This window comes from Gopherus evgoodei, chromosome 4 (assembly GCF_007399415.2).
Source record: "Gopherus evgoodei ecotype Sinaloan lineage chromosome 4, rGopEvg1_v1.p, whole genome shotgun sequence".
NCBI classification, from domain to species: Eukaryota; Metazoa; Chordata; order Testudines; family Testudinidae; genus Gopherus; species Gopherus evgoodei.
The window spans coordinates 147,489,055-147,631,842 of NC_044325.1; the positions used below are offsets into that span (position 1 = coordinate 147,489,055).

Here is a 142,788-nt window from a genome sequence, read left to right on the forward strand (position 1 = left end):
AAGCAAAGTCCTCAGTAGAGGATGTCACACGCTCCGTAGAGCTGGGTGAAAAGTTTTGGCTGAAACTTTTTTCGGTGAAAAATGCAGATTGAGCAACACCACAAATTTTTGTGAATTCATGTCAGTTTTTTTGCTTGAAACGACATTTCATTTCAAAATTTCCTTTAACTTTTTTTTTAAACATTCAAAGAATTTTAAAATGGTCAAAATCTAAATGATACATTTCAATTTTGTTTAAATTAAACTTTTTGGTGGATCTCAAACAAACTTTTTTGACTTTTTGATTCACCAAAGCTTTTGAAAAATTGTGTTTCTGGTTCAATCTTATATATATTTAACTTTTCAAAATAGCCAGCAAATCAAAAACCTGTTATTCACACAGATACCCATATTAACTATTAAAATATTTCTGAGATGCCAACAAAATTCCAGCATCTGCTCTAATTCTCTGACTGAAACCTTCATTGTTAACTTTTGTTTCTTCTTTAGACTGTGGAGCCCCAGCTAATTGCTGAAGCATGTGTGTAACTTGAAGCAGATGAGAAGGTCCATTAAAGTCAACGGGCCTAGTCATGTGCTTAGATATCTTGCTGAAGCAAAGTTGGAAGGACTGACATCAGACTTTTGGAGAGCTGAAGGAAAGACTCAGGATAATGATATTTGCCCAGGTATGTCTAGTCCAGCCCAGGCTAAGAGGAAATCCTTTGTTGTATTGACTCTTCTTCATTAGGACTTGCTGTATCAGTTCTTTTCCCTGCCAAACTTTGTTTTTTTAAGGATACTGAGAAGTCTCTTTTGCATGATTATGATGAAGTGGTGGAATCTTTGAAGATATCCAGGAAGGAGAAGGGAAAAAAACAAACAAAATCCAAACTGAACCAAAACAAAAAATAAATTTTTGGTGAAATCAGATCAATAACCTGATTCAGATGGAATGAAATCAGTTTTACATAAATCCAATTTTTCCCCCCTTTCCCCCCTTCCCCCGTGTTGTAACTGTGATCTGGAAAGTAGCGTGTTTGTATTTACAAACCATTATGTCAGTAAGGGTCTAGATTGTGAAGATTTCCTTGTTGAATAATATGATGCTTGTAAGGAGGCGCCCTGGCTCCCCGCCACGCCTGAGGGGGACGAGCCAGAGCAGGTGCCTCAGTGGGCGGAGTCAGCATGGCCTGTCCCCGCCCCCCGGAAGTCAAGGGGCGGGACAGGAAGTATAAAAGCCCGGCCCCAGCGCTCAGTTGGAAGCAGGCTGCTGGAGAGGACAGACCCTGGTGCCTGGGCTCCCGCCGGGCCGGACCTGCCCCGCGCCCACTACCCCGAGGAGCGCTGCCTGGACCTGCCTCGTGCCCACTACCCAGAGGAGCGCTGGCTGGACTTGCCTCAGACCTGGTACCCGGAGGAACATCGGTCTGACCTGCCGTGTGCCCGATACCCCGAGGAGTGGCCTGAGCTTCCCCATGACCGGTACCCAGAGGAACCTATGGTCTGGGACCCCCCAGATGACGCCGGCAAGGACCAGGTACCCAGAGAGGGGGAGGTTGGAAGTAGCCTGGGGATAGCCGACCTTGGTTTGGCTCCGGAAGAGCCTGAACCCATGTCAGTGTGTTGCAGCCAGGATCCCCATTGACCGCAGCGGGTCTTGACCGCTGCTAGGGCCCCGGGCTGGAAAGCAGTGGAGTGGGAGGGCCTGCGTTCCCCCTGCCACCCGTAACCGGGTGGCAGACTCCCCCTCTTCCCGCCTATTGCCACTGCTCTGCCCTAACCCAAAGGGCCAGAGCTAATTAGACTTGTGTTTGGTGCCCCGCCCGAACCAAGGGCTGGGCCCCGTTGACTTTGCCACTGCTTTGCCCTGAGCCAAGGGGCCAGGGCTAATTAGACTTGTGTTTGGTGCCCCGCCTGAGCCAAGGGCCCGGGCTGATACTGTGTTTGCTCAGCCCCTGCTAGGGGCCTGAGCCTGAACTATTATTGCCCGCCCTGTCCAAGGGCTGGGGCTTATTTACTTTGAGAGCCCCGACCCCGGCTAGAGGGCCGGGGCTCTACCTTGTTTACAGACCTGTAAGGAGGCGCCCTGGCTCCCCACCGTGCCTGCAGGGGATGAGCCCCAACACGACCGGCTTACACTGCTAATTTAATTGGCATTTGTCTGATATGAAAGGTAGTTTTTATAGTGTTTGCAATTGATTGTTTGTATTAAAACTTTGTGATCTGGAAAGGAATATGTTTGTATTGACTTATTATCATATCAATAGATGCCTAATTTTGTGAGTTTTTCTTTCTAGTGATCTGATGAATATAAATGGCAGATTTCATTTAGCTTCTTATTGATTTCGTTGTTGTTGTTAAAACTCTGTGATCTGGAAAGTTAAATGTTTGTATTTACTTAACAGCTTATTAAGGCTGGGTTTATAGATTCATAGACTTTAAGGTCAGAAGGGACTGTTATGATCATCTAGTCTGACCTCCTGCATAATGCAGGCCACAGAATCTCACCCACCCACTCCTGTAACAACCCCCTAACCTATGTCTGAGTTACCGAAGTCCTCAAATTGTGGTTTAAAGACCTCAAGGTGCAGAGAATCCCCCAGCATGTGACCCGTGCCCCACGCTGCAGAGGAAGGTGAAAAGCCTCCAGGGCCTCTGCCAATCTGCCCTGGAGGAAAATTCCTTCTCGACCCCAAATATGGCGATCAGTTAAACCCTGAGGTTTATAGGACTTTTCCCTTTGTATTGACTAACCGGGTCTAATTTAACATATTAAAAATGCAATTTTGACTTGGTTCTTTTAAAAAATAAATAAAGAAAAAATGCTAAATTCCTATGTAGCAAAAACGAGCTCCTTTTTACTCTGAGCCTGATCCTATGCCCCTGGTGACTAAACAAACTCATGCCAGCTCTGCCCTGCCCCGCCCTCTCCCCCACTGCTGCAGCTCCTTGTCCCCTACTGGGAGAAAGGTGGGGAAAGATCTGCTCCAGGGCTGGCCCTAGACCAAATGGCACCCCATGTGAGGAGAGTCTCTGCCTCCCCCATGTGTTAAACTTTTGAATATCTTACTTTGTATTGCAGTTGTAGCCCATTTCATGACTTTGGTGCACGATTTGGATGCATAAGTTATTCCTGTCACATAAGACAATAAATTTGCACACTAGGATCTGTGAATCTGTATTTATTTATGCCATATATGAGCAACTAAAAAAAAAGTTTCCTCTAAGCTTATAGAAATTTTTTTTCATTTTAAAATGTACAGGGCATGGCTGACAACATTCTGGGAGGCTGGAGGAAAAGATAGTTCTCAAAAAGTCTGGAAGGTTCCACAAGGTTCTATAAAGGTCCAGAACATGCTAGGAGGTTAGTGAAAAATGACTCCACATATGGAATACCTGAAACATTTTACTTCAAACATTCCATTTCCCTTTTTGTCGCTAACAATAAAAACAGTCCCCTGAGCCCGGCGCCCCAGGCGGTCACCTGCCCCCAAAATCCGGCCCTGGTCTGTTCGTCCTCGCGCAAGGGAGCTTTCCCAGGAGCAGTTTGAAATGCTTTTCCCAGTGTGGGGGGCCATCTCCTTTGCATTACTTAGGCCCCCATTCAAGAAAACAACTTTAAGCCTGTGCTTAAGTCCCATTAAAGTCAAGGGCTTAAAGTTGAGTGTGTGCTGTCCTGAGTGGGAGCCCTGGCCTGTAGGCTCTGTGGGGCAGGGGCTGTCAGGGTCTAGCACAGTGGGGCCCATATCAGACTGGGGCCTGTCCTTACTCCTGCAGTGTGACTGGGCAGAACCAGACCTGGAGCCACTGGGCCCGGTGCTGAATACCCACTGGTAGGCAGACCGGAGCTAGGGCTGGCATCAGGGTTTTTGCCACCCCAAGGGGTGGGGAAAAAAAAGAAGCTGCGATCGTTCCACCCAGGGCTGGCTCTAGCCATTTCGCTGTCCCAAGCACAGTGGCACGCTGCGGGGGGTGCTTTGCCACTCGCCGGTCCCGCGGCTTCGGTGGACCTCCAGCAGGTGTCCCTGCGGAGGGTCCACGGGAGCTGCAGGACTAGTGGAACCTCCGCAGGGACGCCTATGGGAGGTCCACCGGAGCTGCCTGCCACCCTCCGGGCAACAGGCAGAGCGCCCCCCACGGCATGCTACCCCAAGCACGCGCTTGGCGCGCTGGGGCCTGGAGCCGGCCTGGCTCCACTGCGCTGCTTTCTTCTTCAGCGGCACTTTGGCAGCAGGTCCTGCCCTCCCAGAGGGACTGAGAGACCCCTGCAAAATGCAGCCGAAGAGTGGGAGTGCCGCTCCTGCTTGCTGCGCTGGTGCCTGGCGCCGGCCTGTCCCAGCAGAGGGAGCAGGGCGCTAGCTCCCTCTCCAGCAGCCCCTGGGGCTGTGCCAAAGGGTGGCAGCGAGGGCTTGAGGGGCCAGCAGCACTGCCAGTCCCCTTTGGCAGCGCAGCTCCCGAGGGGCTCCCCAGGGCTCAGCCCGGGCTCCCGGCCGGCAGGGGAGGGAGCAGAGGTGTCTGGACGGGAGGCTCCCTGCTGGGGCCGCGCAGGCGGGGAGGGCGCGCAGCGCAGCCGGCCGTGCCGGGAGAGGTGCAGAGCGCGGGGCCGTGCGAGCGCTAGGGGTCGCTGCGCCCCTTCGCCGGCGCCCAGGCTCTGCCCGGCTGCCCCCGAGGAGGCTGCGGCTGGCGGCGCAGGAGCGAGCCAGGCTGGTGCGGAGCGAGCAGAGCCGCCAGACACTGCGCGTCCGAGCCCAGCGCAGCCCTGCCCGGGGAGCCCCAGCCGGCCCGAGCCGCGGAGCTGCGGCGCGCAGGGCGGGGATGGGCAGCGGCTGGGGCGCGCGGCGGGGACACCTGTGACGGGACCCACCAGGTAGGTGCGCCGGGGCCGGGCTGGGGCAGGGGCAGAGCCGGGCGGGGCGCCCCCGTTGCCAGGTTCGCACCCAGGCGCTTCTCCGTGGAGCGGCCCCCCGGGGCTGGGCGCCCGGACGCCGCAGCCCGGTGCGGAGCTCGGAAAGCGGCCCCCGGGCGCTCCCGTGCTGGGAAGGGCGAGGCGAGTTCTAGGGCCGCTGCTCCGGGAGATCCCCGCGAGCCCCTGCGCGCATCCTGGCAGCCAACTTTCTCCGGGCTGCCTCTGTGCAAACTTCCGAGCGAGCCGGAGACGCGGGGGGCTGCAGAGACCTGGGACCCGCGAGAGCCGGATTTTCCTCCCCGTTCGCTCGGGTTGCAAATGCCGCGTTGCAGAGGCTCGGGGGTGAGGGGGAAAGTGCCCGGGACCGTGTCCCCGGAGCTGGAGCGGGCGCTCCCCGGGGAGTACGGGGCTTCCAGGGTTCCTGGGGATGTTCCATCCTCCCTCAGCATGTCACAGGGGGCTTGGTTCTCTGCAGAGATTTCAACCTCCTGGGGTGGGGCGTGGGAGTAAAAAAATGCAGCTCAGAAGCCCCCCCCCACCCCACAGGGACACTGTCTGCAGTGAGCTCCCTGGGGGAACACACTTATTCCAGAATCGCTTCGGAAGCGGAGTCAGCAAAGGCTCCCTTATTCTGGAATAAGAGCGTCCATACAGGGCATTAGTTCCAAATAGCTACTGTGCTTTTAAATTCCCGTGCTGCCTTAATCTGGAGTAATTTCCCTGAGGTAGCGTTCTTGGAACCTCCTCACAGCCTCCCATTCCTCTGCTGGGTTAGGGGAGTATGGAGTCAGGCTCTGCTCACAGGGAGGAGCAGCCAGAGAGTTTAAAAATCTCCCCCTGACTCTTTGCATCAGGGCAGGAGAGGGTCGGCACTAATGGGTTACTGGCTTGGGCAGACTAGGGGCATATTTATAAGAACACAGGTGCCTCCAGGCAGTGCTTCCCTGGTTCTCCCATTGCTGTTGGGGTTTGAATAACAGCATCTCTTTCTCTTCCTGCTGTGAAGTCATAACCCAGTGAGGTGGCACTGGTGGGCTGTGATCTCATATTCAGCAGGAGAGTGTCCCAGTGGCATGAGGAGTCAGGGCTGGGGGAATGTGGGGAGTTTAAGGGCAGGAAACCTTTCTGAAGCATAAGTATTGTGGGTGACCACCTGGCTGGCATGTGTCTGTATGTGGGAGCCTGGTCTCTGTTTGAGTTTCCTCGAGGCGGGCAGTTCTCCAGGGCGGCACTGCCAATGGAGAGGCGCTTTCCTGTATAGGATGTAGAGCCAGTTAAATCAGCAAGACCTGGTTTCCATTAGCTGTGTTTACATCTTGCCTAGTTGCTCAGCAGGCTGGGCTATCTGCACTGTCCTGTACCCTCTCTGTAGGATCAGCTCTGTGTTCATGCCCAGGGGAGAGCCTAGGTGTTGGAACGCAGATACCAGGGGAAGCGGTGGCATAGATGTGTGGAGGGAGGTCTGTGGCTTCATGCCAAACAGGACTGGTTCTAAAGCAGGGGTTCTCAGACTTTGGTACTGGTGACCCCTTTCACACAGCAAGCCTCTGAGTGCACCCCCCCCATACATTAAAACACTTTATTAATTATTTAACACCATTATAAATGGTGGAGGCAAAGTGGGGTTTGGGATGGAGGCTGACATCTTGTGACCTCCCCCCATGTAATAACCTCATGACCCCCTGAGGGGTCCCGACCCCCAGTTTGAGAACCCCTGTTCTAAAGAAACTGTGAGCTCCTGCTAGGCGCAAGACTGAACCAACAGTGAAACTAATTAAATTATCCCCTTGCAGCGTGCATCTGAAAAACCCAACCCCAAACCTTGCATAATTTGTAGGCGAGAGAGAGACGTGAGCTGGGAGATTGACTCATGGCAGAGGCAGATCCTCCAGGTCTCAATGGAAGTCATCTATGACAGTGATCAGCAGCAGCCAGCTGGCACTGTGAGATTTGCCGAGTGACTTCCAGCTTGGCTCGCTTGGCCAGGGGAATGCAGCTCCCAGCTGGGACCAACTTGGAGTGGCTCTTGCTGGCTCAGCAAGACAGAGGCTCCCCCAGCACTGCTTCTGTCTACACATCCTGGCAAGTGCCAGGTCCTGTCCCTGCTGCACTGGCTTGCAGGATGCACACACAGTGACATCCAGCCAGCCAACGGGGATCTAAGTCAGTCCTGCTGTCTGGCTACTGTTTGAGAGAGGTAGTGTTTTCCTGCACTGTACCTGGTATTGTAAAATCTCCATAATTAGTCCGAGAGCTCCCACTCCCTCTGTCCCAGCGTATGCAATAGCTGAGCCTTCTGTTGTCATCAGCCTCAGAGGAGCAATGGAGGCTGGAGAGTCACATCCAGGCTGTTTCCCTGTTCCAGCACTTGCAAACTGATCAGCTAAGATGACTGGCTCAGGACCAAAAAAGAAGTAAACGTTTCCTGCTGCCATTGCTCCATTGCCCCAAAAATGGAAGGGAGAGGGCAGCTCAGTGGCTAGGGAGCTGGACTAGAGCTCAGTTCCTGCTGCTGGCTGATGCCGGGCAAGTCACATCCCCTCTTGTGCCTCAATTTCACCATCTGTAAAATGGAGTTAATTATACTGACCTCCTTTGGAAAGCAGCCTGAGAATGCATAAAAGCTCAGTTATTATAGCAACTGTTGGTTGTTTTTCCGGGAAGGAAAATACAGAACCCACCAATGGCTCCACTTGGCACCAATTGTTCCTGACAGCAGAGGAGTTCAGACAGGAGTTCAGAATCAGACCCATCTAGCATCTTATCTCATCTCATTTCCCCTGTTGTAATTCCATTGGCTTAGTGGAGCTACTCCTGATTTACACCAGGTCAGAATCGTGCCCAAAGATTCTACATCCTGTCGAGCTGACTCGTAGAACAAGGTAAGGGCAAAAGAGGATGGAGCTGTCCTTATGTTTGGCATGAGCATCCCCCTCTTCTCATTGGCCTCTTTGCATCTGGGGAAAGATTCCCAACGGGGGCCTGTCATCTAGAAAGGAGGAATGTGCCAGCCAGAGGCGTGGCCGTTCCAAAGAGATGGAAAAAGGGGGATCCCATGTCCTAGGACTGGCCTGACAGAGAGAATGGGAGGAGTTACTCTCTGAATAATCCCTCTTGCATGATTGAAGTTGATTGGACATCACTGGTGACATGGCACAAAGATATCTAAGAGATTCTCTCCTGCAGCACTACATGCGTGCTTCCGGGGCGCGGAGCTGTGCTGGTGGCACTGGGACAACTGGGACTTTAGCTGTCCTACCTTCCTGGAATGACCAGACTGATTTAACTGCTGTTAACTTTGGTTATCAACCCTCCTGCTGAGCTGCCTCTCTCCATCTGAGAGACAGGCTCCTGGCCCTGGATGAATCTGAGGATAGAGCTGTCAGCAGAGCTGACCTTCAAAATGCCAGCAGGACCATGAGATGGGATTTGCGGAGCACAAGGGCAGGAGACAGTCCCAGCATTTTGGCTGAATTACAGTTAAAAATTCCCTTGCTCACCCTTGGTGGAGAAGAAAATGCCGCAAATGCTGAAGGAATGAACAAGGAGCTGGAAGGAAATCAGACTGGAAGAGAGAAGGAGAGAGACACTTTAATGGACAGATGTGCTCAGTCCTTCTCTGCAGTGCTCTCTGCTGTTGCTTTGTCATTCTGGACAGTGTGTGTGTGCTTCATTTTGGCCTGCCAAGCAGCTTCCACTGTTTTGCACAACATGTAATTAGACTGTGGAACTCATTGCCACAGGATGTCATGGAGGCCACCAGCTTGGCAAGTTTCACAGACGGAGTGGACATCTGATAACAGGAATAGCCAGAGCTCTAACAACTAATTCTAAAATGAAAAGGGGCATAAAACCTACTGCCTCAGGGTTTATGTCAGAGCCTAACTATTGGGGGTTAGGATGAAACTCCCCTGGGGCAGATTATCTCCCATCTGCTGGCTGCTAGGGTTCTTGCACCTTCCTTTGAAGCAGCTGGTATCACTGTTGGAGATAGGATAGTAGACTCGCGGACTTTGGGGCTGGTCAATTCTGGCAAGTCCTGCATTTTCTGCTTTCCCATTTCCTGTGGCGCTGGGCTCCTTGGCACCCGAGAGCCAGCAGCAGGGATACCTTCTGCCACACTGCGTCTCAGCCCCGCATCATCACATCACAGGGGCTTTTCTAGTGTGTGTCACTTGGAGTACCCAAAAAAAGGGATCAAGAGTCTACAAACAAGCAGCTGAGACATGCCTGAAAGCTGGAGGGACAATGGGAGTACAGCATGTGAGAGAGCGGAAGCTGCATGCCTGAAATTACTGTGCAGAAATTGAAACAATCAGCCAATCAGCGGGAAGGCAAGCTAGCTCTGTGGGACACTACCCAAAGCAGCATCAGCAACCCCCCCTCGCTAGAGCTCTGCCTTGTGTAATTTGAGCAGGTTAATTTGCTTCTTAAGCATGATTCATCCCCTGGAGGGCGCTACAGAAAAAGTTAACCTGTCAGTGTGACCTGTAAACACTGAGCTGATTTGTATTGAGTTTCCCGCCCTGTCACGATCAGTTCATGTTCAAAGGACAGTAACATCTTCCTGAGCCAACCTCCCCAGGAATCCTCTGATTCTCGTCAGACCCCGTAGCTCCTGCTGGTGAGGAGAGCAGCAGGATTTGTCAGAGAGCAACCCAGGGTCTTGTCCAGTCCAGGCGATGGGGCCCAAACTCCTCAGCCTGCCAGGGCTGTCTGCCTCCTGGGCTGCTGTGGGTACTGGAGATACTGAGACTTGTAGTGCAAAGTGCCAGCTGATTTTCATCCTTTCTCGCTACAACCCACCCACTGCCTTTGCCTTCTCCTTCCAAAGCAGTCCTTGGACACCTGAGTTACAGCAGCAGGTACCCATCTCCTGCACTGTGTCTCACCCCCACCTGGAGCAATGCCTTGGAAAGAGTGCATTCCCCGTGGTCTAGCTGATCCCCAGCTTCCCTCCTGAGGCTCCCATGTAGGATGCCAGTTAGTGCCAGCTACAGGAGTGCTTCTGCAGTGGGCGTATTTCTCTACTAGCCATTGCACTGAGAGGCACCCCATTGGAGAGCCTTTCATAGACTCATAGACTCATAGATTCTAGGGTCAGAAGGGACCAATGTGATCATCTAGTCCGACCCCCTGCACAAAGCAGGCCACTTTCAGTGCAGCTGCACCCAGAGGCTGTGCACCCGCTATGGGGTTTGCCTTGGGAAAGGACAATGCTTGCGCAAGCGCGCTCTCTCTCTCTCTCTCTCTCTCTTTCTCTAATTTCCCTGCCTTGTGGGATGTGGCATGAAGTGAGTGGTGAGGCTAATCCCCCTGCAGTACCAGGGAACCTTCGCTCAGCTACTGCTGTAGCTAACATCTGCCGCCACTGCACCCAGCTGGGCACTACAGTAGGTCGAGCTGACACACGCAGCTGTGCCCGTTGTGCCCTGTGTGGACTGCACTGACAGAAACCCTTGCCTGCACAGAGGTCTTGCTTAGCTCTCAGGGCGGGAGAGGCAGTCCCCAGAGTGCTTGGAGAGAGCTAGAGCATGGGGCATAATCTTCTTTCCTGTCTGAAAGTGGCCATCTTTGCTCGAGGCTGGTTCTGAGAGGTGCTGGCCTGCAAATCAAAACTGCTGCCTCACTCGGCCGTTTGAAAGCGAATGGGATTGTGATAGAGGTCAGTACTTTGTAGAGCTGGGCCTTAGCTGAGGATATGGATGGTTAAGGCACATTTACTGCGATGGAGCCATCAGTAGCTACAGATACTGCTTCCCAAGGGCTGCTCTGCAGTGGGTATTCCAGTTTTGTACACTGGCTCACGGAGAGACTTCCTAATGCTAGAGGGAGGCTGCATTAGAATATTCCATATTGATAGATACACATCATACACGTGACTGTCTGTGTTACTAACAAAACCATGTGAATGTGATGTCCAGAACTGTACAACCTTAATTTACTTTCATTTATGTGCTTGGTTTACCCTTTGTATTTCACTCCTTTTGGAAAATTGACATGGACTAATCAGTTTTACTGTAGGTTACAGTCTGCTTCAAATCCCACTTCTCATGCATTAGCCCAATGCTATTCTGCTTTGAAGCCGCAAACATTGCAGGGGAGTGTTTAAATTCAGCAAACAAACAACCAATACCTTGTACTTGCATTTAGTAACACAATCATGAGTGTTTTAATTCACATTCAGTTACTCCCCGTCATCTGCCCCCCTCCCCAAACACACACACTTGGTTGACCTGATGTGTTGTCCCTAGAGGGTTGTGGGCAGTGTTGGTCCTTTCTGACCAACCAAAAATGCTGCAAACTCAGATGTGCTGAAGTGGCTGGACTATTAGAATAGCTTTCTGAAGGCTGGGCCCGATGTGCACAGAGGGGTGTGATGTGGTATCACTTTAGAGATGAGTACTGTATTATTTTGCATTGAAAACCTTGCGCCTAATTCCTATTCCCCCAGCTCCTCTTTTTTCCCCCATGGAATATTGCTGAATATAATTATCCTCTCTCACAAACCTGTGCACATAATGTGCCAGACTTCCAAAACTCAGAGCATAATTGATTGTGACAGAAAGTCCCTCATTAACGCTGTTGGGCAGCAGACTGTATTCCAAACGGTGTTACAGCTGGAGCTGTACCAACTGGAGGTTCAGCATTTTAAATGCTGCTTTAACAACAAGAACAAAACAAGGCTCTAGATTTCAGACCATATAATTTGATAAAAATGAAATCAACACCTTAGTGCTGAGATCATAATTTCCATGGCTGTTGGTGATTACCCTCTGCTAACTCTCTTTAACACTTTATCACTCACAGCTCTGTACCATGCTTAATAAATGTATTACAAAATTAAACACAACTGCTGCACTGATATTAGTACCACAGAGGCTGACTAGAACAGGCCCAGAAAATGGCTCGTTAAAAATGCTCTCTTCCACTTGGATAGCATGGTAGTTATAAGCCAGAGCTGCACAGGAGTCACCGAATGCAGCATCTCCTTAAGCTTGGTCATGTCATCTTACCCAGTTTGTTGGCAGCTCTTCTGGGGCATCAGATTGTTGGTGGGGATGAACATGAAATGGTGAAAAGTGAACCCTAAGACAAAGGGAGGAATAGGCCCCGGGCACTTTGGCACTCTCTTTAGCATTCCTGTCTGCCTGCCTTTTGGCAATGGTTCTCAGCAGCTCATGGTGTCTTAACTGGCATTGTCATGAAACACACTGTGCCATTTGTAGTCAGGGATCCATGTCTGGCTGCCTCCCTTGGAGGTTATGGTGCAGTGTTTCCTCTGCATTGACGTGGGCTTTGGCAGGGACGCTGGCCAGCTGGTTCCCATGGTGGCTGTTGTCTTTCCCTGGGCAGGTGGGTATGTCTCTGCCACTGGGGCACAGAAACTAAAGATGCAAAACCCTCCCCGCCCCCCAAATCCTGATAAGCTAGTGAACAGGTAACTGGGGCAGGCATTCCCTGGCTCAGCTTTTCATGCCTTGGAAAGCAGGCTTAGCTCTGGTGAAAGAGGCTGAGTTGGTGACCCTGGGGGGCTCTTCCCACTGATCAGGTACAGCATGGACAATGTCAGCATGTGCTGCGCAGGAGCAAGGCTGGTCTTGTGATTACAGCAGTTGAAGGAGACTCAGGTGATCCTGGATCAATTCCCAGCTCTGTCACAGACTCCCTGTGTGACCTTGGGCAAGTCACTTAACTTCTCTGTGCTTCAGTTCCCCACCTATCAGTGGAGATTAGCTCCTTTCTGCCACCTTGCTCTGTCTGGTCTGTGCGAGCTCTTTGGGGTGGGCACTGGCTCACTGTGCATCCCTCAAACCTAGCACTTTCCAGTGCAGCCTCTAGGTGCTGTTGGAATGCAAACAGCAGCTGAGATATCTGCAGGGCTGCCTGGAGGTGCGGAGAAGGGAACCTAGGCTCCGTGGCCCTGCACACTCAGCCTCTGGCATTGGAGCCAGCGTGTATGGGCTCATTTCCCAAAGCCCAGACTTTCAGTCTGGGGCCGTGACTCATGGGGCCTTCCCTCATGTCCCCGAGGTTTGTGGTGTGGGCTTGTGGTACAGAGGAGACCGAGAGCCCCTGCCCGGGAGCCTCCCATTGATGTCACTGTTTGCTCCCTGTGCAGCTGGCAGGACTCTGACAGGCCGTTGGCTGAGATGCTGGGCTGTGCTGCCCATTGCCAGTGAATCCTGGAGACGGACGTGGGATACCTGCCCATGTCTCTGGGGAGTTGGCAGGTTCCTGTCTCCTCTGTACTCAGCCTTTCGTGTCTGCTTTGCTCTCCGGCTCAGTTGTCATCGCTGAGATAAGTGCCTGTCACACCAAACTCATTAGCAAGGAAAGCAAAGGAAGCTGCCTCCACCAAGTGGGGAAACTCACTGGTGAATGGAAGTGTCCCAGCCACCTCCCTCTCGAAGCAGAGCAAATCTCCCTCCGGCTGGGCCCCAGTTCCCTCTGACAGCACCCAGCAGAGGGGTACCCTGCATAAAATCATACAGGCAGGGCAGGGGAATCGTGTTCACCTTGCCCTGCGACAGAGCCTTGACCTCGATATTCCCACCAGAGGCCCCAAGATTCAATGCATTTCCCATCTCTGTGTGTGTGTGGTCCACCACGTAGGGACGTCATGGCAATACGAGAGCACTGATAATGCTCGCCACCTCACACACCTGTTGTTATTTGTGCGATCCAAGCGCCTCGGAGCCGTGTGGTGGACCAGAACCCTACTGTGCAGTGTTTCTCATCCACAGATCCCAAAGCACTGGATAAAGCTTGTCAGCATCATTATCCCCAGTTTACAGACGGTGAGCTGAGGCACAGGGAGATTAAGTGACCCATCCAAGATCACTCAGGGAATCTGTGGCAGAGCCAGTAATTGAACTGAGATCTCCTGGGTCCCAGCCCAGCACCTCGGAGTTGGGGAGGGTGGGGGCATTGGTGCTTAGTTCCCATTGCCTTTTAATAAGATTTGGGTGCCTGAGCCTCTTGGAATAAAGCTCAGGGCATCTGACTCCCAGCTCAGTGCCTTTGGTTCTGGAGCACATGGTTTTGTTCTGAACTAGGGGAGCTTTCTGGAGGATAGAAAGAGGAACAGTGTCTAGTCCTGGGAGTAGGTGCCTGTAACTGGAAGTTGTTTGCAGAGGAAATCTCTGCTCCTATGACCTCCTCTCTGGCACAGTTATGTGTTTGCTTTGTTGTCTCAGGAAGCAAACCCATCAGCATTTGGTGAGAGCAGGACAGGAAATGGCATTTTCACACCGTGGGAGGGTCAGATGTTTCCAAATCAGAATGAAAACCAGCACAAGAAAATTCAGCCTGCCAATGGAAAATTCTGAAAACTTTCCAGCTGGGAATGTCCGAGTGGAAATATATCAATAGTTTCAACCAAAGGAAATTATCTGATATGTCAGAGCAGCGTTCTTTATGTCAGAGCGACATTTCAGAATGAAAAATGTCATTTTGTTTCAAAATTTCCAACTCAAACTGTTGGGTTGGAGTCTCCCATTTGGGACGATCAGAAGATTGTGCTGAATTCAGCCTTTTCCCCTGGAAGACAGTGCACTGTGCAAAATCACATTTGCAGGGGGATAAGTTTTTGGGTGGAACTATGTGGACCAGCTCCAGTGAGACTGATCAGAGCAGGAGTGCGTGTTTCACAAGGCTGGATTGTGCCGTCACTTTGCTTGTTATGACCTGCATTGCTTTAGATCCCCTGCACTTCTCTTAGCAGCAGGGAGTGCGCTTACGAAGGCAGTACAGTCCCCAGCTCTTCCAGTGACGCACAAGAGCTTTCCTGCTTGGTATAGTGCTGCCAGCTGAAGATGCCTTATTAACGCTGTAGTTAATTTATACTTTCATAGCTATCCCAAACAGCTCAGCCTTCCTTAACTAACTCTAGATTGTACGGCAGGTGTCTGCCAGCAAGTGCACGGCTTTGAGAAGGTAGGGGTGCTTGGCACTTGGCCAGCCTTGATTTCTACAGCTGTTCGAGTCTGTCCCAGGAAGAGATTCCCCCAGAAACCCCCCATTGTGCTGGGTGCTGCACAGGCCCAGAGTAGCAGAAGGTCTCTGCCCAGAGGAGCTCAAAATCAGAATAGACGAGGCACACAGAGAGAGCAGGAGGTGGCTGTATTATTGCACGTGAAGGACATTAGTGACACCACTTAATGCCCTGCTGGATGGTGCTCCTATGCTCTGGTGATGAGGGTGGACGCTATCCCTGTGTTGAGTAGACTCATCGCCATGGCCCAGATAGGGAACTGAGGCTCAGCAGAATAAATGAATTGTCAGGTGTCACACAGGGAGTCTGTGACAGAGCAGGGGATTGGAGCCACATCTCTGGAGCCCCAGTCCAGCACTGTGACCACAAAGTGGTTCTTCCTCTGTTCGCCTGGGTAGCATCTGGAGCCGACTCTGTGCAGTGCATCCAGGGGCAACGTACCCTGCCCCTAATCCCAGCACCCCTCTCCCTTATGGCTGAGGGTTCACACCCATTCAGATCCATTCCCAAGGCATTTTCTGCTCACTTGGTGTAACTGGTCTCAGCTGGAACATGTCAGATTGTGTTCATCTCCTGCCTGGGGCAGTGCGTGGCCCCTTTGCTCCATCCCTGCCTGCTGAGCTGGGGTGTCAGCGGAAGAAGGTGAGATATAGACTGAATGCTGGTGTGGAGCTGAAAGACTTGCTGAGGCTCCTCCTGAACATGCATTTTCCAGCCCTGGTTGAGTCCGGAAGCATTATTTATCTGATTTCCAAGCAACTGAGATCTATAGGGATCCCCTGTTTTCCCTCCAAGCCCCCAGCAGCCATGAGGAGGGCTTCAGGCAGCCCCCAGTGAAAGCAGTCAATGCCCCTCCAAGTGCTGCTCCTCCGTGGTTACAGCTTCTCCCCCAGGAATGGAGTTCCAGGCCCTGCTGATGCTAAAGCAGTGGTTCTCAACCTCTGGGGGGGCGCAGACTATGGCTAAGATTTCCAAAGGGGTCTGTACCTCCATTCCAATTTTTATAATGGTCCACAAATGGAAAAAGAGTTGAAAACCACTGCCCTAGGGAGCGTGGGGCACCTGCCCTGAAAGATCAGAGACACAGTTGATGACTGTGGGGTGTGATACAGGAGCCTGAGGTCTGGAGAATCGCCAGGCCTGGAGCAAAGACAAGATGACTCACCGATATTTGCCTTATGTCAGTGTGCATTGGTCAAACCAGTGGGACAGAGCAGCAGTGAGGCACTGGGGAGTCTGAAGTAGGTGGTGAGGAAATCTCTCTCTCCCTCCCCATATACACCCTCTGTCTCTGTCTGTCTGTCCTCAGTCACCAGGCACTGCTGTCGCAGCATTGCTCCCTTATCTTTCTGTAGCCTAATGTTGTTACAGGCCCCTGGAGTTGATGGTCCTGGCAGCTCCTTCTGCAAACTCTCCTCCATGTTGCAGCACAGACCCCTCACAGTGTAGCAATGAAGTGTTTGAGCTCCACTTGTAGTGGGGACATGTCTCTCCTGGGCGTCAGGCGCCTGGCTCGGGGAAGCAGTGTGCTTGGTTTCAGGACGTGTTCTGTCACGTGGAGATCAGTCAGCAGAGCCAGGGGGAGTTTCAGGCAGGGCCGGTGCAACCATTTAGGTGGACTAGGGGGTTGCCTAGGGCGCCGAGATTTGAGGGCGCCAAAAAGCGTCCCTAATTTTTTTTTTTAAATGGTTGAGCAGCTGCTGCTGCTGGGACAGAGAGGGAGTCTGAACGGCTGGCGGCAGCCGGCAGTCCAGAGTGTCCCCTGGGTCAAGGCGCTGCCGCAGCAGCCAGCAGTCCAGGGTGTCCCCTGGGTCAGGGTGCCACTGCGGCAGCCTGCAGCCCAGGGTGTCCGGAGGGGGCGACAGGCAGCTCCCATGGAGCTGCCGCAGTTGTGCCTGCGGACGGTCGGCTGCTCGCGCGGCTCCGGTGGACCTCCCGCAGACACCACTGTGGCAGCTCCACCGGAGCCGCGGGACCAGCGCGTGGGGCAGCAAAATTGCCGTCCCCCTAGGGCGCTCAAAACCCTAGCGCCGGTCCTGGTTTCAGGACACAGTTTCCACCAGCACAAAGAACCAGAGTCATTGAAGATAGAAAAGGAGACTCGAGTGACACCAGTTAATGATGGAAAGTGCCTGTTTGCCAAGCACTTTCGGGTTACGTGGGGGGTAGGACACTTGCATCAGAGCTGCCAGGCAGGATGCTTGCTGCAGCCTGGTTCTTTCCTCATCTCACCGTCCCTGCCAAGGAAGCAAGCGATGCTGCTCTATATGCAGACAATGTTGCTAAAGTAATTCATTCATTTTCCACATTTCTCTGACTTCCACAAGGACAGAGGCTGGCATTTAAATTGCCTTGGAGGATCTGAAAACATCTGGCCGTTATTGACTGACCTTCAGCAAATGGATGGGGGATGCGGATCAGAGGAGGTTTACGGGCTCCCTGCAATGGTCTTGGCCCAGCTTCCTCTTGGAGGCAGCGCTTGCCAGCCTTGCCCAGCGCTAGTATGTGTTCCATGTGTGAATGTGCCACATTGCTACAGCCACATGTGCTTCCCCAGTGAGCGTTTCCGACAGTGCTCCCTCCCTCCCAGAGTAGGCAGCTGGCCCCCGGGTGCTTTGCAGGTTGGGTGCACACCCAGGCGTCTGCATCACTGATCTCTTCCCACACACACCCCACGTAGGCAAATCCATTTGTGCAGCGGCAGGGCCTGGTCTCCTCATGACCACAGATGTCCTCATGATGCCTTAGGCAGGTCCCCTCCACCATGAGTCAGTACAGCAAGCACCTGCGCTCCCATGGAAGTCACCGTGTGAGTGGAAATCGGGGCCTGAACCTTTCCATGCCTCGGTTTATCCCGCAAACTGTGGATAACAGCAGCTGTCTGGGAGGGGCAAAGTGGTCCAGCTACTGGGCAAATCCTGTTGCTGGTCTAAACGGGGATGGCAGGGGCTCGGCCATTTGTTGCCTATAGGTTCCCCCTGCACATCTCTGAGATGTGTTCCTTCATGTCCCCTTCCTGTGGGCCCCTCACCATCATGGGCAGCAAATCCTAGCTGCCCTCAGGACAGAAGAGCTGTGGCTTCCCACGCATCTACTTGCTGTGGGAAAGAGGCCATAGTACGGTATGGGACAGGCTCCTGCCCCAGGCCTCCCGCACCCTGCAGCAGCAGGTGTTGGGAGATCGGGCTTCTCCAGCACCCCGTGTTCAGAGGAAGGCCTGGCGAATGAATGCATTTTGAGCATGTCTCTAAACTTGATGTGAGTTAGCTAGGAGCAGCCCTGCCCTGAGAAAAGGCTGATTAATGCACTGTAACCTCCCTGCATAACGCTGAACTATCCCTGACCCTGATGGAGCCAGCCTGCTCTGGCAGCCTAGGGCAGGTTGGTAAGCACGGCTGACAAGGCGTTTAACCCTGCGGACTTGACGGCATTGTTCTTCCTGCTCAGCAAGAGCAGTTCCCCTCCAGGGGAGTTGTACACTGAAACTGTCTAGTGCTGCTTTGCAATAGGATCAGAACTCTTCTCAGAGCGGCTCTCCTGCAACTAGATCTCCTTTATCCTCATCATCTGCTGGGGAGCAGGGTCTGCGGAATGGCTTCACCCAGAGGGTGCTGTTTGCCTCTGCTCTCAGGCTAATGCGAAATAATTACTCTCCTCCAGCCTCCTGGGAATGCTAGCAAATTGCCAGTCATGCATACCCAGTGGCGTCACTAGCCCCATTATGGCAAGGCGAAAACTGAGGCACGGAGTAGAAGTGACTTGTCCAAGGACACAAGGTGAGTCAGTGGCGGAGCCAGGCCTCTTGGCTCCCATGCCTGCGTTCTCGACATGTGACTGCACTGAGCAGCAGTTGGTCTGGCCTTATTTGGAACGGCTAAATCCTCCCAACAAAGGGGAAAGCCCCAGTGCCCCTTAGTGGGCAGGAATCCCACTGCCTCCTGCACCTCACTGTCCTGCAGTCATGGGCTGCAACCCTGGGCAATTCCCCTGCCGGAGGATTCTTTGCTGGAATGGACCCTGGTGCTGCAAACAGCCCCCGTGAGCCAGCCCTTGTTGTAGGAATTGTGCTGAGCCACTACATGCTAGTGTGACAAGCAGCATGGGCTTTCCTGCGGTGGTCTGACTGCCAGCCTTTGGAAGGGGAAGCCTGGGCTTCCGGCCTCCGGTTGTAGTCACTGGAAATGAGAAACAAAGAATTATGATCCTGCCCTGCTGGGGTGTGCGTGGGTGGGCTGGGGGATGTCAGCGGGCTGGGAGGTATTGGGGGTGCATTGGGTGAGGAGGAAGATGGGGCAGTGTTTGTTAGTGAGATAGAGACTTCCCTGGGTGAAATGCAGGGAGTGAGGAAGCCTCTTGCTCTCGTCCTGCCAATGGGTGTCCCGTGGCAGGCCGGCCAGGTGTGTGCTGCTGGGTGCACCGCTCCCTCTGCCGCTCGGTCAGTTCAGGGCGGTGGAAGGATGAGAGACAATACACAACATCTTCTCCTCATCCTCCTTTCATTTCTGCTTCTGGCTCCATCACCCACTCATGTGCTGGCTGTGGTGTTGCAGGCTGATGATACTGCGTAGGCACCTCTGGATGGACGTACACAATCGGCCCCAGCGACGCAGAGAGAACTGGTTCTTTTTTTAATCGAGGAAATAGTTCATATTTTAAAAATGGTCTCAATACTTCCATGCTAGGCTGTGCCATCTTTGAAGAGGCCAGGACAATGCAGGCCATAGTATGAAAAGTGGAGCGCGGATTTAGCCGACAGACCCACTGGCGTTTTTGAAATTGCCTAGATGTGTCTTTACTCAAGGGAGTCAGCCCAGTTGTATCCCATCAACTCATGGCCACTTCAAGCAGAGAGCATTTGCTTGCATATTAATTCATTTAATTGATTCAGCGAAGGAAGGGGGCAGTCCCCTCTCAGCGATGGGGTCTGGGATGGGATCCCCGAGGTGCAGCCTGAGGCTGTGGGACTGCTGTGCACCTTAACTCTCCCCAGCCTGGGCTGTCTCTCACAATGCTTTGCTGGTGACCAGCAGCAAACCCCACCAGGTGCTGTGATCACTCAGCACAACAACATGTAGAGCCCCACACCCAGTTAGATTGCATGACTGCTCCCAGAGCCACTCATGAATCACACAGAGAAAGGCACCAGCCAAATCCCCCCAGCTCCCAGCACTGTACCTCAGGAATATACCACTTTGCACTGCTCAAGATGGGCAGTGCAAATTCATTAATTGATTCACCACTTCATCAATGGAAAGTGGATGTACACCAGCCTTTGCCAACCTGAGCAGATTTACCCCACTTCAGGCAAACTCACTGGTAAAGATAAACAGTTAAACACATTTATTGACTACAAAAGGTAGATTATAAGTGATAGACAAAAAGTCAGTTAGTTACCAAAATAAAATAAAATATAAGCACGAGGTCTAAACTCTCAACCCTATTAGACTGGGCAACATCTTGATTAAGCAGTTTTTCTCACCCCACTGGATATTGCAGTCCTTAATATACAGATTTGTCCCTTAAACCTGGGCCAGTCTCTTCTGTTGAGTCTTCTGAGTATCTTTGTTGCTTGCAGCCTAGGTGGGGGCAGGGGAAAGGTCAAGCAGTGGACCCCTGTGCTCTGTTCTGGGGAACACAAGTCCAGGCATGTCTCGTGGGCATGGCCGAGTCCTCAGGCAAGGTTGAGCAATACCCCTGGTGTGGCCTCAGGCAGGTGAGTCATTGAATTGTAGCTCCCTTGCTGTGGTTGTTGATGGATGTTTGACACTCCACCCTGGCGCTGGTTACTTTCCTTACTGTTTGTCTCTGGGGAGCTAATGTCTGGCTGAATTCCCAACTTAGAGCATATTTTAGTGCCAACCATACAACACAATTCTCATAACTTCATATGCACTAAAAATATATGTATTTAGACAGAACAGTGACTTTCAGCTAAGTATAACCTTTGCCCTGGTACCTCACAAGGCATGCTTTATATGCAATATCACAATTTTATACAGATGAGGAATATGGGGTTTACAAGATGCTCCCCCAAGGACAGGGTCTACCCAGCCTCCTTGCTGGGCTGCATCAGAGCACTGGGTGTGGCCATCCAGCACTGTCCATCCTGACCAGCGGGTGTCAGCAGAGCTCTGGAGGGGCTCTGTCCAGGACACAAATGCCTTTGCAAAGCTGGGTGGGGAGCACAGAACTGGAATAATGTGAGGGGCGCTATAGGCTGGCATTGAGGAGCATTGGCAGAACTGTGTGTGGTGGGGAGATTCCAGGGGTAGCGGGGGGCTTTGTGTTGGGTTTGAGAGGCATTGGCAGAGCGAGGTGGCAGGGCTTGGATAGAAGGAGGTGCTATAAATCAGGTTGGGTGGGGAAGGTGCCCAACACCTGGCATGTTCTTCAGATTCATGCTAAAAAAAGAGAGTGAAGGGGAGCTTGTTACGGGCCATCCTGCCTCGCTGGGTCCTCTCTTGCCCTCTGGCTCATGTCCTGCATTGTGACACGCCATCTCCTCGGTGCTTTTCCAGATCGTCTCTGTGCTGATATGCTTCCCCATGAATTACACCTTCCCCCACCCTCTTCTGCTTCTGTTTTTTCCTCTGGTCGCTTTCCCGCTGTGCCAGCTGTATAATCCTATTTGTATTGGTATTTTTGTAGCATGCAAATAGTCAGGTTAGGCCTGAGGGAAGGAGATAAAGTGTATGTGTGTGGGGTAGGGGTGGGGGGAGGCCATAGAAGAATCCAGCCAGAGAGAGAGAACCCCCCCTGCAAATTTCATGAACCGTTTCCACCCGGTTTCGGAGACGCAGACCAGGCACCTGCCCAGCGCTCCTGTGGGGCTAATCAGAGCCCTGTGCTGAGCAGGCTCGAGGCCGTCCTGAGGGCTGGCACTACACACCGAATCTCCACCCCTGGCTCAGACAAGCAGCAGTGGCAGGGCTGGAGAACTGGGGCATCTGCAAGCTGAGGATGTGAAGAGCTGCTGGGAGGAAGATGTCCTGCACTTGGAAATCATGAGTCAGGCAAAGGAGAGAGAATTGAGCGAAGGTTGAACGAGAGGCAGGCACCAGTGTGGGAGGGACAGGAGAGCTCTGGGGGTGCATCTTGGAGCCAGGCTCATTATCGAACTGTGCAGCTGCCTGGGATCTAATGCAACTGGCAAACACTGCGGTTAGCAGGGGAAATGCAAACCACCAGGGAGACTGGAGATCAGCACCTAGGTGCTGTGCTGTTTGCTCCTACAGCAGCCAGTCCAGGGGGCTCTGATCCCCGACAGGGTCCTTAGGATCTACTGAAATAGAAATACTGAATAATAGAAACAGCCAGACAGGATCAGACCCAGGATCTGCCTAGCCCAGTCTCTGATGTCACAGCACCAGCTGCTGCAAAGGAAGGTGCAGTAACCCCCAGAATACAGAGACCAGGGCGGTGTGTGGAGGGCAAAGCAATTCTTCCTGACCCTCTTGGCCAGAAGCTGAAGCAAGGAGGCCTGGCCCATGCCAGCTTGGGGGAGGAGCCTTCTAGAGCAGAGGCTGTGTGGTCACCCCTTGGAGCAGGGCGCTGGCAGCAACTGTGGGGCGGGCAGAGCTGCCCTGCACTGTGAAAGGTTTTGGAGCTGTTCCTCTCCTGGTCAAGGTGGGAGTTGACTCCAGGATGCCACCTGAAGACAGCCTGAGCCCTTGCAGCAAGGTACGTGGTGTGGAGGCAGCTTACCTGGGAGGAATGTTCCTCTCCCTCTTGTGGGTAATTAGGTACAGCTGGGGACAGGGCAGAAATGCGCATTGCCTCTCTGAACTGTGGTGTTTCACTGCTGCTCCTTTCCAGCATTCCTCCCAGTGCAGCCGCAACCCTGCCACAGGGCAGCATACGCCTACCGCAGGACAGGCTCAGAGGGGCGTTATTAGAGGAAAGCCCCCTCTTCGCCCCCACCTGTGGGACCTCCCACCAGCTGCTGGCAGCCCAGGATGCAGTCCCTGCCCCGAGTGCAGGGATCTCACTGGCGCAGGGAGGCTCTGTTGTGCTAGGCACTGTACATACCGCTAGAGAGAGAATCTCCCCTGGGAGCTTACACTCTAAATAGACACAGTGACAGAGGGGAAACCGAGGCCCAGAGAGGGGAGGTAATCGGCCAAAGGTTGCACAGCTGGTCAGTGGCAAAGTTGGAAGAGAACCCAGGTTCCCTGACTGCTAGTCTAGCACCTTCTGCTAGGATACGTGATATGAGCACTGGCAGCTTAGCATAGAGAGTCCACAGCAGGATCTCAAGCTGTTCTGGCGATCTGCAAGGCTCCGGTGCCTGTTGTGTGTAGGAAAGAGGATGGTGGCCCAAGGCGTCACCGATCCAAACCTTAATTAAGGTAGTATGCAGGGGATAAAGCCAAAGGAACCCCACAGAGCCCAGTGGAGGAGGGAGAAGGTACAGTGACCCCAGAACCAGCATTAGCAAGGAGGATCCGCGTAGGGGAGCGGGAATGGGTGTAACAAGCAGTGCTCTGTGTCCATGCAGTGACTACTACAGCCACAGCGGCTTTCACTCTGTAAGGTCCCAAAGAATTTTTGCACTAGATACACAGGACTCACTTCTCCTATTTCTGGGGTGGAGGATGGCAGTAGTTCCACAGTTAATGGCAGGATTAGAGTAAGGGGAGGACGGGGGCTTTTGGCGAGAACACAGGGCCAAGCCCTCATTCTGATACAGAGGGTAAGCCTGATCTTACAGAACTTCTGTTCTGGGAACTGGCCAAATGACTCCTGGTGGAATAAACTGCACAAAGCTTAATTTCTCTGCCTCAGACAGATACAGGGCGAGGTTAGAGCTAGCTGGGTTTGAACGTGAGCTTGCCAGGGAGTCAGATGGGATGCTCAGGAGCTACTCACATACTGAAAGCCACGCATGTGCTTTGGGTGCTTTGCTGGAATGTGTGAGCAAAGTGGGGATGATAGGCAGGTTGCTCTGGGTGGCTGTTCTGCCTGCAGTGGGATGCATCTTGGTGACAAAGGAAACAAACTGGCTCTAGTAAAATTCCTAATACCCCAGAGTAGCAAGACAGTTTTCCAACCCAGGTAACCTGGAGCAGTGATTGCTTGGGGTATGGAGGGGTGTGTGAGCCCCTCTCCCTGTCCTGTTGGGTAATGAGGAGAAGAGAGGGACACGGACAGTCATCTGGGTGTGCAGCTTCTTCCTGAGAACGAGAGATGCCTCTGAAACACATCCTGATGGGGTCACTCTGGGTAGGAGCAGTTTAACTAAGAGATGTCTTGAAAAGAAATGTCTTGGGTCAGATCCTCTGACAAGCTGCAGTGAGCACCGTCACCTCTGCTTCCTCAGGGGCTGCCACATGCCAGCGGTCTGACGTGGTAGTATCTCATGCCCACTTGGACCGGTATAAACAGGGGAGAAGGGCAAAGTGCTTTGCTAATGCTCACAATGCCTCAGCCCCTCTCAGAGGCAGGTGCGTGCTGTCAGCCCCTGTTTCAGGTGGGGATGCTGGTGCCATCTCTGGGATCACCCACTGTATCAGGCCCAGGACTCTGGGGGCCTTTGTCCCTTTGCTTAGTTGTATGTTGGTGGCTGCTGCTCTCATTTCTAGCAGCCAGTGCATTTCTGTCTTTCCTCTTTGATGCCTGACCTGTTGGCACCTTGTGCTCTTGGAAGCAGTCCAGAGGGAAGGCTCCAGCCAAGTGCATCACAGCAAAGGAGAAGCTGCTGCTTGCTGCGAGAACCAAGCGGTTTGCAGGCTGGTGTGAATCCAGGCACAGCACTGCTGGGATCCTCCCATACTGCACTGGGTTGGTGCCATGTTCAGAGTGTAGCTCAGGACATCCCAGAGCACATGAGCAGGGTAGTGGCACCCCAGCCTGATGCACACTACCAGGCGGGAACTGGAGCAGTCTTTGCTTCCCATGACCTGTGCAACACCCCTCTCCCCCCGCCCCCGGATGTAATTTCACTCCCTTGACAGGGAATGGTTTTGTGTTCCCCATGGCTCCATAGCCAACCCCGAAGGGCACATCCTAAGTCCAGTTCCCCATGGCCAGCAGCAGGCTGAGGGAGACTGTTGCAGTGGCTCCTCTATTTTGAGTTAGCAGGTGTTTCCCACCATCTCACAGATGGCGCCTATTGCTGTTCTCAGGGCTGTTAACAGCTGCCTGTCTAGTAGCTGCCCGCCAATACCCCGCAGGCTCCGTACCTGTGCAGTTAGTTAATATTCATTTGGTGCCCATCCATGCGCACATGGGAATGGTCAGGGGTGTGCTGTGAATAGAGCTCCCTGAGAGCTAGAAGTGGAAGGATGGGGTGCTGGACCCAGGAAAGCAGAGGAATGCTGCTCTCCAGGCGTGTTAACCCACTGGTGTCCCTTCCAGTTGGGTGCTGAGAGGGGCAGAGCTCGATGTGCGAGTCAAGCAGAGGGAAAGGAAAGAAACCAGCCCCTTCCCCATTGGCCCACAGCCCACTCGACCGGCTCAGAGTACTCAGGGCTCAGAAGGCCTATCTCCTAAATACACATCTGTGGTCCGCGAGCCACTCATTAGCTGAGTCAGGGAGTGACTGCCAGGCATAACCACAGGCCGCAGGGTAATCCCATTAGTGCCAGCCTCTGGATGGTGCTCTTCAAAGGAAGGCTAAAGAAGGAGGGGCTGAGTCTGTTATTGTAACGGGAGTGACAGATCTAACCTCCCCCTGGGATTTGTCCCATAGCAGCGATGCCGTGCTGTCCCAGGCCGTCCATTCCATGCTTTCCTATGCTGCACTGCGCAGTCCTGGGCCATGCCCTGCCATTCTGTGCTGTCCTGTCCTGCACAGTGCCATTCTCCCACGTTACCCTGGGCCATGCCCTGCCGCTCTCTGCTGTCCCGTCCCACGCAGTGCCATTCTCCCACGTTACCCTGGGCCATGCCCTGCTGCTCTCTGCTGTCCCGTCCCACGCAGTGCCATTCTCCCATGTTCCCCTGGGCCATGCCCTGCCACATTCTGCTGTCCCGTCCCGTGCAGTGCCATTCTCCCATGTTCCACTGGGCCATGCCCTGCCACTCTCTGCTGTCCCGTCCCGTGCAGTGCCATTCTCCCACATTACCCTGGGCTATGCCCTGCCACTCTCTGCTGTCCCGTCCTGTGCAGTGTCATTCTCCCATGTTCCCCTGGGACATGCCCTGCCGCTCTCTGCTGTCCTGTCCCGTGCAGTGCCATTCTCCCATGTTCCCCTGGGCCATGCTCTCCCACTCTCTGCTGTCCCGTCCTGTGCAGTGCCATTCTCCCACGTTACCCTGGGCCATTCCAGACCAGCTTAGTCTTGTAGACTTAAGGCCAGAAGATACCCTTATGGTTATCTGATCTGACCTCCTGCCTAACCTGAGCCAGATAGTTCCACACAATAATCCCTTCAGGGCATCCAGTAGCTTCTGAGTGAGCTAGACAGAGAAATCTGGTCTTGATTTAAAAACTCCAACCTGCTGCATCCCTTGGGAAATGACTCCTGTGGTTAACTACCCTGCTCACTAAGAACCCCATGTCCTGAGTTCTGCCAAGTGAAGCTATCCTGTGTCATGCCTTGCTGTCTCAGGTTACACCCCACTGTCCTGGGCTGGCTCATCTTTCCTACTTGGGAACCAAGAGATACTAAGAGAAGAGTGATCATGCTTGTCCTTTAGGCCTCCAGATCTATAATTTGTGCCCAGCCTGAGTAGACCATGTGGCTTGCTTCATCCCTGACCCCTGCTGCCCAGTTCCACTGGATTCCCCATGTGCAAATGCCTGTGAAATTCCCACTGCTTATTTATCATTTAACCCCATTGTTTCTCCAGCTCAGTCGAGTTCACTTTCCACGCCATGAATTATTCCCTGTGCATGGCTTCCAGCCATCTTTCATTTCACCCTTTCCCCTGGCAGCTTCGGCCTCACTCATAAATATTTACTCTGCCTGTGTGCACAGCACTGTAATGAAATAATCATAGCGGGAGAAGGCAGTGGCTGACTTGCCGGTGATTATGGGGAGTGGTTCGAGGTGTACATTACAGTCCCTGCCTCACGTCACTGAGAGCAGCTTTGAGCTCCGGCTGAATCATTTATTGAACAGAGGGCGCTACATGCAAATCACTGTGTGTTGCAGGAAGCGTAATTACCAGGGGAATTGCACAGGGCTCTTGGGAAGGGCAGAGACTGCAGACAGGCACTCCTGTTTCTGTGCTTTTGGACAAGAAGGGGTTCAGTCCTGGCCTGACTTGTGATGTTAATTACGTTATTAATTGTATTAAGGTTGTTCCTGAATGCCCTCACTGTAACTGAGCCCCTTTGCGCTAGGTGACATAAGTGCACCTGGTAAAAGGCAGCCCCTGGCCCAGAGAACTCACAGTCTAAAGGTGAGCAGGGAACAGATTTGCCCAAGATAACCCCTAAGGCAGTGGTGGAGCTGGAAGTAAACAGGTCTCCTGACTCCCAGTCCAGTGCACTATCCACTAGGCTATATTTCATCCTCTTAGGGTGTAAATGGTGGGGCTCACTGTCCCCAAGGGTTATCATTAGACCTGGGTGAAATATTTTGCCTGAAAAAAATTCACATCTGAACAAATGGGATTTGTCAAAATCCAAATTTTCTGTGGGAAAATACCAATTTTGACATAAGAACATAAGAACGGCTGTACCGGGTCAGACCAAAGGTCCATCTAGCCCAGTATCCTGTCTACCGACAGTGGCCAATGCCAGGTGCCCCAGAGGGAGTGGACCTAACAGGTAATGATCAAGTGATCTCTCTCCTGCCATCCATCTCCACCCTCTGACAACAGAAGCTGGGGACACCATTCGTTACCTATCCTGGCTAATAGCCATTTATGGACTTAACCTCCATGAGTTTATCCAGTTCTCTTTTAAACGCTGTTCTAGTCCTAGCCTTCACAACCTCCTCAGGCAAGGAGTTCCACAAGTTGACTGTGCGCTGCGTGAAGAACTTCCTTGTATTTGTTTTAAACATGCTGCCTGTTAATTTCATTTGGTGACCCCTAGTTCTTACATTATGGGAATAAGTAAATAACTTTTCCTTATCCACTTTCTCAACATCACTCATGATTTTTATATACCTCTATCATATCCCCCCTTAGTCTTCTCTTTTCCAAGCTGAAGAGTCCTAGCCTCTTTAATTTCTCCTCATATGGGACCAGTTCCAAATCCCTGATCATTTTAGTTGCCCTTTTCTGAACCTTTTCTAGTGCTAGTATATCTTTTTTGAGATGTGGAGACCACATCTGTACGCAAAATGTTTCCGTTTCCCAGGTCAGCAGACTCCAGATGAAAAATATCATTTCGAATCGACATTTTAAAGGAGACATTTTACATTCTGGGATGCTGATTCAAAACAATTGATTCATGTTTGAAACACTACATCCTGAATCATTCAGCCTCCATTGAGAATATTGATGTTTTCCGTATCTGCGGTTCCCATTGTAAACTTTTCAGCATTTTGTTGTTGTGAAAATTCTCTCTATTTTGACCTTTCGCTGATTTGGAACAGATACTAACTCTGAAATCCTTCCCCTGGGGAAAGTCACATTTTTCGATGCCCTGCTGTTGCCTGGTGCTCCCCTTGGTCTGTTAAAAGGGACCTGGGCAGAACAAAACACACTGAGTAGGGCACATCTGCACTGCAGGTAAAGGTGAGATGGGAGCGTGGTCAGGCATGCCCAGGCTAGCTTTGATTGGACTGGCTTGGGGAACACTAGCAGTGAATATGTGACTGCCTGGGTGAGCTACATGAATGCAAGCCCGCTCAGCCCCTGGGTACATACTCCGGGAACGAACCCCTGCTGAAAGCTGTGCCACCAGTCTACACTACTATCGTTTACCCCTGCTAGCTAGATTCACCCTAGCTCCGGCGTGTTCTGCCTTCACTGGTGGGGTGGGTGTACTCTAACCAGATGTAGAGACACACCAAGTGTTCTCCTGCAACAAAGCAGAGGCCCCTCTAGCCCGTTATCCTGTCTCCAACAGTGACTGGTCCCAGCTCTTCTGAAGCTGATTGAACTCTAGTGGAGAACAATGCAATTCAAAGCCTATTCCAGCTACAGTTTTGTCCTATTTAGCATAACAGTGAATATTCCTATTAGCAATAGAAATGCCAAATCCATTTAGAAACCTGCTGAATTCAGAAAGTCTGCAGGTGTCATCTCCTTGGGTGCACAAGGCAGAGGAGGGAGACAGTGATGTAGTAACTGGGAGTCTCAGGAATGAACAGCAGCTGCAACATGGGATGGTTCTGTGCTCATGACAGTCAGTATGAACTTGCTAACGCTTGGGGTGGGGGTTGTGTCTGATCCCTATGCCCTCCAGCCCTCTGCTGCCTCCTCATACTTCAGATCCACGGGGAGGTGATTGGTGACTGACACTTTCATATTGTGGCTGGAAAAGCACCTCCTGGAGAAGGCCCTTGTTAGAGAGAGATTATAATGCAGGGCCTCGGAGTAGGTAATCTAATGAGCCCCTTCTAGCACTGTTCTCAGGAGCACAAGGTGACAGAATGGAGTTTTTCACCCAGAGAATGTGAGCAGCTGTGTGGAATGGGGCTGGGTAGGCAGCAAGGCTGTGCCGCGGGCTTTGAGGGTAGCCGAGGATGGGGCTGCAGTCCTGTGATCAGTGTCGCCCAGGTGCAGTACTCTGCTTTATCTCTGCCCATTACCAGAACCCCACCAGAAATGCTCTCTGTGAATTCTGGATTTGCTCAGCATTAACCTTGCATTTGCTGTGCAGGTTCTAGGTATCAATAGATTTTCACTCGATAGAGGAATCCTCTTCCTGCAGAGGCAGTTTTTTCACAGCATGACTGTCTGTGGGGCCAGTCATGGGCCTGGCCCCCTAGCTATAAGTTTCATCCTCACCAGGATTCCAGAAAGGAGGGATGAGTTTGCACTTAGGGCACTGGGCTGGGATTCAGGAGATCTGTGATCAGGTCCCAGCTCTGCCCCACGTTCCCTGTTTGACCCTGGGCAGGTCACACAAGGACAGGTTGTCTGAAGAGCTCCCCTTGTGACACTTACTGCCAGTTTTTCCCAGTCGGCACCCACCGTGCTAAGTTCCTGTGAAAACCTGCCCCCTTGTTATGATGCCTCAGTTTCTCACTTGTAAAATGGAGTTAATATTCCTTCCTTTCCTCCCTCCCTTCGTATCTCTGGTCTGATTAGACTGTAAACTCGACAGGGCCTGGATTGTCTGTCATTCCAGGCAGCATCCAGCGCAAGGAGTCCCCAGTCTCAGCTTGGACCTCGAAGAGCTCCGGGAATACCCCTAATACCCATTGGGATCTGCACCTTTCAGCAACCGATCTACCATTCCTGTCTCTCCAAAGGGTGTCTCACTCGCAGGGCTGGAGGCCCATTACACGTGGGTAGATTAACTGCACCCTGGGCATGAAGTTGCTTTCTCAATAGGAAGGATCCTTTCAACAAAGGGACTGAAAACCCGCATTGTGAGCCCCATCTGAGTGGCAGCGTTTGTCACATTTGGGATGGGAGACCGTTTTTTTTCTTTCACTGTGAAATAGAAAAGAGCAAGAGAGAGGCGCTCAGGGAATGTTTGTGTCAGGCCTGAGACGTTGCCCAGGTTTTTCCATAAGGTAAGTAGAGAGCACACGGGCAGCCCCCCTCCCTGCTGAGTTAGCACCATAAATGTTCGAAGGGTTCTATCTTGCTGTCGGGCCATCTTTGCCCAGCGAGAAATAAATAAATCATCCCCTCTTTGCTGGGGAGAGAAGCTGGCTGTGACGCTGAGTGGAAGCAGCTGCTGTCAGTGCGCGATGCCTGGCCCTTCCGAGCAGTCCGATAAGATCATGTTTGTATTGTCGGTGCCAGCCGGCGAGAGACATGCAGATGGTCACCTCTCCCCGCAAGCAGTCCATAAGGATAATGCACGCAGAGGGCCGTGGGGGAGGTGGCATTGTCTCTTTCTCAGCTGTATCTGATGTGCTGCTTCCTGCAATGCTGGTTAAAGCAGGCAAGTGGGAGTGAGAACTCCTGACTGCTAATGCTGGCTCGCTCTGTGACCTCGGGCATGCCCTTTGCACTCTCTGCCTCAGTTTCCCTCTCCTAACTGCTGGCTTGTGTCATTAATGCATTATTGTTTGTTGTCTTGGTACATGCCATCGCTGGTCATGGTGCCATACAGACAGCGAAGTAGGTAAGGCCCCTTCCCTATGGGGCTCACGAGCTATGGGCCAGAGGCTGTCCTCCTATGCTCTCTGCAGGATCCTGTTGAACTTAGCCAGAACAAGGGCTGTGGATGGGGCTCATGGTGGGGAGCGAGGGGAAGGGGAGGCAGCAGAGATTGACTGAAGTAAGGGAATCTGGAGAGAGCTCTGTTCGCACTTGGAGAGCCAGGCAAGGGCAGAACTGTAGCCAGTTGTGGTGCCACAGGACAGGATGGGTTTTACTCTCTTTCTCGTGTGTATGATGCCACAGCGTGCAGGGACAGTCCCACTCCGAGACGGTTCTAAACTCTGCTAGCCACACCTCGCAGTTAACCCATCGGCCTATTTTATTCTGGGGCAAGAAAGTGGACAATAGGTAATTTCTGCTTCTGCGGTGCCTGGTCCAGGGTACCCAGGCTCATGTAGGCAGCATGGGCTGGCTATGCTGGTCTCTCCGACAGCCGATGGGCTCAGAGCAGAGGGGCGGGTTTGTTGCATGGGGCCTGAAGGGCGATGGGTTCAGTTCCTCCTTCAGCCGTAGCCCCCTCCTCCTTGTGGCCGTGGGGCAGTGACATAGCCGCTCTGCCCAGTGTAGCATCCGTGCCCTGCATCCAGGAGACCGCGAAATAAACACCTTAAAGAGTGTGAGGTGCTCAGATAGTAACAGTCAAGGGGGGGAGGATGCAGGTCAGACCCGGAGGGAGAGCCCATGGGGCGGCAGTGAGAGGGGCTGGGAGAGCAGAGACCGTTGATCACCGGCCATGTTAATCTCTGAAGCCACGACAGCTGGCCCTCGGCACGGTTCCCTGGTTCAGCTGGCCATAAAGCGAGCTCGGCCTGCTCAGTTATTCTACCTCAGTGCCCACCATCTGCACCGTGAAAGGCCAGTGTGCGTGCCCTGCTGCCCGTGTTAGGTTGAGGTGAGCTTGGCAATCCTTGTTATTGTGTGTGGGGACATGAGCATTTGGCAGGCCAGGCACTCTGTAGAAACTAACCATCTGAGCCTCACCACCCCCACCTTCATTTTACAACAGGGATACTGAGGCACAGAGCACTTAAGAGACGCAGTGGCAGAGCTAGGAACAGAACTAAGGCATATTGACTCCCAGCAGCACTCCAGTGAAAAGGAGGGAGGCAGGTGTTGACAGTGACAGTGGATTGAGCATTGGCTTCAAGATGCTGCCCCTGCTGCATGGTACCAGCCAACACCTTCCCTCATTGCTGTTCAGGGAGCACTGTGGGGACGTGCGTCCTGGGATGCATGCTCAACTGTAACACAGCTGTGTCCTTGTTTATGAAAAACCCAGCCAGTGCCAGCTGGCCTGGTGGGACAGGCATGTAGCATCAGAGAACCAGCTGCTGCTAGGAATCACATCTGCAGCCCAAGCCTGGGGGAATAAACTAGGGGAGAATGAAGCGGCCAGGCCAGGCACTGAGCTGCCTGAACAAGGACAGCTGCCCACTGCTGTGCCTGCTTGGATCCATCCCTGGTACATTCCCCACGTGGCGCTGGAGGGGCCATCTGCCATTCTGTACCCTCCAGTCTGCCCATGAGTACAGTGCACCCTGCTGTTTGAACCCTGGGAGCATGGCCCTTGCTTGGCAGTGTCAGTGTGTGACACCTGTTTGAGCTCCTACAGTGTCAGTGCATGATCCCCAAGCAGAGGGGGATACATGATGGAAGGGAAGAAATATCCTGGGGCTTGGAATCTGGGGAGGAGGGGAGGAAGAAGGGTTACTCTTTAGATCGACTTCCCAAAGCAATGGGGCGATGGTGCCAGGATAGCATGCTCCCTTCCTGGCACTGCACTCCTGGAGGGGTAGGGGTTCACTGGGGCACTGACACTGCCAGGCAGATCCACCGTGCCATCTAGGGATGGTGCCATGCTGCTGCATGTTCATGGGACATCACGCCAGCACTTGGTACTCCAGTAGGGAAAACTCTCTATAGGCACTAACCAGCTGAGCCTTTCAACCCCCCACCTCATCTTACAGCTGGGGAAACTGAGGCACAGAGTACTTAGGTGACTTGTCGAACTCAGTGGCGATGCCAGGGATAGTGCCCAGGAATCCTGACTCCTAGCCCCTGCTCCAGTCCCTAGACAGCACTGCTCCCCTTTGCAGTCACGGAGGTGTGGTGCCAAGGGCCAGTACAGATGTGTGAGTTAATTAAATGGCAGCAAAGAGGCAACACAGGAAGGTGCTTGACAAGGCACCGCCAGGCAGGGTTCCACATGGGCAGGCAGCCAGAAGCCCAGAGTATGGTCAGGGGCTGGTCTGCCAAGCATGTCCCATAAATTCCTTCCTCTCGAGTCTGTGTCTTTTCCCTGGGTCCTCAGCAGCCAGGAGCGACAGCAGCAGCAGATTTCCTTGTCTGTTCGCTGGCTCTTCATTGTGATTTGCAATCCTGCTTCATACGTCTGTGTGGGATCACAGCCTCTTGTGACCATGCGTCTCTGTGAAGTGGGGAAGGAATAGACATTCCTTAGCAACCAATATTAATTTCAAGCTGATTAGGATGGCGTGCCGTGGGTCAATGGTGTTTGCTCCCTTCTTACGGCCTGCAGACAACACTGTTAACGTGAGGAGGTGGATGCTCTTTCCTGGAGAGAGGCTCAGCTCCTCAGCACTCTCCTGCTCCTGGCAGAGGCCAAAGTGCTGTATTTTCAGTGCAGAGTGCAGGGGCTCCACAAGAACTTCCCCTCTTCGGCTGCGATGCCCCCGCCAACCAGGGGCGCACATGTTTGCAGACAGGAGGGCAGGCGGTGGGGAAATCCCACCAGCTGGCAACCAAACTTACATGCCTCTGCTGGAAATACTGAGACTTTGCTCCTGAAAAATAGCTGGATGTGTGAACTGGCCGTGTGTGCAATTTAACATTGGGGCTGGGGAAGAGAGGATCTATCGGCGGATTCCTCGGATGGTGTCTCCCCTCCCCCATCTCAGTGCTCCCCCGCCCTGTACATTTTCTGCAGGTACCTGACACAGGGTGCAATTCAGTCTATTCCGAAGACCTATGATTTCCCTTCGGCCGTATTGTACTGGGACACAGGGATTAGCCAGCTCTGACTGGGGTTGATGGAGCAAGAGTGACTCTGTCATAAGCAGGGATTATTCCAGCTTCCCTGCACTAGGGTGGTGGAATTTTAACAAAACCCCGCTGTCTCATCAGAGGGTCCTGCCAGAGCAAAAGTGGCTGGAGCACAGAGCAAGCAGCGGAGAGCTGAGTGTAGAAGGGGCAGGGTCCTGTCTGGATAGGGAGAGACTGGGCACAGTTTAGTGATTGTCCGTCATAGAAACTAGAGTGGGAAAGGTCTTTTAGGGCCATTTAATTCATCTCCTGGTAAAAGCATGTTCCTTACAGAGTACTGCTTACAGAGTACTGTATTGCTCGGTCTGGCTTTAAAAGCCTCCAACCTTGTGGCCCTGCATCTGGGTGCCCCTACAGCTGGCCCTGTTCTCCTTATATGCAACTGGCTCCTGCCTAGCTGTGAGGAGAGAGGTAATAGCTGGTCTCGCATTTAGGACGCGGGACTGGAGCTTAGGAGACCCGAGTTTTCTTCCCAGCTCTGTGGGTGACTTTGGGCAAGTCTCTTCCCATTTGTGCCTGTGTTGTCTATTTAGATATAAGCCGCTTGGGGCAGGGGCAGCCTCTCCCTCTGTGCGTACAGCTCCCCGCTGGCTGCTGGTCCTGGGACACGTCAGCCTGTTCTGAGGGGGCCAGTGACTGGCTGGCTGTGACACGTCAGCCTGTTCTGAGGGGGCCGGTGGCTGGCTGGCTGTGACACGTCAGCCTGTTCTGAGGGGGCCGGTGGCTGGCTGGCTGGCTGTGACACGTCAGCCTGTTCTGAGGGGGCCGGTGGCTGGCTGGTTGTGACACGTCAGCCTGTTTTGAGGGGGCCGGTAGCTGGCTGGCTGTGACACGTCAGCCTGTTCTGAGGGGCCGGTGGCTGGCTGGCTGTGACAAGTCAGCCTGTTCTGAAGGGGCCAGTGGCTGGCTGGCTGTGACACATCAGCCTGTTTTGAGGGGGCCGGTAGCTGGCTGGCTGTGACACGTCAGCCTGTTCTGAGGGGGCCGGTGGCTGGCTGGCTGTGACACGTCAGCCTGTTCTGAGGGGGCCGGTGGCTGGCTGGCTGTGACACGTCAGCCTGTTCTGAGGGGGCCGGGGGCTGGTGGCTGGCTGGCAGGCTCTGACATGTCAGCCTGTTCTGAGGGGGCTGGTGGCTGGCTAGCCTGGGACACTTCAGCCTGTTCTGACAGGGCCGGTTCCTGGCTGGCTGTGCGTCAGGTCAGCCAGAGCTGCTCATGAGCGTCTACATCAGCACAGAGAGTATTTACTGATTCCAGCTTGTCTGTAATAAATCCTGGCTCGGCACTGAAGTTTTACAGGGGACGTGATTATTTACCTTGGACCCTGTCAGGTCCCAGCAGGCAGTAAACAGGGCCATGATGTTGTCATTTTACCTTTCAGATGCAGAATGGACTTTCTGCTATCGAGGCTGTTACCTTGATTGTTGCTTTCTCCTCACTCTGGCGCCAGAGTCCCTGAGCCATCCCTACCCCAGGACCATACATATTAAGAGGGATCTATTTAAAGCTGCAGGAAGTAAAATGTTAATTTATTTGTTTAATTTCACTCAAGGAACGGAGATGACATGAATGCTCTGCACCGCTCTGTGGGCACAGCCTGTGGCCTGCTGAAGGTGCACCAGCTCTGTGAAGTGGGTGCATTGATGTTTGCACACCTTCCCTTCATGTGCTGCACACTGGGCTGGGGTTGTAGCACTGTTGCTGTTGGGCTAGGGACTGGGAGACAGTGCTGCCCCCTAACTAGGGCTCTGGGCTAGGAGCAGGAGACTCGGGTTCTGGTCCCATCTGTTTGCGAGAGCTGCTCTAAGTGACCTGGAGTACGACATTCAGAAGTGCTCAGCCCAGCGCCTTTCAGTGGGCCTGAGTGGTTGTTATTGCCGGCTCTCAGCTAGTCCCGTGAGGTGCTCAGGTACCACAGTGCTGAGGGCTGGATCAGTCCCTGGGAGCATGATGTGATTTTTTTTTCCTGCACAAACATTAAAAAAATTCCCCCCAAATCTTGAAATTGTTTTAAAAATCAGCACCAGGTTACATGGGGGGAGAGACCCTCTGGAGCGGCATGCAGGAGCCGTGTGCTCAGTTCCTGCCACTCACAGGCTCCACGTGTGACTGTGGGCCAGTCCCTTGACCCCTGTGTCTCAGTTCCTTGTCTGTCTTGTCAAGACCAATGGAGCAAGGGCTGCCTCTCCCTAGATTTCTGCACAGAGCCTGGCTCAACAGGGTCCTGACCTCCATTGGCGCATCTACCATAGTAGAAATTATTACAATAGCACCTAGGGACAGGTGTCAGCATCACACCCCACCCCTCTCCTCCCCACCAGCGCTAATCACCACCATTGGAGGCCTCAGCAGAGGTGCCAGGGGCAAGACTGAGCTCCCCTCTTCCCTGTAGAGCTGGTCTCTCTGGGGCAGGGAGTCGGGTGTGCAGATATTGTCTGACTTTGGAGTGGAGCAGGTGCTTCGTCCCTTGCCCAGCTCCAGGACTGATTCCTCTCCTCTGCCTGCTAAGTGTATTATTATGGGCATTGATAGCGGGGGGGTGCTGTGATTCAGTCCCTGTGCTGGCGTACGCATTCACAGGGCTCTGAATTAATGCATTATTTTAAATACTCTTCGTTGTGATGATTCACCTTCCAGCAATGGAACTTGACAGCAGTGTGTAAATTCAGGGTTTCAGCTGCTATTTGAGTCTGCCTGGGAGCAGCCAGACAGAATGGGGTGGGTTGTGCCCAAATCTGAACAGCAACTTGGCTAGCAGTGTCCAGGTGCGGTGTCTGCAGGTACCTCATGTTGCCAGGCCACTGCTGAGGTTCCCAGGAGACCTACCCATAAAAGTTTTGTCTCTGCCAGCACAGTGCGTTTTTCCTGTGTCCCTCGTTTCACTGTGTAATCAGGACAATAAGCAGGTGGTAAGTAAGTGCAATGCTTTACCATTGGGGGAACCAGTGTAAGTCTGTCTATCTGTATCATTTATTATTTGTGGCGGTCTTACAAAGCGAATCCTGCAGCTGTTCCTAAGAAAGGTCGGTCCTGTGGCTGAGATGCTGCACTGGGACTCAGCGGGTCTGAGGTCAGTTCCCAGCTTGTTCACACTCTGCTTATGTAACCGCGGGCAAGTCATGTCATTGCACTGTGCCTCAGTTTCCCCATCTGTAAAACAAGGAGAATGGTGGCTCCTTCTGCAAGCCTTTGTCTGTCTTTTCTACCTGTAATGCAAACTCTTCAAAGCAGCAGCTGTCTACTAATAGGTGTATGTACAGTGCCTCATGCAGCAGGGCCCTGATCCACAGTGCTACCATAATGATAATATCGGGGTGAGCCCCTGTCTGAAGAAGGCCATGTGACGAACTGGGAAAGTTCTTAATGTTTTCTCTGAGTACTGTGTTGGTGCCTCAGTGTCCCCATGGCAGTTCTTAAGTATCTGGCAGAGCAAAGAGCCAGTGCACCTAAATGCCTGGCACTCTGTCTCCTAGCAACTGATGGCCTGGGCCCCTCCTCTGCAAAGGTGCCAGCTGAAGGTGTTGGAGTCAAAGGGATCAGGTGACCTCCTGGCCCGGGAAAGGGGCTGAGGAGAGAGGAGGGGCTGGGAGGGGTTGTTAGTCTGGAGCTGGCTGGGGTCAAGGGTGGAGGGCAGACCTGGGGGTCTGGCTCACTGCCCCCCAGAATGGACCCAGCTGAGGCGTCCGGTTCGCTGTATCTACAAGCTCTGTTTTAGACCCTGTTCCTGTCATCGAATAAACCTCTGTTTTACTGGCTGGCTGAGAGTCACGTCTGATTGCAAAGTGGGGGTGCAGAACCCGGTGGCTTCCCCGGGACCCCGCTGGGGTGGACTCGCTGTGGGAAGCGCACGGAGGGGCAGAGGATGCTGAATGCTCCAAGGAGAGACCCAGGAGGTGAAGCTGTGTGAGCTTCTTGCCCTGAACAAGTCTGCTCCAAGAGAGAGGAGGCTCCCCAAAGTCCTGCCTGGCTTGGTGGGGAGCAGTTCCAGAGCATCGCCCGGTGACTCCGTGACAGGCCGATGCGGTGAAAATGTCACTATTAGTTTGCTCTCTTGCTTTACTTATACTCTGAGTCAGTGTGTCTGCTCGACATGCAAGTGTGAGTGTATATTGGGTCTGGTTCTGATCACACTGACACCAGTGAAGTCAAGAATAGCTCTGCTGAAATCAATGGAGTTTAAAACTGGGACAAATGAGCTCAAAATTAGGACCACTGAATTATTGAAGAGATTTTTAAGGGTCCCCTTGAATTATTTAAAAGATTGTTTTTTCAATTGGGTGGCTGGTTTGGTCTTCGGCTGAAATTTGTTCAGCATATTATGTCATGAGTACAGCTGGTCAGGAAGTTTTTAATGACACTTTTTTTTGTTGGGAAAAATGCCAATTTGTTGAGAGCAAAACTTTTTGCATAAACATATCCGTTTCAATAAAACTTTCATCGGGAAAGGTTTCTCAGGTGAAGGGTGGGATTTCCGGTCAGAACCAGAGAGATGTGCGTGTGTGGTTGTGAGCGAGGACGCGGGCATGTGTGGGTGTGAAGGTGTGAGAGAGAACGTGGGTGTGCATGGGTATGAGAGGCCATGTGTGGGTGTGAATGCTGGGCCCTCCTAGTGGCACAGAGGAGACAAGCTGATTGCGATGCCTGGATAATTGCAGCTGTGGGTTATTCCAAGTCAGCTTGCTCCCAAGGAGCTGTGATTCTTTCTGATTTGCTCTGGTGGAGCTCTCATAAATGGTATCATTATTCAAGTGGCTGTTTCTCTCCCTCTGCTTTCAGATGCCCTGATGTTTGCCCTTCTCTGTAAAGAGCAGATCTATTGGAGACTGGTGGATGCACAAGTAGTGGCTGCGAAACCCCAGTAAGAGGTAAATATCTCTGCCAGTGCTACTGTGTAAGTGTCACGGCCTTTTCTTGCTTGAACAGACAATATTGCTTTCAGAAATCTGAACAGATCTCTGTGAGAAGGGTGAGTTCTGAATGGTGCACGCTGGTGTGTGGGTGGGTGGGCGTGTTCCCTGCGGGGGTGTTCACCTGAAATGACAAAGTGCCTTTTTACTCTGTTTTCTGAACATGAAAATGCACCAGGCCAAACCGTGGTGCCAGTTACTCTGAATTTACACCAGGGCAACTCCATTGCAGTCAGTGGGGGTTAGGCCGGTAGAACGAGAAGCAGAATCTGGCCTTTTAAACACCAGCAAAGAAGGTAGATTCCCTCTTGCTGCCTCCACGCTACTGCTGTCTTTAAAGAGGGAAGAGAGTCCAAGGTAACGCAGAAGCTGGGAAAGCCGGAGAAGGGGATCCCCCCTTGAACAGGAGAATGAGCCCCTTGTCTCACCACGCAGGAGTGAAAAAGAAGCATTTGGTCAGATTCAGGCATCTCTCCCCACTGAGCAATTCCAGGACTCCCGTCTCTGTCCCTAGCAAGGGCAGTTCCCTGAGTGGGAGTGCAGAGGCCGCATTGCTGGTAGAAGGCACCCAAGTGGGTGAGAGTGTTTAGTGAAAGGGGAATAATTATACCTTCCAAGCTCTGTGTGCATTGTGTGTGTGCGCCCTGTGAACAAAGCGTGGGCAGGGCTTAGTCTTCTGCAGCAGTTCCATCTTCAACCCTGTGTGTCCCCACTGTATTCTGGGGCACTGAGTGCCACCCCGCAGAGATACCAGTGTATCAGCATGCTGCTGCCTCTAACCCACCTCTCTCCGCAGACTTGTCCCCTGGCCTGCTGCACATTGCTGGAGTTCTCTCTCTCTACATCTCTCTCTTTCTGTTTGTTTTCGGTAGAATGAGTGAAAGAGACATACAGAGTTTGAGCAAATGGGTATTGGTGCTCACTCTCTGCCTTATCACGCTATGGGGAAGATTGATACTGGCCTCATCACATCACAGAAGCCATTCAGGTAGGGCAAGCTGTATATCCTATTTCATTCATAACACCCCTGCATGCTAACCCAAGTCCACGGCATCCACGTGTCTTGAAGGGGGTGTTCCAATGAGTGGTTTAGAGGTGGAACCAGGGGGTTATTTACAGTCTTACTGGCTTCATTCTTGGCTATGAAGTTGCCATTGCTTTATTAACCAGCTTGCCACCAGAGCATGTCAGCTGCACTGCAGCACCTCGTTAGCAGGGTGAGCACTAAGCCATGCTGCGATAGCTAATCAGGGGCTGAAGGCAGAGTCCTGTCACTGGGGCTCAGGAAGGGACTGGCTAAAGCCATGCTAGAGGGAGTAATGTCCTGCCCAACACAAGGGTTGGGCTCAGTGAATCTGGAGCCTCATGGACTCACTGCAGTAACATTGGATTTCCTCGTAGCCCCCTGCAGAAGCCAATAAAAATGGTCCAGTGGGGATCTGTGTGTTCTCTCCAACAGAAGAGACACCCTAGTTAAGGCTGTGTTGAGGTTTTCACATAAAGCAGTGACTGCAGCTCTTGGTGTGGATAGGGTTGTGTAGCTTGAGGAAACTCATGGCACTTCGCCTTAGGGAATAGGATGATTTTTCTGAGCAATATGCCAGTAAATCTGTTAACTGGGCTATGTGTTGTAGTTATTTTAAAACGGACCCTTTCCGAATTATGTTTGGTGAGTCTAACCATTTTTTGGCTCTGGATTTTTGGATTTGAAAACTGGTTCACTTCTTGACTATAGCAAAATCTAAGACATCTATGTTTCAAGTTTATTAATGTGCTAATTTTTGATGGATGAATGCTGTTAGTCATAACCATTTCTATCTAGGGCATAGTGATTGTCACGAAGTACATTTGTCATCAGATAGACACTCTAGACTTTAAGCTTTCATTAAAAAAATAAAATGTTATCCCTCTGGTCGTGAAGGTAATCTTAAAATATGAACAGAACATGAACTGATGTAGATGCCAAATCACATGGCAGTACACCTAGCTCTGACGTGTTGTGATTTCCTTATACAGCATGTCTGGAGTATACCTATGAACCATCCCCTATCTGTGAACTTCAATATCATCTCTCTGTGTATCTGAATTTTAAGAGTACGTATCGTGTATAACCGATCAGATTTTTTTCAGGGTTTGGGCCAAAGCGACTGCATGGGAGAGTCAGTAAAGTATTGGGGCTCTGTAGCAGGATGGCAAAGGACTAATGCTTGAAGACTGGGACTGGGTTAGGTGCAAATGCTGCCCTTGTGGCTTCCTTGCTCTCTAGTGTTTGCGTTGCTGGGCAGAAATACACTGCTGCAGCCAGAAGTTTACGTTCACACAGATTTTTTTGGTGGGTGTGCATACATGTATGTCTGTATAATTACACACATGCACACACACATCAGAATCCAGAAGACACAGATGTGTCCCGCTACCTACACCATCTCCGAAGCAAGTGGTTCAGAGCGCTGGGCAGAGGGGTCACAGACTGTTACAACTTCACAGGATTCCGGGATGAGTTTGCATCGTTGGCACGATCCCTGATTGCCCCAGCTAGAGCTGAGGGGCTGCTCACTGCAGATCCACAGCCATGGTAGTGCACAGCCTGGACAGCACCTCTTCAGCCTGCTACAGGAGCCTGAACCCTGTTGCTTCCTTGCCTGGTGTCTCTCTTACAGTGTAGGAATTACAAGGAGAGAGCGGGATCAAGGAAATGAATAATAAGCAACTGTCTGGGGAGGGAATGCAGGCAGCCACTACTCCAATCCCAGCTGGGTCTATCCGGGGGACTTGGAGATGCTGGTCTGTAAATGCAGTTTGTTCATTCTGCCCTGCAGTTTATTTTCGATGTCTCCCTTGAAAGCAAGTCCCTTGGGTGGATTGATCAACTGATTTGGCAGAGAGGAAGCCTGACTTCACTCTGAGCAATGAAACTCGTCCTGGAAATTTTAAGATTCAGCTAATGTGTCCCACTTGGTCTCCCTTGTCTTCATGTTTGTTCCCCCTGTTCTTCTCCATTCTGCCATGGACTGCAGGCTTTTTAACTGGCAGCCCATCCGGGTTCCAGAAAATGAGAGAATTCTTTTTCTCCTGCCCATGCTGCTCTGAGCCAGTCAGCCCAGCCTTCCCCTGCCCCCATCTGCTGGCAAAAAACTTTGGACCAGTTTTGAACTGCGTTATATTCCGTGCACATGCACAGCAGCCACAGTGTGGGCCAAGAAAGGAGCAACGGTCACAAACTAAAGAGAGCCAGAAGAGGGGTTTATAAATGAAATCCAGACAGAACCATTAACCCTGGCTAGAGATAACTGCTGCTGGAGACCAGACACTGCAATAGGGTCTGTGTTTGGGAGAGACAGTATTTAAGGATTAAACAGAATATGCTCTTGCATGATCCTACACCTAACCCTTTCCCCATTGCTGACATTTTCCCTGACAATCAAAACAGTTCTAATTCCATAATCCCCATCCTTAAAACCAACACATATCTCCCAATGTGACTATCTCAACCAGCGAGTCAGCACTTACCTGCTTTACTCACTTTGTAACCTGTAACAGGTGCATATGATGATAAACCTCCATAATCATCTCTGGAATTATCTTTGGCAGGAGCTCAGGGCTTCCCAGGATATCTGTGGTCTACTTGAGTGATATCCCAGATGTGATCTTTGATTGCTGGTTATGAAATCTGAAGCTGAAAATGCAGCCCTGGCTGGGGAAATATTCCTATAAGACATACTTTATCTGAAGCTTGCTGGGCAATAAATGCAGGATTTGCAGTGTTTGCAGATGTGTTTATTCAGTTAGATCAGGGGTGGGCAAACTTTTTGGCCCGAGGGCCACAGTGGGGCTGCGCAACTGTATGGAGGGCTGGGTAGGGAAGGTTGTGCCTCCCCAAAGAGCCTTCTGTTTTTTGAAACTTTAGGGGTCACATTCTTCAGCTTTTCTCTGCAACCAGGAGGGCTAGAAACTCACTGTTTTTTTAAATGAAAGCTGAGATTCACAGTGAGCAAACAGGAAACTGAGCATCTCCTAGAAACTTCAGCCAAGATCAGGGCCTCCTTGTGCTGGGTGTTATACAGACAGACTGAGAGACAGTCCTGGGAACACAGAGCTTGCAGGCTAAGTGCCTTGCTCAGGGTGTCATAGTAGATCAGCGGCAGAGCGTGGAATGGAACTCCCAGGCCCTATTCACTAGACCGTGCTACTTCTTAGTAAGGGGAAGACTGGAATAAAACCTCAGTAATGTGTGTACACACACACACTCTCTCTCTCTCTCTCTCTCTCTTAATCATCACTAAATGTAGGATTGTGGATGGATTCCCATGATCTGCTGGGTTGTGGAGGTATCCTGAACCACAGCAGTGGTGGTTTGTGATGTCAAGTGCCCAGGGCTGGAATTAATACCATAGTCCTCACTCTAGCCTCTTGGATTTGCAGATTCTCTCCCCACACCCCTGCTTCAGATTTTCATATTAGCCTGTGCAAATTCAAGAAAACAATGAATTTGAAACATCTGGCTTTGGAAAGAAGATCTAATCACTAACATTCACCTAGCACATGGAGAATGCTAACACGTCAGGATCTAGCACCGCTTCCTTGATTACGAGGTTGGATTTAAATAGCCACATAAATCAAGTGCTAAGATTAAGACATTTCTAAATGGAATAGGGAAGCAGTTTGGTGAAGAATGGCTCACCGGGAAATTAATTCCCTGCACAGGTTGGTGGCCTCTAATTGGCAAGCTGTGTTTGTTGGTCCATATAATGCTCTTAGTAAGATGTTGTTATCAGCATTGCCAGATTGAACTTGTGAGTGCTGGTCATCAGAATGCCATCCTCACGTGGATACAAGTTCATCGCTGAACGCCTATGTGGGCAAACGTGGTTAGTGACCAGAGACCTTTGTGTGTGGGTAGGCCCCAGCTTTGTGGTTAACTTGCTGAAAGAATTAACTGTCGGCTGTCTCATCATGTGGACTGACAACTGCAGCTTGATATTTTCTGTTTTTCTGTTGCTGATCCGTTGCCTCTTGCCTAGGGAAGTGGTACGTGTTCCAGTGCTTGAACTCTTTAAACCAAGATCGGACGTCTCTCTGAAAGATCTGTGCTAGCTCAGCCAAGTGATAGATGTGATGCAGGAATCACTGGGTGAGGCCTGTGCTACGCAGGGGGTCAGACTCGATCATCTTAATTATCTCGTCTGGCCTTCAGCTCTGTGACTCTTTATCCTGATACCCTGACTGATTCCTTGTTTAAGAAGCCTGATGGTGGGTAGCTGTTGCTCAACAGAAGTGGTAAGACATCCGCCTGGGTAGGAACCCTGGACCTAGGCCGCCTATTTCATTAGTTAAGTATCAGAGGGGTAGCCATGTTAGTCTGGATCTGTAAAAGCAGCAAAGAGTCTTGTGGCACCTTATAGATGTATTGGAGCATGAGCTTTCGTGGATGAATTGAATGCATGCATCTGACAAAGTGGGTATTCACCCACGAAAGCTCATGCTCCAATACATCTGTTAGTCTATAAGGTGCCACAGGACTCTTTGCTGCTATTTCATTAGTTGCGGCACTGCACTCCCATTAAACATCAAACAGTCCCCCGTAATTCAGGAGCTTCAGCTGAGCAAGAAACATTGCAGTTTTCAGCAGGAAAACTGCTTCAGACAGGACAGAAACAAAAGGACCGAATGTCATTTGGAAAGGCTGGCATGCAGAGCCCTGCCTGATGATGCTAGCGACCTAGGAGAAGAGAAATAGAAACAATTCTCTTTGCTGATGAAATTTGCACACCTCTGCCAAGTCCTTCCAGGCCAGGCACTGTTGCAATCCTTGCCTGTGTGTGTTTGTATAGCTATGTGTGGATGAACTACAAAGCAAGGTTCTCCAGTACCCTGCATCTTGCACAGTCATTGGCACCAGGTGCACAACAGGTGTGAAGTGCTTCCATTTTGATTTAGTAGCTTTTCACACCCAGTTGCACAGGTTCAAATGACAATCCAAGGGGCAGGACAATGGAGAGTCAGGCCTGGCATACAGCAAAGGGAAGGATCTAGTAGGTCATCTTACCCAATGCAGGATCATTCCCCACTGGACATTGAAGAGGAAATTTGCAAATCTGTGTATGGGATTTTGATGCCAAAGTTCTATTTAAAATTAATAGGAATTGTCTGTCAATATAATAGTATAACAATAGTAATACTAACACCTACTGCTTACATCACAGTTTTCATCAATGGCTCTCAAAGCACTTTACAAAGAAATGTATCATTTTACACATGGGGAAACTGAGGCACTGGGAGGGAAAGGACTTCGCCAAGGTCACTCAGCAGGTTAATGGCAGAGGGAGGGGACTAGAATTCGAGTCTCCTGAACCCCAATACAGTGCTTTATCCACTAGGCAACACTGTCTCCCATTTCGTAGCTTTGAGATTCTCAGCCTTAATAGCACTGTGTGTAGGAGGCTCTCAGTATTTCTGTGCAGATTTCTCTCTGTATAAATGCAGACTTATTAATCCTCACAACATTGCGTGTATGTCCGTGCGTTTGTTTTTCTGTGTTGAGAGAGTCTGTATGTGCACATTTTGTGGGTTTGCCTTTGTGTGTGTGACTTTAGCAAAGGAAACACAGTATGCTCTGTTGTCTTGCTAGGACAGTGCAGTAAAAAACTCAACAGAGGTGCAGTGATAATGAGCAATAAAAACAGATCTGGTTCTCTCCAAAACCATTTAATAATTTATGTGTAAAAGGCAGTACTGACTGAGTTTAAAACTTTAATTATTTAGTGAATATCAGTAGTCGGGGTGTATCGCACAGGGCACAGCATACAGGCTGCTTACGTCATTGGTAGCATGGGATGAATGGACCGGTCTTCAAATCTGGGCAAGGCAGAATTTCCTCTCTGGTTTGAGCCTCACTGGGGCAGATTACAGAACATAGGTGGGTACACATCCTGCATCAAGCTACTGCTGGTAATACTGAGATCCTTAATGTTATTATCCTTTGCATTGTGGTAACACCTCGAAACACCAGCTCCCCAGTGTACAAGTGTTGGTAAATTCCTCTTTCTTTATCTGCATTTCCGCATCTCACCAGACAGGGCAGACAAAGGGAGAATGTGGGCACAGAAAAGGGAAGTGATTTGCCCAAGGTCTCCCAGCCCCACGCTGGGAACAGGACCCAGGTGTTCTGATGCTTACTCCGCTGCCCCGGCCATTAGATCACGCTGCCCCCAGAGAAGAGTCCGGCAATGAAGGGCTTACCTGAGCAGCCTTATGTGGGCTCTGGATTCCTAGGGAGGCCCTCAGTATGGAGACTGGACCCATATCCTGTGGGGTAGGGGGTCGTGTATGCTCCATGGTGGTGCAGAGCAGCTCTTCAGGGCTGGTTGTGGGCAGGCTCTGATGCATTTCAGCCACATGGGAGGAGGAAGCAAGCCTGGGAATAGTCTGGCTTTGTATCGCAGTCATGTTCTCAGCTTCTCTGCACTTTGCAACACTCCTCACATGTAAACGGAGCGATATGTACATCAACTGAGGCCATGTCTACATCTAAAATTTTGCAGCGCTGGTTGTTACAGCTGTATTAGTACAGCTGTATAGGGCCAGCGCTGCAGAGTGGCCACACTTACAGCAACCAGCGCTGCAAGTGGTGTTAGATGTGGCCACACTGCAGCGCTGTTGGGCGGCTTCAAGGGGGGTTCCGGGACGAGAGAGCAAACCGGGAAAGGAGACCAGCTTCCCCGCGGTTTGCTCTCTCGGTCCCGGAGCCAGCCAGCAAACCGCAGGGAAGGAGACCTGCTTGCTCGGGGTTCCGGGACCGAGAGAGCAAACCGGGAACGCCGCGGTTTGCTCTCTCGGTCCCGGAGCCAGCCAGCAAACCGCAGGGAAGGAGACCTGCTTGCTCGGGGTTCCGGGACCGAGAGAGCAAACCGGGAACGCCGCGGTTTGCTCTCTCGGTCCCGGAGCCAGCCAGCAAACCGCAGGGAAGGAGACCTGCTTGCTCGGGGTTCCGGGACCGAGAGAGCAAACCGGGAACGCCGCGGTTTGCTCTCACGTTCCCGGAGCCACCCAGCAAACCGCAGGGAAGGAGACCTGCTTGCTCGGGGTTCCGGGACCAAGAGAGCAAACCGCGGCGAAGCTGGTTTCCTTTCCCGGTTTGCTCTCTCGGTCCCGGAACCCCGAGCAAGCAGGTCTCCTTCCCTGCGGTTTGCTGGCTGGCTCCGGGACCGAGAGAGCAAACCGCGGCGTTCCCGGTTTGCTCTCTCGGTCCCGGAACCCCGAGCAAGCAGGTCTCCTTCCCTGCGGTTTGCTGGCTGGCTCCGGGAACGCGAGAGCAAACCGCGGCGAAGCTGGTCTCCTTTCCCGGTTTGCTCTCTCGGTCCCGGAACCCCGAGCAAGCAGGTCTCCTTCCCTGCGGTTTGCTGGGTGGCTCCGGGACCGAGAGAGCAAACCGGGAAAGGAAACCAGCTTGATTACCAGAGGCTTCCTCCTTCCACGGAGGTCAAGAAAAGCGCTGGTAACTGTCTACATTGGATTACCAGCGCTGGATCACCAGCGCTGGATCCTCTACACCCGAGACAAAACGGGAGTACGGCCAGCGCTGCAAACAGGGAGTTGCAGCGCTGGTGGTGCCCTGCAGATGTGTACACCTTCAAAGTTGCAGCGCTGTAACTCCCTCACCAGCGCTGCAACTTTCTGATGTAGACAAGCCCTGAGCCGGGAAGAGGCTGCATTTCTCCAGGGCAAGACAGTTTGTGTCATTTCAGGTGATGCCATGAAAACCATGTTTGGCTGCTCACTTAAAGGTCAACCAGAATAGGACACCGCTTTTGTTTTATTTTTACATGCAGCATTCAAAAGCCGGGTGCATTTACAATGCCTTTATGCTTCTAGGAGATATGTTTTTTTGAAAAAGCTCCGGGGGGGACGTAACAGGTTGGAACGAAAGGCACAAAAGCAGCCAGGAAATTTGTCCTGGGTGCTCTGAGGGTTTCCCACCTTTCAGGGTTAAACACAGGATCTGATTTGCATTTTCAGACAGAACCAATAGGAGGTTTCCCACAGCTCAGCAGAAAAAGGAAGCACCTGCAGGCGAGCTCAGAAAAATCCTGTGGCTCTGATCCCTCTCGTTCCCCAACTCAGGTTTCTTTCTGCACAGCTGAATGACATCAAAGGGAGACCTAGTGTGGCTCTGATCAGTGGAGCCCTGTGTAAGCAACTGCTTCCTCCACCTGTATAACCCGTAACTCGCTTTAATCTCTCCAGAGCTGTCCGTCAGAGCCCAGCATCTGCCCTGAGGAGCTGCTGTTCATTAAGCTGAAATCCTAGAATGAGGGAACAGCAAAGTCACATGTTCCAATCCTGTGAATCAAAATATTTGATGCCAAATGATTCATTTGCATTGAGTAAAACCCCCTCAAATATCTTCCTAATTATAGGCTAGGAATTGGCCAGTTCAGAGCTTGTCCTCCTACAATACCCAGCCCATGTTGGCCATGGTTAGCATAAGGCAAACCTGGTCCAGATGAAATAAGAACTGCTCCAAATCTCGCCCCCAGCCCCTTGCTGAAAGGGATCTTGAATCATTTACGCTTTTGGAGGTTTGAAAAAGTTGTTACCTGTTCCAGTCCCCCATGTTTTCTCATCTCTTTGTTAGCTCTTATTATTGCCTATCCTGGGACTAAGGCAAAGCCTAAGGGGAGGCTGTTTGTTTGTGGTATTTCCAGCCAGGCTGAAGCCGAGCAGGAATGCAAATTTGTCTGAGGGGGCAGAAAGGCAAAGCCCTGCCAATGACATGCAGTTGTTAAAGAGGCCGCGGCACAGTTCACAAGAGCAGAGGCTGATAATTCTCTTTCCCTTCTTATCATCACAGTCCCCAAAGGCACCAGGTGAGATCTGGGCTCTGCTGCTAGGTGTTGTACAAACCCGTAGTGAGAGACAGACCCTGCCCCTAGCAGGCTGGATTAGTGTCCCTGTTGAACAGACAGGGAGCTGCAGGATGAAGGGAGTAAGGGCCAGATCCTCAGCTGCAGTAAATCAATGGGACATGGCTGAGGTCGCACAGGGAGGCTGTAGCCATGCCAGAAACTCAATGCAGATGCCTGAGTGCCCATCCGGTGCTTTAACTGCAAGCTCTTCCTTCCCCTCCACCTGAGCTGAGCCCTGCCTCTCCACTGCAGTGGGTGTAGGGAAAGCGGGCGTTAATGGTGCATGCATTCGCCATTGCTTTCTTCCCCCACATCCAGGTTTCAGTGCTGAGTGACTCTCAGCAGGACCCAGATCTGGCCCATAGCTGAACAGAGAGCAGGCAGCAGCTTTCCTGGCTTTCTTGCTCATGCTCTGACAGCAGGTAACGTGATACAGACGGCTCTCGAGCACCAGGTTAGCCACTGCCTGAAAAATATGGGAGCCCAGTTGAGTCATCTGGGATAATTGGTGGCCCCTAAACAGATTCACAGAAGGGTCTCTGCTGCCCTGCTAAAGCGAGAGCTGGACTTGTGCCCAGAAAGAGGGAGTGCGGGCAGAGGCAGCAGACACAAAGGTTTTTCTTTCATTTCCACCCAATTCTCTGACTACATCCCACTATCACCATTCAGACCCTCCCTCCCCACCCCACTTCCAGCAATGGTTCAGACCCTGACCTGTTGCCAGCGCAGGCAGGTTTGTATACTGCGCTGTGGAGTCCAGGCAGGCTGCTTGTGATTTCCCCACGGACAGCAGGCTGGGAGCGGGGCTGCCTGAGTTTGGAGAGGAGCAGTAATGCGCTGTTACAAAGGCAGCTAAGCCACAGGGCTGCCTAATGTCTCCAGTGGACTAGGCCGGGTGCAGCTACACCCCCCCGGGTTGGTGTTATGAGACTGCAAAGGGAAAGGCTCCCCAGCACTTTCAGCATAGCCTGCAGCTTTATTGGGAGGAATTACATCTGGGCAGCTAATGCCGTGTGTCTGCCCCAGGGCCCTGGCTGGAGGTGGGTAGCCTCAGCCCAGAGGGTCTGACCTACACAGGGCAAATCTCCAACTCCATTCTATCCCGGGACAGGGAAACGGGTGGGGAGAGGCCACACCATCACTTACGGAACAAGAGCCTTTCCCAGCTTGAAGCCAGGAGGCCAAGCCCCAATGGAAATGCTTGCTGGCGCTTTCAAAGCCAGCCAAGTACAGCCAGCTGTGTTCATGCCACAAGGCACACACATGCGGGAGGCAGGAGTGGTGGCTGTGGGCAGAGCCTCTGAGGCTAGCGCCAACAGGCCTGTTGCTGGGGATGCCATGTTGATTCCCTGGCAACGCCTGCTTTTCTTGTGCAGATTATCTGTTCAGGGCCTGAATTCTGGAGAAGCACAAAGCCCGCATGTGACTCATGGCTCCATGTGGCAGCAGGGGATGAGCACAGTTACTGTATGCTGGAGAGTGATCACGTGTCCTGGTAAACAGACACAGAGCTAGGTGCCTGAGTCCGTTACCATCAGGCGTTTGCCTGCCGACTGGCTCAGAGGGAGAGTTTGTGCCATTCAGATGAAACACAGGGCAGCTCTGTTGCTCTGCTGAGAATTATGGCTCGAAGGCGCCCGCCTACTGTCAGAACAGGGGCTGATTTGTTTGAGAAGCAGGTGTTGTCAGTTAGGTTTCAGGTGCCCGCAGAACAGCATGGCTAGGGGCAGCTAATAGCACTGTCCGGGAGCAGGGAGGGGGTCACAGGCTCACCAACAACAGCCTCTCTAGGCTGAGCTGGGTTTTATCCTTGCCTCATGGAACCCCATAGACAGATGGCCACACACAATTGCACACTGATGTCTAGACACTGGCCATAGACAGGTGCTCTTGGAATGACAGTGGAGAAGTTTCTTGGCCTGTGGTCTACAGGGGATCAGATCTCGGGGGTCCCCCCCCCCATGGCCTTGGAATCTAGGGACATACAAAAAGCTGTGAGCTGACCAGAGGCTGGATTTTTACCATTCCCCCAAATGAGGCGCTCATCTCTTGCTTCTGAACACAGGCAGTGTCTGTGAGAGGCTTCAGCGGCACATGCACAGATCCCAGTCAAGTGCCTCTGCCATTCAACTCATGACCATGGCTCCAAAAGGCCGGCCTCTAATAAATCTGCTGTAGCTCCCGTAGTAGGTAGGATGGCGCAGTGATAAAGACATGGGCATGTCGGATGTCACAACCCAGCACAGGGCATACACATAAGAGCATGTTTTGAGTGAGGGTTGGGCACTAGAGCAATGGATTAGACATCTGGATGTCTGGATTCTGTTCCCAGAGCTGCCCCTGGGCTGGCTTGTGCCTACACTGAAGTCTAGGCATAGTCCCTCTGAAGTCATGTCTCCAGCAGCATTTCTGTGCTAATTTGCCTCCCTTGTGTGCACAGAGCTCGGAGCTGCAGCCCACATGGGATTCATCCCAGAGAACCTGGGGGGGCGGGAAAGGGGGAATGATCGGTTCTGATCAGGCAGCAGAGATAACTGCACAGGAGGTGTAGCTGAGCTGGTGACTGCTGCAGATAGCAGTGTTCAGAGAGGCGTCGGGGCCTGCTCTCTCCCAGCCTTTCATGGCTGAGGATGACTCTTTGCTGTCTCCTCGCTTAGTCCCTGCATTGCTCCCCCGTGGCTTTAAGCTGAATCCTCTCCTCTCCTCATTGCTGCTGTGTGCTATGGACCTGGGACAGCCCCACACAGCAGCATGCATCAAGCTGTCGCGTGTCATAGCCGCAGGAGCAGCCCCGTTGGCACTGGCACGGGAGTGGATCTGCCTTTTCCTTTGCACCAACTCTGTGCTGCAGGTTTGGCTGTCGTGAGAGCAGAGGGACAAGGAATCGGAGATGCAAAGCTGCAAAAAATGTCCATGGGATGAAGAGCAAAGGGGAACGAAAATGCGAGGAGGTCTCCCGCAAGTGATGGGGGAGGGAGGGCACAGGAGTGACAGACACATTAGAATGGGAGAGACACCCTCCCCCCTGAAGGCCCCACCCAGCAAGGCACTTCAGCGCAGATTAGCACACGTAGAGTCAGTGGGGCAGAGTAAGACCCTACTGTCTCTCCAAGCACTGCTGTCTAAAGCAATCACCGGCTTGGCTAGGCTCCCTGAGCAGAAGTCAGTGGGGACTAATCACTAGCATGCACTGGAGCATGGGACTGGTACAGGAGTTAGAAGCACAGCTCCTTTTGAATTTCAGTGAGATTTGGCACCTAACTCCATTAAGAGCCTTGGAAAACCCCAGCCCAAGTGCTTTGCAGAGAGGTCTTAGGTCTGGATCCTATTCCATTTGATTCAGTTCTACTCTGTTCTGTGTAGGTCAGACACTTGGAAAACCCCCGCCCAAGTGCTTTGCAGAGAGGTCTTAGGTCCGGATCCTATTCCATTTGATTCAGTTCTACTCTGTTCTGTGTAGTTCAGACACAGGAGGTAACTGTCCCGCTCTGCTCGGTGCTGGTGGAGCCCTAGCCGGAGTACCATGTCCAGCTCTGGGTGTCACCCTGTCGGAAAGATGGGGACACATTGGAGAGAGTCCAGAGGACAGCAAGGAAAATATCCAAGGTTTAAGAAACCTGACATGGAGGAGAGGTTAAAAAGCTGGGCCTGTTTAGTCTGGAGAGAAGCCAGTGAGAATAGCTATACATCATTTAAGAACCCGTGGGAACGAGCCTCCCAGACCAGGTCAATAGACAGGGAGTAGCGAGGCTCACACTAGCACTCTAAAAACAGCTGTACAGACAGCACGCAGAAGTTGTGGCTCCGGCTGGAGCTCGGGCTGTGAAGCCTGTGGTCAGGATAGGCTTCAGAGCCCACCATGGCTTCATATCACTGTCTGTACTGCTATTTTGAGAGCACCTATCTATCAACTCAGGTTGGGAGGCATCCTCTGCTCACTCTAGAGTACTGTGTAGACACCCTGAGAACAATCTTCAGATATGCTGAGGGCTGTTATAAAGAGGATGAAAATGTATTCACCATTTCTACTGGAGATAGGGCAAGGAGTAACAGGCTTAATCTGCAGCAAGGGAGATTGGGAAAAACTTCCTAATTATCAGGATAGTTCAGCTCTAGGCCAGGCTTCCAAGGGAGGCTGTAGAATCCCTGTCATTGGGGATGTTTAAGAACAGGTTGGACAAACACCTGTCAGGGCTGGTCTAGGTTCACCTGGTCCTGCCTCAGCGCAGGGGGCTGCACTAGCCAACCTCTCGAGTTCCCTTCCAGCCCTGCATTTCTAGGGGTATGTCTACACTACAGGAGAAATTCGAATTAGCTTAAACTGATTTTATAAAACAGATATTATAAAGTCGATTGTGCGCGTCCACACTAGGCACATTAATTCGGTGGTGTGCGTCCGTGGTCCGAGGCTAGCGTCGATTTCTGGAGTGGTGCACTGTGGGTAGCTACTGTAAAAGAATGAGGCCAATAACGTTGATTTGCATCCACACTAACCCTAAATCGATATAGTAATATCGATTTTAGCGTTACTCCTCTCGTTGTGTAGGAGTACAGAAATCGATTTAAAGAGCCCTTTAAATCGATATAAAGAGCAGTGTAGTGTGGACGGGTGCAGCGTTAAATCGATTTAACGCTGTTAAAATCGGTTTAACAGCGTAGTGTGGACCAGGCCTAAGAGTCTGTGATTTCATACTGATCTAGGCAGGTTTGTGTATGGCCTCATGGCCGTAGTCGCTGAGCCGCTCCGACGTAGATGTGTCACCTATGGTTCATGCTCTCATCCTGCCCCCATGGGGAGAGCCGTGTGTGCAGTGGGGGGGGTTGGTTTGGTAGGGGAGTTTAACTGTCAGTGCTCTGTGTCCCTATTCGAGACAGCAGGTCAGAGGCTCACACCTGCCACGCTTACAGCGCCATGTGGCACACTGATGCTGTACCCACCCATGACGGAATAACAGCCGAACCCTGTAACATGGCGTCCCTGTCGAAATTAATGGGACTGGTTTCGGGCAGTGGAGGAGGAGTGGTCGGGCTCCTTAGAGTCTCTTAGCTCATTTTTGCTGTTGCTGGGATAAGCCACTGACAGTAACTCCGGGAATCAAGTGTCTCTTTATCTCCCTGCCGCACCTTGGTGAGCAAATTCGAAAGGCTTCCGTGCATGAATGCTCTTGGCAGAGCTGCTTGCTGAATGGCCCCAAGGAGCCGTTTCCCCTGTTCTGCCCCCCTTTGCTCTCTCTGCTGCACCTTCCAACACACTGAAAATGAAAAGACACAGAGCCCTGAAGTCCAAGGGCCTGGAGGGAAGTTTGAGGTCTGTGCCTTTCCACCGCCACAGGGACCCTCACAGGAATACTCTGCTACCAGAGTTTTATAGGTCAGCTGTGTACAAACTCCCCAAAGTGTGTGGCATGTGTGAGAGCATGGGAGTGCGCAGGTGTGTTACTTAGTGGATGTTTGTGTGTGTGTGAATGCTGAGAGATAGAGAATATTAAATCTTGCATGTGACCCACAGTAAGTGCAGAGGGAAAGGGCTGAATAGTGACGTGTCATTGTCCTAGGATCCAGCTGGACGTACTTTTGCTGTGTGGAGTATCACAGAGTTGTGCAGGTGCTGTATGGGGTTTTGGGTGTAGAAGGGGGAAGAAAACTTGCGGGTGGGAGTGTTGCCTCATGAGCAGAGAACAGCATTAAGCTCTCAGGACTCCTGGGTTCCCGGCTCTGCCCCCACCACAGCCAAGTCACTTAGGGCAGAATTTGCCAAGTAGGGTGATAAAGCCAAATCCGCAGTGAGGCAGATAAGTGTATCACCTGAATTTCAGACCAGAGGAGCACTCACAGCTCTCACTGAAATCTATGGGAGTGGAGGGGGCTCAGCACCTCTGAAAATCAGGTCACTTCTTTAAGTGCCCACATAAAGACTTGTCTGTCTGCCCAGCACCCAGATTGATCCATCTTTCCTTTAACCTTTCTGAGCCTCGCTTTGCTCTTCACCGGGTGGCTGGGTGGCACATGTCATGAAGGTGGGTAATGGGACCTATGGGAAAGGAGCCCACTGCAGAAGCCCAGAAGACGATTGCATTGCCTTTTCAGCATGATGAGCCAGCAGACCGAGCTAGGGCTGCGAATCCCACCTGCCCTGGTCTCTCCGGGACTACGTCTGCATGAGGCGCTGGGGGGGATTCCCAGCCTGTGCAGACAGACTTGTGCCAGCTCTCATGGAGCAAGCACGCTAAAAACAGGTGTTGCCATAGCAGTCGCTGTCTGCAGTACAAGCCTGCCCAGACACTGCCGCTATCTATGGCACTGGAGACACTGCTCTGTTCAGTGCAGTCGCTCCAGCAGCGCTGGCGTGGGCACATCTGTGCGAGCTGGGATCGCTCCCCTAACTCCAAGTGTAGACAGACTCGTAGTCTCAGCTTCTCTGCTTCTAGCTGCATGTAGGCTTCCAGCCTTTCTGTAGGCACACTCAGTCCACTTTACCAGCTAAATGCTAAGGGCCCAGCTCTGTCCTCGGTCCCTTCTTTCCTGGCTGTCTTCCTGTTGTTTTACTGCTGAGCTGCGGCAGGCGTGGAGCTGGGACAGGGGAAGCTGCCTGCAGTTCGTCGAACATCTAAGTCCTCTCAGAGCTTTGCATGCCTCAGATCACTGAGTGTTAGCTTCTGCGCTCTCTTTGCCTGCCCGCTTGCCAAGTCTTCTGAACAAATGGGCCAAGCAAGCTAACGGTGCCCACTAAGGACTGCAAAGTGGTGGCTGAGTGCAAAAGGAGGAAGCAAAGTTGACGAGCAGTTTGCGAGGTGAGAGGAGAGAGTGAATGTGTTTCAGTGGGTTCTGTGTGATTGCCCTGAACTCTCCCACTTCTGCACGTTGTGAACATTCTCAGGGCTGCCTGGCAGGCAGCAGCGCAGCACACCTGCGGAGTGGTGGGTTCAGTGCCCCCTTCCCTTCAGCCCCTGCCTTCTTATTTGCATTAAGCTACTTGACTGTAGAAGCAAGTTTTTGCTCTGCTCTGTGCTGAGTTGTCCAGCCTGCTCCATAGAGCTCAGATTCAGGGTCACATTAACATGTGCTTAACCTTAAACCTATGCTTAAGTCCCATTGACTTCAGCAGGGATGCTTTCCTGAGTCAGGGCCTAGATTAACGTGTTCTCAGGGCCAGTGTGAAGCCATTGGGCTGCAAGCGGGGGTGCTGGTATTTTGGGTTTTTTTGCCTTTCCTCTTCCTTTTAAAATATTCAGACTAGTGAAATTACTTAGCGATAGACAGGCAAGAACACCACTTCTATGACACACACCATTTGCGTTCCCCCCAAGCATGTTTGCTTCCTACCCAAAAGGAGGAAAATAGTGGAGACATCTGGGAGAACCCCACTGAATGAACACTGATGCATCTAATGTGGGTCTTACCCTTTCAGTCAGTTCTTGTCTGTTCCATCTGGCTTCATGTGAGCGGCATGCAGGCAGCTGGACAGCATGGTGAGTGGACAGATGGACAGGGAGATAAAACTGTGACTTTGCAGGGAGTGTGACGAATACCCACTCTTGAATGAATTCCTGCAGGATTGAAAGCCATTTGAGGTCTTCAGCTGGAAGGTGTTAGGCAGGTACCAAGTGCTGTTCTTAAGGAAGAGATGGCGCTGTAACAGCCTCTATCCCTGAGACATGCACATAGTGCATTTCATTGTAAAGGAGAGCAAGGAACTAGGTACATTTTTAACAGCTCCCCGTAACAGTATCTTTAATGTCCAGTGGCACCACTGCAGGAGGGGCTGCACAGATCTGCATTCATGTTCACAATAAACCAAGCCTGAGGATCACTGCTTATTCCTCAGATTATGCGGCCAATCCCATTAACTATTAAAACTGTGGCAGAATACAGACACCTCTGTTCCACAATAAGTTACTTTTCTTTTCACTTTCACCAAAGTCTGTCATTTCCACATTCAGAAAAAATTTAAACCTTCATTAAAACTGAATTATGATGGAATTGAAAAGGGAGAATAAAATTTACACCCGGAGACGTTATTACAAAATACTTCCAGGATAGGTAATTGTGTAATTATTATGGGCAGGAATGGAAGTGATGGTTCATTAGCAGAAAATGACCATGAAATAACAATAAATAAAGCCAAATAGAACTGATGGAAATTGCAAAACCTGTACTGCCTGCAAGCCAGACCATGGGGGGTATACTGGTATATAGATTTTAACCCTGGAATGGCTGGTGACTTGGGTTCAGTCAGTGGGGTATTTTTAAGTCCTAGGCACTATTACCACTTTCAGAGGTTTGCATTATTGTCTCCTAGTTCCGAATATGACACCGAAAGTGGCCTTGCCCATTGTTATTACCACCTCCGCGTGAGGGAGCACTGCCAGTATTTTCACAGCTGGGCACCCCGAGTGAGGCAACTACGTCCTTAACGAGGCATCCCAATAAATGTGACCTGACCTTTCAGAGATGCTCTCCCCCCCACCCCTCCCAGCTCCTGGTGACTTGAACGGGAGCTGCAGGTGCTTAATGCCTCTGAAAACCAGGCCACTTTCATTGAGATGTGTGATGCTGGCGCTGTAATTTTAGAACCCAGGTGTGAAAATAGTGGACAGCATGGTTTGCATTGAGAAGGGTTGGAGAGCAGGAGGCAAACTGAGCTCCCAACTTCATGACAAGAGGGTGTAACCTGATCTTGTGGTTAGAGCAGAGAACTGGCAGTCAGGACTCCTGGGTTCAGGTTCCTGCTCTGCCATGCACTTGATACATGACTGAGAAATCATTAAACGTCCTTTCCAATGCAGAGCGTGAGTTCCTAATACTTACCTCCCTCCCTGCACCCTAGACCACGCTTCCTGCTCCCGGAAGAGGATGAAGAGTGTAGGTATGGAATTTAGGGCCCCATGCATACAGAGCATGGGCTCGCTCGTGACGAGTACATCTACACATAACCCACTACAGCGGCTAGCTGCACTGCTGTGGGGCAGACACTACCTACGCTGGCAGGAGGGGTACTCCACCTCCCCAAGAGGCAGCAGCAAGGCTTACAGGAGAATTCTCCCATTGACCTAGCACTGTCTACACCGGAGGTTAGGTTAGTGTAACTGCGTCCCTCTAGGGGGTGGATTTCTCACACCCCTGAGTGACATAGTTATACCAACCTACTTCCCTAGTGTAGACCAGGCCTAGCAGTGCATAGCCTTTGTACAAGCCCTCTGCACAGGGTGAATGGCACCCTGTGCTCTTGATCCTTATCCCATTGACATCATTGGCAAGTGGGCGTGGTTCAAACCCTAGAAGCCTGTTACCTCTTTTTAAATGCTGGGCAGGTGCCCAGATTTGGGATGGTGGAATCGGACAAATAGCTCCCTGGTTAGCTAGACTGGCCCCAGAGCCTCTCAGCTCCCTTGCCTCTTGCTGCCAGATAGGTGTTAGCATAAAATGTGCATCAAATACCAGCTGTTCTGAGCTTGCAGAGCTTAGGAGTAATTGATTAATAGAGACAGCTGCAACATCTTGTATGGGAAGAAATTACCCAGTGACGTGGTGATGCCTCTGGTGAGGCACCCAGCTCTAATGCGCTGTTTGCTCAGATCAGCGGCAGCTCAGCCCAGACAAATTCCTGGGTTAAGGGGATATAAATATTTGATGCCTTCCTGTCGCGGTAATTATTTGCCAATCTACACGCTGGGGAAGAAGGAAGAGTGCAGTGTCGGGGCTGGTAAATTGTCTATTAAACGTGGTGGCTGCTCCCTCTGGAGTGGCAGAGACGCTACTTACCAATGCTGTAATAAAACCAGCTCAGAGCGGGGAACAGGAGAATGTTCAATTAAAGACACAGCTTGCAGGGTCTGCCGGAAATTCCTGTACAGGGGAGCGATGGCAGCCCTGTAGCCAAGGGGGATAAGACTCTGCCCCTAACTCACTTATCAACCCTAATGGTATTGCTGCTTTTCTTGCTAGAGGGTGGAGTTCACCCCTGTGCTGCACAGGTGGCCTCAGGACAGGACTCAGGTGGGACGTCAGTGGTGCACAGGCCACGTTCTGGCCTGTTGCCCAGGGATGAATTTCACCAGAGCTGGACTCTAATGCGGGACATGCATCTCTGGCAGGGCATGAGAGGGGGCAGCCCAAGGGAGCTCACACAGAGTTGTGTGTGCACTGCGTGCCCCACAAGAGTGACCTATGTGAATGTCACGTCTGGGCACTAGCTGCAGCGTTCTTGCAAGGGGCTGCGGCACTTGTGCTGTGTTGAGGAGGCACTTTGTGGGCCTGTACAGTGTGCGCTGATAATGAATTTACTAGTCCCTGCAATAATTCCTGCAGGATTGTGAGAATTAGGGTGCCTGGAAGCAGCTTCTGTCCATGTTGCACTCTTTCTCCAGCTGACTGTACACTTTCCAGAACACAGAGGGCCATGGCACAACAGGGGTACATGAGACATGAGCCAGGTGAATTGCACAAACCACCAAAGCAGCTGTCCGAATGCAGTGAAAGGCAGCCAGCAGCTGTGACTTCTCTCAAGGGACCATAACAGTGCATTCCAGGTACACCAAAATGTTAGAACACAATGTGCTCTACTGCCTGGGATGCAGCGTTGCGAGGCTAGCCGTGCCCATGTGTTCTGCCTTTCTTTACTAGCTGTGTCATGCTCCTTTGCATCACATCAATAGTAAGATTCCATTTCAACTTGCACCGGGGGCCCCGAATACTTCACCAACACGTTGTCTGGTTTGTCCTCTCCTTGGGTCGCTAGTGTTGAAGTTCTAGCTGTCTGAACTCTCTGGGCCGGTTCTGCTTGGGGGACTTACTGCCTGACTGTGACGATGGACACCTTTGTGTTGGCTTTATGATGGTGTTGGTTTTGAGACAATGGAAATGCAATGAGAACGAACTCTGGCCCCAGTCACTCAACCCACCCCTCGAGATTGTAATTCACAGGCTTGTAATCCGGGGTGTAAATTAACAATTCAGAACAAGGCCACACTGAGTTTAAAACCAGAGACCCAGATGTAGCAACAGCATAACCGGAGAGGTTTCACTGTTGTAACCCAGTAGGTTCTGTTTTGATGTTATTTCCTAGCAGGGAGTTGAAAGCATTGTTGTAAAGCAGAGTAAATTCCCCTTCAGAATCATGGAAATGCCACCCAAGGGGAGGCACCAGGTGTTACTGCTTCTCAGTCAACTTCACTTGAATGTGCCTGAAAAGCCAGAGACATTTCCCAATGACTTGTTTGATAACACAGCTCAGAGGCCTATGAGAGGCTTTTGCCAGGACAAAAAAAAAAAAATCACAGTGTGAATGAAGTGGAAAGCCTGGAAATGCTGGATGAGAAACTTGCATTCAGAGACTTGAACTTCTGCTGAACTTCTACCTTTATCTGGCTCCTGTCTGCAGCAAAATTCATGTTGGTAGGAAAGAAGGCAAATTCTTACCCTGGCTGTAAGGTGTGCTGCAAATGCTTAGCCCAGAAACAGTGCAGGATGGTGACTTGGCCCGACCTACTGCTGCACCTGAGGAATGCGAGCTATTATCATCTCAGGGTGGCTTGAATTTGAGGAGAAACAGAGGCTTAGTTTGTCCTCCAGTGAGTGCCCAGTCATTTACCACCTCCCGCCCCTCAGCACCCATAGGAATGAGACAATGGTAGCGCAGGAGTCTGGGCTGAACCAGGGAAAGCTGGACGTTGCTAGTGGGTATTTATCAGCCTGGAAATGCAAGACAGCTAGTTTCTCCTTTCAGCTAGAGTTTGCCGCAGCAGCCAGCCTGCTGCCCGTGGCCAGCAGAAATCTCCCTGGGGGTGCGTGTGAATGATCTGCAAGGGTCTATTAGAAGCAGGAATACCCAGGGATTTCTTTCTTTTTTTCCCGTACTGTTGATAAGAAGTTTTGGTTGTCTGTAACCTTCTAATTCCATCGAATTAGAATTCCTGTCCAGAGGCAGATTGATAATGACCCTGGGAGGGATCACTCTGCCCACAGCAAAGCTCTACCTGTGCTAAAGGAATTTTGCAAAAGTTTCCCACCATTGGCAGCCTCAGGTCAGCTCCCCCCAGTTTTAGCATCGTTGGGAGCTCTGGCTTAGATGACCTGCTGGTGCACTGAGCATTGTGTCATCTAACCTAATGGCTCTAATGCATCAAATGCCAGCAGCAGCCAGTGGGCTCCCAACATTGTTAACAGCAGGACAATTTTGCAAACCTCCCCTAATGCAGACAAGACTCTAGAGACAATAGGCCAGATGCTGATGTCTTCTCTCACTCTCTGGTCAAATAAAACCTTCACTGAAGCACTGAGCAAGGCCCAGAGATTGCAGGTGCTAAGCCATTCCCATTGTTTCTACAATACCAATGACAGTGGTGCTGTTCAGTGTTGTTAACCGCATTGGGTTGATGGACCCGGGGCTGGAGCATAGACAAACCCTAGGACAGAGCACAGGCTGATGGGAGGGTCTGAGGAGCAGCTCTGAAAGAAGGCTTGGGCTAGTAGCAATGCAAAGAAAAATTGTATCTGAATTTCTTTTTACGGCTTATGAGTTGGGGCCGGGGTGTTGAGCACTAGAGATCTTTCACAGCCTGGCGTGGGGTAGAGAGCAGGTTGGTGCCCTGCACAATTCTCCAGGGTGTCCAATGGAGGCTTGAGTGCACCGGGAAGCCAGCTCACTCGTGAATGGAGGAAAATTCAAGCTAATTTAGCTTTGACCCCAATGGGGGCAGAGCCCAGCCACCGTGCTGCAGCTCTTTGATGTCCCCATGCTTCTCTGCTGCCTGCCAGGCAGGGGCTGAGGGGAGAGAAGTGCACACACAGAGTGGCAGGAGAGCAGGGAGGGGCAAAACTGAACAGCCCTTACTAGGGGGGCATGTCCACAAAAAGAGAGTAGCTGGCAAAGAGAAAGCTATGGGTAGGGAAATACTAACAGTTGTGGGGGCTGGAAGGCTGGCGTGCTGGAGGAGGTGAATTCTGCCTGGTGCCCTGGGCTTGAAATGTGGCCAGGTTAGAAGAGCTTTGGATCTGCAGGAGATGGCAGCCTCTCTCAGATGGTCTGACTGGACGGGAGGGGCCGCAGTGCTCCTCTGGCAGGGTGTTAGCAGTCTAGCTGGGTGCCTCCATGCTAGCCAGTGGGAAAGCTGAACCAGTAAGTCCAGGGCACTGCTGCACATCCGAGTCAGCTGTGAGCAAAGGCTGGTACAGGGGGATGGCTGGGAATGGGGTTTGCTCTTGGTCCACCTCCTCTTCACCATGAAATTCTGTCCCCCTTGGCAGAGAGACCCCAGACAGCCTGGGCCCCTATGACTCAGACTAAGTTCCCCTCACCCCGCAGAGGGATCCTTCCAGGTTAGGGGTGAGTGAGGGTGGCCAGGGGTTGTGTGTGAGAAACATGAGCCTGTTGGGATGGATTAGCAGGGTCTTCAGTCTGCAGGGCTCCCGCTGAGACGGCTCAGCGGCGCCAAGGTCCCTGACATGATGTCGATGCAAAGAAGAATCCTGCAGTTTTGTCTTAGTGCTAATGAAACATGGGTCACGCTTCGTATTGAGGTTCTGTGTACAGCAAGCTCGTAAAGGGCTAACGCGTGAATCAGAGATGTGTTAATAGTGTATCAGTGCTCTAACGCTTCGTCGCTAGGTTGCTTACAATCATGGCTTATAACCATCTGTATCTCCACCTTCTGTCTTTATAGGCGCATAGAACACCCGTGCTCATTTCTGTAACATGCCCATCGCTGGTAACAGTCATGTAGAACCCTTTATAACCCATCAGTAAAGGGAACTTCAGCATAGAGAGCGACAAAATCTGGGTTAACAAGAGAAATGCAAAGGCCACCACAGAGCAGCATGGGCCTGACTCCTGGCCTCCTCTGGCACCAAATCCTTCAGAGAGGGATTGGAACCAGGGATTTCACAGTAACCTCCCACCCATCAAACCACAGTGTGTTCAATATGAACTCAGTTCCATCCTCCTGCTGTTGCTATGATGGACTAACCACTAAAGAGGGTTCCCTTTAGATATGCATCCTCCAGTTTCTGTGCTTATCTGATCTTAGCTCAACCCCCAGTGAGACTGTGCTTGCTTGGGGTCTCTTGAGACTTCCTGGAAATGGATGTTCCATATAAAAATACCATCTTTTTTAGCTCTTAAAAAGGATTTTGACTTGGATTCAAATTGGAGCAAAGTTTCAGACCAATTCCTCAGCCTCTGTGTCCATCTTTAGGGAGCACTCTTATAGAATCGAATAGAAATAAAAGCAATAGAATCACTCAGAACTCACTCGCCCAGTCTGTGGGGGTTAATAGTGAGTAGGAGCCATGTTATGAGTGTCTACAGACTGATTACCTTCAGCAAGGTTGGTATTCTCACTTAAATGCTGTAGGACTTCTCCATAATGCCCCACTCCATAACGAATGTCCTGTAAGAGCTAGGAAGGGAAGTGGAGCTGAGTATCTTTGTCAGCTATTGCAGTGTGCAGAGCAGTGGACAGCCCATAGATCCTAGCTTGGGAAACCCAGAGTATTTTGCACTTAACTTGCCATTACTGTGTATACAGGCTATGACAAACTGGGAATGTTCTTAATGTTTTCTCTGAATACTGTGTTGGTGCCTCAGTGTCCCCATGGCAGTTCTTAAGTATCTTGCAGAGCAAGGGCCAGTGCACCTAAATGCCTGACCCTCTCTCTTCTAGCAACTGATGGCCTGGGCCTCTCCCCTGCAAAGGTGCCAGCTGAAGGTGTTGGAGACAAAGGGATCAGGTGACCTCCTGGCCCGGGGAAAGGAGCTGAGCAGAGAGGAGGGGCTGGGAGGGGTTGTTAGTCTGGAGCTGGCTGGGGTCGAGGAGTGGAGGGCAGATGTGGGGGGTCTGGCTCACTGCCCCCCAGAATGGACCCAGCTGAGGGGTCCGGTTCGCTATATCTACAAGCTCTGTTTTAGACCCTGTTCCTGTCATCGAATAAACCTCTGTTTTACTGGCTGGCTGAGTCATGTCTGACTGCAAAGTGGGGGTGCAGGACCCGGTGGCTTCCCCAGGACCCCACTGAGGCGGACTCGCTGTGGGAAGCGCACGGAGGGGCAGAGGATGCTGAATGCTCCAAGGAGAGGCCCAGGAGGTGAAGCTGTGTGAGCTTCTTGCCCTGAACAAGTCTGCTCCAAGGGAGAGGAGGCTCCCCAAAGTCCTGACTGGCTTGTGAGGGAGCAGTTCCAGAGCATCGCCCGGTGACTCCGTGACAACTGATGGCAGCGGTGGGATGTACTGCCCCTCGTGAATGCCGCTGCTTGCAGTAAGTGACTGGGGAGCAGTAAAACAAAGGAGGGATAATGAGGACCAGGCGTGCTGAAGGCTCAGAGAGGGACGGTTTCAGGGGGCATTTAACCTCTGGGAGTGTGTGACCAGTGAGAAGGACTGTTGGAGTAACGGGGTCCCCCTGAGGACTGCAGCGAGCAGTCTCAGGGGCGGAGGAGCTTGCCGCTCGACCCTGGGAGAGAGACGGATTTTTGCAGTAGCAGGGTTCCCCTGGGGATTGTAGGAGCTGTCCCAGGGGTGGAGGAGTCTGCAGCTCGACCCTGGCAAAGAGGTGGTGATCACGAGAAGGGCTGGCACACCAGGGATTCTTCCTGGAAACCATGGGGGAACCAAGAGCACACAGGCCTGTAAGTCCAGAGCCACTTGGGAACGGTGAAGTGATGGCCTATCACCATCTCCTTAAGAAGGACATTGTGATCCTGTGGACAAAGAGAGGGTTACGCATGGGGACGTTCACCAAGGCACAGTTAATCGTGCAGTTGGAGGAGGAGGACCGCTCTGAAGAGCAGATTCCTGACCCAGTTGGGGCTACAAGAGGATCTGAGAGCAGCTGGAGCATCAGCCAGGCATCCCCGGGAGTCTGGTCCCCAATCAGACGAGGGTCTTCATGATTGGATTCCCCATCAGGAGATTGGAGACGGATGGGATGGCAGCAGAGCCTGAGAGAGCGAGAGGACCATGAGAGAGAGCAAGAGCCCGAGGAAAAGCTGCAGGAGAAGCAGCAGCTGCATGGACTGGCGATGGTGGAGCGGAGAGATATAGGGGGCTGCCCAGGGGTCAGTGGGGAAACACGCCTGCGGGGGCGAGACCCTGGGACAGAGAGAACTGTGGTGGTGCAGCCCCAGATGCTGAGGGACTATGGGACCTGGGTGAAGTTCCCTGGGGTGAAGCCCCTCGTCCTGCCTATGGCCCAGATCCCTGTGCAGACCCAGGAGGGGTCGGGCTGGCTGGTAGTTGGGGTTCTCCAGGATATCGGCTCGGAGGCGCTGTTGGGGGGTGACTGTCTCCCCTTGAGACAGGATCCAGGCCCCGCTCCTGTAACAGCCGAGGGTTTGAGTTCAAATCCAGGGAACCAATTGGCTAGAATGGAAATGGACAGTGAAAATGCAAATGACCTGGCTGGCAGTGGGGAGGGGCTGCTGGACTCAGGATACCTGCCTACCTGTAACCAGCCCCCTGGGGCTGAGTGGGAGGGAGAGATGCTCCCTGCCCCCCTGCACACCGGTGGAGAGGGGGCTCATGCTGGCTCTGATGCTGTGACCAGAGCAGAGAGCTCGCTGCCTGCCCCCACTGGGACAGCAAGTGCAGTGCTGAGCATGGGGGGAGCTGAGACCCTAGCTGAGTGGGGGGACACCCAGGCAGGGCAAGTCGGCTGCCATCCAGGTTTGCCTGGTCCAGACGTGCTGCTGGGAAGTGATTACACAGCAGGGAAGGAGCTACCAGGGACAGGGCTCAGGGAGGCTGTGACCCCAGGCCCAGCCAGTGAGAGGGAGCAGGTCCCACTCCCTGCCCCAGCAGCTGAATCCCAGACCGAACTGCAGAGGGATCCCTCCTTGGAGAAGCTGAGGGAACTTGCTGGCCACGGTGCTGCAAACCCCCTTGGGGAAGGCTGCAGGGACAGAATCCTGCAGGAGAAGGGATTCCTGTACTGGGAACGGGCTCCACAAGGGGAAGTAGAACTGGGGGGAACCAGGAGGCAGCTGGTGGTGCCCCCGGAATCCACAGGGTTCTTCCCATTTGAGCTGCTGGATGGGAGGAGAGTGAGGGGACCCCTGGACCTGAAGGGGGGAGGATTGGATGGAGAAGGGGGAAGACCCCCGGGGGGATCTCTTCCCTGACGTGGGAGCCAATCTCCCCATCAGGTGTTCCCCGTTCAGAGTCACTGGGAAAGCAACCCAGATTCTGGAGAGAGAGGTCAGGAACATGCTGGCTTTAGATGGGATCCAGCCGTTTTACAGCCCATGGGCCTCACCCATGGGGCTGATCCCCAAGGGAGACAGGATGATCTGGTTTTATGGGGGCTATCAGAAGCTAAAAGCCATCACAGTGTCCGATGCCCACCCCATGCCTAGGCCTGGGGAGATTCTAGACAAGCAGAGGGCGATGGAGAACTTGGCCCTGGCAGACACTGATAACATGTGCATCTTTAGCCAGACCTGGGAGGAACAGGTGTCCCAGGTGAAGAGGGGGCTGGGCTGCCTCAAGGAGGTGGGACTGACGTTAAAAGCTGGAAAGTGCAAGGGGGGACAGCAGAGGTGTTGTGTCTGGGCCACAAAGTGGGAAGTGGCTGCCCAAGCCCAGAGCTGGCCAAGGCCAAGATGGGTGCTCTTAACCAAGAGAGTCTGAATTGCAGCCCAGAGTGCTGGGAGAAGACCCCGTCCCAGTCTGAACCCCAGAGGTATTGGGGATAGCAAAAGGGTTCAAGCTGCATAAACCTTCCCACAGGCGGCCTGCAAGTGCCATCAAGCACACCCGACCTAAGGGAGGGCGTGAGACTGGACTGTCCTGGTGTAACTCACACCAAGGAATGGGAGAGATGCTGGGGCATCCATAGGAATGTTGGTGGGTTCGAACTTCCCCAGGTCACTGGCTGGAGTGACCTCTCTCAGTTCGGAGAGAGATGTGACAAACTGGGAATGTTCTTAATGTTCTTAATGTTTTCTCTGAATACTGTGTTGGTGCCTCAGTGTCCCCATGGCAGTTCTTAAGTATCTTGCAGAGCAAGGGCCAGTGCACCTAAATGCCTGGCACTCTGTCTCCTAGCAACTGATGGCCTGGGCCTCTCCCTTGCAAAGGTGCCAGCTGAAGGTGTTGGAGACAAAGGGATCAGGTGACCTCCTGGCCCGGGAAAGGAGCTGAGCAGAGAGGAGGGGCTGGGAGGGGTTGTTAGTCTGGAGCTGGCTGGGGTCGAGGAGTGGAGGGCAGATGTGGGGGGTCTGGCTCACTGCCCCCCAGAATGGACCTGGCTGAGGGGTCCGGTTCGCTGTATCTACAAGCTCTGTTTTAGACCCTGTTCCTGTCATCGAATAAACCTCTGTTTTACTGGCTGGCTGAGTCATGTCTGACTGCAAAGTGGGGGTGCAGGACCCGGTGGCTTCCCCAGGACCCCACTGAGGCGGGCTCGCTGTGGGAAGCGCACGGAGGGGCAGAGGATGCTGAATGTTCCAAGGAAAGGCCCAGGAGGTGAAGCTGTGTGAGCTTCTTGCCCTGAACAAGTCTGCTCCAAGGGAGAGGAGGCTCCCCAAAGTCCTGACTGGCTTGGTGGGGAGCAGTTCCAAAGCATCGCCAGTGACTCCGTGACACAGGCTTCATACAGCAATACTTTTGGGGGTTGTAAATTACCACTCTGTACATCCTAGATCAGTTTTGAAGCTTGAGATCTTGCAAGTGATTTAGTGGTGAGCACAGGGGTCAGTATTCATAGTCCTCTCAGTTTCTGTGTCTCCTTTGAAATCAAATGGCTCTCACTCATATATTTTCCTGATGACCTCTCCAGTGAAAGCATTGCCTACCGGGCACAGTGCTGAGCCGGGAGTGTTGTGATTGCTAAGACACACGCTTCTGTCTTTGAGCACATTGGTTTATTCCTTTACACTGGTGTTCATCAACTTCTAGCACCAGGAGATGAAAAAAGTGCACAGGCCAATCAGTAAATGTAAGAGATTAATTTATGACCAGCAGCCATCTTAGACTTACCCCAATTCACTGGGGGCACGAAGTAGAAGAGGGTGAAGGGACAGTGTCCGAATGTGGACACTGAACTGCAAAGAGGACCGAGCCAGGGTCCTCTGGAGCAAAGTCCAGTACTGACAGGAGCAGGCTCCCGGGCCATTTAGTGCATAGCCACTCGCTAGAGAGGATCCAGCTAATGTCGATTTCCCACATTGTGCAGTTTACCTTGCACTCTGTTTGCAGTTGGTGTGGCAGTGGTGGCCCTGGGGCTGCCGCAGGGTTTTGAGGGCAGCTCGTTGGCTGAGATGTGTGTTGGTGACTTGCTCTCAGTGTCACAGCGGAAGGGTCTCAGCACCTCCGCAAAGATGGTTGCTGCTGTAGAGAGAGCAGAGTGAGCAGGATGTGCCCTCAGTAGAGGTGACAGAGCCCCTTCATCAGAGATCTGGCTGGCTGGCTGGCTGCTCAATCATGGGAGCCTGGACATTTGCAAGGTGAAAATCCAAGTAAACTTAAATGGGGTTTTATCTGATTTTTTTTTTTGTTATTAATGGCAGCAAAAAAGTGAGACTCTAGGTAAAAGGCTGAAAAGCACCATAGTGATTTGGGAGCCCGATTCCTGTTTTCAGAAATGTCTGAGGCACTTACGAGTCCACGTGTCATTGAAAGGCCACGGAGTGCAGGCCCCTAAGCATTAAAATCCCTTCTGAAAGTGGGGCTTAGGCTCCTAAATCCCATAGCTGCTTTTGAAGATGTTGCAGTGTAGGGGGCCCTGTGGCAGAGACAGCAGAAGTTGTTTCATCCATTAAATGTCTTTCATGTTTCAAAATGAATAATTTGCCTTAAAAACAAGACTGTTTTCTTCACCCAGTTATTAAATTAGTGTTAAATCAGTCAGGTACAGAAGACAGTGCAGAGCAGACCAACTTTCCTCTCGGGATTGCTGGGTTGTCATTAGAAAGAGCTCTGGATTGAAAGGTGCTTGGTCTCCCCCAGAATTTAGAGCCCATCAGTTTAAGATTTTCTCCTTTACTGTGTCTGTTTGCCCTTTGCAGGGCCAAGCAGTCCTTGTTCATGCGGAACAGGAACTGCATTGTGTGAGCAAGGTTTGGGGGTCCAGCTAGGCAGCTGAATTTGAAAATGTGCCATATACGTCGCTGCATAATGGTGCTGGTGCATAGGAAAAGCATAACAGCTTTAACCCCATTACAGCCTGACTCCTGATCACTGCATTGGTCAAAGACAGTGTATTCCTGGTAACACATTGGGATGTTGTCACAGAGTGTGGCGCTGCAGTCACTTCTTTCAGTTCTCATTAAACAAGACCTTCAGTGATCACTCACTCTCAGGTCATGGGATCAAAGTCTATCCAGACCTATTTGGCTAATTTGTATGGTGGCTGTGTGGGCCATGACCCAGTGAAATGCATTGATTTAGATGATAACTAGATTCTAAGCCGGGATCCCAGAGGTGATAAGCCAGTGCATTTGTTTTCCTTCTTTCTTAATATTTTAATGAGGAGCAAAGAGCAGCAGAACAACAGTCTCCCTTTCTGCTGAACAGGAAAAAATTGCAGCGTTGCTGTGAAGTTAAGACACACCCGTAGCTGGAACTCATGTCAGATTGCACACTGATACAGTGCCAGGAATGAGCATTCCTTTGGTTGTAACATTCGGGGCTGGAGCTGATGATGTTTTGACTGAAGCCACAGGCACTGAGAGGCATCGTCCTCTCTCTGTGGTCTCATATCAAGTTTGTATCTCATTTTCAGTTCCAATTAACTAACCAACTAACTGATTTCAGTAAAGCCCTTCCCTCCGTCGTGGGGAGAGGCTATTCATTCTGCTCAGCAGGACGGGTGATTAGGAGTATATAGAACTCTGAGCAGTATGATGAGACTAAGCCAGGGCCAGTGCTCTTCCTACTTAAAGATAGGCTGGGGAGCCATTGGACACAGCCACCCGGAGGGGCTTAGCAGCCTTGAGGCCTGATTTGGACTCCTGCAGCAGCACCTGGCTAGATGTCCAATCTTCCAGCAGGCACCCTGCCTTGGAAACATTGCGTTAATCACTTGCAGCCATGGAGTGGTGCTCTCCGGCTGGGGAGATGGTGAAACTCCCATTGGCCTTTGTGCTGCTGGCTCTTACTGAGCAGCTGCTGGAGTGGGCTAGCTAGCGATGGCAGGGTACCCTGCGTCCTGTCTTTCCCTGAGCTTCCCACTATACCTGCTCACTGCTGTTGGGACAATGCTGTGGACTTAATGCACTGGTGCGGTCTGAGAGCCAGTGGCTGGATTGGCTCTGTGTGCGCCAGTCTCCCCAGCATCTTACTGGAGCCAGAGCGCAAACCCTGGTGAGGGAGAGAACATGATGGCAGAACGTACCGCGTCCTACAGTTCTAGCGGACCATCCCAAGCCGTCAGCACTCAGTCACCGCCCTGATGGACGGGGCGTAAGAACCCGACTTACAGAGTGCCAGGCTGCCCTGCTGAGCTAACGGGGTCCCCTCCTCTGGCTGAGACATCTGGAGCTCATGCCAGCTCCTTGCATGTCTCCATGCCACACGTTCTGCGATGAGGAGGAACGTTGCCCTGTTACACAGGGGACTGAGGGCAAGATGGCGAAGGGTCTGTAACGATTCCCATTAGGAAGGATCCCTCAAGCCTGGTGCCTGTGTGGTCCGTCTGGTGTTGGTGCAGCTCATGGGGCTTCTCAGTCTGTTTCTAGTGGAGAGGCCTTTCTCATTGCTCCACTGGAGCCTGTTCAGGCTAGAGTCTGGGACTGGGCTCTGGCCACGCAGCTCCGGGTCAGGTGCGGTTGTTTGCCTCCCCACAGTGCACATAGAGCCTGGCACGTGCGAAGTCATCGCCGCCCACAGATGCTGCAATAAAAACAAGATCGAAGAGCGCTCCCAGACGGTGAAATGCTCCTGCTTCCCGGGGCAGGTGGCAGGGACGACTCGTGCGGCTCCCTCCTGCGTGGATGGTGAGTACACGGCTCTTTTCACAGATGAGTAATCGCTTTCTGGTTTTGCTGGGAAAGATGAGGAGGAAACATCCCTTCCAGCAGGGGCGGCTCTAGGCATTTTGCCGCCCCAAGCACGGCAGGCAGGCTGCCTTCTGCGGCTTGCCTGCGGAGGGTCCGCTGGTCCCGCGGCTTTGGAAGACCTCCTTCAGGCGCGGGAGGTCCTCTGAAGCCGCGGGAGGTCCTCCGAAGCCGCGGGACCAGCGGACCTGCCACAGGAAAACCACTGAAGGCAGCCTGCCTGCCGCCCTCTCAGCGCCAGCAGAGCGCCCCCCGCGGCTTGCTGCCCCAAGCACGTGCTTGGCGTGCTGGGGCCTGGAGCCGCCCCTACCCTCCAGCCTCTGAGGATGAGGTTATTCTCCCACACTTTGCCAGCAGTGGGGACTTTTTCATACATCTGTAACACTGAATGTTTTAAAAAAAATATTCTCAATCCAAATGTGCTGAACTGGTGAGTTCTCCCACCGCAATCAGTCTTTGCAAAGTGCCTGATAAGCAGAAGTGTCAGAGACGGCTTTCGTGCCCTGGGTGTGCCAGTCTCTTGCCACATGAGCAGGAAAATGTAGTTATTCCTGAGTTATTTCATTAGAACTTCTGCAAACACTGAGCAGGGCACCCCTCCGTACATACACTCTATGTACTCCTGAGATTGCGTAAAAATACAATTAAAATAACCCCGAACCTCCCCAAAGTGCAGCAGTCTAGACAGAACTAGTTGGCACTGGTCTAGTGCCATCTGTCGCAGGTGCTCTCGCTTTCATTCACGATGCCTCCAGCTGGGAGGAGGTGAGTGTCGTCATCTCCCTCTCTTAGAATGGGGATCTGAGGGGGCAGAGGAATTCTTTGCCCAAGGTCTCAGTGGTAGGGCCAGAAATAGAACCTAGCCCTGCCTCCCTATCTGTGCTTTGGAGCTGTTTCATGTTTGCCCAGCCTGATGAGAGCACCAAGGACCTGTCTGTGTCTGTGTCACACTGTCTGTGACGGCCCTGCCCGCACGACAGGGATGGATGTGTTCAAAAGTTGTTTCCAGATACTGTTCTGTGTTCATGACTGTTTTTAAAGCCATACACCAGGCTGGATCCTCACAAGGCGGCCTGCTGGCACTGTGCCTCGTAGCAGTTTTCAGCCAGACAGCGCTAATTAGGAACAGCCCCTGTATTGAGACACTGAGCTCGCTGGGCAAAGCAGAGCTCTGAGTGAAGCCATTTCAGAACTATCCTAGGGAAGTGGGACCAAGAAGTGACGAGTGATTTAGGAGCCCATTTTAGGAGCTCAAACTGAGACGCCATAAAGGGTCCTGATTTCACAGTTCAGACCCTCTAGACACCCGACACCACTAACCACCATGGATATTCTTGGCCAGGGCTCTGGTTCCGTTTGCTCTCGTGTCATTGAGATGGATGCCAATTCCTGCTCGGCTCACCTGCAAGATGGTTTCAGGTGCCTAAACTCTCACAGCCTTCTTAGGGCTTGGCTACACTGGTGCTTTACAGCGCTGCAACTTTCTCGCTCAGGGGTGTGAAAAAACACCTCCCCGAGCACAGCAAGTTACAGCGCTGCAAAGCACCAGTGTAAATAGTGTAAACAGTGCCCCACGCGGCTCTCAGCACTGTAAGCTAATCCCCACGGGGAGGTGGAGTACGTGCAGCACTGGGAGAGCTCTCTCCCAGTGCTGGCGCTGCGACCACACTCACACTTCAAAGCGCTGCCGCGGTAGCGCTATGCAGCTTTAAGTGTAGCCATACCCTTAGTGTTACTCATCCAGTCCACTGCCGGCCCCTCCCATCCCACTCAGCTGCCAGCAGCTGCCACCACAGCAGATAATGCAACTGCGCAGTTCTCCAGGTCCTGCCTCTAGGCCTCCCAAGTGCTTTTCTCTCCCAGCTCTCACTTTGGCACAGCTTTCCCAGGGGCAAGAATAGAAGGACAGGATGTGAGGCGCCCCCCCCCCCCCCCCGCGCGCGCGCACACGCACACTCACACACACACCTGGTGCTGGGAACCCCACACTGCACCAAAAGAAAGACAAGCAGATTAAAAAGGAAGCGAGTCATCTTGTGCTCGGCATTAAAATGTGGTGCAGGTGCAGTGGGCAGTGACCAGGAACAGCCAGGCAGCCGGGGACAGAATGCACATAAAAGGGGTCCACTGTGGGAATGAAAGATGCTGAGGGGTCGTGGTGGAAGAGCAGCGAGGCAGGACACTGTTAGATTTGCAAGGAGGGCTAAGATTGCTCTGTGTTTACCACCGTTAACAAGGCTTTCATCTTCAGAAGCAAACTGGAAAAGACCTAGCAGTGGCTCAGCATGGTTAAACGCCTCTCCATATGCCTCGCGCCAGCCCGGTGTTTCCTGTCGAATCCCTAATTCCTAATGACCTCCCTGTTAATATGGTTCTGGCACTGTTTCATTGGGCGCCTCCTCTCTGGCCTCTGAGGGGTTCAAATTATGAATATTCTTCAATTTAGACCACACTGTTGCTGAACGTTAGGTTACTATGGTGACGGGCTTTTGCATGCCTTCTGTCCTTGGGTGATGCCGGCTTGCTGTGGGCTGGAACAGTTGATGATGGCTGCTCTGTGCCTAATGATTCCTGGGCAAGTCAAATGCATGTAGGGGCCCCGTCTCTGTTCAGTTGCTTGTCCCTGCTCTCATGGTGGCCTCGGGAGGGGCTCTGTGGCACAGCCCTGAACTGCCACTTCAGGAGAGAAACGGCCACACAGTGCTCACCCAGCTGTGCTTGCGGCTGCCAGGACACCCTAGCACACGGCGACAACGGAGTCACGCCCTGGCACTTTAACTGGGAGTGCAGGGACTAGAGCTGTGCAGACGGGGAACGTGCCATTTCAGAAAACATTTAAAGATTCCAAAATCAGGCTTCATTCTGATGGGAGTGAAAACCCCCAAATTCCCCACAGGGGTAAATTCCAAACTTTGTGTCCGTTTCGCTTCCTTCTAAATGTTTCATCTCAGTTTAGACTCTCAGAATGTTTTGCATTGCATTATAATATATTTGTCACAGGGTGACTGGCCTCTGTAAGCCACAACTGTGCCATCATTAATTCGTTGTGTTCCAGTTGAAGGTGTGAGCCTAGCTTAATGGACAGGTGGGCCTTGAAAAAGGACTGAGAGAGATCAGTCTGGCGTGGAACCATAAGGAGAACCATCTTGGGGGCAAGTGCTTTATCCCAGATCCAAAAAGGAACTGGGAACAGGGCCCAGAGGGAGGGTTGAGGGCAGAAGAATCTTTTTGTTTGTTGGGACTTTTTAGTTTGGACATTTGCTGCCCTAGAAGGGTTACATTTGTTTGTGACTTGGCAACTTGGCAGGGGATTAAGCCAAATCTCCAGCACAGAGGCATGTATGGAGAGCCAAAGAGACCCACCTCGGGGATGGAAATTGAGGCAGAAAGTGCTGGCAATGCCACGTTTGGCCAGTAAGGTGTGCTGCGGGGCAGCCATGCTCCATGATAGTATTTTATATTTATCAACATAGTGTTTGTACAATTATATATTATATCATACAATATAATATATAATTATGCAAACATTATAATATATAATACAACCTTTAAAAAATTCAAAATAAAAAGTGGAAATGTTTTGTTCAGAAAATGTCGAAATGGGACATTCCAACACTGTTGGAACTTTTTTCCATTTCTAAACAAAAGTCTGGTGAAATCGACCCAATTTCACAAAGTGGTTTGATTTAGATGGAATATAAATAAACAGGGATTCCAGAAAATGGTGCAAAAATGATCAAAAATGTTTTTTTTAATTTTCATGGAATTTTTTGATTTTTCATCAAAGCAAAATGAAAAAATGTGTTTTCAGTTGGACTTGAAAGAAGCAGTATCAGCTCTCCTTTTTTGGTTTGATTTTTCTCCATTCTCTCCTTTTTTTTTTATCACTGGAGAAGGTGGGAGTAGGGAGTGGGAGGAGGAATTAAACAGATCCCCAAATTTTTGATTCAATGTTGACGAACAATTTGAAAACTTTCAATCATGTGGAAAAAGCTGTTATCTGCTCCGTAAACTAGCTTCGTGCTGATGAAATGCTGGCCATCTCTAAAAGTAAATACTAACTCCCCACCCTGTCTCCATCTCTCCCCTCATCCAGCCCAACTGTAGGCACACTGCCCATATCTGCTCTGTTCCTCACTGGCCCTCTCTCCTTTCAGCCTCCATAGTCCTCCAGAAGTGGTGGTGTCAGATGGAGCCGTGTCTAGAAGGGGAGGAGTGTAAAGTGCTGCCAGACTTGTCAGGATGGAGCTGCAGTACTGGCAACAAAGTCAAGACGACAAAGGTATGTGTGCAGTGCTGTTTGGAGCCAGATGTTTGCCATAGAAAATGGAGTGAGCCATCTGGAGCTTGGGGCATTGGCAGAGCTGGAGGGGCTCAGGACAGGAGGAGCTGGCAGGATTTATGGAGCAGAACCCAAGTGCTTTGACTGCGTTGGTGTGAGGAGCTTCCACCCTTCCCTCATGTCAGTGCGCTTACTCCCTTCTTCTCACAGCCCATGAATGTCCCTCCACAGTGCTCAGGTGCAGAAAGAGAAGCGAGGCGCCTTGCCCAGAGTTTTTACATCTCTTTGTCTTTCACGCTGATTATGGTAATTCCCGAACACCAACCAAGAATGGAGCCCTGTGCCACACACCAACCCAGCGTAGCAGTCAGTGCCTGATGTGGAGAGCTTGCCATCTAAATAGACCTGCCGGACACGGGGTGGGGCCAGGGCTGGGACACACAAGCAGCATGAACAACGTGACGGTGGCGAACGTCATGTTAGTGTCCTGGGTTTTGTTCTGAGTTTAACTCCTTTGGTGGGTTTTGTTAGGTGGTTCCCTGATGCTACCAGGTAGAAGCTGTGGAGGGATTTTCCTGGGGAAGATATCAGAGCAGCTCCTGGACTAGTCCTTGGCTAACAAAGGACTGGTTTGCAGTGCAGTCTATCCTGGTATTGCAGTGAGGTGCTAGGTTCCCCAAGCTGTTCTCTGGAGCAGCAGATTCCTCATCACCTGCCTTCTGCCAAAGCAGTGTGATTCAGGCAAGGGCTTTCTTGGATGGCAGTGCTCCCCCAGCTGGAGCAATCATCTGTGACAGAGAACTACATGATTATTATTTTCATGGCTTGCTGAATGCCCCAGAGAACAAGATATAATTAAAATTTTATCAAACTCATTAGTAATTACATGTATGTCATGGTTAATCAGTTGCATAATTTTGTAATCATTGCTCATACAGTTGAGTATAATTATCCTTCCAAAAAAGTGAGGCAGGGATTAATTTATTATTATTATTATTATTTTCCTCCCCAAATTGCACTTTCGTGCTAAACTGTTTTTATGAATGTCAGAGCTGCCTCCCCTGGCACAGGCATCAAATACTGATGAGCGATTGCAGCTGTATTTCCAGACCATTCTCATTTCCCCCATTTATATTGCTTATTTAATTCCCCCCCAGCCCATCATTATCTTAATTTGACGTCAGCATGATGGCTCCAAGTTCTTGTAAGGGACAGTTCAGTTGTGAAGGGTGCAGGAGCTGCTGCAGTTCAGGTGTCTATCCCAGCAGCAGTGTTGATGCTCTGCCAGGGGATAAAGCTGTTTATGGTACTCCTCTGAAGATGCACTTTGGTTTCTTCTGCCCTTCCCTCTGAACTAGCTGCAACCTGGAGATGGAGTCCAGCATTTTCCAAAGCACCCAGTGGTTTTTGGTGCTCCTCTTGAGACTGCTTAAAGAGGCCTGGTTTTCAGAAAGTTCTGGGCATGCTCCCACCACTCCACATGAATAGCAAATTACAACATGTCAAGACTGGAAGCAGCAGCCAAAGCAGTGTGTGCATAAACAATCCGCAGGGGGAAATCTGTGTCAAACATCCTGTTAAATAATTGCAACTATTGAATACGTTTGCATCTATTCAAGTCTGTTCAGTCACCGTTCACGAGCAGGAAAATCAGCTAGATGTGTTGGATTGCTTGCTTACGGCAGTTTGACCATTTCCATTAGCAAACAATCTCCAGAGCAAGTATTCTTCAGGGAACTCATTTGGTAAATAATTTCAAACTACAGATAAATGAGAGGAGAGTGTGATGTTGTCAAGTTCATCCCCGAGTGCGAAGAGGGAGATCTCATTCCTCTGGAGAACTTTGTCACAAATTATTTTTCAGCAGGGAGGGGATTTGCCTGTTAAAACTCTATATAACTGACCTCTGCAAAATACAGTATCATTGACACTGAGTGGTCAGAACTCATGAGACAGACTCCCAAAAATCATGGCATTGGTTTAAAAATTATAAGAATTAAAAAATAATAAATGTTGGGTTATTTTTATTTGCCATCTGATTTCTGAATATTTAAAGGGACACATTTTCAAACTTTTCTCTGCAGCCAGGAAAGCTAGAAGCTTATTTTTCTTTTTTAAATAAATGAAAGCTAAGACTTTCTCATAATCATATGACTCCAGGACCTGGAGCATTAGGGAAAACATTAAATATCACCAGACTCATGAAAAAAATTGCTGGAGTTGGCAGCACTGAAAATATGCTGCCACCCTGTAACGAGGTACCCCTGCTGCTCCCCTCCGAAGCCCCTCTCCTCTGTGAATCAGGGACATTTTAGTCTGGTGCAACACCCATGTTCTTTATTCATGATCAGTTTCCCACCACCAGTTTTCAACTATATACAGGCTTTACAACTGCTTGGCCTACCACAGGCTAGGAGGCTCCTACTCCCACTGAGCCTGACCTCCTGTTCTTAGTCTCCACCTTTCCTTTCCTTTCCTTTTTCTCCTCCTCCTCAACACATTTTTAGAAATGTTTTGATTTAGACAAAAAGGGCAGTTTTAATCAAAAATTGTTTTGATGAAAAATGTCTGAACAGTTCTACTGGAAGAATCACTCACTCTCCTTCCTCTCTCTGCATCATTTAAACCAGCTCCCCTGCTCCTTTCGCTTCTCTCCATTCCTCTTTGAATGTTTGGCTTTAACTGGTGCTGTATTAGCAGCTGGCTAGTTGAGTAATAAGCACATTTCACCCCTGTAACTGTGGGTCTGTGCTGTGCACAAATTATCCTGTTTTGTTTGTTTGTTTTTTTAATGCTTCCAGTTTGATCTTCCATTTTGCAATGGATTTGCTGAATTGTTCCTGCTGAACATGCCTGGTACTTGGCATGCACAAGTGACCAGGAATGGAATTTAAATAGCAATATTTCAAATGCATCTACACTTCTGATGGGTGCGTGGAGAGAAATCTCTAGACCTACTATGAAATCAGTAAGAAAGGACATTGTTATGGTAAATAGGATATGAACATCTGAAGGTTGTAAAACTATCCATGGTCACTATTATAACCCAGAGTTTAAAAGGCTGGAAGACAATTTTTAAATACTTTTTTTTTCTCTCTGAAATACACACGTGACACACTCACGCACATCCACGTCCCTACAGTCTGTCTAAGGGGCTTGTGCAAGCTGCATCTTCCTTTGCAGATTGCATGGTGCAAGAGTTGCATTTAGATTGTTATTCCGTTGCCACCAACAAGAACTGAATAGGCCGCAGGCTGTTCCTATGCAGTGGGGTTGTTACCTCTTGGTTACAGTTGGGGAACTGAGGCACGCAGAGGGGAAATGACTCACCCAAGGCCATGCAGTGAGTTAGAGCTGGAAATAGAGCTCAAGATTCTTGAGCCCCAGTCTCTGCTATGACCGCTAGGCAGAACTCCCTCTACAGAGCGACCTTTTGGATCTGCCATTTCAGTACTGTGCAGTGGGCCTGATTCTGCTTTTAAACTGCCTTTACACCAGTGTAAGTATCATCTTTAGTGGAGGTACCCCCAATGCACACCAATGTCAATCAGGAGTGACCCATTCCCCATTGCGCTGCACCTTGTGTTGTCAATGAAATCTTTGCAAAGTGAGTGCAGAGGGGGACTGAAACCCTGCTAGTGTGAACTCGAGGAGATTCAGATACGACACTTGAGGTCTAATGGTTCCATGAGTTACACCCACGTGGTCCTACCAGCTCCAGCAGGGCTACAGGGGTGAGGGCAGGAGCCCCTCACACCTCCCACTGTGATTGCACCCTGCGCGTGAAAACAGCCTGGGCCTGGCCCAACACTGTAGTCACTGGCAGCAGCGTGTGGTGCTTCCAAATCAGAATCATGGTGTTTGACACCCTTCTGCCCTGGGGCCTGTGACTACACTAGGCAATGGAGAATCAGATCCTGAGGAAAATATGGAGGAAACCACCCTTGGAAAATCTCCTGCTGCTGTTTCTTGCCACAGGCAATGACCCCAGCTCTTCGCAGTTTAGGTTTTACATTTTGCTTCCTTCTTCCAACACCATGGCCCTGAGACTTTATTGTTATCAATAGTGTGGTAGAATCAAGGACTGGGCCCACCTTATGCTAGATACCGAACAATAAGCGGCAAAGAGCTCACATCTACGTATCAGAGCCCTCAGGCAGATACAGACCGGCAAGGGAACACAAGGAAACAAAATCTTGCCTTCTTCCAAATCCCTTCTCAGTGTTCTACATTAGGGAATGCAGGAAGCAATTAGAAGTTAGTAGGTCTGGAAAACAATACGAGTTCGCTTCAGTTTTAGGAGAACACGCAAATTTAGCCCTGCCCAGGGGCGGCATGCCACGGGGAGCGCTCTGCCGGTTGCCGGTAGGGCAGCAGCTGGCTCTGGTGGACCTACCGCAGGTGTCCCTGCAGAGGGTCCGCTGGTCCCGCGGCTCCGATACGCCTGCGGGAGGTCCATCGGAGCTGCCTGCCGCCCTCTTGGCGACCAGCAGAGCGCACCTCGCGGCACGCCGCCCTGCTTGGGGCAGCGAAATGTCTAGAGCTGCCCCTGGCCCTGCCTTACTGGTCAATAGGTTGCTAGGCTCTGCTGTGACGTGCTCTTGTCCTTTGTCCACAGGTCACCCGGTAGTTGCTGTGGAACTCTTTCCTGAGGGTTTCTCTGGCAGGCGTCTGCGTTGCGATGGCCAGCATTGCGAAATGGCACAATCTCATGTTCGTTCAGCTGCGGGAAGTTCCTGTCACGTTCTGCACAGCCGTGAACGGGACTTTCCGGTGGCGGCAGGAACGCAGCAGTTTTGGGATAGGATGGCTGTCCCTCTGAGCACTTTATGGTTCTGACTACAGTGCATCTGACAGCGGACTGATGCTCACTCCTTGGAGTTGCACTGAGGATTACAGAGAAGGGGACGAATGCACTCCTCCAGCCTGGAATACTGGGAAACCTCTCTTCTGGAAGTGAAAAACCGTGCTAGGTACTGGTTAATGCCACCTCTGAGGTATTGAAGCAGCGATTGCTATTGAGGCAATGGTAATGGGTTCTGAATGCAGTTGCAAGACTCCCTTTCACTCCATGTTTTCCCTCTGCATCGGGGTGCACATGCCAAGAAATTCTTGAGTCACGTAGACTCTGTTGACAATTACAAAGAGAAAAAATGGCTTCCTTCGTTTCCTGCCACATATTCAGATAGGATAAAATAATTACCAGGAGAACCATATTTTCCCCCAAGGTCTTGATTAGGTATCATTGTCAGGGTTTTAAAAATCAATGTCTAAATCTTCCCCATCTTTGTTTCATTCTTTTTTAATGAAGACTGGTTTCCAGGAAGAGTTCCTGCAGACAGGGGCCAGATACTGATCTGCCTTCCATTGGGATAAACTGGAGTAACTCCACTGAAGTCAACGGGGAGATGCTCTGTCTTTGTCTCAGGGTGACTGACATCAGAATCTGGCCTACTGTTTAGCAGAAATGACAGTGCAGACTGAAACATCTGATGCTTTGCTGAAGACACCTGACGTGAGACAATAGACTCGCTGAGCAAAGCGAGGCTGGTTTTTCCTTTCTCATTAATTGCACTGATCAGGATTTTAGTTCCAAATCTGAGCGCTGTGATCTAAGTCTTAGGAGCCAAATTACTGCTCATGTTTGCAACAGTATTTCAGATTAATGCGGGGGGGGGGTGGGGTGGGGAGGGGAATTTCTCTCTGTTTGGTCTGTTGTGCCTGGTGCAGTTTACTTGGTTATCCAAAAAGAGACTGAAATGGCTTAGCTTCGTTAATTCAAAAGAGAGAAAAACCTTCCAGGCTCCTGCAATGAGCTCAGATCCCTTCCCAGGATAAACTGTTGTTCCAAATTTGCTACAATATGTGCAGGAGGAGCCCCATCTAACCCCTTTCTCCCAGTTGCAAACATCACAAGGGAAAACTCTTTGGTCTAGGGGACTAATCTCCCTCCCCACCCCAGAAGTCAGTGGAGAAATTGCCGTTGAAGTCAGTGGAGTAGGACTAGGCTTTAGGCTCCCAAAGGAGAACTGCAGTGGTACTTAACCCCCACTTTTGCTCCTTTGGGAGTCCCAGCTCCGACAGTCACAGAAGCCTATTGTACACATTGGTTTGCTGGGGAAGGGAATAGTTAGAACCTACTTAATCCAACAGTAGTAGTGAAAGTAACAGGTGCCTCCTCAATGGAAACCTTGTTACTCTTCCCTAAAAAGTCTTTCAGATCCAACCCTCGCTGTGTTACACCCCTAGGTGTTGGTACCATTATGGTTCTCTTGACTCAGGAAGGCCCAATGGATTTAAGCCTTGGAAGTGAAAATACCTGTAAGATAATTGATTGCCTACAATGCAAAGTGTAACCCAAAGGGGACATATGACTAATGCAAAAACCTGGTGCGGAGATGACATGGATTCTAGGAGTAACAGGAGGGAGTGGTGTGGGAAGTTCTAGGCAAAGAGCAAACAGCAGCACGTTTCAAACGCAGCCTGGCTCTGTTCTGTTTTGCAGCAGCCTGGTGTCTGTGCTACAACTGTACAACCTGCTGGAGTTGTTACTGGAACATTTTTGTAGTGGGGTATGTAATCCCTGCCTCAGATGCGATGTAAATACCAGACTGTGAAATATTAAATTCATTTTAATCTCTGCAAAGGATCTTTTCCTTTTTGAAAAGAAAGGATAGGGGCTGAAGAGTATTTTTCAAATCAATCCACTGAAGGGCAGAAGGTTTGTGAGGCCTTTATTCTGGGGCAGATCCTATTGCTGTTGAAGTGTTTGGGTGAAGGACTGGGCCATTTGTAATGGATGTGGCTTCCTGTCATTAGGTTAATAAGCGGGTAAGTCACTGAAGCTTGTCCAGGGCTAGTTCAAAACTCTTTCTTCACAGCGCAGGTGGTGCAGCTCACAGGAATTTTCATTGCAGGCATGTTCAAATGACATACAGCAGTTTCCCCTGAAAAACCAGTCAGTTAATTCCATAGGAACTTGTTAAAGCATACAGAAAGGAAAAGTGACTGCTCCCCTCTGTGAGTGAAACGCAGGACCGGGGAGTGTCACGAGGCACACCGAACCCTCTCTCTCTGGTCCTATCTGCTTTAGATACTTGCACCTGACTCCTGCTATCAGGAATGGGTGTTGCACCAAGACTGGATGCCAGAACAGACCTTTCTATGAACAGGGAAAACTGTCTGTTTGCTAAGGGAAGGGCTGGCTGGATGCTCCCTACCTAGATAATACTTTTGCGGTAGAATTTGTTCCCAGCAGCAGCAGCAGCAGGGGAGAAGGGAACTGTCACAGAAAGAAGGTTTAGCTGCAGAGACATTGAGATCTTTACGCCTCCCTGGGAGCATGAAAACTTTTGTCCGTCAGACTTAGAATAGCTAGCTATATAAATGGGAAGCTGAGAAGCAAAATCATTCAGTGGGAATTTAAACATTATGATATTAAAGCATCAAAAATGCTTGATTGTATCTGCAATGGATAAAGATACATGTGGCACATTCAGGAAGAGGCAGGATGCTCTGGGGAACAGAAATAGGCAGGATGCTCTGGGGAACAGAAATATTATGTGATATGGCAGCAGCAATTATATCAATAGTAAACAATGGTGCAGAATGAAAATGGAATGGAAACAGCACCTAACGTGCAGTGACTCTCAGGAGCCTTTGTACACAGTTACCAGTGTTTTCATGAACACACATATTTTGATGATCCTTCTGTCCAGCTGGTAATGACTTCTTCTGGGGGTTTTTGGAAGATGCCATCTGATTCTGCATACAAGAAAGTGATTGCTGAATGATCTCTGAAAAGCCCCAAGAAATCAGGGTTTGCATGTGATTATCTTCTGCACTTTCATTAGGCACAGTGCTGGCCATTGACAAGTCAGTGTCCTCCAAGTCACACTTCTGAGACACTAGAGGATAATAATAGGAAATAACTGTGAGAAGGACGATGGTTTCAGTGGGACAAATTCTGCCTTCGCCTGCTTACCCCATTGCTCTTATTTTGACTTTATCCTAGGATTGCATGGTGTAAATGAGGGAAGGAATTGGCCTGCATTCAGAATGCTGGAAAATTGGGACCAGTTACAAGAATGAGATTTCAGTGTCTTGCTGAAACATTTTGCAAATACTTTACTGCCTGAGGGAGATGCAGTGAAAAAGTTGGGCTTGTATTAATTTCATTAATATTTAAGGATGCTTCTTAAGTGAGTTAATGGGCCATTGAACAGTATGAGACTGGTATGTGAAGATCCACGTAGAGGGTTGTGTTGGTCTGATTTCATGCATAGGCATGCATATATTTTGCATGGGTCTGCTGTGTGAATGGAGGCAGTGAATGAGTCACAAGACTGCTAACAGAGAGTCCTTGCTTATGTTCCCAGCTCTACCGCCGACTTACTGGGTGATCTTGGCTAAGGCCTTTAATCTTCATATGCCTCAGTTTCCCAATCTATAAATAATGGGCCTGATTCTCATTTACATTGAAGTTCCTCTGCCAGTATGGAGTAGATGTGAGCTGCAGTTACACTCACGTTAAGCCCCCTTAACACTGCCAGAGTGGTGGAAAGGGGTCTTATCGTCAACGAGAATTGGGTCTCTCAATACGTAACCACTTTGGTAAAGCTCCTGTGGATGTCAAGCACTATATAAATGCTACATATCATTGTTTCCTAGGTGGGGTTTGGCCATTAAGTGTTTGGTGGGTGAATGCGGGGTAGTCTGGTTGGTTTGCTCTGAGGAGGGGCATGTGAAGGATATAAAATGGAAGGTGATTTGCCTTTTTCACTTGACAATACCTGTTCTTTTTGATATTTCTTGTCAATTAGTCAGCGGTCATTTTACCTGTGCAATTCCATTCAGTTTGCAGGTCTGTGGTGCCTTTGTTCATCTCCTTTCAGGCTTTGGAGCTGACCTTCTCACGCAGGTGATTCATTGTCATCAGATTGGGACATTGCCTCTCATTTCTTTAGGGCTGAAAATAATGATGGCACTACATGGCTGTGGTTCTATAGGTGTTAGATTGTGCTGCTTTCCGTATTGTCTAATTATGTATTGCGGATGTGGAGAGATGGGTGGTGAGTGACAGCCTTGGACATTTAGCCTAAGTGTTGAGCTGAGGTCTAAGCATTTCCCTCCAACCCTGACCTCTGTTATGTTCTGAAAGAATATCACGAACTTAATGCAAACGGCACATCCCAGCCCTGCTAACTGAGAGCTATAAGTAGGGAGGAAAAAGGAGGACACATTTCTAAACTCCATTGGACCAGGAGAGAATAGTGGAAGAAGCGAGTGGTAAAAACAATAGATACTTGGTTCAAAATAAAAAAAGATTTCCCTCCTAAATAGAGGCCCATTTGGCATGAAAGGGACCTGCTGTCACACAACCTCTGAGAGAGAAAGCAGCCGGGGCTGAGGGAGATGCCCCGCAGTCACTGGTATACCACTCCGGTCAGGTGATTAATGCAATCGCTGTGGTCACATGCCCAGTAAAGCTTTCTGCCTGTAAGGCAGAGGTCAAGATTGTTCAGTTACGTTGATCCAAAACTAACAGCGCCTGACAGGTTTGATGCCTGAGCTGGAAACCTATCAAGAGGAGATTTCTGCCTTAGCCTCGCTAACATTTTGGAGTGAAGTATGCAGAAACCCTAGCGCATACCTAGGGGCCTGTGGCTGTTATCAGTTGCAGCGGCCAAAAGGAAGTGTTAAACACTTCCTACAAGCTGACATCCAGCTATGAGGCTGACAGGGAAATCACAAGTTACTGGTCAGATTTGTATTTCTTGCTGAATAGGAAAAGCAAGGAAGCACCGAACGTGGTTCATCACTTTCAGGCAGATGTGGCTGACAGGTGACCTCCCTGGGCACCTATCACGTCCAGATGTGTCCATGACCAACTAGCCCCCTCTTTCCCTCTGGCTGCTGCTAACTCCATTCTCTGACAACGCATCCTTCTTAGTTATTCGTTCTGCTCTTGGATGATGTGTCCCCATTCTGTTGGGTCATAGGAGGGACTCAGTCACCGTGATAACGAGGGACACACAAGTACCTGGCTGGACAGACAGACGGATACCATGCGATAGCTCCTCTGTTATTTGTCCCTTCTCTATCTGGCCAAAGCCTGAAGTTTCATCTTTCATGAGTAGCCCCTAGATACTACTAAGATGATAGATAAATAGATAGGCGAACAACTAATGATACTGTCCCTCTGCTCTCCACAGTGCTGTGTAGTTTACTACAAGTGCCTCTTTGAGATGGGACTTTGAAACCTGTCTGTGCTCTATGGACACCAAATGCTTTTTGTAGGCTTTGCCTCAGTGTCTTTGATCCAATTTCTCCTCCCATCCCCCCGTCGTGGCCCTATCTCCTTCCTAGAGGTGGCTGCATTTCTGTGCCATGCTTTGCCTGCAGTTTGGGGTCCTTTGGGGTGAACGCTAGGACAGAGTGATCATCTGTTTTGTTAGAGCTTCCCTTTAACAGGAGGAATTGTTTACAGTGTTCATTTAAAAAAAAATTTACTCCTTTCTATCATTCTGTAACCAGATTATTAATTCTATGACAGGTTATGAGATACATTTAACACGAAAGCTGCTCCATAAAATAGAGCTGTTTATTGTCATGCTTTCTGCCATTTATTTGCCTAAGACGCCTCTGATGTATTCGCGTTTCACTCTGATGAATGCAGTCAGAAGAGCCGTTGCTAATTCTCTAGCTCCACACATTCTCTCTCTCTCTCTCTCTGGCATCCCTGAGTTATGCTTGCATTGGCCATGGATGGCAGTAACTTTTTTGTGGACAGAGACGTTGTTGTTTGGAGAAAGAGAAACCCTTAAGCTATTATTAGTGGTTGTAATGCATAAAAATGAATTGTAGTGTCATCAGAGAAGGAGGATTTATAACTATTTTCCCATGGTATTCAAATACGTGGTTGGCTTTTTAGTCCTCTGAGCTTCTGCACCGCATGGGACTTAGGGTTTCTTTTAATTCTTTTAGTGAGTGGTTGAGAGGGAAGAATATGTTGTGACTAAACCTAGAGATTTGATTTCTGTGAATTGGATTTAGGAGCTGCAGAGGATGGCAGGAACGCTTCAATTCCATTGTTTGTGTTTAATACACACACTCAGCTGATGCTTTTGTCCGTCCTGCACTAAACTCTCCTCCAGTGGCACTGCACTTGCAAACAGGGACAGGCTGAACATCAGGGGAAACTCCCCAACAATGAGCTCCATTAGCCTTTGAAATAGTCTCTCAAGGGAAGTGGTGGGAGACCCATTGCTTGAGGCATTTTAAATTAGACTGGACAAAGCCCTGGAGAATATACAAATACGGCACGATTCTACATTGTCATCAGGGGTTCTACAAGATGGGATACTGTGGGGGGCCTCATTTATTGTCTATGATTCCAAATGATCAAATGCAGTCAGTGTAACAAGTAAACAGATATTTTTCTTTAGCTGCCAGCCCTGCAAATGGAAAATGAAGCTGGATTCTTGCCTTCTCATACATGATGACTAGTAATAAAGGCTGTGCAACCAGTTGTCTTCAGTGGGCGTGTCATGGACTTGAATTTAGTCCACAGTTCTGTTGATGCTCCAGCAGGAGCAGACTCCAGTCTCCTGTAGCTGTATTGGCTCTGCGGGGCTAGCAGAAGTAAGTAGCAGTAAAAAATTTGAGCAGACTCCAAACCTACACCGGGAGCAGGAGTCATGAGAACGTGCCAGTTTTGCATAGTAGAACCTCACTGTATTAGTTCCAGCATTTGTGATTCAGCAGCCCCAAACACAAACAAAACTCCAGTAAGAATTGTTTATAGAGCCATTTACAGCTGAGAGAATTTCCCCTCCGGAGCACCAAGACTCACGCCAGCCTCAGCGTAGGGCACACACTCACCATCAGGCCATAAGTAAAAACAGCCTAGGTCACATGCAGGGACACGGAACTTGAGAAGAGGCTAATAAAGGTCCCCATTGATCTTCCTGTGGTGAAAGCAGACAATGGAGAGGCACAGCCCATGGCCAGTGAAAACGTCCTGCTACTATGCCATAACTAAAATCAAACAATTCCGGGCCAGTTCCAAACAAAGCTAATGCCCCTAGTTGTACATGTGGGGTAAGCAGTAACTATCCAGCCGCTGTCTCTGCATTATGCTGTATGCACAAGGACAAGAGGTTTTTACACCAGTGTACTTGCAGTCCTGCTAAACCTAGTTGTTGTGAGTTCAATCCTTGAGGGGGCCATTTAGGGAACTGGGGTAAAAAAAAATCTGGGGATTGATCCTGCTTTGCGCAGGGGGTTGGACTAGATGATCTCCTGAGGTCCCTTCCAACCCTGATATTCTATGATTAGGCAGAAACTATTGTAGTTGGCGCTTTTCCTTCTGCTTCTCAAGTGGTCTTCCCTTTGCACCCCACATCACCAACCCCCCTTCCCTACTCCCTCCCCAGCCTCACCCGACAACGACAAAGCGAACAGAGTCTTTGTGAATCTCTGATGCAAGCAAACAAGGGTGGCTGGCTGATGAGCTCCAAGCACAGAACGAGGGGCCAACTGAATTGGGAGAGTTGGAGCAGGGGAGAGCAGGGAGTAATCACTGCAATACCCAGGATATAGGGCCTGGGCCGAAGCACGCTAAAGTCAGCAGACAGACTCCTCTTGACCTAAATGGGCTGTGGATCAGCCCTTCCTTTCATGTCTCTAATGGAGCCAGGATCTCACAGCAAGCCAGTCTGTGTGCTGACATCAGCGTGAACACAGCCTTCAACAGGAGTTCACTATCCCACATTACCAGGTGGCAGATCCCAAAGGCTTTGGATCTGCCCAGGTTTCCCCTTCCAAAAGAAATGTTCGCTCTCCCTGCCACACACACCTCTCCACGGCCCTGGCTCCTTCACCTCTCCCAGTCCAGCTGCACCTCTCAGGCATTGCTATCTTGACCCGAGGCATGACCCAGCTCCCAGTGGTGTCAATGACAAAATGCCCCTGGGTTCAGAGGGAGCCCTGTTAAGCCCCTCGTGGATATTGGGTTGTTCCCTTCTATGAGGAGCCCCTTGCGGAGTAGGGTTTTCACTGGCTCACTTGTGACACTGAATAATTTAGACCCCACAAAGCATGTTTGCGCTCTGAACCGGAAGCAGAGTATGGGAATCCACATACCAAAGCCTGTTTTGTGATATTTCTAACCCAGTTCTGCGGAGGTTTTGATGGCTCAGATAGACTTTAGATGAAAACAATGCTTAGGAACATAGGGAAATGGGAGTTGCCCTTCAATGTCAAACCACTGTCCCACCTGCTCCAGAATCCCCTCTCTGGAGCAGCCAGTCCTCGATGTCTCAAAAGGAAAGTGTAAAACTCCCAAGTGGACAATTAGGTAAGAACATAGCGATGGAGAAGTTGCTTGATGACCCCCAGCAGTTAGTGGTTTGTACGCATCCTGAGGCATGAGAATGTCCATCCGTGATACATTCCAGACTGGCTAATGCAACTGCAGATGTTCTCTTTATTCATAGAAATCTCTCATTCTTTGGCTCAATAAAATCTTGTGGCTGTCAGTTACACAGGCTAATGTTGCATTAAAAAGGCATATTCTTTCATGTAAGCAAAGCAGAACTGAACAGTGTTGGATTCACTCAATGTTACACACAGCAGGCTGAACTTAATCTTGATTTCACTGAAGTAACACCAAGGATGAATTTGTCCCAGTCTCTGTATTTTCCAGCTTTGGAATGTTAACACTTGACAGAGACAATGCCCTATTCTGGTTTGGTTGATAGGTCTCTGCATGTTGGGAGGCGCTCTCTATAATGTTTTTTTGGTTGATTTTCAAGACCTGCCCACTGCTTTTAACACTTTGTAATACCGAAACAAACTAACAAAATTAAGGACCCCTTCCATGCTGTATAATTTGTGGACAGACAGCTCCTTAATGTAATAGGCTGCTAACATGATAACAGTATTTGTTCTACTTAAAGGTCCCTCTTCCAAGCTCATCACTGTAGTATCCAACAGCATTGTCTTGCCTTTGGTCAGCCTTGCAGTGCTGGGACCCCTGGTTATGAATCAGGTTTATTACAGCAGTGCTTCGGGCCATCCAAGAATGGGACCCCACTGTGCTAGGGGCTGCACAAACTCATAATTGTAGATGGTCTGTGCCCCAAAGAGTTTCACAGGCTAGACAGCCACAGGGTGGAGGAAAGTGTGAGTGAGGTGATACCTTTTATGGGACCAACTTGGCATTGGCAAGTAGCTTGCAAAGGAAGGGCAGCAGCGTGCTGTGTTCTGGCAGGAGCATTGTGGAACAGCACATTGGGGCAGGAGCCTCCCCTGTAAACGTGACACATTCAAAGATGCTGAGCAAAGCAGGAGCTGCTGATTTTGGGTGCCCACCGTGAGATGCCTTGCTGAGCACGCCTGCCCCTAGATGAGGTCAATGGGCACAGCGGGTGCACAGCACCTCTGGAAAATCAAAGCGAAGGAGTCTCAGACTGGACATGCCTGAACAGAGGCACTCAAGCCCGTTAGCCACTTCTCTCATTTCTGGCCTTAGTATGCGGAGAGGGGGAAAGGGGGGCAGGGCTTCTTCTGCCACTGTGCCAATAAAAACATTAATGAATAGTGATAATCCCTACCTCTCATCTAGCGCTTTTTATGAGTCGACTTAAAAGTATGTTACGAAGGAGGTCAGTATCTTTATCCCCAATTGACAAATAAGGAAACCGAGGCAAGGGGAAGTGAAATGACTTTCTCAAGGTCAGCCAGCAGGTCAGTGGCAGAGCCAGGAATAGAACCCAGGTCTCCTTAGTCCCAGACCAGTGAACTATCCACTAGGCCTCACGGCTGAAAACAAAATGTGCCCGTTGCGACCCCAATGCTGCAGCCATAACTCCTGCATAGCCGCACACCCCATTGGTTTCCCTAGGGGGACTCGCTGTTAGCACAAAGCCTGTGTTGCAGGGCAGAGCCTATCCCTGGAACCACAGGGACCTGAGTCTGGAGCTGGCCATTTGGACGGTGTGTGCAGTTGAAGTGGGACAGCTGTTACAAGGCTCAGGACAACAGTTCCTTTTACTCCTTGTTCCACCTACTTGTTTGATGTGTCAGAACGACCCAGATGCCCCCCTGCGCCAGAGGAAGGCCCCGAGGACGGTGGGAATTACATAGAACAGCTTACCAGGATTTAATGTTTAAATCCCCCTTTAATCTTGTCTGAGGAAGCAGGGGCCTTCTCTTTGCTCCAGTCCCCTGGGTATTTTACTGTTTGAAGCCCCAGGTGTTGTTGGATCCCTGATTCATTCTGGCATGGAAAGGCCAAGAGCTCCATGGCTCCTGGATGGCACTGCTGCTGACGGGGCTGAATGCTGGCATCTCTCCTTCATTGGGAGGAAGACGTGTTTTATCTCTCTGAAAATGTATCCCAAAGCTGGGCTGCCTTACCTCTTAAAGACGGGTCTCAACAGTCATCGCTCTGTGCAATCTGGGACCAGGACTGCAGTGGGGGAGCAGTGGAGATGGGATGCAAGCCCCTCCGTCGTGCACCCAGACAAGGAAATGAGGCGCCGGGGGCTGTCTGGCTGAAACAAACAGCTGTGGGAGCAATCCGGTCTGGCTTGCCTATTGAGAGCTTGTTTCCAAGTATAAATAATGTGTCTGGATGCTTTTCAGACAGACGTTAATGGGAGAAGAGAGCTGTGTTGGGCGAGGAGGGCAGGCAGGAAGTGGAGTGAACATAGAAATGCTTCCTGCCAGCTTCCCAGCTCACCGCAGCTGAAATAAACAGGGTGAAATCCTGGCCCCCCTGAAGTCAGTGGCAACATTTCTCACAGAACCAGAATTGCACCCACTCTGTGTGTGATGTGAAAAACTTCAAGATTCAGCTCACCTCAAGAACAGTGAAAGGGGGGGCCAGGGAAGTTCCCAGATCTGAACAATCACAGCCCCAGTTCTCGGGCATTTGTGGCATCTTAGATCAGGGAGGCGTCAGGATCAGCATCTCTCCCTGCCCACGGCCACCACTTGACTGGGAACATGCCGCAATAGCCCAGCAGGCACGGACCAACCCCTGCGCTATCTGTACAATGAGCAGCAGGGGCTGGGAAGCAGCTGTGATGGACTGTGATCTCCATGGGCACAGCATCAGGCAGGAAAGGGTTAAAGGGTGTGGCACGCACACAGCAGATCCAGATAGCCTGTCTGGGCCCTGTATAACAGGAGGAGGATGACTGGGCCTTCTCACTACAGTATGGAAGGGGAGAGGTCAGACTGGAGGGGAGGGGAGGGTGGCCTGGCCTGTCACATCATGAGGTGCCCTGCTGTCTCTTTGAAAGGGATTGGGGTGTTTCTCAGGGCTGTTATTGTGCTGGGGAAGAGAAGGGAGGTTTTGGGGGCTGGGCTGTTGACCGTTGCACTCAAAGGGAGGCTCAGAGTGGGTTTGCTTTGCTGGGTGTTTGCTCACAGCTCTGGAGAAGAGTTGTGTTGGGGCTGTTTGATGGGCTGGGCACAAATGCAACAGGAGGGGGAGATGCATTTGCCCTTCCCTGGCCCCCAATCTTCCCTGTGAAGGTGCTTTCCCTTCTGTCTGCTGTGTGAGTGGTTACAGAGTAGAGCATTTCCACAGCCCCTCTGTTCCCCTGGGGATCCTGGGAATCTAAGGAGCTCTTTTTGCCCTGCACTCCTTACACCTCTTCCTGTCCTCATTCTGCTGCCTGCTCATACACATGGCTGCTTGCTGTAGGACTCCAGAGGAGCCTCAGGTTTATGCCCAGTCAGAGCTCAAACCCAAATGTCTGTTTAGTTCTTCCAGGCTGGGAGGGGGGCATGTTTGGGGGAGGTCCAGGGTTCTGAGGGACTTGGCTCCTGGTTAGACACATAGTTGATGTGGCCAGACATTCAGAGGAGCTCAGCAGCTCACCTAAGAGCACTGGGAGCACCAGCTGTTTAGTGGCTGCCTGATGGGAGCAGCTGTGGGCTGTTCTCTAGGGATGTTCTCTTGTGCCCCTGGTCAAACCAATTAAGGCAGCTGGGTGCAGCCTTCTGAACTTTGACTCCAAGTCTTGTCAAATTCAATTTTTGATGGAACCCCCCCCCCCCCCCAAATCTTTAATAACACTTGATTTTCCAAAGAGGGAACAGAATTTTCAAAACATTAAGAGTTTGGGGGGGAGTTGCCTATATCCTTTTGGGGTGAGACACACAGCTGTGTTTAGTGGGAGCTACAGCTCTCTGCTGTCCTGTCAGGAAGCTGTGGCTATTTCCCCATGCACAGGATGGGATCAGCCCCATAATGCAGTACACAATACATTTCTAACTCAGTCAGCTGTGTAGTTGGGGCAATTACGAAAGGACACACACCGAAGAGAGTTATTTCAGCTTTTTGCTTCAGAGCCTGGATAGGAAAGCAGGCTGGGACAAGGAGGGGAGCAACTGTACTGTGTGTCAACGGGGTGCAGGCCTCGCTGTGTGTGTTCATTAGGGGTTACCTGCTATAGAGTTAGATTGACAGGGAGTGTCCTAGGAACCAAGCAGGAAAGAGAAAACCAGGGCCTTGATAAGGAACATCCCAGTGAACAGCCTGCAGCCAGGTTTATAGTGGTGAAGAGGTGATTCTTTGGCCCTAATCTTGCTGCTGTAGTTACTTTGCCAAGGCCAAGAAGAGAGAGCTCCAAGGGAACACTAAACCCTTTGAGAACTCCCAGGCCTAGCCAAGCTCGAACTTGAGTGAGTGGCCAGCAGCTGTCTAGGAGCACCAGTGAAAGCTAATAGGCTGGCCAGGGACCAAGCAGGACCATCTGCCACGCCCAGCCCAAGATGGGGGTTAGCTGGGCTGAGGGGAACTGACAAAAGCCAGCAAGGAAGAAGGTGTAAGATGGACCAAAGCATAGAGGCCGGTGCCTGATTTTATCCTTTGCTCTCTGCAGTTTTTAGCTTTTGGGGAATGAATCAAGCAAGCTTTATTGGGAAGACACCGTTTTTGGGTCATTTTAATCAGCTCGCTCGGCATACTTCCCAGGAGTGAAAGAGCTGACAGGTGCCAAATCCGATTGTATAAAATCCATCGGGGCAGCCCCGGGGACCAGTCCGACATGTCTGAGGGAGATAATTGCATGCTCTGTAACAGCCAAGCTGCGGAGGGGGGAGCTGTCCCTGCTGCTCTGAAGGCATTGTCTGTGCTGCCACCACTGTTAGCACCATTCTGTCTGAGAGACAGGGCCGTCACCTCTGTTTCCGTGTGTCAGGCACTAGGCTCCTGCTTTGAAAATTTGCCAAAGCCACAGTCTGAGCATTTTGATAGTGACTGGTCTGACCGCATCCTCCTGCAGAGGTACTTCTAAATCCTCTGAGCTAAATCCTGCTGATCTCCTGAGAGGGTCTCAAAACACTTCTCTGGAAACCAGGGAATAAACACAACCAGTTTGTTCCTGGTAGAAATGGGAGTGAGGGAGGGAATAATGGCAGGCACAATTGCTCATCTCAGAACTCCAACTTCAGGCCCCAATACTGTGATATTGAGCCTCTGCTGTAAATAACAGAAAATGTGTGTTAATTACTTATGCTGCTAAACAATCTGCTCAACCTTGCGTTTAGCTGTGTCGCTGGCAGTACTTTTCCCAGAGTGGAAGAAGAGCTCAGTGTGGCTTGAAAGCCTGTGTCTCTCACCAACAGAAGTGTTCCAATAAAAACTATTACCACCTAGCTCATATATAATGTCTGTTCCTTACTCAGTGCTTTTCAGCTGTAGATCTTGAACAAGTTTATAACTGGTCAGGATCATCACCCCCATTTTACAGATGGGAAAAGTGAGGCCCAGAGCGGGGAAGTGACTTGCCTAAGGTCACCCAGCAGGCCAGTGGCAGAGCTAAGTATAGTTCACAGTTCTCTGCAGTGTGGTGCTCTATCCATTAGGCAATGGTGCCACTGCTCTCTAGAAGGGTATTTGCTTCCATAGAAGAGGAGGGAGCCCTGGATGGGACTGGGTGCTCTATCAAACACAATAAACTGCTCTTCCAATTCTTAGTTACCCATCTCCCCTCTTTCTCTCCCTCCCCCCCCCCCAAAAAAAAGACACTAACAAACACTAGATTCTGTCAAGACTGGGCTGCCCATGCTTGGCTGTTTCATCTCGGGAAGCCAGTGAGAGTGTGTGGGTCTCCTGCAGCGAGTGGGTTGAGACGATCCAGGAGGTTTTTTGTTTAATGAATTTTTAATACACTGAAACGTAGCGTTGTTTGCAGATTAGGCACCGAGTAAGCTCAGAGAGTCTTTTCAGGAATCAAAGGTTCCTGCTGCATGGGGCCGCCTGCCACGTGCTCTCTGAGCTACTGTCTGTCACTATTTCTGCTTTTGTTCATTTATCTCCAAATGCAAGCAAGCAGCTATTTTCCTGTGGGGAAGGATTGATTATTCATTGCTATAATTGTTCAAATGTCTTCAGCTTCTCTGATGTGCCAGAAGGAAAAATGCAGGGAAGCTCTGCTTCTGATTTCAGCAACTTTGCCAGAGGCCTTGGCTGTTGACGTGTATGGAGATTCTAGAACTCCAGATCAAATGGATCTCCCCCTGCCTGGGCCCTTACCCTCTATGGGAGGATGCACAAGAACACAACCTGTGTCCTGATACCTTCGCTCTTGCTCCCAGAGCCCTTTAAGCCCGCCTGATCCTCTCGGGAACATGCCTGGTAGCGCATTGGCACCCAGGTGGATGAGCAGTGTGGGAGTAGCAATCAGAGGGACAGAGGAGCCTCAGCAGCCTTTCTGTGGTGTTTCAAATGTGGCTCCGGGCAGGCAGCACGCGACCCAGCACGTCAGGCCATGTCAGCTGGTGGATGTGTCCATCCCACTCAGAAGGAAATCCCCAACCACTGGCACCCTATGCTGCATTCCTGCTGGGTACAGTGCTTGCTTTCAGGACGAAGGGCAAACACGGCACACCCCCAGAATACCGTGGTTCTGCTCTGAAGAGGACAGACAGGGGCAGTGGCTCATTGCATCCTGCAGAGATTTGTGCTTTGTCTGTTTCAGTGCTTGCTGCTTTCGCACTCGATACATAGGCTTAAAAAATGAAACTGCAGCCCTTCTTACGCTGTCCTTGATGGCTGCTTGGGGGGTGAAAGAAAAACCCTTTTCCATTTGCTGCCTACTCTGCCCTTTGACACTGCTAATTGGGTTGGGAGCTTTAATTGATTCTCCTCATTGGACCAGGCACTGACGTTCTCATCTGCACAAGCGTGGATAGTGCTCTCAGATCTGCTCCCACTGCTTCCCTGGTATTATTATTCTTAGCTGCAGCTACTAATGTCAAGGCAGTCTGTGTGCGGCTGAGCTCTGCACAAAACAGTTTAGCTAGGGAAGTGCTAGAAATGGCTGGAGCTGGGGACATGGGGAATGCAGCAGTGGGAAGTGACATGGAAAAGACTTGTCAAGGCTGCCTTGCCCCCAGTCATAGCCTATGCTAAACCCAGACACTGCTCTGCACTGAAGTCCTGGGTGGTCCCTTTCCCTTGTGCCCTACCCCCTGTGGCCAGTAGATCACACACACAGGTGCATGTACCCTTGTGCATGCTCGCGGGCAATAGCTGTGTGTGTGTTTGTAAGCTGTGAAAGGTGTTAGTCTTTCCTGGACATAGGGAGGGGCCTTTACAACTCATTCCTTCCATTTTGTGTTTGTCAGAACTCTCCCCAGAATGAACCTGTAGTTCAGCCAGGGTACTGAGCATGTGCCCCTCTAGCCAGGATTGCTTGCAGCCACTTTGCTGTACCATTACAATGATCAACTAGTTAACAGACTGTTTCTTACTAATGATTTCCCACACTATTAAAAAAAGAATTAAAATAAATGTGGGGGTTACTATAAAAAATCCCTCTTTATGCAGCAAAGAAAGAGTCATGCCTGCATGGTGATGCTTTTCTTTAAGCTTTGTTCAGGACAGCAAAGGCTAATTCGATTTGGTATTTCCAGAACACTGAGCTGTTGCTTTTTCTGTATTACTGTCTCCAGGATAAATTTTCCTGCAAGACGATCATTTCACATCCCTGTTGACTGGTTTTTGGTGATTATAGATAAAATATCTATGCTAGGCACAAGTTGTATAGATTTGATTGCATGCATCTCCCTTCCTCCTTTGTACAATACCTGTCCGTTTAGATTGTGAACTATTCAGGGCAGTGACTATGTGCTTGTACAGCTCCTAGCACGGTGGGACTCTGCTCTTGATTATGGCTTCTGGGTGCTACTCCAGTATAAGTTTATTAATTACGATTAGTAACAAACAACACACACAATCTTATCCTTCTCTGGCTGCAAGTATCCCAGCTTGGCTAAACTCATAATTTCAGTGAGCCACTCTACAGCAGCTTTGAGCCCAACATGCACAATGATATAAAAACATTGTATTGCCTACATAATAGGTGCCCTTAATGCTTATTTTTCACTTACTGCAATGTGGAGTTTAGTAAAGAAATGGCCTCTTGGTGTCTCTGCTGAGCGTTGACCTTGCCGGGTCTCTAATCTGTACACCCATCACGGTAATACATATAAATATAGAAAATCACTGACTCTTCTCTTGGAGTATAACCAATTTCAAAGGAAACAGCGCCAATACCTGTTTCTCTCTTACAAGTGGAACCCACCAGGGTTTTGTGCCCCTTCTCTTCTCCACTCTTTTCAGTGTTTTCAGGAGGGACACATTAAATCTCAGCTCTTTTCCTTTGGTAAAACACAGAGAATAGCTTTATTTTTAACAGCAACATTAAATAGAAAGAGAACAGCAGCGTGAATTCTGCATTGGTCAGTGTCCAATTCTCTAACAGCAAGGAATTAGCCTGCATGTCCTGTGGGAACCAATCTTTTCCATCTCTGATTCCTGTGCTTGACTCTGTGATTTTTCACCACTTCCTAGGAAACTTTTGAAGTCATTCCTGGAAGGATTTTCCCCTTGAGTTCAGCATCATCCCATCCAATCCATAATCAACTGCCAGCATACCCACTGCATTCTTCTAGCAAAGCCAAGCGTGCCCCAATGCTGCAAGCAACACCGCTGATCTTGCAGGGAACAATCAGGTGATAACGTGTTAATAAAAGAACTTCAGGGTGACATCCAGTTCAGCAAAGCCGCACACCGTGTCTGCCTCATCAGTCACCTTTATGGCTCATCTACTGAACAGACTTGCTGCAGAGCAGTGATGATCCTGGCATGTTTCAAAGTACACACAAGTCCAGTCCCCAGGTGGGTAGAATGCACTAGTAGGATGGAGGTTACCCCAGGGTCTGCCCAACACGTGTAGTTTGCTCCTGGACCCTTGGCCAAACTACTGCAACAATCATACAAATGGTTTTTGGTTCTTCCCCTTTTCTGTAAGCCACACAGAGAGCCCCATTCCCCAGGCTCTCCTGGTGAGCAAAACTTCCCCTCTCACTGGTGGTTACAGCAGCATTTTAAAGACTTGAGCTCACAGCCGCTAAGTTACAATATGACCAAAGCACTGCTAAGCCTTGGTCTTAACACATTTGTGCATTAACTGAGGTGCGAACTTGCACAGCCAAGATTTATGTGTCACTGGAGGAGCTTTTAGTCACAGGAAACCGTCACAGTTAAGGTACTTTCAATATCATCTTCTGGGGTGTTATAATTATACCCCATTCAATTAGCCCTCAGAAAAAGCCTTTTGTATTCAGGGTTATTAGCAAATGAATTAAAAGACAAGGATTTCATTTGACTTCACAACAATACAGGCATAATGTATAAAAAATATCCAAAAATTACAAGCTGACTAAATTTAGAGCTCTGCTAGGAGGTGAAATGAAAGGTAAAATGAAAACTCTCTGAGCAGACGCGACACCCAGAACAAGAGGGGTATTATCCAAGAAATAAGATGGAAACATAATTAACCATCCAGCATTATGCTGAAAGATGTAAAATTTGAAATGGGAGACAAAATTAGGTGAAATTGTTCACTCGGCTCCAGTTTATTTCTGCTTTATAAATCACTGCTACCTGTCAGGAATAATAGCGAGCCCTTCCGAGACTGGGAGCACACCTCGTGAGGCTGCTGACACCTCATGTCACTGCCCATTCAGAGCAGACGTGGGGAGACTGGTGCAAAATTCATCCTTTCTCCCGGGGATGATCTTGAAGTTGTTGTTCAAAGCCCCCAAACTGCTCTGCACGTGCCCAAAATGTGACCTGTGCGTCCAAGTGAGGGCAAGCTTTGGGAGAGCAGCAGATGGTGAAAGCACAGGGGTGAATCAGGGCTGGGGTTAGGGTTTGCCTCTTTCAGTGGGGTTGAGATCATGTTACACGAGCTGTTTCTTTTGAGCCTTCCACCATCTTGGCTCTGAACTGGACCTAGAGACCAGAGCCCCAAGCTGCAGAGGCAGAATCAGATCCAAGAATTGGGCAGTGACCCCAGTGGAATTCAGACTCTGTTCTGAGCCCCTCAAGAGAATGGCTTCCCTACTGCTGTGCTGTCTTTGTGCTCCTCCTCCTGCTCTCCTTTCCATCCCATGAGGCATCTAATGTCCTCCTGCTCCATTACCTTCCACTAAGCCCATTTGGTGACCTCAGCTCTTGTGAGGTGGCTTCTGACTGGCTCTTCCTGGCACTGGGAGCCAGCCCTGGATGCTTTTTCTGGGCATTGCACAGGCTACATCCCCAGCTGCTGGCATTTAAGCTTCCTGTTTAAGACACAGGAGCTAGGACTCCTGGGTTCTATTCATAGCTCTTGTCATTGACTGAGAAAAGCTGCTCCCGGCCTCCCCCCATGCCTCCATTCCCCTCTCTGACATGGAGACAGTCCTGGCCCCCCAAGGACGGGGGTTAATTCATTAGTGCGTGCAGTGTGCTTTGAGATCCTTGGGTGGAAGGCCCTGGGGAAGAATTAATAACGAGATCTGTATCTTCAGCACCGAGCAAGGCGGATGAGAATAACATATGTGGTTTTGTGCTGGATGCTATCCATTTGGCTCCCCACAGTTGCTGGCCTATTTTTGGTGTTTGGTCTCGGGTTCAGTGAAGGGTTCCAGTGGACTGTGCTCGTTAGGTTGTCAGTCAATGAAATGCAAATGGGCTCAGAAGATTGCAGCACCCTGTGAAGTACCCACATTGAAAACAGGGCACCGGGGCTATGGCTACTGGGCTGTGTGTAAAACACTCAAATGTGGGGACGCTAAGTTGCCTCGGCTGCTAGGGAACGCTGACAATAGTTTGTAATACATATTGCCTTCCCTCCCCACTCCTCCCTCCATCTCCTGCCGGTGCTTCAGCACTTCCTGTATCCCTTCTGAAGGCTGGCCGGGAGGAGAACATAAATGCGAAGCTGTCCCTGCCCATGCGGATCAATACCTAGCTAAGTGATGCGAGAGGGCTCAGCGACGGACGATTACTGCTGGCCCAGTGCCTTCTGCTGTGCTGCGCAGGCAGCTGGGGGTAGGCAAAGACTGTGCAGCAGGTGCTGGCTGGCAGATTCAATTAGCTGGTTATGTCTATAAAGGAAACAAAGTCAGAGATAAACTAGACCAGCTCTTTGTTAAACATAATGGCTAACAGGGCGAGCTGAGCCGAGTAACAACAAATGTACACAACATAGTGCAAAGGAAATTGTATTCTGCTTTCCGTTACAGTAGCACCCAATGACAATCAGGGCCCCGTTGTGCTAGGCACTATCTGTACACTTTGCAAGAGACAGCTCCTGCCCCGAGGAGGCTGCGTGGACAGGACAGACAAAGAGGGAGAGCGGCAGCAGAGAAGTCACTCATCAGGTCCGTGGCAGAGAAAGGAGTAGAAGCCAGGTCCCCTGAGGCCCAGCTCAGCTCCCTGCAGGGGACTGGAACCATTTTTATAGTGAGGGTGTTGGTGATGGAAACCATGTATTTGGGTTGCTATTACTATTTCAAGCACCCCTCGTTCCAGCACCATTGGTTCCCTGTGGATCGTGCTGCCTCGTCTAGGTGGAGTGCTATTTGCTCAAGGACAATTTTATTTTTCTGGTTAGTTTTTTCTTTGACTGGAACCCTCCCTTTTCCTCCTCCCCCCAGTCCCCAGAAATTAGAATCCATCACCCGGAAAGCCTCTCTGTCGCCTTGCCAGTGGGCTGGAGAAAGGAAATGATTCCGTTCGTGATCACATTGAAGATTGCAGTGCCACAGGAAAACGGGCGGAGTCCCAGGGAAGTGGCAGCATCTCCTCTTCTCTCCCTCCAGGAATAAAGGCAATTCGGGGCATGGTGCTCCATCCAGGAAAGTGAAGTCAAGTGTGACCATGTGCAACAAGCTGCAGATGCTGAAAGAGGCTGCAGGAGGCCTCCTGATAGTTGGGCTGTGGCTACACTACGCAGCTTTTAGCGACACAGCGGTGCCGCTACAGCCATGCCGCTAAAAGCTGCTCAGTGTAGCTGCTGTTAAACTTCTACCCCCAACAAGCGGTGTTCGCGTTGTCGGCAGGGGAGTGCTCCTGCTGACAATGTCCTGGTCACACCGCTGCTTGTCATCAACAAAACGTTTGTGTTTCAGGGTGTTTTGTGTTTCAGGGTGTGTGTGTGTGTGTGTGTGTGTGTGTGTGTGTGTGTGTGTGTGTGTGTTTAACACCTTTGAACGACAGAAGTTTTGCCTTTCACTTGCCATTGTAGACAAAGCCTCAGGCCTGCAAGACACCAAATTAATGCTTCACCAGCAGAGTGTAAACATTAGTTAATGGAGCCTCCCATCATCCCTGAGACTTACGTACTAGGGCCTAGGGGCCATGCTGATGTGTGTGCTTGGAAAAGTATATGCTTATTTGTACTACAGAAGTGCGTAGAGGTCAGGGCGCCATTGTGCAAGGCACTGGTCAAACATGAGCCTGCAGCTCTGGAAGGAAGAGCGCTCTGCTCTCAGGCAGAACGGAGCTGTCCCTCCCAAGGATAATGCTTATATGGGCATGGGACAGAGCTGCCTTGGGAGGCAGTCCAATACTGTGGAATAAATGCCCTCAGGCTCTAAGGCCCATCCATCCCCAATCTCCTCACCTTCTACTCAAAGTGCTGGATGTGCGGCTCTGACTGTCCTCCTCTGATAGCAACCCAGAGCACCATCGACATATAATAGAGGCTTTTTTAAAAATCCCAAACAAATACTATGCAGCACACACAATTCTCCCCGTGGGAAGAGGATGAGAGAAAATGAACCACGTGTAACACACCAGGCATGTCCCTTCGTGCACGACTGGAAGGTACTACAACACTGCGGTGTGGAAGTCGAGAGATGGCTTTGCATGGAACAAAAGTTTGTATTAACTCCCGTTTCCAGATAGAGAAGCTAAGGCCCAGGGAGGTGAGAACAGCAATTTCCAAACTCGGAAAAGTGGGGCACCGAAATCTGTGTTTAGGGATGGAAATAAACTTGCCCTCTTTTCCAGCCCTCACAACTCCCTCTGGAGCCAGTGGGGATTTCAACTGCCTTTGTGTCTGAGTAACCAGACTGTACTTCTGCCTCTGAAGGCAGTGGCAGCTGAGGGTGCCCAGCACTGTGGAAAAATCAAGCCAGTTTTATTAGTGCCCAAAGGTGGGTTTGGCTGCCGAACCAGTTACCCAAGTTCTAGCCTAAATGACTTGCCCATCATCCTACAGTAGTAGAAGTGGAATAGAGCCCCAGAGCTGTAATCCACTAGACCACACATTGCGTCCGGAGCTGGGAATGGAACCCAATAGCTCTCACTCCCAGCATCTGCTCCAACCCACTATACCCCACGCCCTGCCCAGATCTGGAATAGACCCTAGGAATATCCTCTCCCTCCCCCCGCACCCCTCAGCCTCTGCTCTAAAACTCAAAACTCATTAATTTTGTAGAAGGAATAGCGAAACTATTACATTAGTCTGCTATGGTTCATACATAGAACATCAGCCTATTTGCTCAGGGGCTTATATTGTTTATTTAGGTTTTCTTTTATTTCTCCCCTACATCTGGATGTATTTTCTCCCTACACCCACAAACTAAAATTCACATCATTTTTCAAAAAGACTCTGAATCCTGTCATAGCCTTAAGCTGCTGGGGACTAATATTTCTCTGTCAGCACTGAGCTGGCTATACAAACAGAATTGGCTTTATCAGCAGCCAGTCCCCGAATGTCAGTGGCACAGAGCCTTCTCAAACTCACTCACTGCAAGAGGTCTAGGAGAGCTTCCACCTCCATCACTCCCCAAAGTCACAGAAAAATGGAAATGCCTATTCCGAGGGGCTTCATGTGTCCATCTCGTGAAAGACAGATCCCAATTCTGAGATGAACAAGGGCTTGGTCTCTCTTGTCATGGGCACTTCAGGCCAGAAAGAGCCCCACAAGTTAGGGAGGGGAGAATATTAAGAGTTTGGAACTGTGGTTTGGAGTAACAGCCACCATATGGTCTGAACTTTGGGAGTCTCATGGCAAAAATGTAATGAGAGCAGGGTTTTCCCACTTGGACCAGAAACTGGAAGTGTTATTGTAACACACTGGTAAAGCACATGTTGCAGACTCAAATTGATGGCGATTTCACAAAGGGTTAACAGCCTACTACTGCTACCAGCTAATGGAGTTACTCTGTTAGCTGAAGTAGTAGCACTCTGTGTTATAGCTTGGAAGCTCTCAAATGTAACTCCTCCTGGGGTGGGGAGTGTTAAACCATAAGTACACTGAAATCCAGTCATTATTTCAGGAACTAAAATATGCCTTTGTTTCATCTTGGCTCTAAGGACTGGTGAAGATTTAGGGCCCGGAACCTTATTTTTCATACCTGCTTTAGCCAGCTCTTCTCTTCACCAGCCTTTGTTCTATAAGGGATGCATCCCATCTACTCGCCAATGAAAGGGTTTATTTCTGGCCCCTGTCTATAGCTCCAGCCACAGAGCCCTCATCCCGCACCACTTCCCTTCTTCACTGGGCTGTTTGCAGTTCTGGATTCCAATGCATTGGATTCTCAACTGGAGAGAAGGGCCGTTTTCTGGGCTAATTTCGTTGGCTAAACACAACTAGGGAAGGCAGCACACCATTAGTTATGTTCTGGGCAAGTTCTATTTACTGATTGGATCAAGGATTAAAAATAGATTTTCATTTTTATAAAGTGATTTCTAACCTTGTTTTCCTGCCCAAAAAGGCTGCTTTGGATGGAGCTAGGAACAATGCCATTGGCTTGTACAATGCAACAAGAGAAACTACAATTTAATTTGTACATTTCCCAGCGTGGTGTTAATCTCCTGACTTATTGTGGGCATTTGATTTCTGCAGCTTTACTTTGTAATAAGGGGATTAGCCAGAGCCCATAGGTCTCTTGTCTGACTCTCATCTGCTGGGGATTACAGCTAAATTTTGTAGTTAATTAATGAGTCAGAGAGGTAAAAATGAAAATCTGAGTAGCACTGTGCGCCACACTGGGGAGAACACACATCTTTGAAGTCCAGGAATACTTGCTCATATTCCTGGTCAGCGAAATGCCTATCTGAGTCCTTTAGCCTTCTGTTTGCTCAGGGCCCTTTGAAACCTCTTATCACCAGAGGTCAGAGGCACAGGGACCATATAAGGTATGGCTACACAGTGAGTGGGGCTCATGCTAGCGCTCTAAAAACAGCTGAATCAGCAGTGCTTGGAATTGTGACTGGGCTGGAGCTTTTGCTCTGAACTCTAGGGATGGGAGCTGGGTTACAGAGCCTGAGTTCCAGCCCAAGCCACAACTTCACAGCTCTGCCTAGGCTGAGAGGTTCAGTCCAAAACCACTGTGTAGACATACCCAGCAAAGCGGTTGTACTGGTGAGAGGGAGCTGGGCCAAGAGGAGTGGGCTTTGGCTTGCAATTGCCTAAACTGAATTTGACTCCTGCTAGGATAGCCCATCTCAATGTGTGGGCGCAAGCCTGTTGAAAGATGCTCTTGAAAATGAAATTGGAGCAGAGTGGGTCAGGTTCTGACCATTTACACTAGTGTACAGCCAGGGTCACTTTGCAGACTTTGGTGGCATGACTCTGGAGTAACACTAGTGGGACTGAACCTAGAATCTGGTTCTCTTTTGTGCAACCCTGACACTGGCACACTCTGCTCAGGAGAACAGAGCATGCCCTGCACTCAGCAAAAGCAGCTCCTAGTGAAGTCAGTGGGAATCATAGAATATCAGGGTTGGAAGAGACCTCAGGAGGTCATCTAAAGTCCAACCCCCTGCTCAAAGCAGGACCAATCCCCAGACAGATTTTTACCCCGTTCCCTAAATGGCCCCCTCAAGGATTGTACTCACAACCCTGGGTTTAAGGAGGCCAATGCTCAAACCACTGAGCTATCCCTCCCCCCTGTAATAATGCCTGCTGATGCCAACATTGAATTTGGGCCTGTGTTCAGTGGCTCCTCATGGAGCAGCCAGTGCCAAATGATATCCAGAGCAGGAAGGGCACCCTCTGCTACGCCACTCCTCATGCGGAGGGGGTCTCTATTGTCAATATGGACCGTAAGCTTGACTCTGCTGCTCATCCAGCCTGGGCTCTGCTGTCGCTCTGGATAGCTCTCCCAGCCCATAGAGAGGCTTGTGCTCTCAGGAAGAAAGTGATTTTTTTCCTGTGTAATCCAGTTCAATGACAATACTCCTGTTTCTCCTTCATTTCCCTTCCTCTCAGCAGCGCGCTGGGAAGGCCTGCCTGGCAGTTTTGCTAACGGGTGCCCTCCGGGCAGTAGCCACTCAGTCATGATATCTCCTTGCCTAGGTGATTTCTCTCTCATCATCTTCCCCCAGGGGATAAAGAATAGCTCTGTCTGCCCTCCATTCTCTTGCCCATGTCTTGCGGCTGCTCTAGCGCAGGGGCTGGAGTTTTGCAGGAGGTGCAGGGCTGGGGGGAGAGAGGGGGAACTGGCTACCAGTCACTTAGCTTCTCTGTGCCCCTGTTCCCTGCCTGCACAATGGGGCTGCTAGAACTGCCCTGCCTGCCAGGTGTGTGTGAGGATAAATACATTAATGCTGAGGGGGGCCAGAGACAGACCTAAGGGAGCACAGCAACACTAGCCTTCAAAAGGGGTTAAGCAGGAGATGCTGCTTTCCATCACCACAGAGCCAGGGTGCAGGTGAAGCTCTACAAAAGCTTTATAAAGAGCTGAAAGATGTTTAAAAGGAGGCAGCAAAGTTTGGCTTCCTAATTACAGCCTGTCTGGCTAACGCTCAGTTTCCTCCAAGAAACCAAGATCTGCTATTGACCATTTTCCCGTAAATACCGTTTTCCTTCCGTACGCCTCATTTCCTTCGTCTGTCTAGCCGTGGTAATAAAGGGGCTGGAGTTATCAGGCTCTGGGGGCACTGAGCAGCAGCACCCTGCTTGCTAATGGAAGTTCCTGCATTTTTTAAGCCCTGAAGTGGGGGCTTGGCAGAGGAGAGTGGGTGCAGGCTCCGTGTGGAGAGTGTGTCGGCAGATACAATCTTCTCCTAGAAACCCCCTGTACCAATGGTTAGACTTGAATTGTTCACATCAGTAGAATCAGAGGCTAATATAATATTATTAGGTTGCCCTGCATTTGAATGAAGTCAGACATCTTTATAAACACCTGCTAACTGGAAACACAGACAAATTAGCACATGTTCCATTGCCTTTCAATACCGTCCTGCCTTCCTGTCTCAGCGTCCGCACCTGGGGAAAAGCTCATCCTCGCCAGGGCAGGCTGAGGTTTTAATCCTTGTTTGGTGGGACTAGGCTCTTCCTCCGCCCTGCCACCTTCATGTGTCCAGTAGAGTTAGAAGTAGGGATGCTGCTGTGCCCCCAGGCTTGAAGTAGTAATAACACACCCCGAATACATGGTTTCCATCATCACCTTAAAAATGGTTCCAGCATCCCGGAGTGTGCACGGCCTGGAAATGTTCCTACGCTTCACTCCACACAGTGCCCCAGCCCTTATCCCCTCAGTGCCACCATGTCACTACACTGCTCTGTCCCTTCCAGGCCTCCCCATGGCAGAGCTGGTATCCCTGGGCTCTGCTCCCCCAACCAGTTCTTACAGTTCTAGCGGTAACTGCCCCCTTCGTGGCCCCCTCCCGGTATTCCCTTAGGTCTCAAGCCTCCAGACAGCACGGTACTCAGTGGGACCCAGATTCTTCACTCTCTAGACCATCCAAAGCAGCCTATTTAGGGCTCCAGGACTCCCCTGGCAATTCACTATGCTAATCCCAGCAGGTCTGATTTAGTTCAGCACCTGCAGTTATGCTTTCTCCCAGGGACAATGACAGAGTTAACCAGTGACCAGCCAACTTCGTAAAGCAGGGGATGTTGATTGAGGACAAAATCACTGCAGAGAAAACAATAAACAATCTGCACACATGCTCAGCTTATCAGGTGTCACTCATCATCTGCACAGGGCCTCCTGGGAGCTTGAGACACAAGTTTATCCATTCTCATTCTCTGTCCCAGAATGAGTCTCTCCTGTCAGATCAGGCTGGCTCTTTTTATACCATTGGGGGCCTTTGTCTTCCAGGTCTCCTGAACCAGTTCCTCCTAATTTCCCCAAGGAGCAAAGCTTCAAAGGACCGAGTATCTGCATAACCAGCATTGGGCATTTGCATTCATTACTCCTCTCCAGTGATTCCAGATTCCACAGGAAACACACACACACGCCCCCCGTGAGCCAGGAACACAAACTACTTACACTGCTCATTGATACAATGATCTGTGAACATCCCATGTTCCCATAGCCTCTGGCATGTCTCAGTATAATACCCTGTGAAGTGTCCATGCTTCTGTCACACCAGTGCCTCCAACACCTTTGTTTTCTAGGGGACACGTTTCTGGTACTTGTAGGTTGCTGCTATGGCAATGTATGGTGACTCTGGCAGTCAGTCCAGCTGGCCGCCTATTGCCAAGGAACAGGGAGGAAGCAGAGTGGGTATGTTTAGAAAGCCTTTTACCTCTAGCACATCAGTGCAAATCCAGCCCAGTGTGGTAGTGACTTAGGGGTTACCCTCTGAGGGGTCTTGAGTAGCGTAGGAGAAATGAGCCTAGCAGCTTGCCACTCAAGTTCCCAGCGGACAGGTATCCACACTGCAGCATCACCACGCCCAGCGCTAGTTTGTCTGTGCTGGGCTGTTTGCTGTGAGCACCAAGGAATGACCAGGCCAGAGACTGCACTCCTTGAGCTTTCACCATCTGTGGAGCAAGGTGGAAACAGATGCAAGGCAGGAGGAAGCTTGCATGGCTTCTATGAGCGCATGGCGGACTTCAGTCCCCCATGCTGCTACCTTTGCTCTGCTAAAATAGTGAGGAGGTTTGTTCCTTCAGCTTCACTGAATCCCCAAAGCCGAGATTTGTTCGACCTGCCTCCTTGTCATCGATCCTCTTTGACAAAGTTGCAGGCCCCCACTCCGCTGCAGGAGCAAAGGATAAAACATGTGGCTGTATTAGTCACTGGAGATGGGAGCCATTCTCATTTATAAATAATTGCACAATAATCCCACTACAAGCTCCAGATGAAACTGCAGACAACTTTGTCTCCATGCTGATGAGGGGAGATATAAATAATAGCTCAAATTAGGAACACAGCTGGTAGGCAGCAAGCATGTAGCAGTGCCAAGTGCCACACACACGCTATTTGGTTTAAGGTTTTTTTTTAAATATTTATTCTAAATTTGAGCAAACAAAATATCAAACTTTTAGAATCGAACCCATTTTTACCTGCTTTCTCCTCTGACATTTCTGCCCACTTTGCTAGGATCATCGCAATGCTTAAATTTGGATCCAGTCCATCCCTCTTCCACAATAGATTAAATACATATTTAGGTCCCCATTCTACCTCCCTACAAGGTCTGTCCACTTGATTAAGCTGGGGATGGGGATGCATCTCCGAGCTTCTAGACTGGAGAGATTAAAGGGGATTCCACACGGTCCAATCAAAACCAGACTAGACACAATATGGGACACGTGTTCTGGAGCAGTGGCTCTCAAAGCCATGGCCTGCAGAGCAAAGCAGTGTGAACCAAGCAGTAGGTGCTGGTAAGGTGGCTCCATGAGACAGCCTCTCCGGCTGGAAAGGCTGGAGAACACCTGGGCCAGGGGCATTCAGGTGAGTCCCCAGGACTCCAGTGGCTGAAATCACAGATGAGATTTGGCTCTGCAGACGATGGGGAGGATAACACTCTCCTGTTACAAGGACCAGGGCCAAGCCAGCCTCTCTCTGCACACCTCTGTGTCCCTTGTTAAGGCAAGGAGACCTTGAAACACTATGGGGAGGTGGATGGTAAAGGTTGGAAACACTGGTGTCCGGTGGGAAGAGTCTTCATGACAGCATTGCCCAGTGGCGAGGGCTCTGCACTGGAACTTACCAGCTCTGCCACTGACCTGCTGGGGAACCTTGGGAAAGTCCTTTCACCTGGTGCCCTTTCTACCTGGATCTCCCGTGTCTGTTTAAATTGTAAACCCTGTGGAGCAGGGTTTGTCTCTCACTGTGTGTTCAAAGCCCAGCACAATGGGGCCATCAGATGCTGCTGTAATATAAATAACCACTTTGATATTCGAAAACCGGGGCAGAAGGAGGCAGGTGCAAAAGGCGACTAGCAGAAATAGAGACCCATGAAAGCCAAAGCTGTGGTAAACCCACAGGAAGAGCTGGCTATAAAATAGAGCATAGGACTGTGCCAAGCCATCAGGGCAGCCCTTCAAAATCAAACCACTGCCACGCTCCGAACTGCCCTAAGGACACTGGGGCAATGGGGGCAGAGCGCAGCACTGAATTGGCCCCACTGTGGTCAAGTTGAGCATGTTCAATGCTTGCCAAGGCCTGTGATCAGAACGCTGCATTTCCCTGAGGACCATAGTGCAGCAGTTCCCAGATCAGGTGTTAATGAGGACGGAAGTCACCGATTACAGGGGGAACATGGACTCCTCCACTCACGACTTGGTAGGTGAGTAGAGAGGAAATAATTGACGTTTTCAGATTTACTTATTTGTTCAATAGCTTGTGCTGGGCCCAATCCTCCATCTCACAGGCCTGGTCTACATTAGGGGGTGGGGTCGAGGTAAGATACGCAACTTCAGCTACATGAATAGCATAGCTGAAGTCGAAGTATCTTATTTCGACTTACCTCCCATCCTCACTGCGCGGGATCGACAGCCGCGGCTCCCCTTGTCGACTCTGCTATTGCCACTCGCTCTGGTGGAGTTCCAGAGTCGACAGGAGCGCGTTCGGGGATCAATATATCGCGTCTAGATGAGACATGATATATCATCCCCGATAAACCGATCACTACTCGCCGATCCGGCGGGTAGTGTAGACATACCCACAGAAGAGTGGCAACACTTCCAGAGCCTTTAATAGGACTAAGATTTGAGTCTTAATCTGGGATTTTAAACAGGGGGAAAGTTTTAGCCCATTTGTTTATTTAAAGTAGCCCTAACTTCCAGGGCACTGAGGCTGAAACCCACCTTGGCTTGTGCTTCATGTATAGCAGTGCTGATCTCGGAGAAAAAGGGAATATGATTTAGCAGTGAAAGAGCCAGTTTTGGTAATCTCTGTCTTCCTGCAGTGCCGCTAGGATAGATACTTCACTGCAAAGAGAGAGAAAAATATAAACTTGATTTACAGGTAACATGAGACATTGCATGGTGCTGGGATCCAGTAGCGATCCAATTAAATTCTTGTTGATGCATTTGTATTAGTGTGTAAACTCTAAGTCAATCAATTATTAAAATGCACTGGGAATCATGTCCTCTCATTATTAAAGGGGCTGAACTCATGTTGCATTAATACCAATAATAAATATTGTGGATGCTCAGTTCTAAAAATGATTCTAGGAGTTCTGAAGTCTTAGCAGGAGTTGGGAGTCTGAGAAGTTGATGATGGCTCAGTAGGACTGTTCCATCACAGTGGGACAAAATCCAAGTGTCTAAAAATCTCTGCAAAGACGGAAGGTAGAATATGGAGGTTTGGCAATCCATTTATAACAATGAAATCTCCATTATGGAGCTATGGCATATCTGGATCATGCATAAATAATTGCACAGATCTTCAGGGCCAAGTAACAAGCTGGAATAAGTGGGAGCAGTGGAATTGCATTGGCGAAATTCAACAGGGACAAATGCAGGTGCATAAAAGCTGGTTGTGAAGTGGAAGGAAGTGGCAGAGCAGAGTGATCGCACCTGTTCTGGTATTCGATGGATGTGCATAGTGGGGAGGCAGAAGGGGAAACGCTAGGAGGAGGGTCGGATGAAGCAGCCTGTCCTGATTTACCCTGTTCCTTTGCTAGTTTCAGAACTGGACCACCTGCTTGGCTTCTGCTGAAGTCAATGGGGTTAGGTTACCTAGGGATGTTTTTACGCTGCCTACCCCAAGGCTGAACCTGGGCTCGCCGAACACATTGTTACACGTTCCCTGTATGCAAGGCTGGCTTTAGGCACCGCGGGGCCCCATTCGAAGGAGTTGTAGCCAAAGTCCCGGCACTGTCTTTGGCAGCAGCTCAATTGCTGCCGCGGAGGAAGGTCCCACTGCCGAAATGCCGCCGAAGACAGCAGCAATGATTGAGCTGCCGACGACGACAGTGCCGGGACTTTGGCGGCAGCTCCTTTGGAACATTGCGGGGCCTGATTCTGGGGCAATGGCTGAATCGCCCTAAAGCCGGCCCTGCCTGTCTGACACCATGAGTGGCACTTGTGGCTTCAAATAGCAACTGGGTCAGGGAGCCCAACACAGCTGGGCCTACAGACCTGGCTGCCCTTGCCCCTGCTTTTCTGTCACCCAGTTGCCAGTCGAGCTGTTTCATGCTGCAGCTTAGTTTAAAAGCACTAAATGGCAGGGTTTCCCTGCAGCTGGCCTGTTTAGAGCAGATTCCCAACTGGAGAATGAGGAGCAGCAACTTCTCCCCATTCATCCATTTCTGTCATCTGGTCTGAAGTTCCTGACGTGCTCAATGAGCCTTCTCTGCGTCCTCCACACTCATTCGCTGCTCCCAAACTAGCCTCTACATGCCGGTCTGCCATTTGGCGTGTGATGGGGAATGGAAAGGGGGAGAATCTTTTCCATTGGCTTCCATGTCCCTATCAGAGAGTGAGGGACACAGCCATGCCGCTCTCCTGTCCCTCTTCACTCTGCAAGGGGAGCAACCAGCCTGCTACTTAGGTCCTTCCACACTTCTTGTAGCAGCTGATTTCCCTCTGGGAACACACTGCTGATTGTGACTTATTTTAACTCAGCATCCGGATGGGACCTTGCTGTGTTTGTGAGAGGCTTAGTTCTAAGCAGCTTCCAGGGCAAAGCTGTGATTATTTGAGGCCGGGGCAGGGGGGAGAGAGAGAGAGAGAAGAGGAAGTTTCTCTTTTGTTTTATGTGCTGCTCCTCAAGACCTGGTGGAGGGTTTATTCCTGGGAATCTGAGAAATCTTGATACGTCAGTGGTTTTAATGCCTGGGCCTTTTTTTTTTTTTTTTTAGCATGGAACCATTAAAGATGCCCTGCACTCAAATATACCCTCTACATGCTACTCATAGACTCATAGGTCAGAAGGGACCAATCTGATCATCTAGTCTGACCTCCTGCACAAGGCAGGCCACAGAACCCCACCCATCCAATTTTATAACAACCCCTATCCCAGGACCGAGTTATTGAAATCCTCAAAATTGGTTTGAAGACCTCAAGCTGCAGAGAAACCACCAGCGAGCGACCCGTGCCCCACGCTGCAGGGGAAGGCGAAAAACCTCCAGGGCCCCTGCCAATCCGCCCTGGAGGAAAATTCCTTCCCGACCCCAAATATGGCGATCAGCTAAACCCTGAGCATGTGGGCAAGAGTCACCAGCGAGCACCCAAGAAGGAATTCTCTGCAGTAACTCAGTTCCCATTCCATCCAACATCTCCCCGCAGACCACTGAGCAGACCTATCTGATGGTAATCCAAGATCAATTGCCCAAATTAACGATCCTATCATAACATCCCCTCCATATACTTATCAAGCTTTGTCTTAAAGCCAGGAAAGTCTTTTGCCCCCACAACTTCCCTCGGAAGGCTGTTCCAGAACTTCACTCCCCTAATGGTTAGAAACCTTCGTCTAATTTCAAGTCTAAATTTCCTAATATCCAGTTTATACCCATTCGTCCTCGTGCCTACATTAGTACTAAACTTAAATAATTCCTCTCCCTCCCTAACGTTAACCCCCCTGATATATTTATATAGAGCAAGCATATCCCCCCGCAGCCTTATTTTGGCCAGGCTAAACAAGCCAAGCTCTTTGAGTCTCCTTTCATAAGGCAGTTTTTCCATTCCTCGGATCATCCTTGTAGCCCGTCTCTGAACCTGTTCCCGTTTGAATTCATCCTTCTTGAACATGGGACACCAGAACTGCACACAGTATTCCAAATGGGGTCTCACCAACGCCTTGTATAACGGTACTAACACCTCCTTATCCTTGCAGGAAATACCCCGCCTGATGCATCCCAAAATCGCATTTGCTTTTTTAACAGCCGTATCACATTGGCGACTCATAGTCATCCTGCTATCAACCAGTACCCCAAGGTCCTTCTCCTCCTCCGTCGCTTCCAACTGATGCGCCCCCAACGTATATCCAAAATTCTTATTATTAATTCCTAAATGCATAACCTTGCACTTTTCACTATTGTATTTCATCCTATTTCTATTACTCCAGTTTACAAGGTGGTTCAGATCTTCCTGAATAGTATCCCTGTCCTTCTCCGTGTTAGCAATACCCCCCAGCTTCGTGTCATCCGCAAACTTTATTAGCACATTCCCGCTCTTTGTGCCAAGGTCAGTAATAAAAAGGTTAAATAAGATCGGTCCCAAAACCGATCCTTGAGGGACTCCACTAGTGACCTCCTTCCAGCCTGACAATTCACCTTTTAATACGACCCTCTGGAGTCTCCCCTTTAACCAGTTCCTTATCCACCTTACAACTTTCATATTCATTCCCATCTTTTCCAATTTGACTAACAGTTCCCCATGCGGAACCGTGTCGAACGCCTTACTGAAATCTAGGTAAATTATATCTACCGCATTTCCTTTATCTAAGTAATCCGTCATCTTCTCAAAGAAGGAGATCAGATTGGTTTGACACGATCTACCTTTACTAAATCCGTGTTGCAATTCGTCCCAATTACCACTGACCTCTATGTCCTTAACTACTTTCTCCCTTAAAATTTTTTCCAAGACCTTGCATACTATGGACGTCAAGCTAACAGGCCTATAAATTACCCGGATCACTTTTATTCCCTTTCTTAAAAATAGGAACTACATTAGCAATCCTCCAGTCATACAGCACAACCCCCGAGTTTATCGATTGCTTAAAAATTCTCGCTAACGGGCTCGCAATTTCACGCGCCAGTTCCTTTAATATCCTCGGATGGAGATTGTCCGGGCCCTCCGACTTCGTCCCATCGAGCTGTTCAAGTACGGCCTCTACCTCAGTTGCGGTAATATCCACTTCCAGATCCACATTCCCGTTTATCATCCCTCCATCATCGCAAGGTTCCTCACTAGTCTTATTAAAAACTGAAGCAAAGTACTTGTTTAGATGTTGGGCCATGCCTAGGTTATCCTTAACCTCCATTCCATCCTCAGTGTATAGCGGCCCCACTTCTTCTTTCTTTGTTTTCTTCTTATTTATGTGGCTGTAGAACCTTTTACTATTGGTTTTGATTCCCTTTGCAAGGTCCAGTTCAATGCGGCTTTTAGCCTTCCTCACTTTATCCCTACATGTTCTGACCTCACCAAGGTAGCTTTCCTTACTGATCCTGCCTTTCTTCCACTCCCTGTAAGCTTTCTGCTTTTGTCTAATCCCCTCTCCGAGTTGCTTGCTCATCCAGTTTGGCCTACAACTCCTGCCCATGGTTTTTTTCCCCTTTCTCGGGATGCAGGCTTCCGACAGTCTCCGCAGCTGCGACTTAAAGTAATTCCAGGCCTCCTCCGCATTTAAATCCACTAATTCCTCCGTCCAATCCACTTCCCTAACTAATTTCCTTAACTCTTTAAAATTAGCCCTCGAGAAGTCGAAAACCCTAATCCCAGATCTGCATTTGTTTATCCTTCCATCTAGTTTGAACTGAATCAGCTCATGATCACTCGAACCAAGGTTGTTCCCTACCACCATTTCTTCTATGAGGTCCTCACTGCTCACCAACACCAAATCTAAAATGGCATCTCCTCTCGTAGGTACTTCAACTACTTGATGAAGAAATCCATCCGCTATCACATCCAGAAAAATCTGACCCCTATTATTCTTGCAAGTACTCGTCCTCCAGTCTATATCCGGGAAGTTGAAGCCCCCCATAATCACACATTTCCCCTTTGTGTTTACTTCATTAAAGACATTAAAGAGGTCTCTATCCATATCCCAATCAGATCCTGGCGGTCTGTAGCACACGCCAAGCACTATCTCAGGGGAAGCTCTAGTTGCTTTTTTACCCAGTGTGATTTTTGCCCAGACAGACTCTGTCTTATCCATTCCATCGCTTCTTATTTCGCTACAGTTAATTTCATCATTGATGTACAAGGCTACTCCACCACCTTTGCCTTTCTTCCTGTCCTTTCTAAACAGCACATAGCCTTCAATATCCGTGCTCCAGTCATGAGTACTATTCCACCAGGTTTCAGTTATCCCTATAATATCCGGTTTCACTTCCTGCACCAGTAACTCCAGTTCCTCCATCTTGTTACCTAGGCTCCTCGCATTAGTGTACAGACCTTTTAATTTTCGGCGTTTGGCGTCAGTGACATTCTTTCCCCCGTCGTGCAGAGACCTTCTACCACCAGCATCACCTGTTACTCTGGTTTCTACTACACTATTCCTTCTTGGATCAATTCTTGGGACCGCAAGGGTATCCCCTCTCACTTTGTTTACTTTCCTCTCCAGGTTATATTCCGGCGTGGAGATCTCCCGAACATCTCCCAACCATCTCCCCCAACTTCCTAGTTTAAAGCTCTCTTGATGAGGTCGGCGAGCCTCCATCCTAGAATTCTATTTCCCTCCTTGCTTAGATGAAGTCCATCCTGAGCGAACAGTCGTCTATCCGTAAACGCTTCCCAGTGACCGTACATCCCAAAGCCCTCCTTATAACACCACTCCCTAAGCCATCTGTTGATCGCCATATTCTTGTCACTCCTTCGTCGCCCCGCTCTAGGAACCGGCAGAATCCCACTGAAGATCACCTGAGCCTCAATGTCTTTGAGCCTCTTCCCCAGTCTGGCATAGTCCTCCTTGATACAGTCCAGCAAGTAACTAGCTGTATCATTCGTTCCCACATGAAGGATAATCAACGGATTCTTTCCCGCTCCCGCTAAGATCGTATTCAGCCTCAGGTCCACATCCTGTATCTTAGCCCCTGGCAGACAGCACACCCTTCTGTTCTCCCGATCAGGTCTAGTTACAGGCCTATCTACTCTTCTCAGTAAAGAGTCTCCAGTCACGTAGACTTGCCTTTTCCTGGCGACAGTGCGATTCTGCGGTCTATCCCCCACAGCAGGTGGTCGCAATTCCTTTCGATTTGTATTCGCCCTTACAGTCCTCCTAGGGCTCATACTTGGTGTCGCCTCCATTGACTCCTCCCCTCCTTCTGCAGGACTAGCTGCTCGCCTCTTCTTCCTCACCCTTTGTCCTTCAGCAGCCTGCTGTGCTCCATCTTCATTTCCCAACTCAGCAAACCTGTTCCTGAGTTCTATTTCTCCATCGCTGGCCCGTCTTTTCCTCTGCCTGGTTCTCCTAGTCACATGCTTCCACCGTCCACTTTCCTCACCCAGCAGCCCCTCCTCAGAGTCCTTTGGTCCTGCTTCTATCCGCTCGTCTGAGCTTGTCCCCTGTGCCTCATCATGTCTGTGTTCCATCAACTGCTCGAATCCCCTTCTAAACTCAGCCAGAGTTTCCACTTGCATCTCCAGTCCCCTTACCTTTTCCTCCAGCAGCTCTATCAGGCGGCACTTCATGCAGATGAAACTCCTTTCAGGTGCTCCCTCTAGAACCATGTACATGCCGCAGCTACCGCATCCGGTCATCCTCAGTGTGTCTGCACCTGCTACCTCCGCCTCCATCGTAGCGCTCCAACTCTGTGCCTGGCAATCCATGCCTCACACCGCACCGCAGGCCACCAACAAGTGCTGGGCTGCTGGCAGACCCCTGCCTCTTCCCTTGTCTGACTTCCTGGTTCCTCTGCCTTGGTCTCCCCTGTAACCTCCCCCTGGAAACTCCCACTGAAACTCCCCACTTAGCCGCTCTGTTCGCCACCTCCTGTGCCGCTGCCTGAGTGCCTGACTCCTTATATAGGACCCCTAATCAGGTAAGCCCCGCCCCCAACTCAGGGCTCAGCCTCGCTCCCAGCACACAGCCCCTAGCAGCTTGCACACACACTCACTCACACACAAACACCACAAACACCACAAACCACAAAAACCTGCTCCTCCAACAGCACTCCCACTGAAACTCCCCTGTTAGCCGCTCTGTTCGCCGCCTCCTGTGCCGCTGCAGCTGACTGTAATACAAATAGACAATAATAATATCAATAATTAATAATGCTCTGGTGGAAAACTAACTATCAAATCCTTGGCATGCTGTAGTGTTAACCGTTGTGAGGAGTACAAGTTTCCCCACCTGAAGTGGATCCTAGGCAGGAAAATTCTGATTAGAAATTTTAACCCACCCGTCATTTTACAAAACAAACGGATGTAAAATTCCCAGCCCAGTCAATCTCTATCCCAATCTCAGAGTAAATCTGGTAACTGAAGTCCTCTGAAACTAGTTGCACATATCAAAATATTCTGCACTAGCCAGCAAATTACGAGTAAATGAAAAATACTTGCTAAAATACAGATTAAAAATGTCACTGGCTGCCTTTGAGATGATTCCCTGATGCAGGCATAGGGAAAATCTGGGGTGAGCAGGGAATCCTGTTGGCTGGAAAGACACTGCTTTAAAACTCAGTGAGAGGAGATGCAGACGAAGGCCAATTTAAGGAGTAAAAAGGAAATGAAGTGCAACCAAGAGCATAAACCTGAACCAGGTTGTGTGAGGGTGAAGTTGTTACCATTGTAGAGGTTAATGCAGCCTTAAACCTTTCAGTCTTTCCTTTGAAGCTGAAAGTCAAAGGAGTCATGCTTTGCTCTCCAGTGAGTATAAATATTGTTATAAGGAGCTGCATGCTGGCAGTAACTCCTGAACCACAAAGCTGATTTATGTCTGAGAGCAGAGAGGGACTGAATCTCTCCCCTCAACCCCTCTTGCTCTGCCTCAGCATCTCTCTCTAGAAGCTTCCAGAAAGTGGGACATTTTCCTTGCCTTTTCGTTTGTTTGTTTTTGGTTCATATGCAGCCAAAGGAGGAAGAATCTGACCCACAAGCTCCTGCTGTTCTTACTCAGAGTTTTCATTCCTGTTGCGGTAGCATGGAGGGACCTCAGCTTGTCCCTGTACAGACAGTCCCTGTCCCGGAGATCTTACAATCTAAGATTAAGGAGATATGCAACAGGGAAATACACCACCATAGGAGTGCAGAGTACAAGGCGACTGTAAATCCTGGAATGTTTGCATGTTTGCACTCACAGGGGTCTCTGGTCACAGTGCCGCTGTAGATTTGGACACAGGTTCATTCTCCCTTCCAGGTTGACCTCGAAGGGCAGGAGAGATGCAGTCAGCTTTGGAGGTTCATTTTAGCCTCTCCTCATTCATGGTACAACACACACTTGTTACAAATAGTGTTTCCTATAAATCATAGAATCATAGACTTTAAGGTCAGAAGGGACCATTATGATCGTCTAGTCTGACCTCCTGCACAATGCAGGCCACAGAATTTCATCCACCCACTCCTGTATCAAACCTCTAACCTTTGTCTGAGCTATTGAAGTCCTCAAATCGTGGTTTAAAGACTTCAAGGTGCAGAGAATCCTCCAGCAAATGACCCTTGCCCTATGTTGCAGAGGAAGGCAAAAAAAAAAAAAAACCCAGGGCCTCTGCCAATCTGCTCTGGAGGAAAATTCCTTCCCAACCCCAAATGTGACAATCAGCTAAACCCTGAGCATTTGGGCAAGACTCACCAGACAGACACCCAGGAAAGAATTCTCTGTAGTAAATCAGATCCCACCCCATTTAAATCCCATCACAGGCCATTGGGCATATTTACAGCTAATAGTCAAAGATAAATTAATTGCCAAAATTAGACTATCCCATCATACCATCCCTTCCAAAAACTTATCAAGCTTAGTCTTGAATCCAGATATGTCTTTTGCCCCCACTGCTCCCCTTGGAAGGCTGTTCCAGAACTTCACTCCTCTGATGGTTAGAAACCTTCATCTAACTTCAAGTCTAAACTTACTGATGGCCAGTTTATATCCATTTGTTCTTGTGTCCACACTGATACAGAGCTTAAATAATTACTCTCCCTCCCTGGTATCTATCCCTCTCATATATTTATAGAGAGAATCATATCGCCCCTCAGCCTTCTTTTGGTTAGGCTAAACAATCCAAGCTCTTTGAGTCTCCTTTCATAAGACGCATTTTCCGTTCCTCGGATCATCCTAGTAGCCCTTCTCTGTCCCTGTTCCAGTTTGAATTCATCCTTCTTAAACATGGGAGATCAGAACTGCACACAGTATTCCAGATGAGGTCTCACCAGTGCCTTGTATAACAGTACTAACACCTCCTTATCTCTACTGGAAATACCTCTCCTGATGCATCCCAAGACTGCTTTTTTCATGGCTATATCACATTGGCAGCTCATAGTCATCCTGTGATCAACCAAGGCCAAGGTCCTTCTCCTCCTCTGTTACTTCCAACTGATGCATCCCCAGTTATAACAAAAATTCTTGTTATTAATCCCTAAATACATGACCTTGCACTTTTCACTATTACATTTCATCCTATTACTATTACTCCAGTTTACAAGGTATTCCAGATCTTCCAGTATTATATCCTGGTCCTTCTCTGTATTGGCAATACCTCCCAGCTTTGTGTCATCCACAAACTTTATTAGCACATTCTCACTTTTTGTGCCAAAGTCAGTAATAAAAAGATTAAATAAGATGGGTCCCAAAAACTGATCCCTGAGGAACTCCACTAGTAATCTCCCTCCAGCCTGACAGTTCACCTTTCAGTACTACCCATTGTAGTCTCCTCTTTAACCAGTTCCTTATCCACCTTTCAATTTTCATATTGATCCCCATCTTTTCCAATTTAGCTAGTAATTCCCCATGTGGAACCATATCAAATGCCTTATTGAAATAGAGGTAAATTAGATCCACTGCGTTTCCTTTGTCTAAAAAATCTGTTACCTTCTCAAAGAAGGAGATCAGATTGGTTTGGCATGATCTACCTTTTGTAAAACCATGATCTACCTTTTGTATTTTGTCCCAATTACCATTGACCTCAATGTCCTTAAATACTTTCTCCTTTAAATTTTTTTCCAAGACCTTAAATACTACAGATGTCAAACTAACAGGCTTATAGTTACCCAGATCACTTTTTTCCCCTTTCTTAATAATAGGAACTATGTTAGCAATTCTCCAGTCGTACAGTACAACCCCTGAGTTTACAGATTTATTAAAAATTCTTGCTAATGGGTTTGCAATTTCACGTGCCAGTTTCTTTAATATTCTTGGATGGAGATTATCTGGGCCCCCCAATTTAGACCCATTGAGCTGTTTGAGTTTGGCTTCTGCCTCGGATGTGGTAATATCTACTTCCATATCCTCATTCCCATTCGTCACCCTACCATTATCCCTAAGATCCTCATTAAAGACTAGGCAAAGTATTTGTTTAGATATTGGGCCATGCCTAGATCATAGACTCATAGACTCATAGACTCATAGACTCATAGACTCATAGACTCAAGGACTGGAAGGGACCTCGAGAGGTCATCGAGTCCAGTCCCCTGCCCTCATGGCAGGACCAAATACTGTCTAGACCATCCCTGATAGACATTTATCTAACCTACTCTTAAATATCTCCAGCGATGGAGATTCCACAACTTCCCTAGGCAATCTATTCCAGTGTTTAACTACCCTGACAGTTAGGAACTTTTTCCTAATGTCCAACCTAAATCTCCCTTGCTGCAGTTTAAGCCCATTGTTTCTTGTTCTATCATTAGAGGCTAAGGTGAACAAGTTTTCTCCCTCCTCCTGATGACACCCTTTTAGATACCTGAAAACTGCTATCAGGTCCCCTCTCAGTCTTCTCTTTTCCAAACTAAACAAACCCAATTCCTTCAGCCTTCCTTCATAGGTCATGTTCTCAAGACCTTTAATCATTCTTGTTGCTCTTCTCTGGACCCTCTCCAATTTCTCCACATCTTTCTTGAAATGCGGTGCCCAGAACTGGACACAATACTCCAGCTGAGGCCTAACCAGCGCAGAGTAAAGCGGAAGAATGACTTCTCGTGTCTTGTTTACAACACACCTGTTTATGCATCCCAGAATCACGTTTGCTTTTTTTGCAACAGTATCACACTGTTGACTCATATTAAGCTTGTGGTCCACTATGACCCCTAGATCTCTTTCTGCCATACTTCTTCCTAGACAGTCTCTTCCCATTCTGTATGTGTGAAACTGATTGTTCCTTCCTAAGTGGAGCACTTTGCATTTATCTTTATTGAACTTCATCCTGTTTACCTCAGACCATTTCTCCAACTTGTCCAGATCATTTTGAATTTTGACCCTGTCCTCCAAAGCAGTTGCAATCCCTCCCAGTTTGGTATCATCCGCAAACTTAATAAGCGTACTTTCTATGCCAACATCTAAATCGTTGATGAAGATATTGAACAGAACTGGCCCCAAAACAGACCCCTGCGGAACCCCACTTGTTATACCTTTCCAGCAGGATTGGGAGCCATTAACAACTACTCTCTGAGTACGGTTATCCAGCCAGTTATGCACCCATCTTATAGTAGCCCCATCTAAATTGTACTTTCCTAGCTTATCTATAAGAATATCATGCGAGACCGTATCAAATGCCTTACTAAAGTCTAGGTATATCACATCCACCGCTTCTCCCTTATCCACAAGGCTCGTTATCCTATCAAAGAACGCTATCAGATTGGTTTGACACGATTTGTTCTTTACAAATCCATGCTGGCTATTCCCTATTACCTTACCACCTTCCAAGTGTTTGCAGATGATGCCTTTGATTACCTGCTCCATTATCTTCCCTGGCACAGAAGTTAAACTAACAGGTCTGTAGTTACCTGGGTTGTTTTTATTTCCCTTTTTATAGATGGGCACTATATTTGCCCCCTTCCAGTCTTCTGGAATCTCCCCCGTCTCCCATGATTTCCCAAAGATAATAGCTAGAGGCTCAGATACCTCTTCTATTAACTCCTTGAGTATTCTAGGATGCATTTCATCAGGCCCTGGTGACTTGCAGGCATCTAACTTTTCTAAGTGATTTTTTACTTGCTCTTTCGTTATTTTCTCTTCTAAACCTACCCTCTTCTCGTAAGCATTCACTATACTAGACATTCCTTCAGACTTCTCAGTGAAGACCGAAACAAAGAAGTCATTAAGCATCTCTGCCATTTCCAAGTCTCCCGTTACTGTTCCCCCCTCCTCATTGAGCAGTGGGCCTACCCTGTCCTTAGTCTTCCTCTTGCTTCTAATGTATTGATAAAAAGTCTTCTTGTTTCCCTTTATTCCCATAGCTAGTTTGAGCTCATTTTGTGCCTTTGCTTGTCTAATCTTGCCTCTGCATTCCTGTGTTATTTGCCTATATTCATCCTTCGTGATCTGACCTAGTTTCCATTTTTTATATGACGCCTTTTTATTTTGTAGGTCACGCAAGATCTCAAGGGTAAGCCAAGGTGGTCTTTTGCCACATTTTCTATCTTTCCTAACCATCGGAATAACTTGCTTTTGGGCCCTTAATAGTGTCCCTTTGAAAAACTGCCAACTTTCCTCAGTTGTTTTTCCCCTCAGTCTTAATTCCCATGGGACCTTGCCTATCAGCTCTCTGAGCTTACCAAAATCCGCCTTCCTGAAATCCATGGTCTCTATTCTGCTGTACTCCCTTCTACCCTTCCTTAGAATTGCAAATTCTATGAGTTCGTGATCACTTTCACCCAAGCTTCCTTCTACTTTCAAATTCTCAACAAGTTCCTCCCTATTAGTTAAGATCAAGTCTAGAACAGCTTCCCCCCTAGTAGCTTTTTCAACTTTCTGAAATAAAAAGTTGTCTGCAATGCAGTCCAGGAACTTATTGGATTGTCTGTGCCCCGCGGTGTTATTTTCCCAACATATATCTGGGTAGTTGAAGTCCCCCATCACCACCAAATCTTGGGCTTTGGATGATTTTGTTAATTGTTTGAAAAAAGCCTCATCCACCTCTTCCGCCTGATTAGGTGGTCTGTAGTAGACTCCCAGCATGACATCACCTGTGTTTTTTACCCCTTTTAGCCTAACCCAGAGACTCTCCACCCTTCTGTCTCCTATGTCCATCTCCACCTCAGACCAAGTGTGTACATTTTTAATATATAAGGCAACACCTCCTCCCTTTTTCCCCTGTCTATCCTTCCTGAGCAAACTATACCCATCCACACCAACATTCCAGTCGTGTGTATTATCCCACCAAGTTTCAGTAATGCCAATAATGTCATAGTTGTATTTATTTATTAGCACTTCCAGTTCTTCCTGCTTATTACCCATACTTCTTGCATTTGTATAAAGGCATCTAAGATACTGGTTTGATCTCGCCTCCCAGCTTTGCCCTGACCCTCCTTCCTCTCTGCCATTATAGCCCGTGCTCCCTCCTGTTTCCAACCCATCTCCCAGGTCTTGTTCCCCACTTACCTGTGGGCTTTGCTCACCTGTCCCCGTCGAACCTAGTTTAAAGCCCTCCTTACTAGGTTAGCCAGTCTGTGCGCAAATAAGGCCTTTCCCCGCTTCGAAAGGTGAACGCCATCTGTTCCTAGCAGTCCTTCCTCAAATAGCATCCCATGGTCGAGGAAGCCAAAGCCCTCCTGGCGACACCATCTTCGCAGCCAGGCATTCACCTCCACGATGCATCTGTTTCTGCCCGGACCCCTACCTTCAACAGGAAGAATCGAAGAGAATACCACCTGCGCTCCAAACTCCTTAACCCGTACTCCCAGAGCCCTGTAGTCACTCTTGATCTGCTCAGCATCACACCTCGCAGTATCATTTGTGCCTACATGGATGAGTAGCATGGGATAGTAGTCAGAAGGCCGGATAATCCTCGACAAAGCCTCTGTAACATCTCGGATACGGGCCCCTGGCAGACAGCATACCTCCCGGGATGAACGGTCAGGGCGACAGATGGGTGTCTCCGTCCCCCTCAGCAGAGAGTCTCCAACCACCACTACCCTACGTTTCTTAGCAGTGGTGGCAGCAGTCCTCCCAGCCTTAGGGGTACGAGGCTTCACCCCCTTAACTACTGGGGGTGATTTCTTCTCTCCTGTATCAAGAAGAGCATAATGGTTATCTTTTACCACAACAGGAGGGTTCGCAGCAGCGGTGGAGCACTGCCTGCTGCTAGAAGTAACCAGCTGGCTGTGTCCGCCCTGAGCCTCCTCCTCCACTGGAGTGTGAAGCATCTCCTCCACTGGAGTGTCAGTAGTCCTGTCAACTGGGACAGCACCATCAGCTGTCTCCACATGGATACTGTCCAGGAATTGCTCATGGACATGGATGTTCCTCAGCCTGGCCACCTCCTCCTGTAGCTCTCCCACCTGCTGCCTGAGAGATTCCACCAGCAGGCACCTTTCACATTGGATGCCACCCCCAGCCTGGATATCAGTAAGTGGAAATTGCAAATTACAGTCTTTGCAAGCCCACACCAGAATCTGGGTAAAAGCATCCATGCTTTGGTGCTCTGTCTGGCTACAGGCGCAGGTGGAGGAGACAGAAGTAGTGCTAGCACAGGTGTTGCGGGTCCTCCTCACCATTGTAAGCCTCCCTCTGTCAAACTCTCTCAAAGTCCTCTCTGCTGTAAACAGAAAGGTTTTCAATGTGGTCAGGTTATGGGTTCAGGGGACCAATGGGTCACAGATGAGACCGACAAGGGACACCCCCTCCCTTCCTACTCCCCTTCCAAACTCCCTTGCAAAACTCCCTGTTAGCAGCTCCTGTTCGCTAAGCTCCCTGGTCGCTTGTGCGCAGCTTTATAAAGCCCTGGCCTGAGTGAATGCCCCGCCCACTGGTTAAGGTTCAGCCAATTACCAGAGGCTTCTAGCTTTCAAACCTTCCTAGTAGCTCCACCTCCAACTGCCAGCTACAGCACACGGTCCTTCAAACAAACAAACCAAACAGACTGACAAACACAAGTTCAGCACACAGCAAGTAACCCCCAAACACACACACAAACCCAAACACTGCAGACAGTCACTTACCCCACAGATGCTGTAGGTGCTTCTCCTTCACCTGGAGAACTCCCTTGCAAAACTCCCTGTTAGCAGCTCCTGTTCGCTAAGCTCCCTGGTCGCTTGTGCGCAGCTTTATAAAGCCCTGGCCTGAGTGAATGCCCCGCCCACTGGTTAAGGTTCAGCCAATTACCAGAGGCTTCTAGCTTTCAAACCTTCCTAGTAGCTCCACCTCCAACTGCCAGCTACAGCACACGGTCCTTCAAACAAACAAACCAAACAGACTGACAAACACAAGTTCAGCACACAGCAAGTAACCCCCAAACACACACACAAACCCAAACACTGCAGACAGTCACTTACCCCACAGATGCTGTAGGTGCTTCTCCTTCACCTGGAGAACTCCCTTGCAAAACTCCCTGTTAGCAGCTCCTGTTCGCTAAGCTCCCTGGTCGCTTGTGCGCAGCTTTATAAAGCCCTGGCCTGAGTGAATGCCCCGCCCACTGGTTAAGGTTCAGCCAATTACCAGAGGCTTCTAGCTTTCAAACCTTCCTAGTAGCTCCACCTCCAACTGCCAGCTACAGCACACGGTCCTTCAAACAAACAAACCAAACAGACTGACAAACACAAGTTCAGCACACAGCAAGTAACCCCCAAACACACACACAAACCCAAACACTGCAGACAGTCACTTACCCCACAGATGCTGTAGGTGCTTCTCCTTCACCTGGAGAACTCCCTTGCAAAACTCCCTGTTAGCAGCTCCTGTTCGCTAAGCTCCCTGGTCGCTTGTGCGCAGCTTTATAAAGCCCTGGCCTGAGTGAATGCCCCGCCCACTGGTTAAGGTTCAGCCAATTACCAGAGGCTTCTAGCTTTCAAACCTTCCTAGTAGCTCCACCTCCAACTGCCAGCTACAGCACACGGTCCTTCAAACAAACAAACCAAACAGACTGACAAACACAAGTTCAGCACACAGCAAGTAACCCCCAAACACACACACAAACCCAAACACTGCAGACAGTCACTTACCCCACAGATGCTGTAGGTGCTTCTCCTTCACCTGGAGAACTCCCTTGCAAAACTCCCTGTTAGCAGCTCCTGTTCGCTAAGCTCCCTGGTCGCTTGTGCGCAGCTTTATAAAGCCCTGGCCTGAGTGAATGCCCCGCCCACTGGTTAAGGTTCAGCCAATTACCAGAGGCTTCTAGCTTTCAAACCTTCCTAGTAGCTCCACCTCCAACTGCCAGCTACAGCACACGGTCCTTCAAACAAACAAACCAAACAGACTGACAAACACAAGTTCAGCACACAGCAAGTAACCCCCAAACACACACACAAACCCAAACACTGCAGACAGTCACTTACCCCACAGATGCTGTAGGTGCTTCTCCTTCACCTGGAGAACTCCCTTGCAAAACTCCCTGTTAGCAGCTCCTGTTCGCTAAGCTCCCTGGTCGCTTGTGCGCAGCTTTATAAAGCCCTGGCCTGAGTGAATGCCCCGCCCACTGGTTAAGGTTCAGCCAATTACCAGAGGCTTCTAGCTTTCAAACCTTCCTAGTAGCTCCACCTCCAACTGCCAGCTACAGCACACGGTCCTTCAAACAAACAAACCAAACAGACTGACAAACACAAGTTCAGCACACAGCAAGTAACCCCCAAACACACACACAAACCCAAACACTGCAGACAGTCACTTACCCCACAGATGCTGTAGGTGCTTCTCCTTCACCTGGAGAACTCCCTTGCAAAACTCCCTGTTAGCAGCTCCTGTTCGCTAAGCTCCCTGGTCGCTTGTGCGCAGCTTTATAAAGCCCTGGCCTGAGTGAATGCCCCGCCCACTGGTTAAGGTTCAGCCAATTACCAGAGGCTTCTAGCTTTCAAACCTTCCTAGTAGCTCCACCTCCAACTGCCAGCTACAGCACACGGTCCTTCAAACAAACAAACCAAACAGACTGACAAACACAAGTTCAGCACACAGCAAGTAACCCCCAAACACACACACAAACCCAAACACTGCAGACAGTCACTTACCCCACAGATGCTGTAGGTGCTTCTCCTTCACCTGGAGAACTCCCTTGCAAAACTCCCTGTTAGCAGCTCCTGTTCGCTAAGCTCCCTGGTCGCTTGTGCGCAGCTTTATAAAGCCCTGGCCTGAGTGAATGCCCCGCCCACTGGTTAAGGTTCAGCCAATTACCAGAGGCTTCTAGCTTTCAAACCTTCCTAGTAGCTCCACCTCCAACTGCCAGCTACAGCACACGGTCCTTCAAACAAACAAACCAAACAGACTGACAAACACAAGTTCAGCACACAGCAAGTAACCCCCAAACACACACACAAACCCAAACACTGCAGACAGTCACTTACCCCACAGATGCTGTAGGTGCTTCTCCTTCACCTGGAGAACTCCCTTGCAAAACTCCCTGTTAGCAGCTCCTGTTCGCTAAGCTCCCTGGTCGCTTGTGCGCAGCTTTATAAAGCCCTGGCCTGAGTGAATGCCCCGCCCACTGGTTAAGGTTCAGCCAATTACCAGAGGCTTCTAGCTTTCAAACCTTCCTAGTAGCTCCACCTCCAACTGCCAGCTACAGCACACGGTCCTTCAAACAAACAAACCAAACAGACTGACAAACACAAGTTCAGCACACAGCAAGTAACCCCCAAACACACACACAAACCCAAACACTGCAGACAGTCACTTACCCCACAGATGCTGTAGGTGCTTCTCCTTCACCTGGAGAACTCCCTTGCAAAACTCCCTGTTAGCAGCTCCTGTTCGCATCCTTAACCTCTACTCCATCCTCAGTGTTTAGCGGTCCCATTTCTTCTGTCTTTGTTTTCTTCTTATTTATATGGCTATAGAATCTTTTACTATGGGTTTTAATTCCCTTTGCAAGGTCCAACTCTACATGGCTTTTGGCCTTTCTCACTATCCCTACATGTTCTGACCTCAATAAGGTAGCTTTCCTTGCTGATCCGTCCCATCCTCCACTCCTTGTAGGCTTTCTGCTTTTTCTTAATCACCTCTCTGAGATGCTTGCTCATCCAGCTTGGTCTACAACTCCTGCCTATGATTTTTTCCCTTTCTTGGGATGCAGGCTTCTGATAGTTTCTGCAACTTTGACTTGAAGTAATTCCAGGCCTCCTCCGCCTTTAGATCCACAAGTTCTTCAGTCCAATCCACTTCCCTAACTAATTTCCTTAATTTTTTCAAGTTAGCCCTTTTGAAATAAAAAACCTTAGTCCTAGATCTATTTTTCTGTTTATCCTTCCATTTAGTTTAAACTGAATTAGCTCATGACTGCTTGAACCAAGATTGTCCCCTACAACCATTTCTTCTATGAGGTCTTCATTACTCACCAAAACCAAATCTAAAATGCCATCCCCTCTTGTTGGTTCAGCAACTACTTGGTGAAGGAATCCATCAACTATCGCATCTAGGAAAATCTGAGCCCTATTATTATTACTAGCACTTGTCCTCCAGTCTATATCTGGGAAGTTAAATTCTCCCATGATCGCACAATTCCCATTAGTATTTACTTCATTAAAAACATTAAAGAGGTTTCTATCCATATCTAAATCAGATCCTAGCTGTCTATAGCACACCCCAAGCACTGTCCCAGGGGAGACTCTAGTAGCTTTCTTCCCCAATGTGATTTTTGCCCAGACAGACTCTGTCTTATCCATTCCATCCCTTCTTATTTCTTTATAGTCTACCTCATCATTGATGTACAATGCTACTTTACCACCTTTGCTTTTATCTCTGTCTTTCCTAAACAACACATGCCCTTCAATACCTGTACTCCAGTCATGAATACTATTCCATCATGTTCCTATTATCTCTATAATATCTGGTTTCACTTCCTGCACCGGTAACTCTAGTTCCTCTATTTTGTTACCTAGGCTTCTCATATTCTTTATCCGATTAGGCACAGACATTCTACTTCCAGTATCACTTATTAGACTGGTATCTACACTAACCTTCCTCCTTATACCATTCTCCTACCCACAGCTGTATCCTTTCTTACTTTGTTTTCTTCCCCCTCAGTGTTAAAATCCAGCATGGAGATTTTCCTGGACCTCTCCCAACCATCTCCCCCAAATTCCTAGTTTAAAGATCTCTTAATCAGTTGTGCCAGCCTCCATCATAGAAGTCTATTTCCCACCCTATTCAGGTGAAGTCCATCCCGAGAGAACAGTCCTCTGTCCATGAATGCCTCCCAGTGGCCATACATCCCAAAGCCCTCCTTATAGCACCACTGCCTGAGCCATCTGTTGACCATCATAATCTTGTTACACCTTTATTACCCTTCTCTAGGAACAGGCAGAATCCCACTAAAGATCACCTGAGCCTTGATTTCCTTAAGCGTCTTCCTCAGCCTGAAATAGTCTCCCTTGATACAGTCCAGTGAGAATCTAGCCATATCATTTGTTCTCACATGAAGGACAATCAGTAGATTCTTTTCTGCTCCCATTAGGATCCTCTTCAGCCTCATGTCCACATCCTGTATCTTAGCACCTGGCAGACAGCACACCCTTCTGTTCTCTGGGTCAACTCTGGTTACAGGCCTGTCTATTCTTCTCAGTAAGAAGTCCCCAGTCACGTAGACCAGCCTTTACCTGGTGATGGTGCGATTCTCCGGTCTATCCCCTGTTCTCTCTGGCTGCAAGACCTCGCAATTCCTAATCTTCCTTTGCTATTCTCTGCAATCCATCCTGTATCCTCCTGGGGCTCATATTTGGTGTTATCTCCATTAACTCTTCCCCTCTTCCTATAGGACTAGCTGCTCTTCTCTTCTTCCTTGCCCTCTCACCTTCAACGACCACCTGCTGTGCCTCTTCTTCATTTTCCATTTCCACAAACCTGTTCCTGAGCTCTATTTCTCCTTCACTAGCCTGTCTTTTCCTCTGCCTGGTTCACTTAGTCACATGCGTCCACTATCCACTTTCCTCATCCAGCAGTGTCCCCTCAGAGTTCTTTGGTCCTGCTTCCATTTGCAAGTCTGAGCTTTTCCCTTCAGCCTCCTCATGTCTTTGCTCCATCATCCGCTCGACCCCCCTTCTAAACTCAACCAGAGTTTCCACCTGCATCTCCAATCCTTGGATCTTTTCTTCCATCAGCTCTAGCAGGTGGCACTTCATGCAGACGAAATCTTTTCAGGTACCCCCCAGGATCATGTACATGCTGCAGCTTCCACATCCGGTCATCTTCATTGTGTCTTCCACTGAATGGGTCACTGCCACTGCTGCCTCTGTATATGTCATGGCCTTCCCACCTAAGTCCTGTTAGTCCGGGAAACACAAACCAAACCAAAACACCACCACCCACAACAAAACAAACCCCCAGCAAGCACCAAAACATTGCCAGAACACTGCACACTCCCTCCATTAGCCTGTCTATTCCTCTGCCTGGTTCTCCTAGTCTTCCCTCCAAACTCCCCTTGCAAACTCCCACTCAAACTCCACTGTTTACAGCTCTGTTTACTGGCTCCTGTGCCGCTGCAGCTGTCCGCAGCTACAGCTTCTCCAGGATGATTCACGACTGAGTTCTACTGGGTGAACAAATCAATGGGGAGTTGGAGGGAAGCCTTCCCACAGGAGACTCATCACTTGCGCCTTTCAAAGACTGCAGGGAACAATCCTCCATTCCCCCCAGGATGATAGATTTTATGACTTAGCTGAGTTTTCCCACCTCTAAATTCCATGATCCCTGTGGCCACAAAGGTAATTTAACTTGCCCATGCCTCTTAGAGGGCAAGGTGCATCTCACCCTCACTTGCAGGGTGCTGAGCAGAGAATCTTGTGGACATAAAGTAGCAATTCAATGACTATTGATGCCCAGTCAATATTGTCCAAGAACAGGTGCAGATCTTTACCTCTATCCACTGGCAAGCTGCAAATCCAGCTCCCGAGAAAGAAAAGCAGTTACAGAGCCTCATTAACGTCAGCCAAAAAGAGCCTGGGCTTGCTTCTCCTAGATTTGTGTGCTGTTTACATGGAAGAGATTGGGGTGGACCATTGCTGCTTTTCACACCCAGTGTTCCTTCAGCTATTCCACTCACATGCCATGGGTCAGCCTTGCTTTCCCCACACTGCCCCCTCTGCACTCTCATCCAGGGCAGGCTAGTCAGACAAGACTGAAGGAGCCAAAACAGGCAGCTTCCAAGGGGCCTTGCATGAGGCATGAATCTTCATCGAACCAACCCAGAGTCATTACGGAGCTCAGCCTGGGAGGCTGCTCTGAGTGACTGAGGGCTGAATGCACAGATGAGCTCCTTAGGGGACAGTATCCTGACCAAGTGCTTCGCTATAGCTGGCCCAGATGGCTAGATGTTCTTGCATAAAACTGTAGTTTCTCCTTCATGAATCACTGGTGGAATTTGCTCTCTGACTTCAGTACATAGCTGAAAAATAACAGGCTCCTGACTAGTGTTTGCTTATTTATTCATTCGCACAGTATAGCCAAGGCTCCACAGAAGGTGCAGAACTTGAGTTCAGGAGCAAATGCACAACCACCATTTCTCTATGCTGGTACTGTGTTCTCCAGTACCGCCTACCAGGCAGTCCACAGGGCAGCGCTGAAAGGGAATGGGGTGGAGTGTCTGGGTGCAGGAAAGTAGTCTCAGGATAAAAAAGTGGCCTTTCCAGTCTTTCTGAATTTTGTTCAGAAAGGTTTTAATATTTTGGAAGAAGTCCTTGTACTACTCTGGTATCTGCAGTATCTCCTCCCCTCCCCCTCCAATTAATGTGTAGAACAATAAGAGACTGAACAGAACAGTGATTGGTGCAAACAAGCAAAGAATCCTGTGGCACCTTATAGACTAACAGACGTTTTGGAGCATGAGCTTTCATGGGTGAATACCCACTTCCTCAGATGCATGCATCTGAGGAAGTGGGTATTCACCCACGAAAGCTCATGCTCCAAAACGTCTGTTAGTCTATAAGGTGCCACAGGATCCTTTGCTGCTTTTACAGATCCAGACTAACACGGCTACCCCTCTGATACTTGGTGCAAACAAGAGACAAAAAAATTGATAGTACCATGAGGGTGCATTAGAGATTGGAGGAGAGAGAAGAACTAGCTGGAACATCATATTTTGCTTCGTATGGCCTAGGTTTGTCCCAGATGATCCCAGAATCATTAAAACGCTGTTAAAAAACATACTGCTATAATATTTGTAACAAACATACGCTTAAGAGAAGAAGAGGGAGCATACGCAGAAATTCCAGTGTAGCATTTCAAATTGATCTATCTTAGATACTTCTGGGGCCCCATTACTCTAGTATCTGAGCAGTTTATTTATTCATATGACACTCCTGTGAGGTGGGGAAGTATCATTACCCTGATTTTTGGATGGGGAAACTGAGGCACGGAGAAATTAAGTGACTAGTGCCAGCTCACACACAAAAACTCCAGCTCTCTGGAGTCCCTCTCCAGTCCTTCTCCACAAAATCATCTTCGCTCCCTCTTATAAACAGAGTAGGGAGAGATCCTGTTTTGCATGTTTTATGTTCATAAATAGTGGGGAAAACAGTGCACAAATTATTTAAGTAGGCTAAAGATAATTAACTCTAATCAATCTGGTTTCTGCCGAGATTATAGCTCTGGAACAGCATTAATCTTACTAATTACTTAATTTGACTAACACAGTTTTCAGTGAGTTCAACAATGCATTCAATGAATCCAGCCCTGAGTAATATATGTGGTGTGATTGATTTTGAAGTCGAAACACTCTTCAGTACTGCAAATTTTACCATTTTATTAATCAAATTATCACTTTTAGGGCATTTGAGCTGAAACTACTCAGTCTCAAAGGGAAATCATTTTATTACACTAGTGGGTTATGCTGAGATTGAATTACAGAGTGTGTGACTTAGGGGACATAAAAAAAAAAGAAGAATTTAGACTAAATGAACAGTGTCCCTTATAAAGAGTTATTTAAGTTACTGGCTGAGCCTTTGTCTAGCTTGTGGGAGGCTCACTTCATCTGGAGAAGTGTGCCATCATTTAGCCAGATACCTGCCGCAGAGGAGACCATACAACCAACAATGTTTTCTGTCCCCATCATCCCATTGCAGGCACAGCTGCTTGGGTGCAATTCTTCTGACACTCCCATAGTTTATTTTATGCCATCCAGCCTGAGCCAGACTTCTAACTACTCCCATGTGGTGAGGATTTGTACTGGAGTAGCAGCTAATGGTCCCAGTGGAGATGGGGGACTCGGTTGTGCTAAAGGCTGTACAAACGCACAGTGAGGGACAGAATCTGCAGAACTTACACCCTGAATAGGGAAGGGCTGGGAGGAGAAAAGAGACAGAGAGACTTGCCAAGGCCTCTCAGGGGGTCAGGACTGAACCCATCGAGTTGCAGCCCAGTGCCTCTCGTGGTACTTTTGCCACTGGCCCTAGTCTGATTGTAGCCACCTGCGTTTTGCCTAGTGTAAGTCAAGGAGCTGGGCGGAAAAACTTCTTGCCACTGATGAAAGTATCGTATTCCTGCAGTTTTATGAGCTCATCAGAGACATGTCAGGCCCCCACCCCGGGCACACTCACCCCCCAGAGTCCTGGCTCCAGAAATCTCAACTCCAACTAGGTTAAAGACAGAAGGCAGTTAATCGATGGGCTCATGCTCCTGTTTGTGGGTACAGTTTAGCTTACCCTGTGAGGGTGAAACCGATCACGTGAGAGTGTTAGTAGACTAGCCCTCTGCAAAGGGCTGAATGTCACCCTCATGTTGACTAAAAGGAACCTGTTAAAAATGCCAGTGGGGTTGTAATTTGTGGATAGACCGGACTGACTAAAAATCAAAGGCTGCTTCCCCTTCATTAGTACCTGAACACGAGGGTGTGGGACCCTTTGGAAATGTTCTAGAGAGGCAGGAAAGAGACTCCTGAAAGCTTCAGCTGTGGTTGAGGTGCATGAAGTCTGAATGGAGAAGAAATTGTTGATCACATGTTCCTCCCAACAGGAGCGTTCCAGCCCTGTGGGCAAACCAAGCTGTATAAATCCCGTCTGGAGGCATCAGCTGCCATCTCTGCAGACATCAAACATCTCATTCTGTTATTTTAAGGCACCCCAGCTTGCGAGTTGCTGGAATCTGGGGAAATGAAAAGGTGAGAATGCATTATTGATTAATTACTTAGTCATCTCCAAATGGTTATTGAGCACAGCTGTGACTTTGACAAATTACTTCTCAATTTTTCTGACTGATATGCAATTTGAATAATGCTGGTTTACTATGCTCCTGTCAGAGTGTGACATGGAATATGATTCTAGTGTCTTGCATAAGACAGCGGTGTCATGTTTAGGTAATTGATGATATTTGCAAATGGTTAGCTAAAAAATAATTAAACACTGTGATATTTTCTTTGAAAGGAACATTGGATTAATTAGTTGAGCTGAAAGTGAAACATCAACTTTCTATTATAGCCACATTTAACAAGAAAGGCTTAGGCCACTGCTCTGCAAAGACTAGTGATAGCCTGAACCTACTGACACCAATTTATCTCATGCTCCATTCACAAACACCCACTGCCCTAGACCTACACAAACACACTTTTGCCTGGGTGCCTTCATTCACACGCCCTGCATCTCCATGCAAACATGCACCCACCCACATGTAAATACTCACACCCACAGTGAAACGCACACATGGGGGCACCCTAACCAGTGCGGGGCTCTGTCAGCACTTGCCCTGTATCTTCAGGGTGCCTTGGTACTGTGGGACTATGGCTGAGATCCCTGACAGCAGAGCCCCACCCACAAGCCTAAGGTCTCATCCTGGCTGCCAGCAGTCTAGTTACTCCTGGCAGGATGACACCAACAGCCTTTCCAGTCCCAAGGCTTCCCAAATCTAGGATGACCATCTGTCCCATTTTTAAAGGGACAGTCCCATTTTTGGGGGACTTTTTCTTTATATAAGTGCCTGTTATTCCCACCCCCTGTCCCATTTTTTCACAGTTGCATTCTGGTCACCCTACCCAAATCCATCCTCCCTGTGTTCTGAAGTACCAGACACTGGGACCATTCCCTTCTGGTTCCGCACCCTGAAAGACACCAAACCAGCCCCCTAGTTATCAGTTCACTCTGGCACCCACACAGTGTAGACGTACCCTCAGTTTCTGGATGGATTTCATTTCACTTCCAACCCCTTCCGTTTTAAAAGAGTTGACAGGTTTTTTCTTCAGACACTATAGGTCTTCAAAATGGGAAATTCCCACTTGTCTCAATGGCTTTCCATTAACTTTAATGGTCCACCATTGTCTTTTCTTGGGTTGGACAATGGAGGGGGACTTACACCTGGCTTGGGAGGTGCCCCTCCCTGCTTGATTGCTTCACCACCTGTTGGGAGGTGGTGTTGAAGTCATAGTACAGATTATAAGCACAGTTTTCTATACACACAAATACACAAATACATAACTGTAGTCTGAATACATATCTCATCATGACTATCATGTTCAGAATGTTACAAGCTTTCACAGAAGACCTCATGCGATACACTTCCGTAACACAATAATACAGTTTGCAATCACTTTAACTGCTCATTTTGGGGGTTTAAATCTTCTGTTCTCTCCTTGGGATGCCTGGACTCTGATGTTATAACATGGAACTTGCTGGATTCCTTGGTGTGATCAGAAAGTAGGCATCAGCCTTTGAATTCTCTTGCAGATCAGGTAACTTTTAGGGTCAGCGAGCGTAGAGGCAGCTGCTGTGAGTGTCAGAAAGTCTGAGCTGGGAGAAGGAGCTGAAATAGAAGTTGCGACCAAGAGCCCCAAGCCCTTTCATAAAATACTGTCTCACTCTGTAAATAAACATCTGTATTCCCAGCACCTCAGCAGATGAATAGCTGATCTCACACTCATAGCAAACAGCATAGTACATGCTGAAGCCCATTACATGCTGAAAGCCCATTACCTGACACTTCTTTCAAAGGGGAGCTCAGGAAGTCTTTCACTTCTGATTGCATGGGATGCTGAAGGAGGTTTATTCCTACCAGAACATCCCTGTGATATATGGATCCCTTTAACATACAGGGCTGCTCTGAAAAGTGACCATGTGTGTGAGTCAGCCCTATAGAGCCAACATAGCTAAATGAGAGGGAGGTGGACTCTCCTCTGTTCTGCTTTTTAACTCTGGAAGCAAATGTAGGCTGAAGACTCAGACTCAGACTCTCAAAGTATTCTGGCTTATCCTTGTGCATGCAGGGCCGTCCTTAGCCATAGGCAGAACAGGCAACCGCCTAGGGCACCACTAAGTCTGGGGGCACCACTCTGCTGGGAGACTGGATAGATGGGAAGCAGTGGAACATGTCAGAGCAGGGCTGCTGGGTCCTAGAGAGAATCAAATGCAGCACAGTCTGAGGGAGGGGATTGGCTGCTGGGGTCTCTGGGAAGGGGTGGGGGAAAGAACTCACCTGTAGGGTGACCAGATGTCCGGATTTTATAGGGACAGTCCCTATTTTTGGGTTTTTTTCTTATATAGGCTCCTATTTCCACCACACCCCTGTGCCCATTGGTGTGTGATTGGACCTGAGGGTTTGCTGCTGCTGTTGCCACTCTGCACCCCAAGAGGTGGATTTTGGGGTCCTGCAGTTTTCCACCTATCTCCTCCTCTACTGCAGCTGTTGGACCAGCAGACTGGGGGATGAGCCAAGCATGAAAGCAGTGCTGTGTTACCATTTAGATTATCATTTAACAAATTTGTTTGCCAAAAATGCTTGCTAACAATCCTGAACTCAAATTCAATACATTTTTTTTTAAAAAATCAATATCTTGGCCAAAAACCAAAAATTAAGTTGTTGACAATTATTTGTGACAAGTTTGGTATGGGGAAGAGAGTGGGCCCGTTTACATCAGAGAAACAAAAAATGGTGGCTAACTTTTCTATAGACCTGTTACTGCTAAATAGAGCCCTCCAACAACTGTAATACGCTCATCTCCTTACTATAGAGCAGCGGTCGGCAACCTACGGCACATGTGCCTAGGGTGACCAGACGTCCCGATTTTACCTGGACTGTCCCGATATTTGCTTGCTTGTCCCACGTCCCGACCAATGTTACGTCGGGACACTGGACAAACGTGCAAAGACTCCCGAGACCGGAAGGGCTCGCGCCCTCCCCCGCCCCAACTCCGCCCCCTCCTTCCCCCATTGGATCCCTCCCCAAATCCCCGCCTCCTGCCAAGCATGCCATGTGCAGGAGATGCAGGGGAGTGTGGGGCAGAGGTGAGTGTGAGTCCAGCCTGGCCCCGAGCAGGCAGGACTCGGGGGCGGTCCCTGGAGGGAGAGTAGCGGGGCGGCCTGTGGGGCCAGGCAGCGGCTGTTCTCCCCACCTGGGCAGCGGGACTCAGGAGCAGCCGCTGCTGCAGCTCCCACTGCCGAAGGGGGAGGAAGAGGCCAAGCACATGGCACTCGGTGGCTGCAGCTTTGGCGCCCGGGACCGAACTCCCCGCGCCAGGGCCTGCTGCGGGGACCCAGCAGCGTGCATGCTGCACCCAGCCCCTAGCCAGTCGTGTCTGGGATGGCTGCCCAGCTGGTGCAATTCCACGGTGGAGGCATTGGCAGCCCAGCCCCGTTCATTCCCCTGTGGGACCCGAGCGGGATGAGGGGGCTGGGGCCTGGTGCTCCCATGCCGGGGCTGCCCACGGGATTGCATCAGCTGGGCAGCCAGCCCAGACGCAACTGGTCAGGGGCTGGGCGTGTGCAGCAGGCCCTGGCTCGGGGGGTTCGTGGCTTGGCCAGCGGCCGCTTCCTCCTCCCGCGGCAGTGGAAGCTGTAGCAGCGGCTACTCCCAAGTCCTGCTGCCCAGGTGAGGAGAACAGCCTCCGCCTGGCCCCGCAGGCCACCCCCTACTCTCCCTCCAGGTACCGCTCCCGAGTCCTGCCTGCTCGGGGCCAGGCCAGACTCACATTCACCCCGGCCAGCGCACCCCTGAGTCTCCCGGGCCTCCCTCCAGTGCTTGCGGAGGGAGAAGGAATCGGAGGTGGGGGATTTTTTTTTCTCTGCCACCATTTTTTTCCCCTCTGCTCTCCTCGCCTCACCCCCGCATCCCAATATTTGACCTGGGTGATCTGGTCACCCTACACATGCCAAAGGTAGCACATGAGCTGATTTTTGATGGCACGCAGCGGCGGGCTGAGCCGCTCAGCCCACCGCTGCTCTGCGTTTCCAGCTGCTGCCCCATTGCCACTCGGGATCCCAGCCGCTGGCCCCACTCAGCACTCGCTGCTGGCCTGGGGACCCCCAAGGAAACCCAGGCTGGCAGCGGGCTGAGCAAGCTATTGGACACTATTAAGGGCCCAAAAGCTATTCCGATGGGTAGGAAAGATAGAAAATGTGGCAAAAGACCACCTTGGCTTAACCACGAGATCTTGCATGACCTACAAAATAAAGAGGAGTCATATAAAAAATGGAAACTAGGTCAGATTACAAAGGATGAATATAGGCAAACAGTACAGGAATGTGGTGCAAGATTAGAAAGGCAAAGGCACAAAATGAGCTCAAACTAGCTATGGGAATAAAGGGAAACAAGAAGACTTTTTATCAATACATTAGAAGCAAGAGGAAGACCAAGGACAGGATAGGCCCATTGCTCAATGAGGAGGGAGAAACAGTAACAGGAAACTTGGAAATGGCAGAGATGCTTAATGACTTCTTTGTTTCGGTCTTCACTGAGAAGTCTGAAGGAATGTCTAACATAGTGAATGCTTATGGGAAGGGGGTAGGTTTGGAAGATAAAATAAAAAAAGAGCAAGTTAAAAATCACTTAGAGAAGTTAGATGCCTGCAAGTCACCAGGGCCTGATGAAATGCATCCTAGAATACTCAAGGAGTTAATAGAGGAGGTATCTGAGCCCCTAGCTATTATCTTTGGAAAGTCATGGGAGACGGGAGAGATTCCAGAAGACTGGAAAAGGGCAAATATAGTGCCCATCTATAAAAAGGGATATAAAAACAACCCAGGAAACTACAGACCAGTTAGTTAAACTTCGGTGCCAGGGAAGATAATGGAGCAAGTAATTGAAGAAATCATCTGCAAACACTTGGGAGATGGAAAGGTGATAGGGAATAGCCAGCATGGATTTGTAAAGAACAAATCGTGTCAAACCAATCTGATAGCTTTCTTTGATAGGATAACGAGTCTTGTGGATAAGGGAGAAGCGGTGGATGTGGTATACCTAGACTTTAGTAAGGCATTTGATACGGTCTCGCATGATATCCTTATCCATAAACTAGGCAAATACAATGTAGATGGGGCTACTATAAGGTGGGTGCATAACTGGCTGGATAACTGTACTCAGAGAGTAGTTATTAATGGCTCTCAATCCTGCTGGAAAGGTATAACAATGTGGGGTTCCGCAGGGGTCTGTTTTGGGACCGGCTCTGTTCAATATCTTAATCAACGACTTAGATGTTGGTATAGAAAGTACGCTTATTAAGTTTGCAGACAATACCAAACTGGGAGGGATTGCAACTGCTTTGGAGACCAGGGTCAAAATTCAAAATGATCTGGACAAATTGGAGAAATGGTCTGAGGTAAACTGGATGAAGTTCAATAAAGACAAATGCAAAGTGCTCCACTTAGGAAGGAACAATCAGTTTCACACATACAGAATGGGGAGAGACTGTCTAGGAAGGAGCATGGCAGAAAGAGATCTAGGGGTCATCGTGGACCACAAGCTAAATATGAGTCAACAGTGTGATACTGTTGCAAAAAAAGCAAATGTGATTCTGGGATGCATTAACAGGTGTGTTGTAAACAAGACACAAGAAGTCATTCTTCTGCTCTACTCTGCGCTGGTTAGGCCTCAACTGGAGTATTGTGTCCAGTTCTGGGCACTGCATCTCAAGAAAGATGTGGAGAAATTGGAGAGGGTCAAGAGAAGAGCAACAAGAATGATTAAAGGTCTTGAGAACATGACCTATGAAGGAAGGCTGAAAGAACTGGGTTTATTTAGTTTGGAAAAGAGAAGATTGAGAGGGGACATGATAGCAGTTTTCAGGTATCTAAAAGGGTGTCATCAGGAGGAGGGAGAAAACTTATTCACCTTAGCCTCTAATGATAGAACAAGAAGCAATGGGCTTAAACTGCATCAAGGGAGATGTAAGTTGGACATTAGGAAAAAGTTCTTAACTGTCAGGGTAGTTAAACAGTGGAATAAATTGCCTAGGGAGGTTGTGGAATCTCCATCTCTGGAGATATTTAAGAGTAGGTTAGATAAATGTCTATTAGGGATGGTCTAAACAGTATTTGGTCCTGCCATGATGGCAGGGGACTGTACTCGATAACCTCTCGAGGTCCCTTCCAGTCCTAGAGTCTATGAATCTATAAGCTGGTGGCTGAGACCTCGGCTGAGCCACTCAACTCGCTGTCGGCCTGGGGTTCCATTCACTCAGCTGGCAGGTGGGCTGAGTGGGACTAAATTCAACGAAATAGGAAAACAAGAGCAACTAATGACAGAATGCAAGAACCTAGAGCAGTGGGACCCAACCTTTTTCGTCTGGCCCATGGCAGTGGACAAGCATTCGGCAGCATTTCAGCAGCGACGCCTCTGGATGATGATGCTTATCGGCTGCAAGCGGTGTCATCCAGAGGCGTTGCCACCGAAATGGTGCCGAATTTCGGTGGCATTTTGGCAGATGCTCGTCCGCCAGCCAGTACGCAGGTGCACTGAGAGGTCCCTGTGGGCGCCATGGCGCCCACAGGCACTGCGTTGGAGACCCCTGACCTAGAGAGCCTCCTGAGGCAGGGTGATCATTTTGATTTAAATGGACTTGAACTGTATGAAGAATTGAGTACACTGTCATCAATGTTGCCACATACAAAATCGATGATGTACATTGTACAATTTACTCATACCAGCAAACTTGTTGACATATATCCTAACGTGTACATTGCCAGTCGTATTCTACTGACAATTCCTGTAACAGTAGCATCAGGAGAACGGAGTTTCTCAAAACTAAAGCTCATTAAAAACTATCTCCGCTTGATTGGTCTTGCTATTCTTGCAAGCATTCAAGACATCACTTTGTCTTTGTCATATGATGACTTTATGACTGAATTTGCAGCCCAAAAAGCCAGAAAGATTGTTTTTAATTAAAAACAAATCCTTGTTTCAATACCTCTTCATATAAATTTCCAATAAAATGTTGACAAATTAAAAAAATCATATTATTTGCATCATTCTGTCAAATCAGGATTTTTTCCATAGTGCTGCTTTAGTGCTAGTCCATCAGCATTACAGTGTGCTTAAGTAAGTTAAACTGGTTTTAATAACATGCATATGGCAAGTTTTCCAATAGTGTAAGCTCATGTTTGTGTTGCTAAGAGCAAGACAGGCACAGGGGCACCAGTTTAATAATCCCTCCTAGGGCACCATAAATCCTAAGGACGGCCCTGTGTGCATGACAGGATGTGTCTGAATCAGTGAGCACTCCAGGAGGTGATCTGAAGGCAGATGGTCACATGTCTGCCTCTTTAAACTATTCTAGAGAGGAAGTAGGTCATAAGCCTTAAAAATGCTTGAGCATGTTTTAAATAGACCTCGGTAACTCTCCTGCCCAGTGGTCTCTTTGGCAGAGGAGTCCTGGGAGAGTTTCCTCTGACAGATTTCAACTATCTAATGCCCCAGTGCTAAATATTTAGGAAAATGACACAGGAAAAAAAATTCTCCCAGCCAGAAATAACTTTGCTTGTTCTTAAAAATAACTGAATCTCATGCAAGCCTGATGTGATACAGGCCTTACCTGAGCCTTTGCCTTGGATCTCTTCGATTTGTCATCCCATGCCAGATTCCACTGGCTGGTTCACTAATCAAACTAATGAATTTCCATTGGGGAGGAACGTGAGATGCCACGATAATAAGAGTGGATAATCATTGTGTTGTGTGTTAAGGCATCATCTTGATGGGGAGACTCATGTGTTGTTCTTATTAAGGCAGGGAAGAGAATGTATTTTAATGCTTTGATTATTTTAATCTCCTGTTTACCCAGCTCTAACTTAACAGCGAACAGGGCTGGTGGTGACTCCAGCCTGCTGGATTTCTGCAGTGCAGAACGTCTCCTCTCCCAGCGGAAGGGACTTGGGGTCTAATTTCCATTTTTTATTTCAGTGGGAGTCAGGATCCTAAATACTTTTGAGGATTTGGTCCTCCATCCCTCCATCTCAGATTCCTAAGGCTGAGCCACCTGCCTCAAGTTATCAGGGGCTGCAAAGGGATCGCAGAATCCTAAACTCAGCTCTTGAGAAGTAAGTAAAGGGGAAGCCAAGTGATGCTAACAATATTGGGTAGCTCATCATCTACTGACTGACTCCTACAGAGTGTCTGAGCACTTGACTTCAAATTATACTGTTACCTGCTCTGCTACTTGCTACTTCAGGTGAGAGAGAAAAACACCTACAGCCTGTTACATTGTCCTGACTCACTAGCTTTGTAACAGTAAGTCTAATTATTATTTTTAACCCTTCAGTTCACACTTACCATTCAGTTGGTGCCTTTCATACTCAGACTGGGCTGACAAATAATGTGCATCTGTGGTGCTGCTTTAGGACATATGAAACATGGTTCTGTGTGTGTGTGTATGTGTGTGTGTGTGTGAGAGAGAGAGAGAGAGAGACAGAGAGAGAGAGAGAGATATTCCTGAGGCCAACTCTCCCTGGCTCTTTGAGGGCTTCCTTTTCCTCAGGACAGTTTCATCAGAAAGGAATCAAATGAGGAGGCTGGGAGGGAAACTAAGTGATTTAAAGTGCCAGACTTGTCAGGGCTCCAGATGAAATAAATACGAAGAAGAGTGAAAACTGCAGTCTGTTCTGCAAAGATAGGCTCAAACTGCAGTGTCATTATATCACTGAGTGCAGGGTAGGAAAATTAGATTGGGCTGCAGCCAGAATGGATAAAACAGGCGCTCCCCTATATTAGGATGTTCAGGGTGTACAAACATTATATTTACTTCAGTGTCTAATCTGGCTGTTATTCACTCTTCAGAGTTTAAATTCAAGACCTTTCCATCAAGTTAACCACTTGGGCTATAACAAAGGCTGAAAATAAACCCTGAGTTCCCATAGGATCATTACCATTAGAGATGGGAAGAATCCATAGGGCTCATGCTGCCCTGGTCTGTGGGATGCTGGGTGCCCTCAGGCCCCATTGATATGCAAAGGTGGGGTGACATTCTGTTAGCTATCAAACTAGTATTGCACTCCATGTGAGCAGCTGTCATAAACAGATAGCTAAGGGTTAATGTCTCTTTCACCTATAAAGGGTTAACAAACAGTGACCTGCAAACACCTGAACAGAGGACCAATCAGGAGACAAGATACTTTCAAATCTCGTGGAGGGAAGCCTTTGTTTGTGGGTTTTGGGTTTGGCTTTG

At 49.7% G+C, this 142,788-nt stretch overlaps 1 protein-coding gene and 1 long non-coding RNA gene across 7 annotated transcripts in view; one reads left to right on the top strand and one right to left on the bottom strand.

Annotated features, from left to right (window-relative positions):
- The first annotated feature begins 4,779 nt into the window (after nucleotides 1–4,779).
- Nucleotides 4,780–81,860, top strand: TAFA3 (TAFA chemokine like family member 3). Of its 6 annotated transcripts, none has more exons than XM_030561740.1 (7): nucleotides 4,802–4,849; nucleotides 30,042–30,472; nucleotides 38,910–38,998; nucleotides 39,913–40,028; nucleotides 70,724–70,873; nucleotides 75,091–75,215; nucleotides 79,834–81,860. In XM_030561740.1, exons 4-7 carry the CDS (start codon nucleotides 39,914–39,916, stop codon nucleotides 79,843–79,845), a joined length of 402 nt encoding a protein of 133 aa, XP_030417600.1. In that variant the 5' UTR covers nucleotides 4,802–4,849; nucleotides 30,042–30,472; nucleotides 38,910–38,998; nucleotide 39,913; the 3' UTR covers nucleotides 79,846–81,860. The 6 variants fall into 6 exon arrangements, with proteins under 6 accessions (XP_030417599.1, XP_030417600.1, XP_030417601.1 ...); XM_030561741.1 differs by lacking the exon at nucleotides 4,802–4,849 and adding an exon at nucleotides 18,202–18,661; XM_030561739.1 differs by lacking the exon at nucleotides 30,042–30,472 and having other exon boundaries at nucleotides 4,780–4,849.
- A 53,829-nt stretch (nucleotides 81,861–135,689) lies between these two features.
- Nucleotides 135,690–142,788, bottom strand: part of LOC115651627 — an 8,041-nt gene continuing 942 nt past the window's right edge. Inside the window, exons 2-3 of the long non-coding RNA XR_004000396.1 lie at nucleotides 139,903–139,907; nucleotides 135,690–135,701 (exon numbers count right to left, since the gene is read on the bottom strand). This is a non-coding gene — a long non-coding RNA (uncharacterized LOC115651627). The remainder of the gene's footprint in view (nucleotides 135,702–139,902; nucleotides 139,908–142,788) is intronic.

Bases quoted from the DNA above. Each gene is read 5' to 3' on its own strand.
- TAFA3 (XM_030561739.1), top strand. From the start codon at position 39,914: ATGAGTGAAAGAGACATACAGAGTTTGAGCAAATGGGTATTGGTGCTC. The intron at 40,029-70,723 runs GTAGGGCAAGCT...GCCTCCCCACAG, and splicing joins ACATCACAGAAGCCATTCAG to TGCACATAGAGCCTGGCACG. The intron at 70,874-75,090 runs GTGAGTACACGG...CTCTCCTTTCAG, and splicing joins GGCTCCCTCCTGCGTGGATG to CCTCCATAGTCCTCCAGAAG.